Source organism: Diceros bicornis, chromosome 27 (genome assembly GCF_020826845.1).
Source record: "Diceros bicornis minor isolate mBicDic1 chromosome 27, mDicBic1.mat.cur, whole genome shotgun sequence".
Lineage (NCBI taxonomy): Eukaryota > Metazoa > Chordata > Mammalia > Perissodactyla > Rhinocerotidae > Diceros > Diceros bicornis.
In genome coordinates, this window is record NC_080766.1 from 23750162 (window position 1) to 23894340 (window position 144179).

The following is a 144179-nucleotide window of genomic DNA, read 5'->3' on the forward strand; positions in this document are numbered from 1 at the left end:
AGGAAGATTGGCCTTGAGCTAACAACTGTTCCCAATCTTCCTCTTTTTTTTTTCCTCCCCAAAGCCCCAGTACAAAGTTGTATATCATAATTGTAGAGTTGTAGCTCTTCTATGTGGGACGCCACCTCAGCATGGCTTGATGAGCAGTGAGTATGTCCACACCCAGGATTGGAACCAGAAAACCCCGGGCCGCTGAAGCGGAACTCAAGAACTTAACCGCTATGCCACCAGGCCAGCCCCTAATCTCTATTTTATTAATTTCTGCTATTATGTTTATCGCTTTCTTAGTTTTACTTTCTTGGTGTGGCTCAGTCATTTTTTTCCTACTTTTTGAGATAATTGCTCAACTTATTGAGTCTTTCCAAACATTTTCATTAATGTTACAAAGTTCCAAAGAATCATAATTAAGTTCTCATTGACGTCAAAGAATGTGAATTATGATAGAGCTCTTTGAGCCTCCTTTTGTGGCTTTGCATGGGGGTGACAATTGTAGATCACGTACGATTATGAAAAAATGTATATACTCCAATTATTGAAGGATTTGATTTATATTTATTATTTGTTAATATTTTATAAATTATCTGTATCCTAACTGCTTTGTACTTAACATACCACTTTCAGAGAGAACTAGGTTAACCTACCACACCATAGTTTTGAATATACCAATACATCTTTAAAAATTTGCCAATTTTGTTTTAATGTATTTGGGGAGTATATTGTTTAATGGGTACAGCATCAGAATTTCTACATAATCTTTATGAATTGCTCATCTTGTCATTAATCCATGATGCATTAGCATCATGTTTTTCTTTAAATCTTTTTTCTGATATTAATAACATTATGCTAGCATCTGCCTTATGTATTGTTTTCTGGTCTTTATATTTCAGTCTGTTTTTTAAATTATATTTCACATATGGTCTTTTGTAGAAAGTCTGAATAACACATAGGTCAAAAAATAAAATAAAGGAAATTATGTTGTGACCTTGATATAAATAAAAATACAACATATCAAAAATTGTGAGATGCTACTAAAATTGTATTCAGAGAAAAATCTACAGGCCTATAGTTTTCTATTAAACAAGTTTAAAATCTAAAAACCATGATCTCAGCTTCTATCTTAAGAATCTAGAAAAAAGAGGAGTAAATTAATTATGAAGTAAAGAGAAGAGGCAATAAAGATAAAAGTAGAAATCAATAAAATAGCAGATGAACAATATAGAAAATCAATGAACTCAACTTTTGCTTATTTAAATAGAATAGTAATAAAACTCTAGCTAACTTATCAATACAAAACAAGAAACAATGAATTACAAAAATCATTAGGGAAAGATGGTCCATGACAATGTATTAAATGTAGTGGTATTAAAATGATAATAATTAAATATTTTGAAGAGCTTTATACCCATAATTAGACAACTTTATGAAATAGACAAATTTCACAAAAATTACCAAAAGTGTCTAAAAATTAGAAAATATATAGGGTCATATATCTAATAAAGATATTGAGTCAATAAATGAACCTTTTTCCACAGGCTACTCCAGATTCAGATGACTTCACTGGTGAACTTTGTTGAACGTTTAAGGAACATATAATACCATTGCAGCATAAGATCTATCAGAAAATAAGAGAAAGAAATACATGCAGACCCATTTTTTAATATTTTTATTTTGAAATAGTTTGTTGTGCAAAAATTTGCAAGAGTAGTATGCAGATCTCCCAAGGATTCTTCATCCAGCTCCCCCCAGTGATCACATCTTGCATAATCATAGTGCATTGTCAAAAACAGGAAATTGATATAGGTACACAATTTAACTCAGAAACCATGTTTGGATTCTTATATTTCACAAGTTTTTACATGCACTTTTTTTAAATTTTTGAGTACAGTTTTATGAAATTTTATCACATGTATAATTCCATGTAGCCATCAGCACAATCACAATACAAAACTGTTGCAATTATTCCCAAAAAATCTCTTTTGTGTTGCATCCTAATAGTCATATTCTTACACCAAACCTAACTCCTGGCAACTATTGACTTCTTCTCCATGGCTGTAATTCTGTTACTTAGAGAACATTATATAAATAGAATCATATATTATCTAACCTTTTGCAATTGTCTGTGTTCACTCAGCATAATGCCTTTAAGATTTACCCAAGTATTCATGTATATCAATTTTGCTCTCAAGTATAAAATACAATTTAAAAACTCAAGAGGAAAAGCATAATCTATTTATGTTTAATATATTTATCCATTTCATGCTCTTTTTTCTTTCTGAATTCCAAGTTTATTCTATTATCATCTCTTCTTTGTCAATTTTTATAGAGGCAAGTGTGCTAATGTCAAACTCTTAGTTTTCTTTCACCTGAGAATGTCTTTATTTTACCTTCACTAGTGCAGGATATTTTTACTGGGGATAGAAATCCAAATTGTCAGTTATTTTCTTTCAGCACTTGAAAAATATCATGCCACTTCCTTCTGGCATTCATATCAGAATCCACTGTCCTTTAAATTGTTGATCCCCACAGACACTGCATTGTTTCTCTCTGATTGTTTATAAGATTTTTTTCTTTGTGTTTTCTTTTCAGGAATTTGATTATGTCATCTCTGGCATGGATTTCTTTATATTTACACTACTTGACGTTTGCTAATATTTCTGAATCTATAAGTGTATGTCTTTCACCAAATTTGGGAGGTTTTCAGCTATTGTTTCTTCAAATATTTTTTCTGCCCACATTCTGCCCCTTCATCTGGGTCTCTGATCTTTTGTCACTGTCCCACATGTCCTGAGGCTCAGTTCATCTTTTTAAATTATTTTTCCTCTCTTGTTCAGATGAGATAATTTCTATTAATCTATATTCAAGTTCACTCATTCTTTTCTCTATCAACTCCATTCTGCTATTGAACCATCTAGTGAGATTTATATTTGGGTTATTGTATTTTTTAGTCCTAAAATTTCAATTTGATTCATCTTTATATATTCTATTGTTTGTTGAGATATTCTATTTTTATCATTCTTTCAAGAGTTTTCATTATTGCTGAATAATTTATTTCCTATAGCTGCTTTACAATCCTAGTCCAATAATTCCAACATCTGTGTTGTCTTGCTATTGATGTCTATTGTCTTTTCTCACTCAGGCTGAGATTTCTTTAGTTCTTGGTATGATGAGTGATTTTGACTATATCCCAGACATTTTATATCTCATGTTGTAAGAATCTGGTTTCTACTTAAATCTTCTAGTTTAGCAAGTAGCCGTTGCATTTAGGTTTAGAATGCATGTCCTGGCATACTTTTGTTGTTGGTAGTTTTAAAATAAAATTTGAAATTATATCAAGTAATATTAAATACGTAGGACAAACTTTTTTAAATTATGCAGTTCTGGCATACTGATAATTATAAAATATTACTGAGAACTATTAAAGAATACGTAATTAAATGGAAAGATATAACATATTTAAATATTGGAAGCCTTTGTATTGTTAAGATGTCAATTCTCCCCAAATTGATCATAGATTTGTTGGAATTAAAATCAAAATTCTGCAGGCTTTTTCAACCAAAGTTGAAATTGATAATCTGATTATAAAATTTATGAGGCAATAGAAAAGAACTATAATTACCAAAACCATTTTGAAAAGAATAACAAAATTGTAAGACTTAGATTACGTGGTCTCAGGACTTACAATAAAGTTATCAAAACAGTGTTGTATAGTAAAAAAAAAAGACTTATAGATTAACGGAACTAAATAGAGGCCAGAAATTGGCAAGCATTTACATGAGCAATTGGTTTTGTTTGTTTATTTGACAAAAGTTTTAAGGAAATACATAAATGATTAATATGTATATGATGTATGTTTTCTCATTCTCTTACTTTTTTGTGTGTGTGAGGAGGACTAACCCTGAGCTAACATCTGATGCCAATCTTCCTCTTTTTTGGTGAGGAAGATTGGCCCTGGGCTAACATCTGTGCCCGTCTTCCTCTATTTTATATGGGACGCCATTACAGCATGGCTTAACACGCAGTGTGTCAGTGTGCACCCAGGATCCAAACCTGTGAACCCTGGGCTGCTGCAGTGGAGTGCACACACTTAACCGCTATGCCACCAGGCTGGCCCTTTCCATTCTCTTACTTTTAATATAGCTATGCCTTTATAATTAAAGTGAGTTGTTGTAGAAAGTATATAGTGAGGTCTTACTTTTGTATCCAATCAGATAATCTACTTTTTTTTTAATGTGATGGTTTAGATCTTTGGGTTTAATAAATAATTGATTTATTTAAATTCAAATCTACTATCTTGGTAGTTGTTTTCTATTTATGCCATCTGTTCTTTGCTCTTTTTCCCCACTTTTTCTTCCTACTTTGGGATTTATTCAGCATTTTTTATAATTCTGTATTACTTCAATTATTGGCTTATTATACACACTTAAAAAAAAAACATAGTGGTTCTCTTAGGGCTTACATATACATCATTAATTAATATGAAGAGATCTCCCTTACAAATTTGTCAAACACAATTTTCTATGTTTTATTTAATAACTCACCACAATATGTTTTACTATAATTACAGATACCAAAAAAAAAAAAAAAGAGCACTTGCATGGATACTTAAATCTACTCATTGCTTTATGTGCTTATGGCTTTAACTTTGTTCTATGATGTTTGCAATTCCATCCTAAGATTTCCTAGTATTTTAATCCTCGAGTCATTTCAATATCAAGCTTGTTAAGCACTTGCTTATAAATTCCTTTTGAATTATTCCCAAATTGTTCATTATGTTGAATGTTTACAAATAAATTTTAGACTTAGTGACTGAGTTACACTCAGTTTTATATTTGAATAGTCTATACAGATAGGCACCTTGAGAAACAAATATTTTGGACATTTGTCCAAGACGGGATTCAAAGCCTTGGAATCTAAATCCTTCTAAGAAGATTTTGCTTTATGTTCAAAATCCAAAAGAAATTGATAGTGATTTAGTATTGATATTTAATGGCCATAAGATATCAAATATGTGTTCTAGTGTTGGAGATTCATTAATTCATTCAGCAATCATTTATAGAAAGTTCTTTTCTCTCTACGGTAGGAACTAGTTAAATACTGGTGAAAAAAAGGAAAGGTGTGGCTCTTGGCCATATATAGCTCCCAAGTCAGTAGGAACGAACATATAACACACAAGAAAATACATAAGTAATTATAAGTTTATAAATAATAGAGGATTGACTTTAAGGTGATATTTCCTAAACTTAGGTAGAGATGAGGTCAGAATTCCTAACTCCTAGTTCAAGTTTCTATTAATTAAATCATTGAAGCACAGTGATCTTATTTAATTTTGAGATTTTACATATCAAATATAACAAAAAGAAACACTAGCAGCCTTCTGCAGGTGGATATCATCATCGTCATAGCTGTCATCTTGTATGTTTGAAATCCTTTACGGTAAAGTGCACTACAGTTCAGTGTCAAGTGATTAAAAATATCTAACCTTATATTGGAAAAGATAGCTTCATATCTCATTGGAAATGCTTTCAGAAGAAAAATAAATATATTTCATGAATTTTCTTTAGATATCTACATCACTGTCTGGAAGCCATCTGTTTAATCTAAAAATAAATTACATGAGTTCCCTCTTTAAAGAAAACTAACAGAATGTATTTTATTTTTTCAAAACCGAAGAGCCAGCTTTCTCTGACAAAGAAAAACAAGACAATACTTTCTGCTGCATTTTTTAAGCATGCAAACATAAGACATCTAGAGACAACTTAGAAGTTTGCAGGAAATTTTCATTTTTAAGAAAAGTTTTATCTTGTCTTCCTAAGAAGAGAAAATTGAAGCTCCTATGTCAATCCAAACAATATAAAATAAGAAGCAGAAAAAGAACCCAGATGTGAGAAGGAATGCAAATCACCATACTAAGAAGCTGAGAAAATTACTCAGCAGGATCCAAAAATAATTAGGAACTGGGTAAGCATATTGGTAAAATATTAAAAGGACTCTGAAAACTTTTGAGTGACAATACATTTAAAAGATTTTTTCTTCTTGGACAGTATGATGAGCCTTTTCTGAAAATAGATTACCAGTGGGGTTGACAGCTGTTGCAATATTTATTTTTCTTTTTAAATAAAACAGAACTAAAAAGTGATGTTTATGTGAAGTTGAGTCCTAACAGATAGAAATGTTTCAATGTGCTTGGGAACTATCTACACTAGAATTCAGAGACAGGGAAAACCAGAAATTTCAGGCACAAATATGCTTGGTTTATCTAGATTTCTAGACTTTAAACAAACAAACAAAAACAAAAAACAAGAAAAGCAAAACAAACAAAATCAAAATATGAGTTCTTTTGGGCCGAGTTCTAGAAACTTGTTGCTGCTTCCATTTTAATAGAAGCATGACTTTTTAAAGGCTCTTTTATATGATGGATTATAAAAATAAGCAATATTTCTTATGTGGGTATATTAACAACTGCAAACATGTCAACCATAATGAATCCTTCCAATTACAGTGAAAGACAAATTTTCAATTTTGTTGTTGGGTTAAAATTTGGAGTGATATTAGAACTTGACCTAATATTTTAAAAGCATATGCTAATATATACTTTTCATTAATGAAGATTTCAGGCTATAATTTGAGGAAAGACAGGAAAAAACCTATCATGGAAAAATCAAAGAATAAAGATCAATTGGATAGGGTAGAACCATGTGTCTTAAGAGAAAAATGAAAGCAATGGTAGCTAACATAAATCATATGCAGGTAAATATAATTTACAGATGGTTTCTGAGGAATCTGAGAGAGCCCATGAATGGGGCCAAAAGACAATACAGATGAAATAGCAAATGCAACAATTGGTATTTAGAAACTTGGATGCTCTTTTGGAAGCTGGAGTTGAATAATGGAAATATAATAGAGTGCATTTCTCTGTCCTCCTTTCCAAATTCTACCCTGGTTCTTCTAATTACTTCTAAATTACTGAATTGTACAATCACATGAAATTTATACTGTGTCAATTTTTCTCCATTTCCCCTCACGACATATGTTCGTTGATATTGCCAGGAAGGCTGTATACAGGGGCCACAGTCCTGCCCCCCTGAATAGCGTTGCTTCATGCGTCCTGCTGACACGTCCCCAGATAACATTTGCCAGTGACACTTTATACTAAAACTGCTCTGATAAGGTGTGGAGAATCTTTTTCCACTATCTTATACTCACTCAAAGTGTTTATGTGTGTTTGGCGTCAATTTGTCTAGTTAAATAAAAAGAGTGATGGTCTAAAATGTCAAGTATCTCTAGGTGACCACTTTTTCTATTTCTGTTTACACGTGCTTACTAAGACTTAGACAAGAATTCCTGTTGGGTGGATAGTGGACCAATTTCTCAAACTCTGTTCTGGCACCTGGTGTGTGGACATTTTGGCAGGTGCTTGGGTTCCTTCCTGCCAAGGAATCCCTTCTCATCTCCCAAGCATCCATATACCCCCATGTTCAGTAATTAGCTTACTGGCACAAGACTACTGTTTCATCTTGAACTTTCATTACGTTAGGTTAATTGTCCTTGATGTTGCCTAATAGGCATTTGTTCTTAAAACCTAAGCTAGACAGAATAAAAATATATCTTCCTTTTTGGTTGCCACACCTGAGAAACTGATTATAATGCCTGAGTTACAATTAATAGGCAGTATAATTCAAGTTGATTCAATGACCAGAAATATCTGGGGAGAAAATATCAATTTTTTACTTGCAGTGAGACCTCAAATCTATAAAAAATAAAAGCGTTGCAGCACAAATCAGTATGAATATTTCGAGGCTGTTTATATACAAAAAAAAAAACTAAATTAACTGTTCTCTTGTATGTGTGTTTGTGTGTGTGCATATTTTGTACCATTTCTTGTCTGCAAGATTCTTCAGGGCAGTCATTAATATCATGAATTTTCTAATCGCAAAATCCAAGAGAGTTTGTCACAAGGTAGTGCAAATAACATTTTAAAAACCTGAATTGCTACCCCTATTGGTTTTAATAAATCCTAACCAATCAGTTGATATTAGTTTGGTACGGAGTTCAGCAAATTATGGTCAGTGAACCAAATTCAGCAAATCACTGGCTATGGGTTTATTTTTTCAACATACACAAGACTAGAGGAAATAGAATAACGGATCTGATCCCCGTTAGCCATCACCTGGCTTCAGAAGTTGTCAACATATTACTAATTCAGTTTTATCTATCCATCCCCATTTCAAAGCAAATTCTATATTACTATGTCACCTGTAGACTCTTTAGTGAGTAACTCTAAAAGATAGGATTATTATCAACATAAAATGTATGTAACGAAATTAAAAATAATTTCTTAATATCTAATTCTTGTCCATGTTCAAATTTTTCTAATTATCTCATAAATGTATCTTTATGTTCAGTTTTTGAATTAGGATCCAGACTGACCCATATGTAGCATTGGGTTGCTATGTCTTTTAAATCTCTTCTAGTTCATAGAAATTCTCGTTTCTTATGTCACTTTTTGTAGAAGAAATTAGTCATTTGTCCTGTTGACTATCTCATTCTTGATTTGGCAATTTGCATCATCATAGTGTTCCCCACATTTTTATCCCCATAATTCCATAAAATGGCATTTAGAGCTAGATTACAGTCAGGTCCAATTCACTGGGAGAAATAAATGTGTAGACCATCTTGTAAACTTTCTAGTGCATCATTCAGGAGGTGCATACTGTCTGCTTATCCCAATTTTGGTGCTGTTAGTGTGGATCAGTGAGTTCAGGTGCTGTCAGCTGTATCTATTGACAGTTTCCTCATGAATCTTTCACTGACTAGTTTAATAGTGATCAATGATAGTTTCCTAGGTCCATTATTTCATTAACATTTGCAAAAAGGTAACGCTCTAATTCTGTCATTCTTTCTGAATTTATTACTTGGAATTCTTTAATAAAGACTTTCTGTCATCAGCTATTTGGTTATTTTGAAATCAAATTGCATATGGAAGGTAGAAAAAATGCTTTATTGCTTCTTTCTTTTTATTTATTAATATCCCAAAGAATTCATTGAATTCCTAGGAATCTCAGAAGATGACAAATTAGTTTTTTAAAGTATAATTATGCTATCTTGTTTTGTTTTTTTGTATACATATTTGATGTATGTCAATCCATTACAGGCATTAATTTTTGCTGCTCAAATTCTGGCTGGTAGATTTCTTAAATGGCTCTGAGATTCCTACACCTTGGTATACTTTACTTAACCCATACAAACTCCTTTCCTTGAGTGTGGGTGGGACCTATAAACATGATGGGATATCAAACACTATATAGTAAACAGGATTTTACAGATGTAATTAAGACCATAATTCTATGGTTTACTTGGATTAAGGGAATAGTAGTCTGTGAGATAGACACCTATAGAAATAACCAATAGGATTGATTACAAAATGCTTGTAAAGATGCTGAGGGGAAAGCAATTACATCTGACGAGGGTTTCATAGGAGGTCTAAAGGAAAGATGACCTTTATGAAAGAAATACCAGCTAAAGAGAAGCACACTGATAGAAAAATGCAGGCCCAGAACCTCAGAACGTGTGTTGGGAAGAGCAGAAGTATTATATAGCTAGAGCGTAAAGAATATTGTGTGCAATATGGTGGCGGTTGGGAGAAGGATGGCAATAGATGAGAGTGAAGTTAAGGAAATATATGGCCGTCATTTTCCATTTCTATTCTTCAATCTCCAATCTCCACTCCGTTATTTTTCCCCTATGCCTGTTTCTTTAAATTAAGATTTGTGGAAAACAATACCATGAAGAAGTCAGGGATATCTATCCCTTTCTAGTCCCTAGTATTTAGAATCTTAAAAGCAATAAAATAACTATAGGCAACACAAATGCTTTCTGTTAAAACACATAAAATAATTTCAGAAATTCACTTCAAATAATGCCACCTGTTAAAAGAAAAAAAAGAAAAACATTCTCCCAGTACTCACCAAAGACTGTCATTTTAATTTTCTTTTGGCTTTAAAATTGTAAATCTAAGTGGCAAGAACAGTTGTTGAAAATGCTGTCCTCTGAATGCGTTTTAGAGGTCATTATATATACTATACTATGAAGCATGAAAATATTTATTTGTAAGCAAATACATGCAAGAACTATATGTGTGGCATTTAACTACCTCCACGTGCAATAACCCATAGCAAGTATTCCATCACTACATTCAATAACTACAGTAAAAGAATAAAGGTTCCTTACGGTTAACTAACTGCTAAATTAGTGATAGCATTTGTCAAAAATTACAAACATTACTGAGCTAACAATATGTAAACAGCAGTTTTTTTCCCCAATTTTCCCAATAAAATTATGCTGCCTGAATTTCTACAACTAAACCTAAAATCTGTGTGTGACTTAACGTTTTGCATTGTGAGATTTTTGTTATATTATTCTTGCAATTTTACAGTCATCATAGTTGTGATTTGTTCTTTAAAGCTTTATCTATAATTCTCAATTATTTTTGTTTTATTAGTCTCATATGGTTATTAAAATATTTTCTCTAAATAGTGAGCTTTGTGATCAAGACAAGTTGGATTACAGTATAAATGTGAAATGTGATATAGATGTGGCTTAACTCAACATTTTAACTTTACTTGTTATTTATCATTAAAAACCAAATTTAATAGGGATAGCATGATGAAGATATGAGTAGGATGAGATAAATTATATAAAATACTGAAACTATGATCTATTCCAATGTCTTATATTAGATAGTATATTATTTTCATGCTACCAAATTTGATGGTTGTTTTATAATCCACATCTCTCTTGACCTACTGACAGCATTTGAAAAACTACATCATTCCATTTTCTTTCATTTTCTTCATTTAGCTTCCAAGAGACCACACTCTTTTGCTCATCCTTAACCTTCACACCCCTTCCTCTCTTCTCCGTCTCTTCTATTAGCTCCTCCTCATCTCTGTGAACTCTAGTATTGAAGTACCTTATCAGTAATTCCATATGCAACTACTCCATAATTAACCTCATTTTGTCTTGTAGCTTTGTAAACCATATATATGCTAATTTTTTAAAAAACAATCGTCTGAATATTTTCATCTTTTTTCACAATGTGGGCGCTCTGAGTAGATTACTGGCAAATTTGGTTTAAAGATGATTGAATAGCAAACACTCCATGTGTGGTAGGCAGAATAATGGCTTCTAAAGTCATTTTCTAATCCCCATAACTTGGGAATTATTACATAGCAAAGAGGAATTAAAGGTGGAATTGGGGTTGCTAATCAGATTATCTCAAAATACAGATATTGTCCTATATTATTTGGGTGGGCTCAGTATAATCTTGAGCATCCTCAAACATGTAAGAGGGAGACAGAAATATCAGAATCACAGTAATGCAATAAGAGAAAGACCCAATCAGCCATTGCTGATAAAAGAAAGCCATGAGCCAAGGGATGCAGGCTGACTCTAATAGTTAGAAAAGGCAAGGAAATGGATTCTTCCCTAGAGTTTCCAGAAATGAAAATAATCCCGCTGACACCTTGATTTTAGCTAGATCTAGAGCTAGAGACCTTTCCCTCCCTTCCTGGGGAGGATTTATTTACTTTCCAGAGTAAAGTGTTTAATTTCTTCCTCTGTGTCTCTTGGGAGGAGGAGGGGAAGTTGTGCCAGGGACCTATATAAGCTCTCAATGTTATAATTTTGGAGCTTCTCTCCGGTCGTGCAACCTTGCTACATATAGAGGGCAACATCATGCCTTCATTACATCATCCTACGGGGGTTGGGGCTCAAGAAACCCACACTGAGATGCTCTATGAGTAATAAATTGTCTGTTCTCTGATCCGGAGACCTCATGTTTCCTGTCAGAAGCGAGGAAGCCAGGCAGGGGAGAGGAAGAACCCATTACCTTTATCTTTAAGACCGGAGTGGAATTATTTTTGTCACATAACAAGAAAGTCAGATACTAGCGACTCAAATTTGCATAGTAACACTTTGATGCTCTCAAGCTGCTAGGTTTCTATTTTTTACACATGATCCTTAGCATGTGGCTTTCTTTTCGGTGTTCACAAGTCGGTTGTTCTATGTCTTGAACCATTTTAACATTTCAGAGAAGACTGAGAAAGGTATGATGGTCACCATTTTTAGGTAGATGAGTTTGGCCTTTTTTATTAGGAATACAATTTTTCTGAGATCCCCACCCAGAACATACCTTCTTACCTATTATGGGCTAGAATTGTTTCAGATAGTTATTGCCCTTTGGAGGGACCAAGGGAATCAGTTCTTCTTTCTCTTATTTTTTTAGTCTGGAAAATGTATGCTCCAAATAAAATCTGAATTATTTTGGAAAGAAAATGGGCAAGAGATAGAAACAAGGAGTGCCTGCCACATACAGTGACATGTTAGTCTAGTCCTATTCTTCTACCTTTATTCACTCTCTTTAGTGTAAATAATTCCTACTTTGTCTGAGTTATCTTAGACTATTAACACATCGGAACATCCTCTTGTCATATAAACTTATAATTATCTATTGGTTGCTTATATAAAAATTTGAGCAGGTACTTCAAACTCAATGTGCTAAAAGTTGACAGCATTCCCATTCTTTTTTCCCGTTCTCTTGCCACTTTATGTGGCAACCTCATTTTGAATTTCCATGTGGATTTAGTCACACCATTGTCTACTCAACTCTTGAAACAAGAAACCTAGAGAGGAAACTTTGACACCATCTCTTTTTAACCCCTACCAGCATTTGTTAATCATATATGATTAACAAATCAGCATATTTGTCTGCTTTAGAGATGAAACGTCTGTTGATTAATTGTTTATTTCCATTTCATTTGTTTATAATCTTATAATCTTTTAATGGGATGAAGGCAAGCAATGTTTTTCTCATTTGTTGCTCTGATCCTATATCCTTTTTTGTTTAGTCTTTTTTTTTTTTTTTGTGAGGAAGATCAGCCCTGAGCTAACATCCATGCTAATCCTCCTCTTTTTGCTGAGGAAGACAGGCTCTGAGCTAACATCTATTGCCAGTCCTCCTCCTTTATTCCCCCAAAGCTCCAGTAGATAGTTGTGTGTCGTAGTTGCACATCCTTCTAGTTGCTGTATGTGGGACGCGGCCTCAGCATGGCCAGAGAAGTGGTGCGTCGGTGCGCACCCGGGATCCGAACCCGGGCCACCAGTAGAGGAGCGCGCACACTTAACCGCTAAGCCATGGGGCCGGCCCTTTTTGTTTAGTCTTGAGCAGTGCAGTCGGCCCTCCATATCTGCAGGTTCTGCGTCCATGGATTCAACCAACTGTGTATCCAAAGGCCTACGATGGTTGCATCTGTACTGAACATGTAAAGACATTTTTGTTTTGTCATTAGTCCCTAAACGATGCGATATAACAACTATTTACATAGCATTTACATTGTATTAGGTATTATAAGTAATCTAGAGAGAATTTAAAGTATACAGGAGGATATGCATACGTTATATGAAAATACTACCCCATTTTATATAAGGGACTTGAGCATCCACAGATTTTGGTATCTGTGGGGGTCCTGGAACCAATCCCCCATGGACACCTAGGGACGATTGTATTGCTTCCAGAGTAAACTTTTCTAGATGATACCATGTCTATCCTCTATAGAGAGTTCTACAGAGGTTCTCGTTGTTGACTTTTATAATAATGTCATATCTACTTAGCATAAAGAATAAGGTTCACTGCATTTTTGCTCCAGCTTATGTTTTCAGTCTCATCTATTAGCATCTTTCTCCCAACCACCACCATATTGCACACAATGTTCTTTACACTCTAGCTATGGACTACTTGTGCTCTTCCCACCACACATTCTGAGGTGCTGGGACTCCATTTTGTACCAATGTGCTTCTCTTTGGCTGATATTTCTTGCATAAAGGTCATCTTTCCTTTAGACCTTCTGTGTAACCCCAGGCAGATGTAATTGCTTTCTCTTTAGCACCCTTACAAGCATTTTGTAATCAATCCTATTGGTTATTTCTATAGGTGTCTGTCTCTCTCACAGGCTTGTAATTCCTTAATCAAAGTAAATCAGATGCAAATCCTCTTCATCTTTGTTTCAAAAGTGCCTAAGTACATGGCCTGGCAAAGAGTAGATGCTCCCTAAAATACAGATTTATGTAAAGTGATAATGGAAGTACAGGTGAAGAGTTATCAGAGTTCAGAGGACAGACATTTCTAGTTAATAGTGATCAAGAATGTGCTGCCATATTTTTCTTGCCTTGCCATATTAGACATATCTCAATAGATAAAAATATATTCCAATTCATTAAGCAAGTTAACTAAAGGCAAAGGATTTTGAAACTGTAGTATGAGTCTAGAAAGGAAAACAAATCCAGCTGGGAAAAAGCTAAGATGAATGAAAGATGTACATGTGAAGTAAGATTATACTTTCACACTTGCACACACACACACACACACACATACACTCATTAGATTATTTAATTAGGGCATTTGTACAGAGAATAATATGATCAGGAATGCTTTTAAGGAAGCCTAAATCTTGAAAGAAGAAAATAAACATAAATATATAAGATTTTGCATTAAAAAGAGAGGTAAATAATTTTTAGTTATTTTTTAGTAAAAATCACTCTTTGGCTAGAAAATATGGATATATATGGTTAAGGAGACAGCAGAATTTTTATTTGGCAAACCGCATGTGTTCTTACTTGAAATATTTATCATAGAGTACTCTTTTTATATTCCTTATTTTATCAGGAATATTTTGTATTTTAAATGTCATTTCTGAGGACATGTGCAGGTTAAGAAGAATATTGGGTAGAAACAACCAAGGTCATGTGTGTGACCTCAGCCTTTTATTTTACTTTACTTTCCTCTGCCATGGTGATTAATAGCTATAAAAATGAATAGCATTATTACTTTTGATAATGAAATCAAGGCAGTTTGATAAGAATATGGAAATGCATGACATTTTCTGACAGACATTTCGTCTAGCATGCTTTATTCTTTCCTCTTTCAATAAGTGTATTGCATTATTTGCATATTTAGTGTAAAGATAATAGGTTTTCTCTATGGCAAAACTCTTTTGGTAATTTATCCATAATTGAATGGGGCTCTTAGTTGGTATCTTGTGTGTATGTGAGTATATGTAGTTTAACATCCTTGTATTGTATTGCATGGATTACTGCTTTAAAAAATTATGCACCAAGGAGATGAATGTCAAGCTCAAGAAGTTCACATTCACAATTAAACCACCTGCTTTCCTCTTCATACATGACGCATAACAAATGGCCCTTTTATTTTTAACTAACACAGAGTTATCCTATTAAGTTTAACCAGCTTTTTCTTAGCTCTGATATTACTTATCTGATTAGTATTCCTTAGTCTTTAAAAATATTTAACATTACTGTATTGTATGATATGCTTATTTTTGGAGGGTGTGATAATTATCAGGTATATGATATTTTGCAGCGTGCTGGGAGGTGTTGTATATTAACAGTGATCAGAGCCTTCAATCTAATGCCACGTTGTCTTTTAGGAATGATTAGAGAATGGGGAAATAATTATAAGTTGACACATACCAATAATTCAGACAAGCTATGTAGAAGCTACTCCATGTGTTTTATGTAAAGCATAGACACCTCTCTGGTTTCAATGTGAGTTGGATTGAATGACTGAAATAATGCTACCTTCATGTATCTTAATTACCTTGGATTCTGGAATATAAGAAATATAGCATTATTTCTTATGTGCTGGAAGGTTAAATCTTTTGAAGAATGCACAAGTTATTTTTATAAAAGTAGTATGGCTTTGGGGGCCTGCCTGGTGGCATAGTGGTTAAGTTCGTGTGCTCCGCTTATGGTGGCCCGGGTTTCACAGGTTTGGAACTCGGGTGCAGACCTACACACCTCTCATCAAGCCACACTGTGGCAGGCGTCCCACATAAAGTAGAGGAAGATGGGCACAGATGTTAGTTCAGGGCCAATCTTCCTCAGCAAAAAAAGAGGAGGATTGGCAATAGGTGTTAGCTCAGGGCTAATCTTCCTCACACACACACACAAAAAGTAGAATGGCTTCATCAAATGTAGTTGGGAGTAACTTATTCCTATAGTCGTTGATTACGTTAAAAGAAATCTATGAATTTATCAGTTTTATCCAAGATATGAAGTTGGGAAATGAACCCATGAAATGTATATTGTCTGTGTTTTGCCTTCCCTGTATCCTTCTTTGAGGAACTGCCTCTCCATTCTCCATATAATTAGAGTGAAGCTACCAATCTTGTGACCTGAATTTCATGCCGTAAAGATGCATAAGAGACCCAAGCTGGCCTACCTCTGTACGTCCCATCTCCTTGGATACAGTAATTGTACCGTGGGTAGCTAAGTAACTCAAGCAGGGCCAGGATTCTTTTTCTGATGGAGAGTGCTAAAGATGTCATATGCCTTAAGTGACAAAGAGAATTTTCACAATGTGGAACAAATTGCCTGAGAAAGAGGCTAGTATAGAAAAAAGCAGAGCTGATGGTGAGAAAGGTATGTGGGAGAGTGTTTGTGAGAATGTGTGCAGTTATGAGTGTGCAGGTGTGTATAAGTATGTATAATAGTTTGGCTGAAAGACAAACACTTGATGATACTATTTGATTTGAATTTTGTTTTGAAGAAAGCCCCTTGACTTCGTTTCATGAGCCAAGATTTTTGTTTTATTTATTTTTTTATATTTGTTTTATTTTACATTTTTTTCAGAAGTTTGTTTGAGTTAATATGCAACATTCACTAATTGGGAATCATAGTCTCAATTCAACAAAATGTTTTAAAGAGTATCTGAAAATTAAATGGCTATAACAATACTATTCTTTATATGAAGTAAAACTATACTACAAAAATACTGATTTAGTTTGTCTCCTAAATGTCATTGGAAGAAAGAAGAACATTTTTGCTTCAGAATATATATTTACATGTTCCTTCTTTCTAATAAGTCACTTTAGAATTGCCAACTTTGCATTAAAGATTTTATTATATATATACACACATACATATATAATATAAAGATATATATAATATACAAAGAGATATATCTTTATGTATACATCTAATATAGTTATAGAATATATCTATATATGCAATATATCTATATATAGATCTAACACAATGATGTATTATATTATATACATATACACACTAATATATATATAACTCTCTCCTTGACCAAATCCTAGTCAGGTTCTTCTGAATCTTCTTCCCAACTAGGCCTTGACTTTTGGGCTTCCATGTTAGTCTCTGCATTGTCCAATTTTAGCAAGAATCCTGCTCAATTTGGCCAGAATCCCTCATCCTCAATATTTGATCACTCTCTGTATCTGATCAGGTTCCTCATCCCCACCATCCCCCAGGTGGTGTCTGATCACCCTGACCTGCCTTCATCAAGAATCCAGTTAGGTCAGTTAGCTAGAATCCTCTCTTACCCCTGATGTTTTCTCTGGGTAATTTTCCGTCCACTGATCCCTCTCTCCCACTCCTCAGCCACGTAATCCCCACTTTTCCCTGTTGTATTTGGAGTAAAGCTCAATGTCCCTCCCTTACTTTCTACAAAATCTCATTGCAGTGGGCCTACACCTATGGAAAAGATGACATTTCTTAACATGTCAGAATGAATATTTTATTTTCTTTAATAATACACACATATATACAAACACATACATATTATCAAGAAGCATGTTATTAAGAATGTGTTATGTTATTATGTACTGGAAACAAAAAATTAAGGATGAGGGCCAAATAAACTCATGAGAGACAGAGAAGCAGACAGATATCTAAACTTTAGAATATAATACTCTATGTGTTACCCTATTACTCTGGAGGAAAAGAGATATCAGAGTATTCTTGATAAAAATCATAGCACTTGATCTGAAAGTGAAAACATGAGTTCAGGTTCACATGGTTAAAATAGAGGCAGTGGATCGTGGAGAACATTCCAAGCATAAAAGACAACAATTGCAAATGTAGAGATGTATGGTAAAAAACGAGGATTCAGCAAGAATGGATCAAAAGGATGAGGCTTACAGAATGAAGGGTCCAAATTATGAAGTATTTTGCAGGTTGTATTAAAGATGTTTGAAGTAACTGAGACAATGCTGAACTATTTTTTTATTAACAAATATGCTATGATAAGTTTTATGATGTAGGAACAGCATGCTGGTTATGATATTGCGAATTATCAACTTTGGTTAGGATTAGAGACCAGAAAATCAGTTTTCAATTGGTAGTGATGATAAGGATGAGAAAATTGCTTTCTATTTTAGAAGATAATTTGATAGAACATGGCATCCACTTTTTAAAAAGTGATCAGTCAGTATGAAATCTAAATTTTCAGTAGCTATTCAGATGGCAGTGTCATTCGTTAAAACAGGAAATACAGAGGAGAAAGAAGATTGATGAGGCAGGAAGCAAAGACTCTGGAGTCAGGTATGTTAATCTGGGATTTGAAAGCCAGCAGGACACCCATGATCGCTGGAGCAATAGGAATGGAGGCCTTTAACGGAAAGTATGTAATCAACAGCTGAGCTTCCAACCAGGAAGTTCATTTTGACGCAACTTCCCCTTCTCTCCTGAAACAGGTCATAAAACCCTCATGTGAGAAGGGCCCTCCCTATACCTGAGGAAGAGAGCTTCCTCATCTCTGAAGACAAAGGAACACTGAGAAGAATGCTAACAAACAGGTCTTGCTAAGTTTCCCTCAGTTTACCACACTTACCTCATACACCCTGACCTGTCCTATTCTTCTCTGACTGTCCACTCTTCATCAAACCTAGCATAAAAACACTCAGGTTTAACTGTTTCTTCAGGTCTTCATTTCCTTTTAAAGTTTCTATATCACTTAACACTTACATTAAATAAACTTGTGTGCTTTTCTCCTGTTAATCTGTCTTTGTCAGTTTAATTATCAGACCCAGCAATTGATTCTAAGAGGGTTGAGGAAAACTTTTTCCTCCTCTACAATCAGCATTGTTAAATATTGCAGAAAAAGCAATCAAGTGTTTTGTTGATGAATAGTTTACCAATGAGGTCATGAGTTCTCTTAGTAATAGCATTTTTTGGAGAGTTGTGAAGAAGAGACCATTTCGTGGTAGTTTGAGGCAGGAGATGGGAATGGTTCCATAGAGCAAATTTTCAAATTGAAGGTCTATCAAGCAAGTTGCCAATGGAGATATTATGCACCTGTTGTGCAGGATAAGGCGAGAAGGAAATACATCCTTCCTGTGCGCCTGTGGAGTAGTGGGGAGAACAATACAAAGAAAATAAGAAGAGTTCAATGGACTAAAGTTCCCAATGAGAATCAAGAGACAGTGCGTTCTTAAAGATGCTCTAAAAATATTTTCATGAATACATATTTGAGCACTTTAAAGAAAAGGCATTTTCTATCAAAGAGCTGTGACAGCCTTTGTTGTGACAGTGTTTACATAAACAGTGTATAATATAAAGCAATTAAATATAGAAAAGCTGTTACACATAAGCCAGCTTCACTTATTTCCAGGAGGAAAAAAATCTCTTTTTGGCATAGATTATCACTGGATTTTACACTGATTTGAGAAAAATGTGCAGAATGAACACAATTGTGGGAAATCTTATTTTTTCTCTCTTAAAGTAAAGTCATCATGTTTGGTGGGAGACCAAAGTTCCAAGGAGACATAAGGGACTGGGTGATGTCATCTGAGTTTGTAGTAGTGGCACAAGGAAGGCAGATCAACGGCTTTCTTTCTATAAAGTTGAAGCAGATAAATATAAACTTCTGCAAAACGCCATTTGAAAGCCGAGATGAAATGAGAACTTTTATGTATATTTCTCAGGACAGTAATAAGAACAAAACAATTTCTCCTTAAATTTCAAGCTATGTTTATTAAACATAAAGATATAGAAATAGCAGTCAAAAATCAGTCAGAAGTACTATAGGATTTTCTTATTACAAACTTTTTTTTGCTCCCTGCCTCCACTAAGGAGCAAAAGATGGTTTTGTTTTCTCTCTTAAGCGAAAAAGTTAAATATTTTTATCTAAGAAAGTTATTGTATTATTAGAGTCCCCTAGCTGTTTGTGACTCATACAGGTGGCCTTCTGCTATGTGTTTCATCTTACACCTATTTATTCCTTCATATGGAAATTAATTTTTGAGTATGTAATAAAAAACATTTTTTGTCTAGACACTAAAAAGCCTCAGTTTTTGATAGACAGTCATGTGTTGCTTAACGGCTGGGATGCGGTCTGAGAAATGCATCATTAGGCAATTTCGTCGTTGTGTGAACATCATAGAGTGTACTTACACAAAGCTAGATGGGATAGCCTACTACACATCCAGGCTATATGGTAGTGATCTTATAGAACCCTAGTCGTATATGCAGTCCATCGTTGACTGAAACGTTGTTATGTGACACGTGACCTTGTATATGTGACAAATCCCTGTCCTCATTGAAGACATACTTTAGTAATAATATAGTAGATATAATAAGCAATGTTATGATACTTATAATAAAAGTAATATGATAATGATATTCCTTATTCACCAAATTTTTTTAATTTTAGTATCTACTTTTTCTAGATTCCATTAACATATGTTATGTATTGTTATTAAAGAGTAGTTCTGTAGCCTGGGCTAATGCTGAATAATATGGTAAATGTGGCAATATTTCAAAAAAAATAAATTTTGCTAGATAAATATATTGTTGGCTACTATTCACTTTTTTGAAAACTCAATTGAACTTAAATATATTTTCCTTAGTCAATTTTTCTTTTTTTTGTGAGGAAGATTTGCCCTGAGCTAACATCTGTTGCTAGTCTTCCTCTTTTTTCCTTTTGCTTGAAGAAGACTAGCCCTGAGCTAACATCTGTACCAATCTTCCTCTACGTTGTATGTGGGTCACCACAAAAACGTGGCTGATGAGTGGAGTAGGTCTGTACCCAGGATCCCAACTCGCGAACTGGGCCGCGAAAGTGGAGCACGGAAGAAATTAAACCACTCGGCCATGGGGCTTCCTCTTCCTTATTGAATTTAATTGAGGGCATTTTAAACCAGGTGTTTGCTTAGCCTCTTATTTAATTGCCTACTTGTTTTTTCCACCTGAAAGATTTTTCTTCAAGTTCTTTGCCAAGACCCAATGTATTTTCTACTTATAGTCAGCTTTTGATTATCTGCTAGGATTACTACATTATAGTTTACCTGTAACAAACCTTGCTTTTCTGGACTTATTGACATTGCTATCTTCTCCACTTGCAATGAAGCTATTTCCTGACATTCAGGCTGTTTCTCCAGCTAGTAAAGTACGTTTTAGAAGTCAAACTATTTTCTGACTGCATTTAAACATTCTAAATAACAGTCATCATATTTTAATAAGTTTTTTAATGTAAAAAATATATCAGGTGATACATTCATCTATCCAAAAAGGTAGATAACACAAATCAAAATGTTTAATTGCCATATTCAACTCCAAGTCATTACAAACCAGAACAATGCCAATCACCACGAGGTACATGATCATAGAAGAGAAGATATGCAGTCTTCTTCACATTGGATGTGTGAAGGATGTGAGGGAATTGCAAGGGTATAGGTATAGCCACTGTGATTCTTCTTTCAAAGCATCTTTTCCACCAACTACCTAATTTTTAAAATTAATTTAAAAGAAACCAAAAATTTCATTCCATAGTTATATTTACCATTTTAAAACAAATGACTGATACTCAGAAATATTCATCTCCAATATCAGGCAAAACTCTAAGCCCCTAAAGCTGACACTCTTAAGAGGGAAATAAGACACACATTATCTCTCTGTTCTTTACTAATCCACTTTCCCAGGTCTTCACAGGCCTGTGGATAGAAACGAGTTCACAGCAACATTCATAGCCACAGCTGCTAGCTTAAGACTAACCTTGTCTTTGTCACTGTGGACATGGCATCCTGTGACACCCATAACCTCTTGTTTTATATCCTAGCATCTCTGGAGTCTCCCATATGAACAAATTATGCAAAGTTGTTTCATAGGGGCCTATAAAATTGTATAATGATTATGCCTTTACTTCTTATCTTTTGTATGCTGCCTTTTGTCAGAGAAATCTTACTCATCCCACATGTTCATACTGGTATTCCCAAAGTAGTAAGACCCAGAAGATGCCAAACAGCTATACACCAATGAGTTATCACTGAACTGGGGCCACATGGAAACACATGCACACACAGGGAAGGTGGTGGCCCTCTCCCATCAACTCAGTTAGCCTCCTATGGGCCAGAAAAACAACATCTATAGCTTAGGTTTAGGTAGATAGAGGCCCTGCCAAAAATAATAATATATATAATTATAAATACTATGTATAATGATAATATGTATAAATATTTACATAACACATGTATATATGCATACATATGTAAACATAATATTTACACATCATATATGCACATATGTATATGTGTAAACATATATATACAAACATATAAACAGTGCTAGTACTAGGTATTTAGAACATAGCTAGTGGTAGATATTATACTTTAAATAGTGTTAAGAAATCACCTAAGGTGGTAGAATTTTTTTTAATAGCAGTGCTTTCACAAGAAGAAGAATAAATAGACAAGGTTTAGGTAAGTGAAAAGAAGTTTGTTAAGGACTACAAATAGACTAGTGTTTACTCAGGTGAAGGTATTTCCCAGTGCTACAGTGGATGATATCCTGAATTCTAATGAATCAGTCCCTAGCCTTATCTGTTCTCTCTCTCTCTCTTTTAAATTTCCTTGCATCTTTTACTCTCCATAAACATATTCTTCATCTCCACTAAGACACCCAATTTCTCAACTCTTCTTTGCCCATCAATCTTCCTCATGACAATAGTTATTTCCTATAAAGATTAGACCATGGCAAAAACACTTTGCCAACATGTTCAATATTCCATATTCTGTAACACACCACTGTCCATCCCAAAACAATTTCTTAAGGCTGCCAGACAAACTCAATTATTATCAATTATTTCCAGGTTTCAGGGCCTCTGTGGCTCACAGCTCTACTCTGGGCTTGCGGGTCACCCACAGAGTCACCCTTCCTTTTTCATGAGAGGTAGCATATATTTTTAGCTAAACAGTTTTATCAGCCTGTTTTCTGCCTGTAGAATTTTGGAAATCTGCCTTTTTCTTTCCTTTTGCCTTCTCTCTGTCACTTTCAATCTAAGCTGCGGTTCTGATGGTATAAAGTTTTCAAAATGTGTGGATCTCCCATGTATGTCACAGGAATTTACTCCATTAAACACGAGTCTCCTCCACATGTCATTCCTAGAAAATCAACCTCAACTTTTGGCTTCTGCTGAGATATCTGAGGAGATCCATGAGTCACACGCCTAATCTCTTCAAAGAGACTTCAGTATAACTGAAAACTGTGACATTTTATTCCTTCTGAGGCAATAACAAAAGGTAGCCACACTCTTAGCTTTCTCTCCAAAGCACATTTTTCTAAGAGTAAACTAATTTTAGTGTATTTTGCAATCTGGATGGGCTGAAAATTTTCCAAAACATCAAGTCCTGGTTCTCTTTTGGTTAATATTTCTTCCCTCAGTTTATCTTTTTCTTTTCTCATTTTACTATAAGCAGCAAGAACAAAATAAGCTACACCTTCAACACTTGCTTGAAATTTTCCTCTGCTAAATATCCAAGTTCACCTTTTACAAATTCTACTTTCCATATAACTGTAGATTGCAGTAGAAATGTAACTTTGAGGCTAGAAAGAAAACTAGAAAAGTATCAAGTCTCTCAACCATCACTTATGAAGTAATTCTTTTGAAATGAATCCCCTCAACATTAGGACAAATGTTGCAGAAATAACACTCTCAAATCATTTAAATTTTTTTGTTACTCTCTATTGCTTTGAGATGTTCTAGTAGTTATAATATTCATTCCATTCTTCTAGATAATTATCTAAACTTTTCATGCCTTTGCTTTTTATTGGCTGGTTCTTGAACTTCTTATCATATTGTAGACATTTAAGCATTTCTTTACAGTGTTTCTAGTGGTGTCCTAAATCTAAACAGAGAGGTTAATCAGTAGATAAACAAAATAGAAGAAAATTATGTGATTTGTCCATATAATTCAAATATGACAAAATTAGCACAATTATCTTGTTTTCATCAATGTTGAACTAGGGTAATAAGATAATGACAGAGATCTATTTTTATATGGTAGTTAGGGAAGATCATTTTTCTCATGAATGTTTGGGGAAGGACGTTCCATTCAGTAGGAAGAAAAAAATGAGAAAGCCAGAATAACATTAGTAAGACTGCATTATGTCAACTGGTGAGATTGTAGAAATAGGGTGGTTAGAGGGGCTGGATCGTAACAGTGGAGGGAAGCTGTAGAAGATGGAGCTGGAGAAGCAGGGATGGGCTGGGTCCCGAAGGGCACTCTAAGTTACGGCAAGGATTTTAAATTGTCGTAAATGGGTAACAATGCAGGGATTTTGAGAAAGAGTGACAAAAATTGAATTATGTTTTAAAACGATAACTCTTGTTGCCACGTGAAGAATGTAGAGAAGGAAGAGTGGAATCATAAAGACCAGTTTGAAGCTGCTACAATAGAATTTATCGGATTGAATTAGTTTATCGATGGATGAGAAAATATACACATTTCCCCAAAACAAGTCACTTTACTTGCAAGAGCTAAATTATATTCTTTTTTAAAAAAAGGAAAGAAAAAAAAAAAACATTCTTTCTCCACAATGAATGACTTTCCTAGTTGAGAATACACAGACTGAAAAACGTTGGCCATAGTGTTTTAAAATGAATAATTATGGATGAAGGGTTCAAGAAGTATGGACATCTTTCTAACCCAAAAAAACCAAAGATTTGCTAAGTTGATTGCATTACTGGCTCTAACTCTTTGCCTTTTTCTCTAGATAGAGGAAGGCCATGTACACCCTTTAACATGTAATCTTAAGTGCACTCTACACTGAGAAGGCTCTTCTGAACCACCTCTGGACTCTAGGATCGACCAAGTTTCTCACTTTGAAATGTTAACAGAGACAAGGAAGAGCACGTAAGTACTTCTACTCCTGCTCTTGCCTTTTGCTATCAACATCAGGAGGACATGCCCAGGCTAGTCCCAGGTGAAGCACAAGAAACACGTGGACCAGAGTCAGGAGGCTTCAGGGGTCTTAGCCAAAACTATCATAGATCAATAAAAATCCTTCCAACACTTAAACAGCAGAGCCTCGTGACCTTTAGAAAAGAGCTTTAGATCCTTGAGCCACAAAAAACTTTCATTGCTCTGTTCCACTGAGGTTGCATGGTTGGTTGTTATGCAACATTAATGTTGCAATATGCAATTGATACAGATGATAAGGAAGCAGTGATGTGAGTATGTAAAATAATTTCTTGTAGGGAAGTTCTCTGAAAGGACACTAATCCATTTTGAGGCTTGGAATCTTAGCATTTGAAAGTCTTAGTTACAAAAATATCTTAACTCCCATAAACTTATGGATTCAAATAGCAAAAAGGATTAATTTCCTATTTCTCCCTTGGAACACTGGAGTAAGTCGACCTCACAAATGGAGAACTCTAGGATATACAAAGGGGTCAGGAAATAGCAGGCTGGAGAGCCTCAGAGCTTTTTAACCACCTGTATTCCCCCACATCCTTCTCCCCCTTCTGATAACTCTCACCTCCACTCCGTTTTGCTCTTATAGGATGTAGAGGAGACTCTGAAGTTCTGGTTTAGTGAGTTACCTGCAAGTTTACGTACAAGTTGTTAAAAAAATCTTTCCACAAAATATTTACTGATCTAATAGACTTTTACTCAACAATTCATGAATCAGGCGGCATCCAATCTAGCAGATAGAAAGAAGCTCTGAGGAGCTGTACAAGGTGAGAGATTTTTATAGACCAAAGGGAGAATGAATAAAGAATTTATACTAGGCACTTGCCGATAAGTTAAAGCAGGAATACTTTCCTTATGTGGTGTATAGGGGAACTCTAGTGCTGGGTTAGGTAACTTGTGCTGATCAGGCAAGGGCTGATCAGTTGACCTAGACCTTGCTTTTCTTGGAGAGCCTAACATAGAAACCTGGTTCTAAGTTTTGGTTTGCTGACATGGGGCTTGGCATGGGTGACTCCACCTTGGGTTTAACCTACTTACTTTAACAAAGTTCAGCTGGGACTGAGAACAGGATACAATTAAAAGGAGATACTGTGCAAACAGAGGATACATCAATTCTTCAGCAATAGATTTAGTAAGGCTAGAGACCAAAGTCTAAAGACATAGTACAGAGCAAATACCATGAACCAAGATATAACCTTGGATAAAGGAATCATTTAGAAATTCTGGAAAACTAAATATTTAACCAAAAGAGAGACTGAGTAAATCTAAGAGTTACTGAGTTAAATCAGAAGTGATTATTATTTTGAATGGACCTAACTACTAAATATAATGCTTGTTTTGCTGGGTACTGAGTGTGAAAGAAAAATTAAGAGCAAGTTGAATAGTACACGGGGAAAAAACTGTATATTTCTACATATATGAGTTGATGTAAAACTGAAACCAATGCCAAGAATAAATGATATAGTGTATCTCTTCAATGATATCTATTACCATCATTATGATGAACATCTTTTACATTAATATGTCTGTGTAGATGTGTGGATTGGAGAGAAACTGAAGAAAAGCAACATAAATTGAGAGAATAATAGAACATTTCCTAGTAATATACCTCTTTACCCATTTTTTTTAAATGAACAAACAAAAATCATCAAGTTAATTCAGTGAAACACTGAGCATCTGCTTCCTTCTTGTTACCTGGGCATGACAGCCTGAAATGTCAAAAGTGGTAATTAAATGAGAAGCGTGTGACATCATAACTTTACAAACATTTAAAATGCATAAAAGTCAATAAATATTAAGTTTTGGTTTCTCAAAGTAGAAAACTGTTTTCTCTAGAGATATTCATACTTGGAACATGGCAGAAACACTATTCTCACACTTTTTAGCTGAGGACAGTCTGCAACAGGGCTGCAGCTGCCCCAGAGAAGCCTTTGATCAATTGTGTTTCTGCTCTCCCAAACTCTCATTTTATGTAACTGTGAACAAATATTGCCAGCAAAGCAACTCCAAGAAAACATTACAAACCATTCAGCAATAAGGGTTCCTGAGCTTTTGTTTCTTCCACTAAGGGGAATGTGAAGATTGAGGCTGATTTGAATGAGTCAAATAGCCAGATTCGTGCAACACAAAGCATGAAAAAATCAGAGGAGATTCGAACACACAGACACATCTCTTGCAACTTCGTATAAACAAATGCATGAACTTTTTGTACAGTTAGCTAGAAAATGGGTTGATTCAAGCATACAATAATTAGAAAGAGTCTAGGACTTGTTTATTTGACAGGTGTTTACTGACAACCTTCTATGTGCCAAGTATTATTCTAGACTCCAGGGATACAGCAGTGAATTTGAAAAAAAAAAAAAAAAAATGTCAGACAAAATTCTGTCCTTTTGGACATTATATATAGTGAGTATTTTCTTTTTTTGTTTTTTCTTCTTCTTTATTTATTCAACAAACATGTATTGGAAACCAATGATGGGGCAATAGCGTGCTAGCCAATTTTCTACACTCTTAGAGTTGAAAGTTTGATGTATCTGCATGTTCCTAGAGTTGCAAATAGGTTAGTAAATTGACTTTGCCTTTCCAAAAACGTTATTATCTAAGTTTTGAATTCAGGTCTTAATTACATTCAGAGATGAATGTAATTAATGGATTTAGAGTCCTTAACTGTGAAAGTAGCATGGTTTCACTAAGTTGAAATAACATTGGTCTGCAATCTATGACAGTCCTCTGATATATGCATCCTTTTTACATCCTTTTTAAACTAATGATCCCTACTGAAACCCTTATTGAATACAATATCATTTGGTATTTATAGTTTTAAGGGACACATTAATGATTAAAATAATTCAGATCCCTGCTTTACGGACAGGGATGAGATGAGATCTCCTTGGCCCAAGTATCCACTTAAATGCATCTAGCTGGGAAGACATGATTGGTAAGGCACAAGAAGCCCACTTGGTAGGTGATTTCTTGACCCTGAGCTGGTTAGAAGCAGCACATCTTGGTTCGCATTTCCACCATCCTATGCATGGATAGGTGGACAACTTTTACTTAGCGTCTTCAAAATCACTGCAGCTATCACCACTTCACAAATTGCTCTTTCTCTGACAGCTACAATCCATTTAGTTTTCTGCAAGTTAGCAGAGACTCTTCACTGGAATATAAAGTGGGGTTGTCAGAGAGAAAAAAAAATGCTTTTCCATCAATCAGATTCAGTAGAAAATGAAGTCTACTGTAAAATTGTGCCTTTGTCACTCAAGGTCAGGGGATAGTTAAGTAACATCACTCAAGGGTTCTGAAGCTAGTCTTCTGGTCTCTAACCCTGTTCCAGAATCTAGGAGACTAGACTGCTTCTTCCTTTTAATGCCCTTTACCTAGAGGGGTGGGAATAAATGACTTTGTAAAGGGAGATTTTATTACTTAAGAGAATAAAAGAATTTTCATGCCCGAGTGTTTCTGTTCCTAGAGTGGCCTCCAGTTTTCATTCTCCCCCACCCTGACGCTCGATTTCACTGTGCACTCTCCTCCACTCTGCTCTGTGCTCTGGGACCCTGACTTTTATGTTCTGCCTACCTTCCCTTGCACCCTAGCTTCTGGTTTGATAGAGCTATAAGAGTGACTATTAGGACATTGGTGGAAGAGGCAATTGGGGTTGAATATACAGTGGCGGCTACCTTCCTGATGGGCTATTGTAGGCAGTGTCTGAATTTCTCTATGAAAGCCATAGCATCTTTTAGGAATTTATCTCTTACAGTAGTAACTCTCTCTACTCAAGCTCACTCTGGGAGGACTGCTCCGATCTGAGAGTGAACAACTATCTGAAGTGTTAATGTGTGGAAACTACAGATCCAAGGACGCAGAAAAGTGGGAGGGATATGGTTGTTTCTCCTCAGTCTCTTTCAGCTCCAGCAAAGAAGGGCCTTCGTGCCTCAGGTAGAGAGCACTTCTGAGCAATTCATGATTCTCTTGCACTGTGGGAAGATGTAAAACTCTCGTTCCACCACAAGGGATACACACAAAAGATAGAGTTGTAGGGAAACAAGAAATCATTTTGAAGAATAGAATAAGAAAGAGCCTAGAAACACTGGTTAAATGTTTTCCACTTATCATTATCATCATCATCATCATATTTTCAGCATAGAAACCTAATGCAAATTTATTTTTAAGGCCTATTTTCTCTTCACAAAAATTTTACTATTTTTTGATATATTTTAATTTACAAAGTATGCAATTTATGACAATTTATCTTTCTAAGAAAACAGGAGTAAGTGTATAGTGGTGATGATGATATCATAAAGTCTGTGATTTTTTTAATAATCTGCCCCCGTACTCAGATACTGGCTGACAGGACTAAGGAGGGATGGTTATTCCAGCTGGCCATAAAGCTAAGGGATGGAAAGAAATTGAGTATGGTAGAAAGAGACAGCAGTGATGGTAGGATTGAGATGAATTACTTAGTGCAGCAGTTTTAATAATGGATGTTTTTATTTGTTATTATCTCACAGAAAAACCAGCTAGTATATATGTTTTGGAAAACAAAAATAGATATCTGAGTTTCAGGACCTGTCCCAGATAGCATCTTTAAAGATCTAACAATAATTATTTTAATAGCGGTTTATACATGGAGAGATTCTCTGTTTTATAGTCCATCTATGATAAAATACATATTTAATATGGATACATTTAATAAAAATATATAATTGAATATTCATACCGGTGTGTTCTTATCAAAAGAAAGTCTGTTCATATTTTACGATATAAAGTGATTAGAAATTACTTATGTTGAAAAGTTTGTGGTAAGTTCTTAAACAAAAATGTTGATATTTTTTAAAGTTATAATGATGGATGCTATCTCTGTTTAATCTTTAAAATGTTAAAAGAATTGGAACTAAAAGCATTTCATAGAAAATATAACTGTATATTTAATTTCTCATTTGACAATGTAGCCCACTGTTAAGAGGCTATGATTTTTTTGGCAGTCTATAACAAAGCAATGGATCTGGCCTTTACCCACAACATAGGACACTAACACCTTTTTTCTTTGCAACCTTGTGCACAACTCTGACATGATTGCGTGCTTTAATATGAATGATTTCACTTTAATAAATATTCCTCAGGGCTGGCCCGGTGGTGCAACCAGTTAAGTGCACGCTCTCCGCTGCGGTGGCCCAGGGTTTGCTGGTTAGGATCCCGGGCATGCACCAAGGCACCACTTGTCAAGCCATGCTGTGGCGGCGTCCCATATAAAGTGGAGGAAGATGGGCACGGATGTTAGCCCAGGGCCAGTCTTCCTCAGCAAAAAGAGGAGGATTGGCAGATGTTAGCTCAGGGCCGATCTTCCTCACACAAAAATAAATAAATAAATAAATAAATATTCCTCTTCCTATACATGTTTTTTGCAAACAGATGCAAAGATATACACTTTGTGTTATAGTTTTTGGAAGAATTTTGCGGATTAACAAGGGAATTGGAATATGAACTTTCTTTCCCCAATAAATAGTTCAAAGGGTGTTATTCTTTTGAGAAAATGTGTCATTATTTCTCTGGGAATAAAAAGTGTACTTTGGAATGCATATGATTACCACAAAGCACTGTCTTCCCATGCGTGAGTTACTGAAGTTTCCATAGGCACAGTAATTATCAATCTTTAAGTCCTCATACATATCCATTTTATTTCACTTATTCCTTAAAATCTCTTGGGTTAGACACAACATGGGAAAAGTGTCTTATGGAATGTCATTCTATGAGTTACATTACAATAACGTGCACAGAAGAAAGCAGTTTGCTTACTAAGCCACGACAACTGCTTCACTGCTAGAAATACAAATGTTCTCCTTGATTGAGTTTTTTTTGTGTGTGAGAAAGATTAGCCCTGAGCTAACATCTGTTGCCAATCCTCCTCCTTTTGCTGAGGAAGCCTAGCCCTGGGCTAGCATCCGTGCCCATCTTCCTCCACGTTTATATGGAACGCCACCACAGCATGGCCTGACAAGCTGTGCAACAGTGCGCACCGGGATCTGAACCCTGGGCTGCTGTGGCAGAGTGTGCGCACTTAACTGCTGTACCACAGGGCCAGCCCCTCCTTGATTGAGTTTTAATGAAGATGGATATAAGCATCTGCAAACGCATGGAGAGAAAGGGAGAAGAGAAGGCAGAAGATAGAATGCACATGAATATATTTGTGAGCAAGGAGAACCTGCAGGCGTTCTTTGTCTGATACGATTTTTTCTCTCAAGTTTGAATGTAAGTGAAGAGCTTGGCTTGTAGGTAACTTTTTCTACAGCTCTAATTTCCTAGCTTCTCTTCTTTTCAGCCTAGTGTAAAGCTATTCAAATCAAGCGCCTCTGTCTCTGATTTTCTGATCTAATTATAAGGGCCTTTTCTCGGCAATCAACATCAATGTTACAGTGCATGAAGCTGCCTTGTATTTGAAAGAGTTTTCTTTGCCACGCATGTTCACATTCTCTTTTTCACTTAGGCCATTACAGCTGCTATTTAGAGTCCTTACAGACCATCTACATCCCCCTGACCATGACTGGATACGTTTAGATTGAGAGTTTCTTCAACATAGCAGTGGTGCCTGCTCCTCTGTACATTTACATTTGAATCCTTGCTTTGAGAATATTGCACAAGCTTGACAACCAAATAGAAAATAGACTCTATTCTATAAAGTGCTAGTTCTTTACACCCCCCGCCCCACACACGCATATATTTCTCCACCTTAAATCATAATGGAGTTATCTTTGTTTAGTTCAAATTCTGTCCCAAAATATGACCACCAGAATCGTTAATAGTCTTTGATATTGGTGAATAAAATAAGACAATTTAATACTTACAGCTGATGCCTTTAACCCTTAGCATTTTGGGATTTTTCTTTTTTTTCCTGGCAATCTAATTTCTTCCCCACAGTTCACTGAGGCTGTAAACTGTAAGTGGAGTGGAAGGGCAGGGCAATCAAAATACGGAATATTGAAAAGGTTGAAGTAGTAAAGAACCTTTCCCAGTATATAGAAGACATTAAGATTTTGATATTTTATATTAGTGCAGAGATTACATTGGGAAAGGAAAATGGCACAACAAAAAGTCATTATTTTTAAACGACTATTTCGTGAAGATTCTATAGTAAGAAATTGATCTCTTTCTTTTAGTCTCAAATCTTAAGTAACATTTTTTGTCATAATTTAAGTTAAATTTATTTAAGCTCACTTAAAATTTATATATATATACATATGTATGTGTGTATATATGTATGTACTATATATACATATATATTAAGGTTTGGTAGTTTCTATTTTAAGATTATGTATACTATTAGCATTACATATCTCAAACTTTAATATAATGCCTAATGATATGTGCTATAACATACATATAGTAGATGGCCAATAAAATGTTATTTATATTGAAACCAGCCTTTGACATTTTTGAGAGTTACATCCTGTAGGCTAGAATCCGAACTATTTTACTAGTAAGACTTCAAAAAGCTTTTTAGCCCAGTGACATTCCTTCCTGCGTATTTGTGTTGAAGTTTTATATCACTTATTCTTTCCTTCAGTCATTTTTTCTTACCCTTAGATTCAGGTCACAACAACAGAGGGTAGTCAATTCTCTCAAGTGTTCTCAGCCTGAAGAGTTTTGATGAACATGGTAGTCTGAACACAGGGAGTCTAACTTACTGTTTCCCAAGATAACACTTAATGCAATTTCAGGACAAACTTATGGTAAGTTGCCATGCAGGTGCACATTCATTCTTTCAAAAGCATTATTTAAACATCTACTTTCTGCCAGGGTGTCGTTCCAGCAGTTCTCAGTGTGGACCCTGCTATAATTCACAGCTCCAGGAGGTGAAAAAAAAATTCATGATAATTCTAAGATGGTAACTGCCTTTTTTTGTTTTCAATCTCTCAGGGGTGTATGGTGAAGTCTTCCAGGAGCTATACGATGTATGATATCACAAAAGACTGAGTATACCCAGATATGAAAACTTGGTTGTCTTATAATAAGTCAGACATTAAAGAAATGTGCAATAAAAAAAGGAAAATAAACCCACTTTTCCTTACTAAACATTTTTGCTTTGGAAAATGTATTTTTTTAAATAGGTTATTTTTGTTAACATTTGTTATTGTTACTTAAAATGAATTAATAAGATAATTAATAAGATAAAATAAAAGGTTCAAATATTTCTAAATTTTAATTCCCAATATGGTAAATTTTGAAAGATATACGTAGAAAAGATGTATTTAAATATTTAAGGGTGTAAAGGGGTTCTGTTGCCAGATGGTTTGTGAGCTGCTGTTCTAGATTCTAAAACCTAGAGTGTTAATCAGTTTTCCCCATCCTAGTCCCAAGGATTCATATGGCAGGAATATAGCCTATGTTAAGATGAGTTGTTGTACCTATCTTACCGTTATCAATAAATATCAAATAAATATCAATGAAAAGTGATGTCTTATTGCCCTCGTTCTTTCCTTTCCAATTTTTCCTTTGAGATGCACAAGAAAGACCCCAGATTATAGTATTTAAAGTTTTCCTTATCCTCTTCTAACTTAGTTGCTCTGTGGTCATACTTGTGTAAAAACTTAGCTCCAGATAGAAGACTTTACATGTAACTTTACATGATTGTACAGTCACTTAATTTTACAAACACTCCCCATCTAGAGTGCCCAGCTGTGTAACTGAGGATGATTCCATATACACTTCTAAGACTCTTAAAACAAATCTTATTATGTATATTCTCAGTTCTTTTGCAGCTTCTTGTTTAGTATCTACTGCCCAGAAAGACAATTCATATCCACACTGTTCTAGAAGAATTACATCATTCCAGGTCTCCCTGTTTCTGTGTTTCTCCCTGTGTTTTCTGGCTCTAAAACTGTGAGTTGTGCACAATGCTTTTTTACACAGAGATTTTTCTCATTTAGCATTGAGGATAACTCTTTCCCACAGACTTTGGAGACAGACTACATTGGTTAGAAGCCCAGCTCTGCTGTGTATTGTTTATACGATCTTGTGAAAATTATTAACATCTGTAGATCTCTATTTGTTCATCAATAAAATGGGAAGAACAATAGTACCTATCTTATGAAGTTATGATTAGAATCATATGTGCTAAAATATGAAATGTTTTCATAAACGTGCTGGCAAGTGGAAAAATTTGAATTATTGTTTGTTGTGATTTTCTTATCTTACTGTTAAACTCCAACTCTTGATGACCTTCATTTCTTCCCCTGCTTAGTGTCATTGTATTCTGACATAATCTTTCCACCTAATACATACATTAATCTTCTCTCTGCATATATATACAAGTTACTGGAGAAACAGAGGCAGGCTAAATTCAATCTGTGTTGGATACCTTTTTAATTAAAACAATAATGAATATATTTTCTAAATTTTCAGATATTAGTTGTGCTCTTTAAGTTGAGATGCAAGTGATATTTTGGTACTTAATTTTTTTTCCAGTTTTATTGAGATATAATTGACATGTAACATTGTATTAGTTTTAGGTGTACACCATGATCATTTGACAAATGAACATATTGCAAAATGGTTACCACAATAAGTTTAGTTAACATCCATCACCTCACACGGTTACAAAGTTTTTTATATCTTTTTTCTAGATCTTAAATGTTCTCATCACAAGAAAAAAAATTTATAATTTAATTTTTTTAACTTGAAAGCTGAGATTTAGAATCAAGACGCTTTTGAGAGAAAAAAACACACATGCAGTCAATGAAATAAAATGAAATGTATTTCTAAGAACAAAATAATGTCGGGCCGGCCCTGTGGCTTAGCGGTTAAGTGCATGCGCTCTGCTGCTGCCGGCACGGGTTCGGATCCCAGGCACGCACTGACGCACCGCTTCTCCACCCATGCTGAGGCCACGTCCCACATACAGCAACTAGAAAAATGTGCAGCTATGATATACAACTATCTACTGGGGCTTTGGGGGGAAAAAATAAATAAATAAAATCTTTAAAAAAACAAAAACAAAAACAAAAAAATGTTATGGGAAAATCCTGATTTCAATTTTGTTGTAGACCAGAGCTATCTATTGCTAATATGGAATTCTATTAAAACATAAATTAATTTATGATTTGAAGTAATCCAAACCCAGAAAAATTATAACACCTTTCAAAAGAAAGCAGATTTGATATTTCCTTTATTGATCACAGTGATGTTGTCACTCACAAACCCCAACCTTTAAAAAAGAAAAAGGAAAGCAACATGTATTTAGTTCTTTGCTTGCTTGTTTGTTTAAACTAAGCTCAGTTGGACAGGAAGGTAATTTTTTGCGGTAAGAACCTTCATCTAGGCTCATATATCTGTTCTTAGCTTAAGCCCTTGTATAGTCAAATGTTATACAAGTCAATTTTCAAATCTATACATCAGAAAAATAATAACACACTCTATTGTATAGATTAAGTCAGACAGATAAGGTACTTAATTACATATGATGATGATTTCTTTCACTTATACAATTCCCCTTCTAAATATCACACCCTCAGAAAGAACTTCTTAACCACCTTGCCTATATATATAGCTGCCTCCCATTCTCTGCCACTTCCATAGCAATTTCAAATCCTGAAAAATGATATTTTTTAACTTGTTTATTATCTGGATTCACTGAAATGTAAGGTTGGTAAAACAAAGGATGTTTTTCTCTTCTCTGTATATGTTTCCAGCTTCTAGAAGCATTCCTGGTACATACTAGAATGAATGTATTAGAAATAGTATTCTATAAAACCTCTTCAGAAGCATTTAACCTCTTTTTAAATTATACTTTAAAGTATAATTTTAATTATTATAGTAAACGAACTTTGCAAGAGTACACAAACAAATGAAAGCAATGAATATATATATAAACATACTTTCATATATAAATGTATATATTTTAAATTTGGTGTCATTGATCTGATTGATGTGAGCATAAATCTATTTCAAAGCTCCTATGTATTTAAATGTCTTCCCCATTAAATACAATGAGTTTCTGAAAATTATAGGTATATCATATTTTAAAATATTTGGGTAAAATCAAGAAAGTTGTCTCATTCATTCTTTTAAAAAAAATCAATATGTGTAGGCCCTATTTAATTAAATATGAGTGCTAGTTATTAAGGACCAGTTATTTTTTCCACCTTGAAAATTGAAATAGAAATTTGAAATAGATTCCATCAGTCAATAATTTATTTAGCCTCCTTATAATAAGGAAGTCACTGGTAAGCATGCTATTTTTATTTATCTAACCTCACTACAACTGTAAAACTCTAAAATATAGACATATTAGCCAACCCTGGTGGTCTAGTGGTTAAGATTTGGCACTCTCACTACTATAGCCCACGTTCACTTTCCCATCAGGGAACCACACCACCTGTCTGTCTGTTTTCATTCTGTGGCAGCTGCATGTTGCTGTGATGCTGAAAACTATGCCACCAGGATTTCAAATACCAGCAGGGTCATCCACTGGTGGACAGGTTTCAGTGGAGCTTCTAGACTAAGACAGATTAGGAAGAAGAACCTGGCCACTTAGAGAAAATTGGCCATCAAAATCGTATAAATAGCAGCAGAGCATTGCCCGATATAGCACCAGAAAGTGAGAGGATGGCGCAACAAGACTGGGCAGGGTCGCTTTGCCATATACAGGGTGGCTAGGCATTGGAATCCACTCCACAGCACTAACAACAAATAGATGTATTTCTATGAGTCTACGTGAATGAAATTAATTTTATTTTTATTTATTATAGTATTAGGTAAAAAATGTGAATAAGCTTCTATAATTTTGGATAGTATATTCATACCATCCAATTTAATTCATAAGCTAAACGAAATATTTGAAATTAATTTTAAGCAAATAAGAGTGGGGGCCGTTATTTATACGCGCAGTCACTCTCCAAAACAACTGAAACTGTGATATGGTACAAAGCTTAGGCTGCAAAGAATCAGGAGAAATGCCATCAACCTGAAGATGCCTAGAGAAAAAAAATCAAACAATAGTTACAAATATGAGATCTGTGACAAGAGTGCTAGTTGTTCCACTATATTGGTTTAATTCTTCTTCAATAATAATAGAAATTTTATCTAGAAATAGCTAAAATGTAGCTACAGGCTACATTTCCCAGACTGCCTTGCAGTTTAAGGACACCGTTTGAGGGGCCAGCCAATGTGACTTGGAGGAAATATTGTATGCACCTAAAGAATCATGCCCTTAAAGGGAAAGATCACGTCCTCCCTTTTCCCTTTACTACTTCCTACTGTCTGGAAAAAAGTCATGGGGACAATAGCGGGAATATCCATCTTAGACCACAAGTGGGCAACTGTGGGTTAATGAAGCAGAACACAAGGAAAGAAGAGTCTGGGTCACCGGATGCTCTCATCAAGCACGTTGTTCCGCTAACCCTCAATAGCCAGTCTCTGGACATCAGAAGACAGAAAAATAAAATTGCATCTTTTGATGTTCACAATCTTTCATAGACTCCTTGTTACAATACTTTGAACTATGCCCCGAGTAATACAGGTTTCAAACCAAAAGTTATAAGGATAGATGATCCTAATTATGAGAAGTAATTTTTCTTCTTATGTGGGTAATTCAATGAAGTGTAAGTAGCAGTAGGATATTATTTTCATATGTGCCCTTCATATATGTCGACATAAAACGTATTCTGAGACTTTGATATTTGTGTACAGCAAGTTTATTAAGGAATGCTCTGGTAACAATGCCTTTAGGGAATGGGGGAAGCAGCTCTGGCCAGAATGAAAAGTTGAATTTGATGCAGTTGCAAAAGAAGCCTCGGGTGATCTCATAGGGCCCTCTGGGGCTGTCCTGAATTCAGGTGAGGGAGCCAGATATTTACGCCGTGACATCAACCACTTAACAGATATAGCTTGCCCCCGGCGAGCAATTTCGAAAGAGGAACTTAAGTGTAAGATATCACCAGCCAACAATCCTGGCAGCTAGGGATACAAGTATTTCCACTCTGATGGGAGTATCTGGATGGCACAGAATCCAGAGTCCACCACTTGCACCGCTAAGATCGACCACTTTCAATTAGTACATACATTCTGGCTGAGAACCCTTCTTCAAAAATTGTCATTCCTCACGTTTCCTGGAGAATCTAAACAGAGAGATGTCTTTCTGTTGTTGCCCTTTCTGCTATTGCTTGTCTTGACATTACAACTGATAATCATCATCTTGGGTTCCCCTCACCCTTAGCAAACACTGCTCACTATCTGGGAGGTTCCTTTGGGGGAGTGACTCAGGCTTTTCTCTCTGAGAGTTCTGAGATTTTGTTTCAACATGCCCTCTTCAGCTGGTGGCACCTACACTCCTCAATTCACCATGACAATTGAATTAAAGGAGCACCAAGAGATACTCCAGTGGATACATTCAGTGAAAATACATTACCGGTTTTTTAATAGCGATTCTACTCCCTCATAATTAATCCTGATACGTTAATCCAGATCAATTATCCCTCCCAGGAAGATAACTCCTTTTCTTGCTTGTTAGTCTATTAGCACAAAGTGTGAAGAAACTGGGTGGCAGCTAAAGCTTCATGTTAATGGAACTCTTACTCTTTTCCCCGATGGAAGTGTTCTGTCTTTGTGAGCCGATCTTCTAAACCTATCAGGCTGAAAATTGCAAGAATGGAGAGAAGCACGGATTCCCCAAGTAAAGAACTAAGAGTGATGGTTAATGGGGCCACTCTTACTTCTACTCCTCCATCTCCCGGCCCATATAGTTTACCTACTGGTAAAGAGCCACATCAGGAGAAGTCAAAGATGGGTGCTCAGTTTCTGGTTGAATCGCTGGGTAGTTGGTGCTATCAGAGGATGGTGCTATCATCCCCTAAGAGAGGAACAATGGGAGAGAGCAGATTTGGGGATTAGGAAATGGTAAGTGGTAAATTTAACATGACTGTAAGACTGATATCCAGTTACAGATTGGCAGTAAGATATGTGTGCCCAAAGTTCAGAAGATATGTATATGTGTATATGTTATGTTTGTGTGTATCTATACTTATGTCTGTATGTATGAACATGTCCATGTACTTAACCATGCTAAGGCTAATCTCTGGCATTTGTTTTTACCCCCAACAATAGTATATTATTACTTTCATATTTTATTTTATCTATTTTCAATTCATTTCCTAGTGTTTTTCTGTATTATAATTCTTTTAAACACGTTTTTCTCAATCTGCCTTATTTTCTGTAGTTCTTATGAACTTTATTTTGTCTTCATTTATTTTAACCACTTTTTCTGTTTGATTGTTTTTAAATAATCATCTGTCATTTCAAATGTTATATTTTTGTTTATTTGCATTCTACGAGTCATTTTGAAAGCTATAAAAGATACGAATACCCAAACAACCTTTCTCTACTACTTCTTTTTAGATACTCTATTTTAGTGAATTATGTAACTCTCCTTCAATTTCCTCAACTCTTTTCTTGCATCTGTGTTCCGTGAACTTTCCATCACTCTATTTCCCAACCTATTACCCAGCACTATATCCAATTAAAAAAAAAGTCTTAACTGCAAATGCTCCTTTGTTATTCATTTTGTAGAACTGTAATCACTATCTCCTTTTTCACAATGTATTTAATATTTAAAAATTATAAAATCTTTGTTAAAGTATTTTTATAATTTTGAAGTATTTAAATATTAAAAATAGAAAGATTTATGATGATAGTTATAGCTACTTCTATTTAGTTTTTAATCATCTTTTAAATTCTATTTAAACAAAAAGGTTCTTTTTTTATACCAGTGTTCTTTGACTCAACCAATTCTTTTTTTTTTGGTATAAACACTATTATGTGTTAGAAAATATGCTATGCACTACAAATGCAAAATTGATTGATACTGGCTTCCAGAAGCCCAGCATCTTGTTACAGAATCACGTAGATTATTTTTCATCCAAGGTGTCCGTTCACTTAGTTTGACAGGCAGAAACGATGATTTCAGTTTGTCTGAATTCTCTGTGGATATCTTCAATATACCATTATAATGCAGCTGTTTATGTACCAAGAAAAATTATTTTGTAATTTTCTACTCTCTAGGCTATGTGTTCAGTTAAAGTAGTTATTTCATCCAGAGTCATGACCCAGATTTTGTGTAAAAGCTTCACTGATTTATACTATATTTAGCTTCTGAAACAAATCAATTACGCGGTAAGCATTTTTTGCAATGAATGAAGAAAGGATCTAGGGACAATTAAATATTCATTCACACAACAGGTATATTTTGACTATTTACTATGTGCCGGCCACAATTCCAGTCCCTGAGAATAGAGTACGTAATAGGACCAAAAAGTTTCTGTTCTCCTGGAGCTCATGTTTTAGAGCGAGAAAGAACAAAAATATATAATACTGCAGATGACAACAAATGACACAAAGTAAAGGAGAGAGGGGTGTGGGAAACTAAGAATGACAGAGTATTATTTTATATAGGGCAGCTCTATCAGTGATTTGAGAAGGCCTATTTGTAGAGCGAGATTTGAGGACAGAAAGTGAAAGGCAAGCCATTTGACAATGTGGGGAAAACACTGCAAGCAGAAGGAAAGGCACATGAGGAGGCCTACAGGAAGGAGAATGCCTGGTGTGTTTCTTAAGGAACAGCTAGTAGAGCAGCGTGACTGGATTAGAAACGTATTAGGAGGGGAGTAATTGCAATAAGGTTAGAGATGTAGGGTGGTGGGCAATGTAAACCTTTGTAGAACTTGGGCTTTTACTGGGAGTGAGTCCAGAGGACTCTGGATCAGAGGAGAGGAGAAACGTGCTCTGACATTCACTTTTAAAATATTCCCTGGTGATTAATAGAATGCAGCAGAGCACCAGTGGAAGCAGAGAGACAGTTTAAGAGGCATTCTTATAACTAGGGTCAACTATGATGGTGCTTGGACTAAAGATGTAAGAGTGGAGATTACGGGAAGAACTTGAATTCTGGATTTGGTTCAAAGTAGACCTGATAGGACTTACTGATGGATTTAATGCCCAGGAAGAAAGAAGTGCAAGCACAAAAATGACTCCAAGGTTTCACCTCAGGCAACAAGAGCAATGGAGTTGCTATGAAGTGAAACAGGACAATTGTGCAGGGGACAGCCTTGGGGGAAGGGGCACCAAAAGTCAAGTTATGAAAATGTGAAGTGTAAGAAGCCTATGAGACCTTCAAATGGAAATAGTAATTCAGCAGCTGAATTGAGGGGTCAAGGTTTGAGAACAGGGTTACGGCTAGTGATTAATATTTTCTTCTTGGTGCATATATAGCAAATCTGTGTATTCACGCACAATCATATACAGACATCTACGTAACATGATTAAAAAAAGGATAACTATTATTTACCAAACTTTGCTTCATCTTTTATAATTTTAATTTATATACATTCTCAGAACCAGAAGCAAACTTTAGGAATGAAACTCCTCTGAAACTCTTAATTTATACTCTGACAGACTTCTTTCTCCAGACAATTGCCTAAATTTCTTTCATTTCTCCTTTTAAGAATTTTTTTATCCATTTATTATTGCCATTTATTTTCTCTGAATTTTTTTTATTTTCTCCACAGTCTTTTAATAGCTAGTGAATAAACTTGAGCACATGTAATGGAATGAATCCAGCAAAATTATCCATTGTATATGAAGAATCTGTAACCATTCAAGTATGCTGTTGATTTCTAGAAATTTACCTCCTTTGTTCATGTTAATATTTAAAGTTTAGTTTAAACTTAGGAACATCAGCATTTAAATTAGGTGACTATATATTCTCAAATACTTATAAACTTAGCCATCTCTAAGATATATTTCTGGTATTCTGTAAATATACACATATGTATGTGTATGTGTATCACATATACAAGCATCTGTGCATATACACATGTTCACAAGCTTGACTAAAGGGAAAACAAAGAAAAATTAAACTTCAGGAATATTATGGATTTTAATATAAAGCTTCTAGAAATAAATTTTCCATAATATTCAATCTCATGGACATTGATATATTATTGAAATGGATATCAGAAAAAGCTGTGAGAAATTATTATTTATACTAAAGTTCCTTTATCCATCTAGACAAATAATTTAACTGGTTTCTTAAATTATGTGTAATTTTTTGGTATAAAAGTCATCCATATAAATACCAATTTAGCAAATGAAGCCCAATATTTTTGCCAAGAGCGTAGTCATATAACCTTGAGAACAAGGGAAAATCCTTCTTAGACTCACTAGATCAAAGACAGTTGATTTCTTTGCTGTTCTCCCATAACTTCTCTGACATAATTCTATTAATTGCTTTAATATGTTTCCTCCCACATTACTGTGAACACAATGACAAGAGTGACATTTCAATCACTTCAGTATTCTCAACATTTACTAAACAGCAAGCATGTCATTCTTGATAAATTCCTAAGTGAATAAAGGAACAAGTACTCAATATATTTGTGGATTTTCAAGGATTTTCTAAAAGGAGCCTGCTACCATATCTAACTTTTCAGTTCCTTTTTCTAATGTAATATTTACTTTAAAAATTTGTTTTTCTGAGAATCATAAATATATTCTTTATCATTTTTTAGGGGAAAAGTGGTTGAAAATAAATCTACGTTCTCCTACTTGAGATTTATCAAACTTTTCTCTCCTTTTTGCGATTCTATTATTCTTTAAATTTTTTTCAGCTTTATTGAGGCATAATTGACAAATAAAAATTGTATATATTTAAGGTGTACAAGGTGATGATCTGATATATGTATACATTATGAAATGATTACCACAATCAAGCTAAATAACACATCCATTACCTCCATAGTTACCCTTTTTTGGGATAAGAACACTAAGATGTACTGTCTTAGCAAATTTCAAGTATACAATACAGTATTATTGACTATACTCACCATGCTGTACGTTAGAGTCCCAGAACTATTCATCTTATAATTGAAAGTCTGTGCCCTTTCACCAACATCGCCACAATTTCCATTTGTGACAACATGGATAAACCTGGAGATGTATATAACTTTTAACAACAACTATTTCAATATTTCTTACACTACTAGGACCACAGAGAAAAGTGGAAAGAACCTCAAATTGTTTTATGACACTAGCATATGTTTACTATTAAAAATAGACAAAAACAAACTCTGAGACCAAAAACCAGTTCAGGATTCTAAATAAAATGCTAATGTTAGCAATTAAAATCCAAGAATGCCAAAAGAAAAATAAACTCTCACCAATTATGGGTAACGCATGATAATGTGATTTCATAGGTAAATATAATGAACATAATTTGCTTTATCACCAATTAGGTGGTAGAAAAATATGTTTATATTTATAAATGATAAAGAGTTATTTAATAAAATTCAGGCACTTTTCTCTAACCAAAAATGTATAACAACATAAAATTAAAACTTTTCTTTAATACATAAATATCCTTTACCAAGAAAGAAAGAAAGCTGTATCATAAATGGCAAAACATTAACAATATTTCAATTAAAATCATAAAAGAGACAGAGATGCTTGAGACTATGATTATTTTACTTTGTCTTGGATGATCTAGCAACTATCATAAAGAAAGAAATGATAATATAGAATTTGGGGGAAATTATATGACTAACATCTCTTATTGCTGATAATATAAATGTGTTCATTGAAAACCTAGGAGGCTCAAGTAAAAAAAAATAAACCTTATTTAATGAGTGACTGGGGTAAGACAGCCAGACACATGGGAAACATGGGAAAACTAATAGTAATTGCTACTAAGCTACAAAGATGTAAAGTAAAAGTGAAATAATCACAAGAGTGATTAAAGCTAAAATTACTGTATGTCTTTAATGCAAATTCAACATATCAAATGCAATTCCAAAAGCGTACAATTTTTGGAATTGGATAAAACTATATTAAAATATAAAGAGAAGAATTAATGTCATTGAAAAGAACAAGGAAATATTTGAAAAATAAGTGCTCAAGTGGCGTATCAGATGCCAAATAAAAAACAACAACAATAAACAATACTACAAATAAGTTACTTTGATATTGAGATGAGAAGAGTGAAGAGTTTAGCAAAACTGAAGAAAGAATTCCCAGATATAACCTTAGATAGATAGATATGTCTATATCTATATCTATCTTACACCATATATATATGTGCACATATATATGTGTGTATGTATATGTATGTATTTTTTAAAGAAATATTTCAATATAATGCATAAAGTAAATGCTATTAACAAATAGTTAAATAGTGCTGGCATTAACTGCCTATCCATCAGGAAAAAATTAAAGCTGAATGAAAAGCTTATACACAGGGTAGAAATAAATTTCAAATTAAAACATTAAATATGCAAACACAACTATATATTTTAAGAATATCTAGAAGGTTCATGGACAAGGCAAAGGAACTTCTTAATATGACAGAAATACTAATGCTGTAAAATGAATGTGAGAAATGCCTATTTAATTAAAATGTCAAATTTCTTAGGAAAAAAAGTATCATAAACCCAGTTGATTATTAAATGACTAATTTGGGGAAATAAAACTTAAAGTAGATGAAGGAGATAAGGTTAATATCTATATAGAGATCTCACAAGTTAACAAGAATGGAATAAACAACCTAATAGGAAATAGACAAAGGCTATAAAGAGGCAATTCACATAATTGAAACTTCAAAATGGCTAGAGTCTAAAGTCAGGAAAAATTCATGAGAAGTTATGTAAAATAGGTACAGTAAAGAGAATTGCAGATTTAAAGCAAATATGTGGCTCTGATGAATAAGACAGATAGAGAAAGCTTATTGTTATTCAGTGCTGGTATTATAAGTAAGATTCACAGACAGCATTGTGGCAAAAACTTTTAGTATTGAAATTGCACATAGTCTCTATCCCAGTAAACCCACTCCTGCCAATCTTTAGAAATAAAGAACTCTTTGCCAGGACATACATTGCCGCCCAATTTGTGGTAGGAAGAAACTTGGCAACAAAGTGAATGCTGAGTAATAGAGGGGTAATTGAAAATAAATATGGCATATCCATCCCCCTACAATATTATATAGCCGTCAAAAAATAAATTTGAATTTTTCTAATTCATTTGGAATTATAAGCAGTATTTTTTAGTCGGTAGATCAAAGGGGAAGGAGAAGTTGAGCAAAACGGAAAGAAAAGTTTGCATTCAAAAATAAACCTATTGGTGGGGCCGGCCCCATGGTTTAGTGGTTAAGTGCGCGTGCTCTGCTACTGGCGGCCCGGGGTTTGGATTCCGGGCGTGCACCGACGCACCGCTTCTCCGGCCATGCTGAAGCCGCCTCCCACATACAGCAACTAAAAGGATGTGCAACTATGACATACAACTATCTACTGGGGCTTTGGGGATAAAAATAAAATAAAAAATGAAAATAAACCTATTGGTGATATCATATTAATAGAGTTACATAAAATTTTGTGCATATAGTGTTTTTTAATAAACTTTACTTTTTAGAGCAGTTTTAGATTCACGGTCGAATTGAATAGAAAGTAAGGAGAGTTCCCATGTGTTTATTATACCTCCACACAGCCTCCTCCACTATCAACAACCCCCACCAGAGTGGTACATTTATTACAACTAATGAACCTACACTCACATGTCGTTATCACCCATGGTTTACATTAGGGTTCACTCTTGGTGTTGTATATTCCATGGGTTTTGACAAATGTATAGTGACATGTATCCAGCATTACAGTATCATGCAGAATAGTTGTACTGACCTAAAATCCTCTGGGATCTTCCTGTTCATCCCTCTCTCCTTACTAACCTCTGGCAACCGCTGATCTTTTAACTGCCATCATAGATTTGTTGTGTCAGTATATAGCCTTTTCAGCTTGTCTTCTTTCACTTAGTGGCATGTGTTAAAGAGTCCTCCATGCCTTTTCATGGCTTGATAACTCATTTCTTTTTAGTGCCAAATAATATTCTATTGTCTGGATGTACCAAAGTTTCTTTATCCCTTCAGCTACTGAATGGTATCATGGTTGCTTCCAACTTTTCGCAACTATGAATAAAGGTGCTATAAATATCTGTGTGCAGGTTTTTGTGTGGACATCAGTTTCAACTTCTTTGGGTAAAGACCAACGAAAGTGAGTGCTAGATTGTACGCTAAGAATGTGTTTAGTTTTGTAAGAAACTTTCAAACTGTTGTTCGAAGTGGTTGTACCATTTTGCACTTTCACCAGCAATAAATGAGCGTTCCTGTTGCTCCTCATCCTCAACAGAATTTGGTGTTGTCAGTGGTCCAGATTTTGGCCATTCTAAAAGACGTATATAGTGGCATTTCTTTGTTGTTTTAATTTGCATTTCCCTAATGACACATGCTGTTGAACATCTTTCAACATGCTTCTTTGCCATCTGTCTATCTTCTTTGGTAAGTTGTCTGCTCAGATCTTTTGCCCATTTTTTAATTGAGTTGTTTGTTTTCTTATTGTTAAGTTTGAGGAGTTCTTTATATATTTCAGATAACAGCCCTGTCTCAGATATGTTTTTTGCAAAACAATAGTTTTTAAAAAAATAAAATATATTCTTGTTTAAAGATGAATCAAAAGGCAGAGTTTGAAAACTCAAAAATTTTACTTTTTAATTCATTTATTTCTATCTAACTGAACCATATTTGGAAATGCCTTATAACGTGGCTCTTAATGGACCTCCTACAGGCACCTTGGAGGCAGTGGAGTTAGTGAATCTCACAGTAGCTTTCTCAAAAGCCACTCAGCATCAAGGTGAAAGGAGCTGCCACTAGCTGTTTTTAAAAATGACATAAACATAAGGATCATGTACTCACCAAAGTATAAAGCTCTGGGAAATCATCCATTTCACTAAATGTGTTTCATTAGCATTAGGAAAAGGGTTAATATTTTTCTATGTGTACGATCATAGTTGAAACTTTTTCAAAGTTCAGGATTTTTAAGGATAGCAAACAACTTACAAGCACAGTAGTGAATGTGAAGACATTAGAATTAGACTTTTGATGATTATTCTGGATAATTTCAATCACCTCCTAGCCACTTTTGTTTGGTTGTGTGAATGTAATTTAATTGGCTAAAGAACACTTTTAGATCATTATTTTGTAGGAATGACAGTAATGGGTACTGTTATTTTTGTAGAAGAGCTCAGTATATAAAAAAATTCAATACATTCTAATTTTTTGTATCATTCTATTTCAGAAAATCTTAATTTGCATCAGTCAATTGGTGCTGAATTACTTTGCTTTTAAACTTTTCTGAGTAGTTATGATCATTGGTATAGTTAAATATCGACATCTTTGATAGTGATATATTGATATTGAAATATTCCCTTAGCTACCTGCGTGAGTTGATGCTTATTTACTCCACGAATTCAGAGTAAAAGAAGAATGATGTTTGGTCAAGAAAATTTCACTTTTACACTAATTTTTGCTTTTGATATTTAGAATGGTTTTACACAAACTGCTTTTCCTTCTCTTAGGCTCTTTTATCTTCAATCCATTCTTCTTCCTATCCTATGTTATTCTGTGAAACACAGAATGCCTCCTATTGAGGAAATATAATTCCAAAAACTTCTTCTAATCCAGAAAATCTTTCCACAAAGGTAATAAATAGAAAAAAAAAAATCACTGTTATTATTGGATAAGCATTAAGCCAGAATATTATGATCATTATAGGCAATCCACTAAAAGATTGTAAGGACAGAGAGAAATATCACCCTTTACATAGCCAAGCAAATACAACCCATGACATACATGTTCTCAAGGGAAATAAAACTCTTTTGCCAGTAAGAGGACTTTATAGCCCCATTTATCACACATAGTCCATCCTAAATTTACATTGAAATTGGAATGATCATCTGTGTTAGTTAATTAGTTTAACAGAAAGGAAAAATGAACTTCTCATGTCTTTATGACAAGATGTAGTTTTGCAATTTTGGAGAGTTGCCAGCTGAAGTTAGGTTCCTACCTTCCCAGAGAAACCAGAAGATGGGGGCACTCTCTTTCTTGATTACATTTCAAAGAGGTCATTCTCAGTTCCTTGAAAAAGACATTTCTGGGTGCTGGAGCTGGCAAGAGGCTTATTTAGCTTTTAAAAAGATTTACATACATTTCAAAAAAATGGAAAAGGAACTTAACAAGTTTTCTAAAATAAATTCTTTAAGAAAGGGAAATGGGGAAAAGTTTCTTCCCTTATTTTCAACAGGGAAAATTAAACCTCTTATTTTCAATTTATATTTGCCCTTATACTACTTAATCCTTATGAAAGGATTCCAGAATGCTTCCAAGACCACAGACGACTACTTGGCCTTGAACACGGCATTCCACTTAAACATAAAAATACCATTTCTTCATAGCCATATGTTAATTTATAAAATGTGATTATAGATGCTAAATTATAGCATCTATAAAATGTTCTATGCCTCTTGTTGAGGGAATACATTCAAAATGTATGTTATTTATATATTTTAAATGTGATTACAGATGATCACTTTGAAAAAATAAAATATTCACAGATATAGATTACTTAGGTTTTCTAAAATAATAGAACACAGCCATCCAGGAAGATAAAAAATAAAGACACCTGGAAATCTTTCTTGTGTTTCCTTTAAGGATCTATAAGCCTCATGAAATGAAAACATATACATATTTACAACTTAATAATAAAGTAGTATTTTTTGAAAGTTTGTTAGGGAAATGAAAACTTGAACCAACAATTATGGGTATATAGTAAGTGTGTGTGGTAGTGAAATGAAAAACATATTAAATGAAAAACATATAAATAGCTATAACAAACTTTATATATCTACCCGAAAATGATGCTGTCATTCACTTAATCAATTGGTATTAACTGGCTAGCAGGTATCCTTACTATCAGTCTCATAGAGAAGGAAAACTATATTGAAAATAATTGATTTAGATGTGTAGTGTGTCACACAACAGCAATTATTACTGTTGGAATAAAAAAAGCCAGAAAGAAAATCAGAAACATTAAAAAATATTTGATTTTTTTGAACATCTAGCCTAGAAACTTTAGAAATTAGAAGAAATAAAATCAACCACAAAGGAACGAAAACGTTGATTGACAGAAATTTAAAACTTCCAGATATCAAATAGTGTAAAATGATAAACTAAGAAAATAGAGGCAACAAAAACACAGACATTGGATTAAGCTTTTAAAGGAGATGTTATGGTTGAATTGAAGGAACATGGCTGTTTCCTACCATCTTCACTTTTACTTGTCTCTTTCTCTGTTCTTATTTCATCTCTGTTGCTGCAATATTATCTGCAACCCAGAACCCTGTGAAGGCACCTTACTGAAAGCACAAGCCGCCAGGTTTTGGTGAGACGTAGCTCACTTGATGAAGCACCAATGGTGAGAAAACTAGCCACTGTCACAATGATACTGCTGCCTTCTCCAAGGGCACTGCTGAGAACGGAGAGAAATTAATGGCTACCATTTGCAGAGAACTTACTGTACTTACCGTATATCAGTCACTGTGTTCGACAATTGGCCAGGATCTCCTAACAGCCTCCTTGGGATCTAGGTTCTATCATCAATTCGTCATCAACGTATAGATGAAGAAATTGGGGTTTATGCAAGATCATACTGATAACAAGTGGCAGATCCAGGACATGGGTCCCATTGATACGGGGCCGAGTCTGCACACTGTGCTGCTGTCACAGCTGCTATACTTGCCAAATCTCTCCACCACTGAATGTATGTGTATCCTGATAATTGACGAAGCCACCATTGTCTCTGCTGACACTTCACTTCAGCTGTGCCCTCTTCCGAGCCACCCTCTTCCCCAATTTTATAAATATCAAAGCATTAAAACCTTAACACCCTCCTCATCCAATAACATTTATTATATGTCATTATTGAAGCATCTCCTTTGGTTTGACTTTCATTTGCAGCATTTATCATTAAAAGTTAGGCATAATAAAGGAGACTAAGCTAACAACAGACATAAGGGACAGCCACCATGCTCTTCTCAAAATTTCCTTCTATTTTTGCCTTCCAAGAAAATCCCTGAGTCCTCCATGAAAAGACACTGGAGGACAATCCTCCCCCAGAAATATCTGAATCCTAACCTCCAGGTATATTCAAGCTGGTTGTACAAATTACTAGAGTAGATTCTAAAATATGAAATATTATAATTTTTAATATAGTATTTATGCTAGTTATAGTTTAATATAGTAGTAGTTTAATTAGCATAATTTAATATAGTATTTATATTAGTTCATGTATAAATTATTACGTATTTGGGAATTTTTACTTATTGCCTGATTTCTTTCCATCTTTAATTTTCCACTTCATAGTTAAATAAATTATGTAATTCTCATTCCTGTGCCCAAAATTTGACAAGAATCTAAAGAGGATTTTTTAAAAAATGTATGTTTATTATCTTTCTAAAACTTAGCCACATGATTTAGTTTTTCAGATAGAAATGTAAAGAATATACTACACAATGTTCTTGTGGAAAGCTTGATAAAAATTAAGTACTGGAAATACAAATACTTTAAAAAGTTAATTGTTCTGTTTAGTAAACTTTTAACAGGATTCTCCCTCCGCACATGATATTCTTTTAGAAACCGTTTCTATTTCTCACTGTTATTTTTATAAATTATGTCGTGAATTTTTTGGGGGGTGCTATCCTTTGTACAACTCTTTGCAGATGTGGAGCTTGGATGGAAAATAGTGAAAATATATCCAAAAGGATTTTTCTCTATCTAATACTGGAAGAAATATTATATAATGGATATAAAATTTTTTTTAGAAAAAAGACTACCCTATGGAATTTCACTTTAAACACCCAGACTTTGGGAAATGCTTTGCTGATGATTCCCTTTTTCAAGGTCGTGGCAACTGACAATATTCCTCTGAGTAAAAGCAGGTTATTTTCCTCAAAGGGAAAGAGACTTTCCAGTGGACAGTCATTTGTGGCACATGAAAATTTAGGATCTCAAATCTTACTTTGTGAGAGAGACCGCAACATGAACAGAGAGAAAAAAGCCTCCTTCCCCCTTCTAATGTGCAGAGTTAGTTTGGCCCACATGCTAACAGATGACCAGAAAGACCTGAGACACTTCCATGACTGGGGCATGAATAATAGGCGAGCTCTCCTTTACCGAGTGGAGAGACACAAAAAGCCAGGCCAGGAGGTGGCCTGGAAAGAGACCTGTGATGGGTTTAAGACTATGTAGTACTTGAAAGTTATTTCTCTTTGTAATTCCTTTCTGCTATGGGCAAGTCTTTAGTGTTGTCTCATTAAATGAACTAACCTTATTCCAATTTTTTCCGAAAGAAATTAGAGATAGTCTTACGCCTAAATTTGGAGTGAAGCATAAGTGTAGAGAAGAGGACAATATTCTCTATAACACTGTGACCACTCTTTGTCAGTCTCACAAGGGCCAGAGACAAATGCAGCTGTAGGAACAAAAACAGGAAATCTGAACTAACTGACCTGTAGGACTTGTTTTGAGCATGCATGAATCAGGATACTGGTAAATCTCAGAACTAGCTGACAGGTAAAAGTAAGGTGGCCTAATTTTCTTAGATGAAAATGGGGTGGATGCAGTAGAACCATGACTTCGTTATTTGGAGCATGTATATCTGAATTTCAATTTAGCAAAGAGGTCCAAATGAAAATTATGTGCAATCACTTTCTATAGTAATTTTCCTCTATCTTCATTGTTCTGAAAGGAAGCTAATACAATGAAGTGGCTGAATAGAGGCAGCAAGAAGAGATGCTAAAAGATGGGATTGTAATAATGTATAATCCAATGATTTATAAGATAGTTTTACCTATATGTAAAGTAAATTGGGTAACAAAGTGACCTGAGAAAAAATAACACCAGTTTAGTGACTGAGAATGAAGAAAAACCTACAGTAAAATTTCATTTCTGGCAAGAAGAAATTTTGAGATTACATTACATGGGTTTTGGCGGGAGCAGTTCGCTACCATTTATTGTCTCTTTCCATGATCTATAAATAGCCCAAGATATGAGAGAGAGAGGAAAAAAAACAAGGAACAAGGTGACTAAAAAGTGAAGAGTGAAAAATAAAGAGAAAGGACACCATCAAGTTTAAAGGAAATTCAACATCTATTTAAGTGGCTGACCAGAGAGCTCATATTTTAGAAATAAAACAAATGTGGAATATACCCCTAATAGATGCATTGTTGTGCTCTTCTTTTGTCTTTTAACACTACTCCTTAAATGAGTGTCTCTGCTCCTGTTTCATGTGATTTGTTTGAGACAATCAATCAGGACATCACACCCTTTCTCCAAGCCAAATGCACACAGTAACAGAAGAGGCGTGGTCGCCATGTTTTCTAGATTGTCCAAGCTCGCCAATGGGACTGTTTCACCTGAGTACAGGAATTCTGAGTAAAGACACAGTAGATTTAGATGGCTGTTTATAAGTGACCCAAAGATGGTGTTTCAAAAAGGGTTTTGATAAGCTCTTGCATTTTCTGAATTATTAGTTATATATCTGTAATATACGTAGATAGGTATATATTCTTTCCAACGGTTATTAATCCCTTTATTTGGTTCTGTGAAAAACTATTATGTCCTTGTAATAACTGCTTACTGTTTTCTTTCACTAAAATTTCCCAAAGGCTAGTTTCATTGTTCAAAATCAAGAGACCTTATCTAACAGAGGATGTGATACATATGTCAGAAACTCAGAAGGACAAACTTAGAATGTTAAATCTTTTATGCTTTTCTTGTGAATAATGTACTATGGGCAATATTTTGCTATGTATACCCACACAATCATAGTTTAAGATCAAATATAACATGACAATTTATCACATGCAAATGATTACATATAGATGTATATATACACATATATATAGAATTTTATACTATATATATACACACATATATACACACACACAAAAATAAACATCTTATTTTCCTTTAAGAATGAGAATATAGCGATGTGGCAAAGTGGGAATTGGAAAGGAATTTATCATCGGAAACATTTGCTGCAATCTGAATAACTAGAGAAACTGGAAAAGATACAAAACCTTGTTCCTGTGCCAGCTTGTTTATCCTAGATGACTCTTTGCAAAGTAACATATCTCATCTCAATACATTCAAATTAATAAGATTTATAGTCCTCTTTAACAAAATATATTTAAGCATGACATATTGAGACATCAATTTATACAGTAAAACACTAATTCACAACTAGGGAGGACTACAAGTAAGGGAATCATATAATGTAAGTATCTCACCATTGTGCTCTCCAATGCCTGGTTAAAATACATTATTTTTCCAAATTTAAAGAGGGCAGATCAAAAGTAGACTTTATTTTTTACCACCTTCACCCATTCCTCCCATCCTCCATCCCTGCCTCCTACCTCTCTGTGGCAACCACCAATCTGTTCTCTGTATCCATGAGTTCACTTTTTTTTTTTTTAGATTCCGTATATAAGCGAGATCACATGGTATTTGTCTTTCCCTTTCTGAATTATTTCACTTAGCCTAATGCCCTCAAGGTCCATCCATGTTGTCACAAATTGCAAGATTTCCTTTTTTATTGCTAAATAATATTCTTATATATATAGCACATTTTTTTAATCCATTCATCCATAGATGGACACATAGGTTGTTTCCAAGTCTCGGGTGTTGTAAATAATGCTGCAATAAACATAGAGGTGCAGATATCTTTTTTTCTCTTTTGGATAAATACCCAGAAGTGAAATTGCTGAATAACATGGTAATTCTATTTTTAATTTTCTGAGGAACTTCCATACTGTTTTCCTTAGTGACTGTACCAATTTACATTCCCACCAACAGTGCACAAAGGTTTTTTCTCCACATCCTAGCCAGCACGTGCTATCTTTTTTATAATAGCCATTCTAATAGATGTGAGGTGACATCACATTGTGATTTTGATTTGCATTTTCTGATGATTAGTGATGGTGAACACCTTTTCATGTACCTGTTGGCAATCTGTATGTCTGACCAAAATAAGATGAAAGAAAAAATATACATCCTCCACCTACCCATCACACTTGGTATTTGACAGTAAATTTACAGAAGATATCAAGTCCATTAAAACCTGAATGTCTTACATTGCCTAGAAAGTGCCATTAGCCTTTATAATATTTTATACCAAATTTGAAACAGCAAATATGATGGGCATTTTAATCAGAGATATGAAAAGCAGTTGACTTTGAGCTCAGACCCACAAATAATAACTGTGAGGATATTGCTAGTACTGGTCTCATAGGGTTGATTCCTGTGGTGTGAGTCAGTATATATGTGCTATTGAACTCTGTATGAAAAATAATAAACATCATGTCAACATAAGTTATTATTATTATATTAGCCACATTCAATGAATATTTATTAAAGTTCCCCTGTGGCTGGCAAAGTGTTCAAGACTGTATACGAGTGAACAAAACAAAGATTCTTCCTATTGTGGACTTTTTCTAGTGGGATGTATTGGGGAAAGAAAATATAGCCAATAAGATATTAAATAATTACATTATATTACTTATTATGTAAGTGCTAAGAAAAACCAAATTAAAACTGAGCAAGATATATCTGGATTTCTATATACTATTTTTGCAATTTCTTCTGAGATAACAATTATTTAAAAATAAAAGTTACAAAATAATAAAATAATTTAAAATGTATAGCGAGGTGTATAGACTTTAAGGACAAAGTTGGGAATGATTGCACTTTTAATTAGAGTAGTTGGAATAAAACTCACTGAATAAACATCATAATTTGGACAAAAATAGAACAATAGAGAGTTGATGAGTTTTAATGAACTAGGGAGACCATTTTTATTCTAAAAGTATTCAAATTTATTTATTTATTTTGGCAGTATGCAAGCCAAACAAAACTTCTGCAGGTTGTATTCTGTTTCTGTGCCATTGTGTTTGACTTCTACTTTAAAACAGGAAATACCTCGCAGCAACTTCATTCTAAATTTAGTCTACTAGCTCTCAAAACATTTGTTTTGTCAATGAATCAATGGTTACATGTGAAAAGATCACTTGAGGCTAATTTTTAGCTGGAAGTTCTCTCTTGATTCAATCTAATCATCTACATGCAAGATTTTTCTAGTTAGTACAAATGTTGTTGAAATACATGTTAGATCTTCCTTGATCTGTTGAATAGACCTCTTAACTAATCTCTTTGCCTCCAGGCTCTCTCTCTCTTTCCATCTTTCTACCACATCAACCGTTTTAGATTAAATATGTGATTGGTTTGTTCACGCAATCACAAACCTTCACTAGTCTGTGTTGCCTAGTGAATCAAATCCAAATGCCTTTATCCCTACCAGTGGTCTCTATTTTTCTACATTACATTTTGCTCCAGCTACACTTTAAAATGGCATGTCATTTCTTGCACATCACGTAGACTGTAGTATTATTCACCCATTTCTCACTTTAGTTATTTTTCCTGGACATTAATCAACTCCATATCTTTCTGTTGACATAATATCCTCTGTTTCAGTATTATACATTCAATTTTGTATGGTTTTCTCACACCAAAATAATCAACTCTTCTGAAGCCTTACATTTCCCTGTCAGTGTTCTTATTACAATATACTTTGACTTGTATTGTAATTCCTCTTATTGGTTTATATTGCTTGTGAGTTGGAAAAAATATTTGCAAATGGAAAATACATAGTTTTTATTTGTTTACCATTCACAACCAATCTCAAATAGAAAATGTACTAAAGAAAAATTATCAGAAAATAATGATAATCCCCATTCTTCTGTTCATCACCTTATGGTTTCAATTAGACCATAGATAAAATTAATTTTTTATAGAGATACATTACCTTAACATTGACAAATATTCATGATGAACGTAGCTCTGATTTATGCCGTTAACAAAGGAGAGAGGAAAAAAAGCAAAATAAGGTAGATATTACTGCACAATGATTACCGTCATTTATAGCTGGAAGGGAGGAAGATGGGCATGGATGTTAGCCCAGGGCTAGTCTTCCTCAGCAAAAAAAAAAAAAAAAAAAAAAAAAAAAAAAGAGGAGGATTGGCAGATGTTAGCACAGGGCTGATCTCACCAAAAAAAATAAAACAAGTTCACTTATAGCTGGAAGGATTCCTGCAACCCATGTGATCTTGAGACAGATAAGGGAGGAGTCGATGAGGGACAGAGAGAGAAGAGAGAGAACTGAGATATGGCTTGCCCAATATCACACCACTAAAAGGTAAGAAAACTACAACTTCTGGTTTCAGTCTATTATTTCACAGGGATTTTCTCTTCAAAAGATATTTTTTTCCTGTATCCCGTAGTCAATATCCAATTGTACATAAATTAGACTAAAAAAAGACACATATCTATAAAAGAATAATTTACATTATATAAATTATATCAATAATTCAGATTACATACATAAAAAATTTAGATTTCATATTTCAAGTTACTGATTATTTAGATTAACAAGTTAGATCTTGTATTTCAAGTTCTTAATTATCATTATCTTAAATGTCATTAAATTTTAAAGTTATATCTAGGCGACAATTGATGTTAGATATTTAAAGTTAGGACATACTTTCCATTTTATAGAAATTTCTATTCATTTATTTTTTTATTTCCATATTTGTTTTAGAGAAGATTTTCTTCTACTAAACACTGGGTAATCAACCAATTCAAGAAGACCACAGAAGCCCAAATTGCATGAGTAAAAATAAATGACACCTAGATATTTAATAATGACACTGCAGAAAATCAAAGCCAAAGAGAACACCCTAAAAAAGCCAAAGGTGGGGCGTGGGGAAAGATACATTTGCTTCAGTGAGGGATAATTATTCCAAGGACTGAGTTAACAGAATCAGTGAAAGAAGTCAATGGATCTATGTCAGTCACTTCTACATCCTAAAAGAAAACAGCTCTCCATCTAGCTGTGAGAAATCTCTTTCAAAAATGAGGGCAAATAAAGACATTTTTAAATGAACAAACCAAATTACAGTCACCATCAAAAGATACTGTAGTGTAAATCTTGACATTTCTTTTTCTTTTTTGTAATGCTAGTACCTGACTTAAGCTTTGGTTGCTGAGGCAGGCCTCCATTTCAAAGAGGCATCCACTTCAAAGACTGCTATCTACAACAAACACATTGCCAGCCACAGGACTATATAAAGAGTCAGGCAGCCTCGCCCCACTGAGGTTCTTTTGTTTTAGAGACCTTGGTGGATTTCAATAACTGACCATTTCAACTCCTTTTTTTTTTCTCTTCCCATGTTTTAAATTTGAACTCTTATGTTTTAAATTTATCAATAAAGGATGAGCCCTCCAAACCCTAGGCCCCCACCCTTGACCTCAGTAAAAGCAGAACCCCAGGCCTGTACCAGAGCTCTCTCTCTCTCTCCTTCTTTCTCTTCAACCTCACTGTGTTGTCCCGGACATACTGTGTAATTTCCAGGCTCTGTGGATAATAAACTTTATGTGTTCAAAGTTTCCTGACAGTTATTGCTGAAGAACATCTTGCAATCATAATAAGAACCACAAGGGCTGGTCTAACCACAACATTGGTTATTGATAGACTGAGACTGGCACAAACAGATATACAGTATAATAAATTTCAAGACAATTACATAGAAGGAAACTAATACCAGATAGAAGCTTGAGGCTCAAAAAATTGTGAAGATTAAATAAATAAGTGTGCAGATTTGAAAATCAAATATATAGGTAAATCTAAGTGAATGTTCCTTGTATAAAACAAAGATGTCTTATGGGATATAAAAATACACATTTATAGAATTAAGATACCTGACATGATTGGCATATAAATTGGAAAGATATAAATGCAGTCAAAGTCCTATAAACTACTTGCAGTTTTGGAAAGCAAGTTGAAGGGGGAGGAAGAGTATCTTCTACCCACTCTGGATCCTTCCTGGCTGGGCTACAGATTAAATTCAAATGAGACCAAATGGCAGGAGAAAAATCAAACAAAGTTTAATAACTTGTATACATGGGAGAAACCAGGGAAACTGAGTTTCTCGGCAAATGGCAGAGGTTTTCACCTTAAATAGATTTAGATAAAGACAAAGGAGGATGTTGGGGGTGGGGAAGGAGACAGCTATCAGAGATTACCAGATAGCACAGCAATCAAGAGTATGTAGGGGCTGGCCCTGTGGCATAGCATTTAAGTGCCTGCACTCCGCTGCTGGCCGCCTGGGTTCGGATCCCGGGCGCGCACGAATGCACCACTTGCCAGGCCATGCAGTGGCGGCGTCCCACATAAAATGGAAGAAGATCGGCACGGATGTTAGCTCAGGGCCAGTCTTCCTCAGCAAAAAGACGAGGATTGGCATGGATGTTAGCTCAGGGCTGATCTTCCTCACAAAAAAAAAGGGGGGGGGCGATATGTAGATTCAAGTCCTCTTTTTCCGTACTGATAAGAGTTTCTAGAGATAAGGTCATTCCCCCCTCTTCCCGGTACAGAGTGGGAGATACCTTTACATATGTAAATGTTTGGTAAACACAACTTTGGTCAGAATGTGTTTAGCAAGGACCCTGCCACTCTAGCCATATTCAGAGTTAAATTTGTTTAGGCAGTTAGTTGGGGAAGTCAAATGTCCATCAGAGAAAATAATCAAGGTAAAGAGACATATTTTGGGGTGGCCAATTTTGATCTCCCACAAAGGTCAAGGAAAGAAATCAAACTTTAGTAAGTCAGAGTTTCGTGTTTTAATTTCTTGAGTAAATAAGGTCTACAGAAAATATAGAGAAAACAACTTAGTTAATGATGAAAAATGAAAAGCTTTCACTTGAGATTTAGAAGGAAAAAATGATGCCCTTCTCTCCACTTCTATTCAACGTGATACCAGATGACCTAATCAGAGTAGGACAGTGAGAATATGAAATAAACTATGATAATGGAACGGGAAAACAAAAAAGAGAAAAAAAAACCCTGCAATTATCACTGCCACCAACTTTGCATATTAGAGTCAATTTTCCAATACTGGTGATCAGATTGTTCCCAATAGTACACATGCTTTTGCCAGATTCCTTTTTTAAATAGTTGGATGTCTCAGGCTAGTAAGTGTGGGGATAGCTAAGATTAAGGCTGATGCCTGTAATCTTTGAAGGGTTAAAATCAAGAATTTGGCTCGTTTCCATTGGTCTCTGTCCAAAATAGGATTGATGTTCTTTTTACAAAGTTTTCTATTGGGAGATTTTGCTGCCATATCAATGTCAGAGGTAGTTATACTGTGACTGAGCGCCTATAATTCCTTTATAGGAAAAAAAAAAAGAAAAGAAAAGCTTGAAATAGAAAAAAGCAAAGCCAAATTTCCAATAAGTCTTTTACACTTTGTTATGGAGACACCTGACATAGCTAAAGAGGACAAAAGAAATATCAAGCACTCAGAAACCTTATTGATGTTGAAAATAATCTATTTTTATAAGAACAACATGTCTATAGCATAGATAAACTGCAGCTAAAACCTTCACAAGCAAAACACACTGAAACAGAGAGCATTATTGTTTTGGTGAAATATTCCGTATGAGAAAAGAGTCACAGTTCTGTGAATAAGGTTATATTGTCAAGATAAAGAAAGCACTTTCTATTCAGATAGCCCGCATTGCTTGGACTAACGGATGTCTGACCATAATATAAAATGCAAAAACTTCGGTAGGGCTTTATTAAAAGTAGAGCCCTTTATGTATATTTCAGTCTCATTAAAAATAAAAATTAGAACTGAAATACTATTGGAATGCAAAAAGAAGACCCAGATTTGTCCTAAATCTTCAGCTTACTAACTATGATTCACGTAATTTCTGAGTCTCAGTTCCCATCTCTAAGTTTGGGGATAACTTCTGTAATTGCCTACCTCGGCAGTGATTATCACAATAAAAACTAAATAAAAGGGAAAGTGCTTTACAACTTGTAACATTATATAATCACTAAAATTACATTAAATAAGGAAACTTTTGAACAGGCAAAAATAAAAATAATATTCCTATGTGTAAAATCTTACATTGTTATTTTTAAAGTTCATTGATTCCCTGTGCAAAAGTATTTTAGAAGTGTGAACTGTTATTACCATCTGGAATTACAGGTTTCAGAGTAAAACCTAAATGATACAATAAGATCATTTTGAGAATTTTATTTCAAATTCATTTTCTTTCTTGCAATGATATAGCATTTGTCTTAACATGGTTATAACAATAAATTAATACATTTCAGCACTCTTAAACAGCATTATTATTTTGACTGTGATTGTGATTATCAATGGATCACTCTAATCTCTGATGCTTTAAGGTAAACACACACACAGAGTATACATATATAAATATATATTACATTAGTATTATATAAGTAATATTTATAGCCCATATATAATATGTAACATAAATACATATAAAATTATATTATATAATTATATAAAATTAAATTATTCTAATTAGAGAAATGTATTTTATCAGTTATATATGATCCATGCTAGCATTATTGGAGCCAGGTACCTGAGGGTTATTGTAAATATTCAACAAGAACATTATTACCCTTTGACCTTGTTGCCAACACAGACACAGATGAAAAGAAATTAATGTTGTTAATTTGCTGTTTTCTTGTTTAACTTGGGGAGTGACTCCAGGGTCACAAGGGTTTATGAGCTTGTTTTACAGAAGAAAAAGGATGCCTTTAAGGAAGTTACAATCACCAGACAACCAGCCCCAGCTCCCATTGACACCCAGAAGCCTGGTTGCCCAAGGGCTTATCTGGAGTGAAAGAAATATGGATTTTTCCTTTTGTTTCTCCAAAACTCCTCCTCCCAAGCCCCTTAGCTCTATAAAACCCTGTGCTTTCTTCTTTCGTTAAGGCAGATTTGAGAGATTTATCCTCCTACCTTCTTGTTTTGGCCAATTTGAATGAAACTGTCTCTATCTCCAAACACTGGTGTCTCAGTGATTACCTTACTGCACATCAGGCACACGAACTTGAGATTAAGAGGTTTGGCACCATTATTTCAAATGTATCATTATTTAAAAGCCAAAACTCATTTGAGGAGGAATTTAAATGGGGAAAAAAAGAGAAATCTTTTAAAAAAGAAAAGAATTCATCCTTTGGCATTATGGCCATTTATATATTTCAAAAGAAGATTCCTCTTAAAAACATTTAGCATGCTGTACAAAATGCAACAAATAACCTATTAAATATATAGTTAGCCTAAGCTTACAGAAATAAATTCATAAAACTGAAAATAAGGAGAGTACAAAATGAAGATCATGTGCATGAGCTAAAACTCGTCAAAACCCAAAGAGATTTGACAATATCAGAGTTTACAGCAGCCCAGGATATAAGAAACAAATTGTGTTCCCATAAGCTAAGGGAGTGAAACTAAGACACATTACGAAGCACAGGTGGGAGAACTTAAAGACCTACATACACAGTAAAATGGTAGGGTAAAAAAATCCACTCCTTAAAGATAGTAATCAAGGCAATGTGTCTTTCTTGATCTTAACCCAAGGTTGAAAAACATCTCCCATGTGAATTTGTAACAATAGCTGTGCCCTTATGCACACTTGGGGATTTGGATTCACACTATACGTGGAATCTGGACAATCTCCATCTAAGTACTTAGGTTAAAGTAATTTCTGGCAAGAAGCCTCAGCAAAAACAAATTACAAATTAAAGCCAATCAAATATAAGTACAAAATCACAAATGGGGCAAACGACCCCAAATAGTCACAGCTTACGGCAGAAAAAGAGATCATCACTCTGTCTCTCTTCTTATAAGGGCACTAATCCCATCATGTGGGCTCCATGCTCATGACCGCATCATGTTCCAAAGGCCTCACCTCCTAATACCATCACCTTGGGTATTAGGTTTTCAACATCTGAATTTTGAGACGACCCAAACATTCAGTCCATAGCACATGTTATCCCAAGTATCATAATAACAAGCATGTTCCTAATGCCGTTGTAACAAAAAAGGAAAGACAGAAAATCATTAATGAAAAGGAGGAAAAATTTAAGTGGATGTCTTTTATATGTAATTTTGGAACACACGTATTTTAAACAATAACCCAATATCAGAAAATTTCAAAGAAAAATATGATAGATTTGACTAAAATATAAATAATTGAAAAATTTAATAAACTAGGTGTATTTCAAAAACAAGAATATTAACTAATTGAAAGGCAAACGTAGTATTAGAAAAATATCTGAAAATTTATATGTCACAGCAGGATTAATAGCTATACAATACATAAGAAAAAATATTTTTAAATATCCAAGAAAATAAGACCAACAAAATGACAATACTATTTAAAAGGTGCCAAGTTTCAAATACTCTACAATGTCCAACAATAGAATAGTGATTAGAATATTATGTTTAACCATGCCAGAGAGGTTATGTGACCACTAAATGATGGTACTGATATGTTCATTCATTAACGGGGAAATTTTTCAATGATAGTCTTTTACACGGATACAAACAGATTACAAAACAGCATGTGTAGATGCATACCTTAGAAATAGTGTGGATTGGTTCAAGACCACCAAAATAAAGCAAATATTTTAATGAAGTGAGTCATACAAATTTTTGGTTTCCCAGTGGGTATAAAAGTTATGTTTACACTATACTGTAGTCTATTAAGTGTGCCATAGCCTTATGTCTTAAAAAACAATATATATACCTTAAATAAAAAAAATATTTTATTGCTAAAAAATGCTAATCATCATCTAAGCCTTCGGCAAGTGGTAATCTTTTTGCTGGTGGAGGGTCTTGCCTCGATGTTGATGGCTGTTGACTGACCAGGGTGGTGGTTGCCAAAGGTTGAAGTGGCTGTGGCAAATTCTTAAAATAAAAAAATAATAAAGTTTGCTGCACTGATAGACTCTTCCTTTCACAACCAATTTCTCTGTAGCATGCAATGCTGTTTGATAGCATTTTACCCACAGTGGAACTTCTTTCAAAATTGGAAAGAATTAATCCTCTCAAACCGTGCTTCTGTTGGAACAATGAAGTTTACGTAATATTCTACATCCTTTGTTGTAATTTCAACAATCTTCACAGCATCTTCACCAGGAGTAGATTACATCTCAAGAAATCACTTAACCACTTTCTTTGTGCATCCATAAAAAGCAACTCCTCATCCGTTAAAGGTTTATCATGAGATTGCAGCAATTCAGTCACATGTTCAGGCTTCACTTCAATTCTAGTTCTCTTGCTATTTCTACCATATCTGTAGTTACCTTCTCCACTGAAGTCTTGAACCCCTCAAACTTATCCATGAGGATTGGAATCCACTTCTTCCAAACTCCTGTTAATGTTGATGTTCTGACCTCTTCTCATGAATCACAAATGTTCTTAATGGCATCTAGAATGCTAAATTTTTTCCATTAAGTTTCCAATTTACACTTCCCAGATCCTTCAGAGGAATCACTATATTTGGCAGCTATAGCCTTAGCAAATGGATTTCTTAAATAATAAGACCTGAAAGAAGAAATTACTCCTTGATCCATGTGCTGCAGAATGAATGCTGTGTTGGAAAGCATAAAAACAATATTAATCTCACTGTACATCTCCATCAGAGCTCTTGGGTGACCAGGTGCATTGTCAATAAGCAGTAATATTTCTAAAGGAATCTTTTCTGAGCAGTAGGTCGCAACAGTGGGCTTAAAATATTCAGTAAACCGTGTTGTAAACAGATATGCTCTCGTCTAAGATCCGTTGCTCTGTTTACAGAGCGCAGGCAGAGCAGAGAATTTTTGGAATGCTAAATGAGCATTGGCTTCAACTTAAAGTCACCACCTGCGTTAGCCCCTAACAAGAGAGGCAGCCTGTCCTTTGAAGCTTTGAAGCCTTGAAGCTAGGCATTGACTTCTCCTCTCTAGCTATGAAAGTCCTAGATGGCATCTTCATCCTATAGAAGGCTGTTCCATATACATTGAAAATCTATTGTTTAGTGTAATCATCTTCATTAATTATTTTAGCTAAATCTTCTGGATAGCTTGCTGCAGCTTCTGCATCAGCACTTGCTGCTTCCCCTTGCACTTTATGTTATGGAGACGGCTTCTTTCCTTAAACCTCATGAACCAATCTTTGCTAGCTTGAAACTTTTCTTCTGCAGCTTCCTCACCTCTCTCAGTCTCCACAGTATTGAAGAGAGTTAGGGCCTTGCTCTGGACTAGCCTTTGGCTTAAGGGAGTGCTGTGGCTGGTCTGATCTTCTATCCAGACCACTAAAACTGTCTCCATATCAGCTATAAGGCTGTTTCCCTTTCTTCTCATTCCTATGGTCACTGGAGTAGTAATTTTAATTTCTTTCAAGAACTTTTCCTTTGCATTCACAACTTAGCTAACTGTTTGGTGCAAGAGGACTAGCTTTCGGCCTGTGTCAGCTTTCAGCATGCCTTCCTCACTAAGCTTAATTATTTCCAGCTTTGATTCAAAGCAAGAGACATGCGCCTCTTCCTTTCACTTGAACACTTACAGGCCATTATAGGGTTATTCACCTGCCTAATTTCAATATTATTGTGTCTCAGGAAACAGGGAGGCCCAAGAATAAAGAGAGAGACGGGGAACAGCTAATTGGTAGAGCAGTCAGAACACACACGACGTTTATCAGTCTAAGTTCATTGTCTTATATGGGTACAGTTTGTGGCCCCCCAAGACAATTACAACAATAACATCAGAGATCACTGACCACAGGTCACCATAACAAATGTAATAATAATTACAACGTTTCAAATGTTGCAAGAGTTACCAAAATATGACACAGGGACACAAAGTGAGCAAATGCGGTTGGAAAAATGGCACTGATAGATTTGTTTGAAGCAGGTTTACCACAAAATTTTAATTTGTAAAAAACACAATATCTGTGAAGCACAATAAAGCAAAATTCAATAAAATGAGATATGCCTGTACCGTATAACTTGCCTAAAGATACAAAAGAGTAACTTAATAGAGGAGCGGGGCTTCAAAGACAGTTTTCTTGTCCTAAAGTTTAACTATTAACCCTTATTCTTAGCAATAGCAGGAAGTAAAGCAACTGTATAAAACAGATCTGTAACATAACACATAAAATATTAATATCACAGAATTCCTAAAGTAAGACAGAGGCATTTTAGTATTTTGGTATAGTGGTATTGGCTTACAAAAAAAACAAAACAGAGAGAAATAAAACAAACAAACAAAAACAAACAAAAACCAAAAAGAAAATTGACTTCAAAATTATGGTTACTAATTTTTACAACTACTGTTTATCAACTATTCAGCATACGTGTGATGCAAATTTTCCTGTATGCCATATGTGTATTGGCTAGATAAATAGTGATTAAGATTTAGAAAAGAATTTAACAATATTTATGTTAACCAGTTAACAATGTAATTGGAAAAATCTTGATTAATTATACAGCTTAGGAAATTAAAGCATCCATCTGTGCCATCACATTTGTAGTTTTTAAAGTAAATTGCATGCTTTCCAACTATAACAGCAAAGGGTCAGGTAAGTCAGGGCATATAATGCAAAGCAATTCTAAAGATGAAACATATAGAAATATTTACATGAAAAACTGTCATACATATCAGACAATATACTTAACCTTTGAAATATATAAATTCATAATTATACAAATAAAATAGCCTATGTTGTATAAAATCAGTTTGTCTCCTGTGAGAATTACTGCAGTTATTAACAGTATAATAGCTTACTCCATCAATACTCTTATTAACAAAATGATACGTGCACTGAATATTCTCTGATTGTTAAAATCCAAAAAGTATTTAAATTATTTAGTGATTACTTACATTAAAAAGTGATTTATAGCAAAAACAATTATGTCAAGCCCTCACAGGGAAATTTGTAACAGTAGAAACGTGTTTCATCTTACTTAACAGATGTTTGTGATAAATTATGTGTATATCAAATTCCTGAAAAAAAATTTACATGCCATAAGGGAATGTACACTGTAAATGAGTCCGAATTATTTTCCAAAGTGAAAATTATTTTATCATATGTGAACATCACAATGTGTATCTCTTTGATTAATACATATTTCATTATTTCAGATTTCTCAATGTCTTGAGCATAGGGACATTTTTCTTTGAATAATTGTTGTCTTATTAAACACAATTTCCAAGTCTTAAACACATAACATAAATAACTTTATGGATATTTGTCAATGCACTAGCAGATGTTTATGTTCTAACATTTTATTGTAATGCTCTCTTGAAATCTAAGATTTTCTTGGAATATTTATACAGCAACACAATACCATGAGCAACGGATTTAAATGATAATGCTTACTATGCAGTCACTAAACCAACACAGGCTCGCTGGTATTAGATCTGTGCCAACTCCGTCCATTGAGGCAGATGTCTCAATAGCAGTCCATAGTTAAAGAGAGATGCTTTTAGTCCTATAGAAGCTTCAGCATTTACCACAGAGAGAACATGATGCCCAGCTTTAAGATGCTACTCACAAAAGGAAATAAATGAATAAATAAAGCTTAAATTCTTATGCTTCAACCAATTCTAATTTCAATTAATCCTTGCAAGTGAAAGGAGTTGAGAAATGATCTGGTTAGAGCCTCTTATTTATAATTGAGGAAATTGATATCAAATACAAGAAATACTTGACTAAGATCACTGAGCCAGATAATAATTGAGAATGTTCTAGAACTTACTGTACTCTCTACCATAACCTACTGTTATAGATTAAGTTATGTCTCCCCACAAATTCACATGTTGAAGCCCTAACTCCCCATTGACTATATTTGGAGATGGGGCTTTTAAAAGGTTAAGGTTTAATTTAATTAAGGTTAAATGAGGTCACAAGGGTAGCATCCTAATCTAACAGACCTGGTTTCCTTATAAGAAGAGGAAAAGACACCAGGGATGAGTGCACACAGAGAAAATGGTGTGTAAGGATGCAGCAAGAAGATGGCCATCCTCAAGCCAAAGAGAGAATCCTCAGGAGAACCTCCATCCTGCCAAAACCTTGATCTTGGACTTTTAGCCTCCAGAACTGTGAGAAATACATCTCTGTTGTTGAGACCACGTAGTCTGTGGTATTTTGCTGTGGCAGCCCTAGCACACTAATACACCTGCTGATATGTTTGCTATATCTTCTGGATATAATAACTAATTCCTTTGACTTTGCTTCTTTCTTCACTCTGTTATTGGACAGATCTGACCCCATGCTTCTACCGTGATATTTCCTTTGTTTAAATCCTGTTCTGTGTCTTGTGATGCTGAGTCTGTGCTCATGATGCTTCCTATCCATCTGGATTTATGGCTCTTGCAACATCAATGCTCCAGTGGAAGAACCATAAATAACCAACCCTTTACTACAGAAAAGTGAAGTAGACATGGGACAGAAATTTGTAATCAGGGAAAAAAATACTAAACACATTTATTTCAAAGGGTAATTTTGAATAAGTATTTTGACAATAATTTCATTTAAAATTTCTTTAGCACATTCTATGCGAATATAGCAGAGGGCTCTCAATTCCTTAAAGCAAATAAGAAACATGACAAGAAATTATTAATGTGGTTAGAGTCCTGAGTACACCTGAGAACCTGACAGAAGATAAGGCTACCAAATCAGGTACAGGGTAAAACGTGAAGGTTGTTGTGTAATAGGCAAAGGATTTGGACTTTTGACCTGAATATAATAAGGTGTTAATAAGATTCATCCAGATGATATCAATGAAGTGAGATGGTTGTAGGTGCATTTTAGAATTACTTTTGGCAGCAATATGGAGAAATTCATGGATGGTGACGAGACTAGAGGCCAGAAGAGATGAATAGCTATTGCAGTCATGCAGGATAAAGTGATGAGGGTTAGGACCAAGGCAATAGTAGTAGAAATGAAAAAGAGACTTCGAGTTTTTTATTTATTAAAGAGCTGGGATCTGCAAGATTTGGTAACCAATTTGATGCTAGGAATAAATGAGAAGAAAGAGCTAAAAATAATCCTTAGGTTCTATCATGGACCATTTAGTGGAGCCATTGATAAAGACAGGGAAAGTAAGACAAGAAGTATCAAATATCTTTCATTACTTGAAATAAGAATGTTCCTCTTCTACTGTGCTTCAAAGTCCATATAGTGTTATAGAATTTGCTAGACTAGAAAAAAAGGTAAAAAGAATGTATACAAAACTGCAAAACATGGTAAGAGTAAACAACGTGAAAACACATTAATAACAGAATTACATGTCAAAGTATTTTGTTATACAAATGATATTGTTAATTAGTGAGTTTTGTAGTTTTCCAAATCAAAATTTTAGAACAAATGTAAAATTATCAACGAAGAGTGCATGCCCAGTAAAAAAGATTTTATTGTTGTTTCCAAAGTACCTAATGAATTTTATTTAAACGTAAAAATACTTTCTGGGTAAGTTAGTATTCATACAAATAGTGGCTTACCCTGAGTTTCCCTTTTAATACCATAATGAAATGGAAACAAAAAGGAAAAATGCAGATTTTTAGCAAAAAGAGAATAATTAAAGGCTTCAAGGGTTTAAACTATAATGCATCTGATTCACAAAATGAATTTTGACTTTCTGCTCCAAACTGGCTTAGAAATCTATCTATTAAAATATTATCAGGAGATTACTCTGTCAGAGCTGGAGAAGAATAAAAGATGTGAGCACACAAAATTACAGCTTTGCAATTTTGGGTAATTTAAATCTGATTTATTTCTTTTATAATTTTTTCCACAAATGTTTTTTCATGCTGAAAATTATTCTAAATGATACGGTTTCTTTTAACAGTGACCCCAAGGCCTTGAAATTATATTTCCCAAATCAGTTATATCCATTATTTTAAAATATATAACATGACCAGGAAACAAGTTTAAATCAGACTTTCTTATGTGAAGATCTCTGGTTTTGTTATAGTTTAAAAATTAGATTACAATTAGTATAATACATGGTTTTTATCTTCAGCATACGCTTTATCCTTTTCTGCATCTGGTAGGCACAATTAGATAATGCGTACTGAACAGCAGCGACTGTAAAATATTCAAGAAGATGAATTGCTTCACATAAATTAGAGATGGTAAAGCTTGATTAGTTCACTTTAGGTTAATGCATCTTAAGAGTCCCTCTGTAATTCTATGAAAAATAATATCTGTGGTTATACATTAGAAGTAAATCACCCTAGAAAATGAATAGCATAGAAAATAGTATGTCACTGGTTCATTTCCATTAAATAAGGTGTTGCTTGTAACTTGCCAATATGGATTTTATAAGGTAATTTAAGACCACATAAAGTATTAATTTTCAAACTAAATATTTAGGCTATGTTTAGACCCTTAATTTAGTATTAATTTTCCTTGCAAAGAAATTTCATTAATTAAGGCAATCCGTATAAAATTATAAGGTGCTTTATAAATATATCATTATTATTATTATTTTATTATCAGCTAGTGTTACAGAAAAAGAGTGCAAGTATAAAACAAAATGTACACACTATTCTTTAGCTTTTGAATCAATATTGTTTATCTTGTGTCATCACAGAATAAACTATTTTATTTCATTACTACATATTTTCATTTTAAATGTGTTTAGTTGTATAATTTGGTAACATACATTGACTGCCACTTTAATTTCAGGCTATATGATGTTATTAACAATGGACCATGTGTTATATACAGCGTTTTTCATCTGGATATATAAAAATAAGATTTTGTGTGTGTGTGAAAAAGGAGGGAGTTATGTAGATAAAGCTGAAATATTTGAAATATACATTTCAAAAGTCACTCCTAGTTTCTGGAATGTTTTGCTGGTTAGAAGCACCCATTCATTTTGTTGTTGTTTAAAAAGTAAAGCATAAAATTGTGAGCAGTGGTCTCTAATGAGATGTAATGTAGCACTGAGAAAATCAACAACTTGATGTAGTTCATGCAGATATCTGGAAACTCTTTTGACTCTTCTACTAAATAAATCCTATAATCTTGTGATGTAGAACAAGTAATTTCACCTCCCTGGAACTCTAGTTTCTTAGGTTCTGCTCTTCAAATACTTGAACACTGAATAAAGATGCTCTTGTATGGATCAATAATTGTTTTTTGTTTTATTTTGTTTTGTTTTTCAATAAATATCCCAAGCAATCATTGATATTCAGCTGACCACTGAATCTGAAATCTACATTTGTGATGTGTGTTTGGAAAGAGAATTTGAGTAATGATTCTCCAGAAAATAGCACAGTGAGGAAGAAAAAAATTGATGACACCACAGGAAAGTGCTTGAAAAGTCTTTCCTTTCTTCCTATTCTAAGATTAAGGATTTTCCCTGTCAAGAAACCAGAACATGTGGAAGATATCTGGCATGTTAGAAACCAAAGTATGAATGAATCTATATGATGGAAACAGGACTGGGCCAAGTGATTCCTTCTTTCCAATATTCATGGGTAATATGGATGGAATTTCATCTACTTTCTGTAGACGATTGCCCTCTCTGGCTCATGTCTCAGGACAGAAATCTTCAATTATTCCTTCCTCTGGTTGTATAGTGTAAGGATGATAAGTAAGTAAAATTATCTGTTTCTTGGGAAGTAATGAAGAAGCACGAACAATGTGTATTAATAAATTAACAAAAACTTATCACATAAAATAAGTGGAATAAGCAGAAATCAAGAACCAAAGCATGAAGTCAAAATAGGTCAAGTGATATTTGAAATGCAAAATTAAAAAATATAGAACTATTTGTGACACTCAAAACTAATTTCAGAGCATCCTTGTGAAATTAAGTGTATTGAGATAAAAAGATAGACAATTAAGGGGCTCAGATTTATAAGGAATCTATATTTGTTTACATAGAATATAAACAAAATATTAGTTTTGTAGTTGTTGGTTGACTTATTAGAATATGGAGAGTTCAGTCTAGAGAATTGCTGAGCTAATTTTATAGGGTTTTTTCCCCAAATGTTAGAAAGAGTCAATGTCAGTTGTAGCAAAACAAAAGAGAGTAAAGTGGTTACATGAACCCTCCTACAGATAATAATTATGAAATCTGAGTATAAATATAAAACATATTTAAAAATATTAATAAATGTCCCTAAAGCAGACTAAAAACAGAGAAGAGTTTCTCTTGAAATATTGCAACAAGAATGATCTGTCTGTGGTTTACTTGCCTCAGGGTACTTTGACCATAATCACCAGAACGGCAAAAAATCACAGCCTAACTAGCAAGAGTTGGCAGAGAACATAGTTTGAGGATGAAAAGCAGCTGAAAAAGTAAAAGTCTAGAAATGAGACACCTTTCAGAAGACATGATATCCAAATTCTGAATATAAACTCTGCCTACATCCATATATGGCCACTAAAGTACACACACACAGAGTGGTTGCCAGGGGCTCAGGGCAAAAAGTAGGACCAGACAAGAAATTGCCACTGACAGAGTGGTACCTGGTAATACCGGTGGGTCTTTGTTGTTATTTTAAACTGAATGGGTCCCCAGTTAGTGTTCAGCTCAGGGGACTGAAAGCTGAGACCTAGATCTATTGATGTGCTAGAAGACAGAACCTGATACTGGGAGAGGAGCCAAAAATTATGTGGACTCTCTATAAGCAAGGGAATTACTGAGCATATACTCTGTCCAATCCTTGACTATGTAGCCAAACTACACATACACAGAGAGGAGCATCAGGACGAAGGCTAAAAAGGTATATTTGCCTCTGGAAGTTGTAAGAACAACAAAAAATGCTCTGAAGAACATAATGTAAACCAGACTGTCAGAAATATATTATTCACAATGGCCAGTTTTCAACCAAAAAGTACCAGACAGGCAAAGAATTAGGAAAATGTGATCCATGATCTAGGGAAAAAAAAATGACATCAGTGGAAAACACATCTGCACAGGAACAGACATTTGATTTAACAAAAATACCAAAGCAGTTATTATAAACACGTTCAAAAAATGAAGGAAAAATGTGGTCAAATGATTAAAAGAAACACAGTCTTAAAGAGTTACAGATAGGCAACGTCAATAAAGAAATATAAACTATAAAAAATGGAAGCACTATAGTTGAAATATACACTAACAAAATTGAAAAATTCACTAGATTGTCTCAACAGCAGTTTGGAGATGGCATACACAACAGTAAGAATAGAGACCAGAGGCGTTAGAACAACAAGCTGCAAGCAAAAATTTTATATCCACTGAAACTATCCATAAAAAATGAAGAAACTTATAGAAATTTTCAGATAAAACCTGAGAGGTTTTGTAGCAAGCATACCTGGCCTACAAGAAATGACAGAAGTTCTTCAGGCTGAAGGGAAAGGACACTGATTGGCACCATGAATCTATGGTGGAGAATGAAAGAATGAAGAACCAAAGAAGTAGTAAATATGTGGGTAAACTAGAAAGTATGCATGAACACACAGATTTGTCTTTGCTGTCATTAAATTCTTTAAAAGCCATATGGCTGTTTAAGGCAAAAATTATAGCAACTTGTTGTGGGGTTTATAACATTTGTAGAATTAATATATGTGATATAAGAGCACAGAATAAAGGAGGTTTATAAATAAAATTATAAATTATCAAGTTTCCCATTTTAAACCAAAGTAATACATTAAATATAATAATATTGCCTCACATTAAATTTGTAATTTTTAGAGTAATGACTAAATAATAATAAGCTAAAACAAAACCAAGGAACAAATCAAAATAGAATACAAATAAAATATTCAAGTAATAAAAACTAAGAAAGGAGACAGTTGAAACAAACAAATGAGCAAACAAACAAAAACAGATAAAATAAATTGAAAGCAAATAGGCAAATGACAAACTTAAATACTGCCATGTCACGGATTTCATTAAGTGTAAACAGAATAAACATTATGTTAAAGGCAGAGATTATCAGAACCCAAAAAGAACAAGACTCAACTATATGCTGTCTGTAAGATGCACACAAACACTAAATAAATGTCACAAATAGGGTGAAAGCAGAAGAAAGGAAAAAGATATACCATTAACTATTAATCATATCATAGCTGGAATGGCTTTATTAACATCAGGAAAAATTGTCATTAAGGTAGAAGTAGTAAGAGAGACAGAGAAAGGCACTTAATCACAATAAAAGTGTCAATACATTAGGAATATATAACAGTTATAAATGTGTGTGCACCTAATAAACACTTCAAAGTGTATGAAGAAAAATGACAGAATTAAAGGGAAAAATCTGCAAACTTAGATGAAGGTTTTCATACCTCATCCCAGATACTGATACAATAATCGGACAAAAATTCAGAAACATTACAGAAAATTTAAATAACTTGACGTGTGTAACACAACGCCCAATTACAGCTGATTACACTTTTTAAAAAATGCACATAAAATGTTCACTATAAAAGTGCATCGTGGGCCATAAGACAAGACTCAATAGATTTCATAACATTAAAATATTTCAGAATATGTTCCTTGATTACAATGAAATTATATATGGTAACAACATCTAAAGAAAAGTCCTGAATATTTAAAAATTAAACAATTCACTTCTTGGCAACTTAAGGGTAAATGAAGAAATCACAAGGGAAAGTAGAAAATATTGAACTGAATGACAATGAAAACTTGATATATCAAAATTAACAGGAGGGAGCTAAAACATGCTTAAATATAAACTTACAGCTTCAAATACTTATATCACAGGTTTTATGAAAGGATCAATAAAAGTTACAAAACTGTCTAAACTGATCAAGAAAAAAGATGAGAAAACATGTATTTGAAAAATTCAAAACTCATTCGTGGTAAAAATTTGAGAACACTAAGAATAAAAGGGACTTTCTTCAACCACATAAAGGACACCCGTGAAAAACCTGCTAATATTGTACTTAATGTTGAAAGACTCATTGTTGACTAATGAGGCTAATGTTGAAATCCTAAGATTGGGAACAAGAAGTAATACAACTCTCACACTTCATTTCTCACTATTCTAGAGTTCTTATCCAGTGCAAATCAAAGGCAAAACTATTGGAAAGGTTTAACCAAAACTGTCCCTATCCTCAAAGAACATTATCATTTATGTAGAATCCTGAGAAATCTAATTAGATAAGCTACCAGAACTAATGAGTGAATTAAGCAAGTGATTGGATACACATTCATATATACAAATTGATTGCATTTCTATAAAGTAGCAATAAGCAATCTAAAAACAAAATTAATAATTCAATTGCATTTAAAACAGAATCTCCAAGAGCATGGACTACTGTGAGATGAATTTAATAAAACATTTGCGAGATCCGTACACTGAAAATTGCAAAATATTGCTGAAGAATATTATAGAAGAGTAAATATTTAGAGATATGCCTTGTTTTAAGATTGGAAGACTCAAATTCATTAAGATGTCATATGTTCCCAAATAGACCTAAAGAGTTAATGCTTCTCAATCAAAATTACAGCAGAAGTGTTGGAACTTGGCAAGGTGATTCTTAAAATTTATATTAAAATGCAAATGACTTAGAATAGCAACATTTAAAAAAATAAATTCATATAACACTACAAACAAGTAGGACTTAATGTCACCTTAAATAGTAATTTCAAGATATTTAGCTAACTTTAAGACCTTTAACTAATATTATATTAATTGATAATTTACTTTTGGATATTTGGACAACATAATTTTTATATTCTTGTACTCTCATTTAATACATTATATGAAATGAATGTGTGAAAGAATTTCAATCTAAAATGGAACTGGAGGATATAAAATGGAAAATCTCATGCACGTGCTCTCAGAAAAATAAAACTTAAGGACTGATAGACTAATTTCCCTTATATGCTTGATCTACAGAAAAACTGATACTATTGGAATTTTCTTAAATGATAGGAAGTTGTCCAGGGGTTGCCTTACATAAGCCTTGGAAAACTTTTCTTATGGTTTCCAGAGGTGTGAACAAGAAATGACCCAGGTTGTGTTGGTCTCATAAAATAAGCTGAATTGAGCTTTGTTTATATGACTGGACTGGTTTTCTCTGCTTGGGGAATTTTCAGAGCCAGTGTCTTTTTGATTTTAACAGACTCTGACTGAACTCTCCCCTCCTTACGGTCCTTGCTCATAAATACAGCCTATTCCAAATCCTCAGTGAACTCACTGTAGCTTGCTATAGCATGCCTTTCCTGAATTGTAATTCCTCTGCTACTCTGTAATAAATTCATCTTTCTTTGAAAATTTTGAGCTTCCCTGAGTTTATCTCTTTCTTTGTGTCGACAGATGTGTAAGTAACTTCGTTATGTTAATGCATATATTCTTATTTAAAGGAATGTAAAGATGAACATTATAATGATAGAATAACGAATGTTTCTTATTTTTGTTCATTAAAAAATGAGAAATGATTTTCTTAAAGTAAGAAATGTCTTCATTGTTCTAGAATATGAAAGAAGACATTAAAAGATATATTGGAAAGTGTATATTAAGGTATAATATCTGAAAGGAAGTGTACTAATTTGCTTACTTTTGTAATACCTGCAAATACTGAGTTTGCGAGGTGCAATTAAATGTGCTAAATTAAAAATATAGTTAATTGTGATGAGTTTTTCATAAGGAAGAAAGGCTTATAAATACTTTAAATAGTGAGTATGGATGGTAATGAAAAAGTGTAAAACTGGGTTTTTTTCCTGTTAAAAATGAACAAGTCTTTCTGTACCCAGGGAAAAGCAGTTCTTTTAATCACTGAAATGTGCTATTAACACTTTCTGCTTTTTTATATACTTTAAATTAATTTTTTATAAAAGTTCCTTATTTTAAAGTTACATTTTCTAGCAGTCATTGTCATTTACAGCTGTGTTTTAAAAGTATCACATTGTAACTTTTGCCTTAAGCATATCTCCTCTGACTACTACTCGTCTTGATTTTGCCTTTCCCAAATTCAAGCCCTAAATGCAGAATAATAAAAATGTCAGTACATCTTTCACATCCAAAAATCTTTGAGTTTCCTGAATAGATATTAGACAAAATAAAGTTTTGTCACTTTAATTTATAAAAAGAATGGTATCAAGAATGATTAAAATTGCTTGGCATTCTCCAAGTTTTAATTATCTCAAAAACTCAGACGGTATTTTGAGGATTCCTTTATTTTACTAACTTATGATAAAAGAAAGGGAAAAACCCCAACACACTGAAACAGAAAATGCTAGATCAATTATGTATATATAAAACACATGAATATAACTATGTTGCAATGATTGTGTCCTTCAGTTAAAGGAAAACTTAACCAAAGGTTAGTTAAAACATGTCCTTTGGCTAAATGAAACATAATCAATTTTGTATGCAAAGTCAGGTTCAATACTATCTAAAAATACTCCGGATTAAATATGCTTATAAATTAGGGACATTCATAGTTTAGTTTGTGCAATAGATTAAATGTCTAGAGGTTTAATCTTATAAATTAGGTGATACTTCAGTAGAGGATTCAGTTCTCCATTCTGACATAGTGGTTAGCAATTAAATACCTAAAGCTGTTCAGACATACCACTTATCAAGAAGTAAGGATCACCTTCCTTCACAAGCCTAGTCAGCTCTTACATGGTCTTTGACTTGGCCGTTGAGTCCTTTGGAAATAACTCTAAGAAAAAATGAACTTGAAATTCAATGGAGAGAACCTTATCGAGGAATGCTAACATTTGAACAGTAAAACTCTAAGGGATTGATCCTGGAAAACATGTTTCTATGCTAAAATAACATTCTCCAATAAAAATTGGAAATTTTATAAATATTAGAACCTATAAGCTCAATTTTTTCTAGGAAATCTCTAGAAGCTAATGTTTCACAAACATAGACAACTAACCCTAGATCTTTGGCGAGGGGGAACAAACAGTGCATGAGGTAGACTGCTTCACCCAAGGTCATTGAGAAAAGACTCAGATCACTTCTCTATTTTTCCTCATTGTTGTTTGCCCTTTATACCATTTCATCTACTACTTCAAGGTTCTGTAATATCAGCTGACATCCCTGTCCTTTACTCATGGAACTGCCAAGACCCTTACGGTTGGCAATCATGAGATTGGGCCTATTTCTTCAGATACTGGCAAGAAACAACTGATATCAAATTAAACATCACTTGAACATAAAGAAGATCTAAGCAGATTAAAGGACATATGTACCATGTTTCAAACTTAAATAATAATCCTTGTTTGAGTGACAAGCAACTGCTATCAAGTCAGATAATTCAACATATGACCCTCCAATGGAAAGAAAAATAAGGGCAGGTGCTGATAAAAGTCAAAACAACATCCATTAAAGACATGGTACATGATTATGAACATTGCATTGCAGTGCAGATCTGGATTTGTCTGGACTTCAAAAGATAATGATCTATCCTTCAGCTTAGGTTAAAGAATTATGGAAGATGGTGGCAGGAAAAAGTCAAAAGTGGATCTGCAGCCAACAAGACTGTGAAAGGTAACCGAGGATTAAATTAAAAACCACAATTTTCAAATTGAACTACATCCTGACTCTCAAAAGAGATAAACCAAAGCAAAGTAATTCATGATGTGTATTGTGGGAGATCAAGATTTGGCCACCCTGAAATCTATCTCTTTACCTTGGTTGTTTTCTCTAGGGACCTTTGACCTCCCCCACTAACTGCCTAAAGAATTCGACATAGTAACTCCTTCCTGGAACAGATCTATCATGATGGCTGTAAAGATAATGTAGGATAGAGGTTACAATAGAAAAGGCACCAACAAGCCCCTCTTATCAGAAGTTCTGTCTCTCTGGCCACATTCTCTGGATGACCCTGCGAGGAGTTGCCAGACAATCATTTACATTTATAAGGGAAATCTCCATTTGTAAAGGTATCTCCCTCTCTGTTTTGAGAAGAGAGGGGGATGAGCTCATTTCTAGAGACTTATCAATGTGGAAGGTGAGGCCTTAAAGCTGCATAATAACCTTACTCTTGTTTACTGTGCTTTAGTGGTAATCTCCTGTAACTGACTCCCCCCACCCCCAAAATCCTCCTTTGTCATTGGCTGAACATGGTATTTAAGACGAGAATTTCTGCTATTGTGTTGAGAAACACAGTGTCCCTGCTTTCTCCCATGTATACATGTTATTAAACTTGGTATTATTTTCTCCTGCTAACCTGTCTTGTTAATTATTTGACCAGCCATAAGAACCTTAAAAAAACGGGCAGAGGGAGATACTCCCTCTTCCACCTACAGTATCATGGAGTATCTAAGCTTGAACTCTTAAAACCAGATCTTTCACACTGGTGTGTTCCAAATAAAACCACTGGCAATCTGGTTCTACAGAAACTTGCCTACTTTAAAGATTACAACTCCTTGCCACTAAACCTTGTAGGGTTGCCCAGAGTTCCTCACAGAGCATCCTCTCTTGCTGCATCAAGCTCAATAATCCAATTACTTTTCAATATGTTTTTGATGGTCTTTGGTTTTAATAGGATAATCAACTAAATTTGAAAGCTTAACTCACCATCAACTGGGATGGTATTGATATATAGAATCAGCGTTTCATAGTTACATTTTTATCCAAAGGAAGCCACACTGGTAAAATGCGACTTTCACCTTTTGTTTAAATTTCACACAATGATGTGTTCTGAGGTAACAAGGATATCTTTAAGATTAGTCTTAAGGTTTTCAAAAAGATAACAATTTCTTTGCTCTTTCCCCTAGGGTAAACCATTTCTAATGTCATAGCACTGACAGGTAAGTATTTTATAGCTGAAAAACCCTGACTCAGAGAAAATGTCACAGGTAATTTTTTTACTAACTGTTGCAGTTTAAGCTTTCAGAAATTGCTGATACATACCCTGCCATTTGGGGGAAAAATAAAATTACTTTTTTCCCAGAAAGTTAGCAATTTTAAATATGATTATTTCTTGAGTTCAGAAAACTTCACAATAGTTATGAAAACTAATCTAAATCCATTCTTTCTTAAGGTACCAAATAATCACAAATTTTACTTCAGAATTTAAGAATAATCAAATTATTCTTTTCCAATGAATTAGGATATATATTATATATCTGTACACTGAAATTGCAAGTTTGTTTTTTATTTGCTTTTGGTTAGAATTTTACATTTCAGTGTAATTTCATCAATTATCACAAACTGATCAGAAGTCTTGTTTAGTAAACATCTTCATTGGATTGTTTTAATACAGAAATATTGAGTAGCTTGAAGAGTTGCTATATTCATGGATCTCTAGGATTCTGGAAACCCATTTTGGAATTAAGAGTATAGAAACTTTACATTGTATTAAGTTATATAAATATGTTATAATGATCTTTTGTTGATGGTATAATTATAGTTACTACTCTCACACACCTAGTAAATGGGTGTAACGTGAATCTGCACTGATTTGAAGGCTTGTAAGTGATGCTAAAAACAAATGAGAATGTGTGTGATTATAAGTTGAATTCAATGCAAATTTATCTAATGATCCATTATGAAGACCAAAGCTACATAAAACCAATTGATAATAACTTGTAGTGCATCATTTGGAGGGAAATCTTAATTTTTATTCCTTATATTATTTATTTTACATTATTTAAATTGGCAGAACAGGAAAAAAAATCATGCCATGCAAAAATTTAAATGAACTACATTTTTTTTAATTTTATAATCTTTTTAAGTTTTTAGAGAAATTTTTTCTCTAGAAATATTTAACATGGATTTTGATACTGAAAATCATAGGTGATCTCCCAGCCTATTTTTTTAAAAAAACTCATGTTTTGTTATAATCAAAAATAAATACTGTAAAATGCATTTGTCACTGACTAGAGCCCCTAGGGACTCAAGGGTGAGTTTGGAAGCATTTAACTGTTGTTATGTTAAGAAGATAACCTGTAGCCACCCTGAAGCTAACCAAGCCTCCCTACAAGAACTGCACCCATGACACCCATGACATTACCTTATTTTTAACTTGAAGCTCTCCTTAATTGGAGATTAAGCCTCATTACCATAAACTGCAGTGTACTTGCCTCTCCCTTTTGAATACTCATTCCCTAACTAAATAAAAGTTCCTCCTTCCCTTTGTTCTGGGACGCCATGATTTTGCAAATTATTCCTCATGGCCTCTTGTTTGCTGCAAATACACTTTGCTTTGAGACAACTTCCACTGGTGTAGAGTCTTATTTAACTCACCAGGAGGCGAGCCCACCTGGTTCAGTAACACATTCATAAACTTAATTTTCTGCCTGCCAAATGGCTACTTCACATTTAATTGGCTCCCTCTCTGAGACAATGGATGACTTGATGAAATAAATGATTAAAACAATGCCTTTGTCCTGAACTTGATTGTTTTTAAAGCTCTTGTTATTCAAACAATATGCTTGAATTGTTCATTTGAGTAACTTAGGCATTCATTTTGAAATTGACATCCAACCAAATGATACCTGCTTTGACAGTTAATGCTTAAAATAGAGCTAAAACACTTTACATGAAGGTAAATCAAACATTTCCTGCACTGTTACCACAATTTCAGTTCATACAAGGCAGGAAAGATTCATTCTTAAACATTTTTGGGAGCCTTGTAGAGAAGTACTCTATCTTCCTTTGAAAGGGGACCTTGGGAAGAATAATTTGACCAACATTGTGTTCTGTTACATACTTGGAAACGTTCCTTACAGTACTTTTTTACCATATTCTCCCATTCAATGAACCTTTACTTTCTGAAGAAATACCTGTGCTCCTTGATGTCTCCAATAGCATAAAAACAAATGTGCAATCAAATCATTTGGGGGCAACACCATAAACTACACATATTTAACTTTGTTTCTTCTTAAATTTCTGTCTTCGTTTTGCCCCAGAATTCTTTTTAATTTCTTTTTAATTGCAGCATTTGTTAACATTCGAAATCCTAGAGTTTTGTAGAATATGTTGTGAAATATATAGATAAATGATAATTTTCAATCTATAATAATTGTATAGGTTTTAGTATGTCCTCTTTACATGTGTGGGCTCATTTTACTCTTCCCAACAGCCATGTGGTGGATATTCTAATTATTTCCATTTTACGTATGAGGAATCTGAGAGCGAAAGTGATTAAGTAGTGTGTAACCTACTGAGGTTAAATGGAGAGGATACTTTATAGAGATATAATTAAAACAAAGCCAATCTAGCTTCTGAGCCTGTGGTGCTACCAACTCTATATACTTTCCAATTTGTGAGCTAGTTAGGAGGAAGGGGCACACAGACATTTAAGCATAAACCTTCTCATGTCAGCTCTCTTGGATGTTTGTTTGATTTTTTCTCTTTATGTTATTTGGCCCTGCCTAGAGTTTGTATTTCCTAGCTCTATAATCATACAATTCTATGATTCTCCTAACCTCTTGCTTTCACATATCCTTTGCATTAAAGACCACAAAACTTTTTCTTCCTTTTGGGACACAAATGGAGAAAAACCTGTGGAAATCAGTTGACTTGTATTTGGAATCATAATGTTATGTGTGTGTGTGTTTATGTGTGTGTGTATGTAAATTTATACATAAATATAATACATTTATACATATGTTTATGTATTTCTGTATAAATATATAAAAACATATAAAATTTCCATTTCTGACACTTCTTGGGGGCAACTTGAACCATTAATTAACTTTTCTTTGACTTATTCCTTTTTTTAATATGCAAATTACTGGTAATATAATATCTAATTCATCTTGTGATTGTGAGGATAAATGTAGCAACGTATCCCCAGCTCTATTAGTTAGCTACAAATAACAGAAAACCCTACAGACACTGTGAAATGCTACAAACACTATAAAATTGGGCTCTAGCTCCATTTTTCATCTTTCTCTGTTCACTTTCGTACTTAGGATCATTAACTCATGATTTCAGGATGGCTATAGCATCTTCATGTTGGAGAAAGAGACAAAAGTGCCCATATCAGGAAGGCAAAAGCTCTCTCAGAAACCATTTAGCTCCTCAACCAGAACTGTGCACATAGCAAACGCACCATTATCTGTGATACAGCCAGGCATGTGAATAGTTTAAGTGAGTCCATGGTCCTTCCTAAACCAAATCAGGCAGGGAGGAAGGAGAGAACTGATATTTGGAAGGCAGTGAGTAATGTCTTGTCACAATCGCATTTACTACTAGGAACACAGTAATCATTGTATGAACGATGGCTGTTATTATCTGGATAGAGCTCTGGTGATTGAGTCCCTTTTACAGAGGGAACTAATTTAAGATCTAAAACCAATGGTCACAAAATTTTCACAAAAGTCATTGGGAATTTTAAATCTGTTCTCCTTGTGATTCTTTATACGAATTTTAACTGGGAATCAGTAAAAATAAATCTTCACATATAGGTTAAATAAATGAGACTCTGTAGTATAATCTGAGAGGCTTCGTTAAGACCCATGCCTAGAAAATATCTATCACTTACCTCTCTGTAATTAGCAGTATCAGTTAATCACAGCTTTGTGTTAGGACATCAAGATGTGTCAGATGCCTTAAAGAGAATGAAGAAATGAGTTGTGAAAATCGTTTTACAAATGAAAAGTTATGCAAATAAAATACTTGTATTTGAGTGTGAAATACAAATGAGTTCCTAGATGGACTCATTACAAACAAGGAAATATTGCAAATTAATGCATTATTAGTATCGCATCTTTCTAGCTTGAAAATTCTGCTTATTTAATTTGGTAGGCAAATGTCATATATATCTATATTGTTCCCATTACATAGAGAAAAGGGGCAATACAAACTGATTCAGAAAGCCATGAACAGATCTAGTCCTGCCAATTACGAGATGGATAACCTTGGATCTTATCTAGAGAAGGGCAACCTTCTCTAGGATCCTAGGATCTTATCCATAAAGTGAAAATAAGAGACAGCATAGCTGTAATATCTATTGTAAATGGTTATGCACACATAAAAATGTGCATTGTTTGAACTTCACATTTAGATACTTCTTTTAAAGAACAGGACAGAATTGTTTAGGATTTATTTCAAGTTGGCCTATTTCTTTTTAAGTGCACGGGAACATTAAATATTTATTCAAGTTAACTAAACATAGATATATAGAAGTACATCTTTATAGAAAGTATGGGGATATATCCATTGTGCAACCAAATTAATGAGACATAGAGTAGAACAGAAGGTACGTGGACTTTCATGGTTTGTCCCTTTAAAGAAAATATCAAGGAACAAGTCACACTGTGGATCCATCTATTGATTAATTTTCAGAGGTGGTGCTGAGACATCGGCACATTAATTAAACTGTCTTAGACTTGGTTAATTATTCTTATCGTTCACTTGGCTTTGTGTGTGTCTATGTATATCTGTGCACGTGTGATTGTGTGGGTGGGGAGGTACTACAATAATAAGGGTGAAGAGCTCTTTTACCATTATTGTGGTTAATTAAAAACTGAAACAAGTAGAAATGATTATCTCTCCCTACAGCCTATTTTTCTGTTAATTTGTTTTACAAAGTTATTTACCAACCATGAATGAATACTTAGCGGTTGTTTGAATATACTTGTTTTCCATAAGCTAATATGGTATATTTACTTACAATGTTTCTTTTTTAACATTCTAATATACTTAAGATAAACATGATTTGATCATTTAATTTAAAAAAAGATATAAGAAATATAATGCTAGGAAAATAGGATTTATTTTGATGTTCTGAAGAATAGATATTTTCTGTTATATTAGAATGGATTAGATATAAAAGAAATAATAAATTATCAGTGAGTCCTTTTGTATGTAGGGAAAAAAGCCAATAAGAATGTTAAAGAACAATTATGCTATTTTAATGACATTTGTTGTAAAATTCCTTATGTCTCCTAGTGTTTGATGGCACATTTTATCATGTGACTGAATACAAATACCTTAAAGGTATTTAAAATCATAAAATATTACGTCCGAGAATAAACATTGAAAATCTACTTCAATCACCTCATTTACAGATGAACAAATATAGACAGTTTAAATGCAGAGCTTTGAATAGAATATATCTTCTGCGCTCTTCCTGAATATATTTTTTGACTTAATAAAATCTTTTCACAATGATATGTAATATTTTAAACCTCCTTAAGAAAATGGATTTTATCATTTTTAAGATGATGTTATACAAAGAAATGCTTTTAAACTAACTATATTTAAAACAGTATATTTTAAAGAGTTTATTACAATGCTAATTTAATCTTTAATGACACTCAAGATGTATTATGAAGACAAATGTTTACTTCGCCCAATTTTTTTTCAGAATAAAGCTTATTTTCCCCCTCACATTTTTGCTTTCCCCAATTAAAAATAATACATTACTCAATTTAATAAAAATAATTTATTTAATAAATAAGAAAAGTGCTTTATATCATCTCTCCTTCAAATTTGATCACCTCTTCTCCCTTACCTATGATGTATCCCACCAAAATTTAGTGCCTTGAAATAACATTAATTAATTAATTCATTTACAGTTTTGTGGTTTGGCAATTTGGCGTCTATCTCAGCTGGGCTCACATACAAGTGGTAAGGTGCTGGTTAATGAAAGGGCTCAATTTCTAGGTTTGGCTGAAATGACAAGAGTTACTGGACCAATGTTCTCTTTTCATCTAGCAAATTACCCCAGTTTTCATCACATAGTCGTCATGGGGCAGGTTTTAAGAACATCAAGAGATAGGACAAGCCCCAACACACAAGCAATGCTCAAGTCTTTGCTTATGCTGTGTTTCCTATTGTCTCATTGTCCAAATCACATGAGATGGAAAAGCCTGTAATCAACATGTCAGGGCTCAACCCACATAGAAGATACAAAAGCCATTAATAAACTGGGGGCTAATACTGCAAAAATCTAGCTTAGTCTGCCTCTAGCACCAAGGATTTACCTGTCTGCCACATGTGGAGTATACTCACTCTCTCACAGCACCACCAAAATTCTCATTTAATCAAAGCATCAGGCTTCAAGTCCTGAATCTCATAACACACTGTTATAATGAAAGTGAATAAGACACCACATTGAAAAGACATGTTACCTGCTCTATGCAAATTCAGTTTATGATGGTGATACAAAAATAGAACAACCACAGGAAATGCTCCTATTTGAGGAGAAGAAAAAAAAAGAACCATACACATTCTCTGATCCATAGCAATTCTGAAATCAAATTGGGCAAATATGTCATAGCTGTCTATTCAGGGAAAAAGATGCTCCTTGACCAGGCCCTATTCTGTTTCCAGGGAGTGACTCTCCATATTTTTTTCACAGTTCCTGGTTCTAATCTCTAACATGTCTTTTCTTTTTCACTCTCCTTAGCTGTTTCTGGAGAGGTCATTGGAAAACAGTCCCTTAGAGCAATTTAAGAGGATTTTTGGATTTTGAATAGTCTCACTATCTTTCAATAGAGACTGTTAATATGTTTGTTGCATAACCCCATTGAAAACTTGGTGGGTTTTTTATTAATCTGAATTCTAAGATTCTGTAACTCAAAAGCCACATTGAAAATCCTTTTGGAGAATTTCCTCTTTTTCCAGATTTACTGACTGATACACTGGTGATTTAGGCTGCAGTGGATCAAATCTCTCAAGAGCTCTAGAGAGTTACCCTCTGATTGAGAGTAACCAAGAAGCACCGATTTTCTTCTTTTGGAAGTCCTAACAAAGGATCTCACAGCCAAGCCATTGATTAGATGTGCTCCTCTAGATTATATTTTGCTCTAAGAATCTTTTATTTATTTATTTATCTTTATATTAGTTTGCTAGAGCTGCCATAAGGATGCACCACAGACTGGGTGGTCTAAACAACAGAAATTGATTTTCTCACACTCCTGGAGGCTAAAAATCTAAGATTAAGACGTCAGGAGGGTTGATTTCTTCTGAGGCTCTCTCCTTGGTTTGTAGATAGCCATCTTTTCCCTATTTCTTCACACGGTTTTCTCTCTATACCTGTCTGTATTTAAATGTCCCCTTTTTATAGGAATACCAGTCATATTGGATTAGTGCCCATCACAATGCCTTCATTTGAACTTAATTACCTCTTTAAAGACCCTATCGTCAAATTCAGTCACATTCTGAGGTACTGGGGGTCAGGACTTCAACATGTCAATTTGGAGGGGACACGATTCAGCCATAACAATCTTCATGCTAGATAAACTGGACAGAAGAAAGAATTTTATTTTTCAACCAGTCATACCCTATCCCCTCTATATTCCCTTAAAATCTTACTTGCTAACTGGTCACTACTTACCTTAGCTTATCTCCTTTTTTGTACTTTATCAGATAGATGTATTTATATATATATATATATTTTTTTTTTTTTTTGTGAGGAAGATCAGCCCTGAGCTAACATCCATACTAACCCTCCTCTTTTTGCTGAGGAAGACTGGCTCTGAGCTAACATCTGTTGCCAATCTTCCTCCTTTTTTTTTTTTTCTCCCCCAAAGCCCCAGTAGATAGTTGTATGTCGTAGTTGCACATCCTTTTGCTGTATGTGGGACGCGGCCTCAGCATGGCCAGAGAAGCGGTGCGTAGGTGCACGCCCGGGATCCGAACCCAGGCCGCCAGCAGCAGAGCGTGTGCACTTAACCGCTAAGCCACCAGGCCGGCCCCCAGATAGATGTATTTAAAAGCAACCAGCCTACCTCTTGAACATTTTGTCTGGAGATGTCATTGCCTAGACTCGGTGGTCCATTTTTTATCTTCCATGTTTCAGAGGCAAATGGTTTTCTAGTTGTTCCACCACTATGTATTAGTAGTTGACATTTTACCTGCTTACTATGGCAGTCACTTCAATATTTTGCCACCTTATAGCAAAGACAACGTCACTCATTTTAGGTTATGTTAAAATAGCACCTAACTTCTAGGTACCCATTTCCATGTCGATGGTCTAAGGTTACATAACAAACTACCCCCAAAATTTAGTGGCTTAAAACAACAACCATTGGTTTTGATCAAGATTCTCTCAGTTTGGCAATTTGGATTGGGCTTAACTGGTTAGGTCTTCTCTTGGGTGGGTTTACTTCCGTGTCTTTGGTCTGTGGCCAACTGTGAGCTGACCATGCTTCTGGTAATTGTTAGCTGTCAGTTAGGGTACCTCAGTCAACTGGGTTACGTTTCTGTAACGATGTCATAGGATTCTGCTCATGGAAGTAGTGTCAGAGATCCTAAGAACAGCAAGAGGGAGATCCAACTCCATTGTCCTAGCATTTTTCTCCAGTTTCTGATTGTGTTGTGTTTGCTGTTATACCACTGGACCAAGTAAGTAAATTCCAGCCTATTCACTGTGGGTGTGATTGACTAAGAGTGTGGATACAGAGAAGTATGAACAAACTGGGGCACATCACTGCAACATCCTACCAAACATATGCTCAAATTAAGATCACGCTTTCTATATCAAAGAGAAAATTATAGTTAAAAAAAGAGAGAGAACTTCCACAAATAGACTTTATCAAATCAACCCAATCTCAAACATTATATTTTATCGTTTAAAAAAATAAATAACAAGAAAATTGAAAACAATACATCACTAGTCAAATTATTACTATGTCTCCAGCATGTAGCCCATTCTGCTTTCTTGAGATCCACGAATGGCCCCACTGACATTTACCTTATCTCAAATATTGGACAATGCATCTAATACCAAAGATCTATTGGAAAGCCATATGTACCTAAAATGGAAGGTTCAAGTACATTGGGCGTTCTACATTCAGTCCTTGTCTCTACTCTTTTGCTCATGCACATTAGAGTAATTCTTATTAATTTTGCAGTGACTTTCTCCTTCAATGTTTATGGCTTAATAAACTCTGACTACTGATTTAAACCATAATCAATATTCATTAATAAGTATTCGCTATTATTTCAATAAGGGCATGCATAATTATGGGAGGTACTGAATCTTATGACAATTTGAGCAGTAATGACATATACTTTGTTATGGCTTTAGGACTGAGCATTTCTTTCTGTGTAAAGCTTATTTGTGGAAATCTAATATCTGTTTTATTTTGAAGTGGCTGGATTAATGAAGAAACATCTCTAATAGAAGAGATAACAACGTCACTTTGTGGATGTAATTTTTTGTTCACCTATGACTATTTTAATGAGTATAGTCTTAGAAATTAAACAGAGAGATAGTGTAAATATGGGGAGAGTTTCTTTTTTAACTGTTTCAATCTAAGAAATGATATATCTCTAATACTTTCTCAAATAACCTGAGATTTGGGTATATTTAGTAGGAATAATTCTTTCCCAGAATTTTGATAGCAATTTAAAAGGAAATTACAGAACTCCTTTACCTATCTGCTTAGAAATCTTCTAAATCCATGGATGAGAGCAATACACTAGATGACAAAACTTCGTGAGCTTGTGTTTTACCATACCTCTGATTCAAGTCTATTCTGAAAGTATACATTTCTATACCATTTCTAAACCATTCCTTTCTAAAGGTTTACGTAAAATCTTAGTGTTTATTCAAAATAAATTTGCTTCTATATTATGTGGTGATGAAATGAAGTAAAAATAATTATATCTTCCCTTCAACATTGAGATAGTTATATTCCTTTGACATTGTTTCTTATGGCCAGGACAACTGTCCAGCAGGGGGGCATGCCATAGACTTGTGATTATTTAAGTATAATTGGGACTGGTGGTTTTATACAAATATGAAATGAACAAGGAACCAAAGCACAAAAGTTAGCTTTTTCATAGAGGAAATGATATAATTCTCCTGTTAGCCATCTTAAAAATGGTTAACAGCTGGAAGAGATGTCAACTGAACAAATTTCCAAGAGCTGTTACATAACATCAGCAACATCATACTATCCATAGCTAATTAGAATGGTCTGGGCATCTTTGATAGCAGCAGGTGGAATACTATTCACTTAGTTATTAGATACAATATCATAATTCGTTGGAATAAATTGCCAGCAAAAAGAGCTCGTATTTTCAAAGTTATGTATGTGTTGATAAAGAAAAACAAACAAGGAGAAAGAAATTGTTACAAAAAAAGAATTTTGCCTCATTCATCTCTTACACTAATGAGATCTCTGATTACAAAAAGTCAAAAAAAATAAAAGTTGTCCTCAATCCACAGAATTATGTCATGTCTGTACTACAAAGAGGGCCTTCAAAGATCTTCTAATTTCTAATGAAAACAGTACGAAAGCAAAGCAGAAAAGTATCTTTGTAACTTGATAAGCAGATACAAGAACGAAGAAAAATACTCAGGCCAATTAAATAACAAAATATAAATAATTACAGACATTTAGTCAATCAACATATGATCATGATCTTCATGCTCCTGAATCTATATTTTTAGGTCTAGTTGGTTCCATTGTTTTGCTTTTTGTAACTGATGATGTCAATAAAAATAATGGCTAATTTATCAAATTGATTGAATGTTTAAACTCACTGATCGATTCAGAATATATTCTATAAATACACACGGCCCAAATGTTGCTGCTTTGCCTTTTTGTCTCAGAGATCTATGCATGTTTAATTGGTTGAAAGAAACACCTGGCACATCTCTGATTTCTGGTAGTGACACTACCTCCTCCACACCATTCCTGCTCTCCTCTCCCCTCTTCCTCTGCTTTCTCTTCTTTATTAAATTTACTTAGTTTGTCAGCCATTTTCTTCTGTTATTTTCCAATTTTGTGATGTTCCTTCCTGATGTTAGTTTACCTAATATGCCAAAATTTTTCATCTTTTTTTTGTTGTTGTTGAGGAAGATTGGCCCTGAGCTAACATCTGTTGCCAATCTTCTCCCATTTTTTTCCTTTTTTCCTCCCCAAAGCCTCAGTAGATAGTTGTATGTCATAAGTGTATATCCTTCTGCTTGCTCTCTGTGGGACGCCACCTCAGCATGGCCTGATGAGCTGTGTGTAGGTCTGTGCCCAGGATCCAAACTGGCATACCCCAAGCCACTGAAGCAGAGTGCACAAGCTTAACCTCTAGACCACAGAGCTGGCCTCAGAATTTTACTTTTAATGGCTAGGTTCATAAGGCATTTTGAAAAAATATTTTTTATACAGTATAATTGACATATATATGTATTTTTTTTTGCTGAGGAAGATTCACCCTGAGCTAACATGTGTTGCCAATCTTCCTCTATTTTGTACATGGGTTGCCGCCACAGCATGGCCACTGATAGATGAGTGGTGTAGGTCCACACCTGGCAACTGAACCCAGACCGCTGAAGCAGAGAGTGCCAAACTTAACCACTAGGCCACCAGGGCTGGCCCTAATCGACATATTTTAACTTCTGAACTCAGAATCACTGTTTAAATAATTAATGCTATATACTACGTAATGAGTTATTTAATTTAATATATTCATTGTGATATCTTTAAATGGTCATAGTACTTATTATAAAAGCTTTTATGCTAAGATAAATGTAGTACATTTAACTTTTATCTAAAAAGTAATATGAGATTCATCAGATCCCATGAAAGAAATAGAAGCGGAAATTGTCCTTATTTGTGAGAAAAATTTTCCAAACATTGCTCTATGCTTTATGGAAGTAGATTCCTTATGGAAATCAATGAAAGGGTTTAATTTGAAATTTAATTTAATGAAAAGTAACAGAGACAACATGCTCTGGTATAGAACCAAAGAGGTAAAAATAAGCATTGATGCAATGTGTGGCTAAAGTCATTATGGGGGAGATTCTTGAGCCTCATTAGTGTCTAGAGACCAACAAGGGCTCAGCTAGTATTCATGCTACACTTATAGTAGATATCAACCATATAATGCTGCTATTATTATGTTTGCTGTTATCATAGAAGAGCAATTAATACTCCCTCTTTTACTCCAAGACCACACTAAAATTTGGGAACTAGAATTCAGAATCAGGTTGTCCCACATCTCCTCTAATGTCCCAAAGAAATTTGTACTTGATTATACCATTGAACTTACGAAAAATATCAAAATTGTATTATATAAATATTCATGTGCACTTTGCATTTTATATCTTTTCATATATAATTCCTGTTAGAGTTTTAAGCCACTAAAAATTGTTCGATAAATGCTATTGAGCATTTGTCCCTCATTACATCATAATACCTGCAGTAACAGGAATATTAGTTAGTATGTAGTTAAGTTCTTATCATGTATTATAAGTAAGTTCTCTGTGATGTAGTTTAATTAATGCAGTCCAAATGTATGTAGGAGAAAATTGGTAAGCTAGCATAGAATTTAAAACAACACATCATACAAAAGGATGGGGGCATGACTGAAGCTACTATTAACAGAGTTTCTTTACTTTTTTCATTAATACAATGTTTTAAAAGCTCCTTCTCTAGCATTTTCCTATCTAATCTCAGCAGTGCGATTGAATATTATGTCAATGATATGCATCAAGTTTGCACTTAAGAAATATAGATAAGTTGAATAAGGGTATTGAACTTTGTGATTTGTCCAGAAAGTCAACAAACTACTCTGATTTGTTTTCCCTTACTAATTAAGTAAAATAAACAAACAAATAAATAAATAATAAAACTGTTTAGCTCCAGAAACAACAAAATCACAGAGGAAAACTCATCCCATATTTCGGTTTGTATAGAATTTTTTTTTTTTTTTTTTTTTTTTTGTGAGGAGATCAGCCCTGAGCTAACATCCGCCAATCCTCCTCCTTTTTTGCTGAGGAAGACGGCCCTGGGCTAACATCGGTGCCTATCTTCCTCCACTTTATATGGGACGCCGCCACAGCATGGCTTACCAAGCAGTGCGTTGGTGCGCGCCCGGGATCCAAACCAGCGAACCCCGGGCCGCCACAGCGGAGCGCGCGCACTTAACCGCTTGCGCCACCGGGCCGGCCCCTTGTATAGAATTTTTTTAAAGGTCTTATTGCTTAGGTGCCCCTTTCAGGAAAAGTTTAACCTTAGAATATTTGACTTCTTAGTTGAGGAAGAGAGAATCTGTGGATATTTGAGATCATTTGTTCATTGAACAAATGTTTATTCCATTGTGTACTATTTTTGGGTGCTGTGTGAACCCCAACTTATGCAGAAATTAGTAAAACACAAAAGATCTCTGTTGTCCTGGTTCTTAAAGATAGATGAGAATAAAAGAAAGCATTGTGCCAGAAATGGTTTCTATTCCACATATTATCAAATTCTAGCAAGCATATTTTATAACTTATGCTTACATAATTTATATGTAAATACAAGCTGTTCTGGCTTAAAAAAATAAAAAAGGAAACATGAAACTGGAAAAATTTTAACATTTCCAAAATTAACTTTTTTTAGGCTTAATTAAATGAATTAAATCTAGACGTGATTATTTGCATAACATGATTTTAAGTCTTATAAATAATTTATATGTACAATCCAATAATTTACAATTCAAGAACCAACAGATTTTTAAAAAGCTTATCCAAAAGGCCAAGCTAAAATCTAGTCATATGAAAAACATTGTCTCATAAACACATCATAAAAAATTATCTAATTGGTTAAATTAACAATTTCAATTCAATTTTATTTTATTATTCAGTTTCTAGACACTTTGATTATATTTAGCAAGTTGCAATAAAATGCTCTAAGAAACTAATTAATATTTTCAGACAAAGCCTCTACTAATTCTGAACATACTGAGTGACTTCTGGATTTGAGAGAAGAGAAAATATTTAAATGAACAAAATTGCCTTTAACACTAGGGAGCTACTTTTTGACAAAAGCTGTGATTGCAAAGTAGCTATTGTTCTTTCTGTCATCAAATGTTTCAGTTTTTAATATGCTCTGATTTTTAAAACTCAGAACACTGACTGGTCATATAGCTGTATTTTTCAATATATCTATTTAATAGTTTTAATAGATTGCAAAAATCTAATAATTGTATTGTTGGATATTTTGGCTAGTGAATTAAGAAAGACACATTTTATTAACTGATATATATATATATATATGCAATATAATAATACATCATGCTAGTTAATGTTTGATATATAAATAATTTATTTCCTTAGTAATAACAATTGTATTCTTTTGGATTGCATTCCTCTGGATTCAACTTATTAACTATTAATTTCTATTAATATCCAAAAAGAATGTATAAATGTGTTAACTAAAATTTAAATCACTGATGGATATAAAGATAAACGTGCCATTTTACTTTTTTACCTTTTACAGAGTGTATATTACTAAACTTAATTATTTCCAAGATATACTAGAAGTTTAGGTTTGTAAGCTTAATAAGGACTTATTTATTTTTAAAAGCTGTGGTTCATTAAAAGAGAGTCAAGTCATACAATTATTAGCACTGATACAACTGAGACGTTAATTATCAGTTGCCACTTGCGTGATATAAGTTTTTAAAGAACACACTGAATATTCATTCACTAATTTTCCTGTAATATTCATTCAAATTACATGACTTTATTTATCTTTTTTTTATGTAAAGGAACAACATGGAGCCCTGAGCCAAACCAGGAGCAAAATCATAGTTTACATGCCAACCTTCATATATGTCCTGGTACAGTACCCACCCTTCTCTCTGATGGTAATTGCTAAAACTGAAAAATAATCCTTCAGATTTCTGCCACTCTCTCTGGGTGGTCCAACTGAAATAGAGCCAATATGGCCACATCACAGGGCAGTGATCATTATATACTTTTGTCTTAAAAATAAAATAGGAAATAAAAGTAAAATAATGAGAGTTAGCAAAGTAAAGCTAAAATTGAAGCTTTGTAAAAGCCAATAAAATGGAAAAACTTCTGGCAACATCATGCCAAAAAAAAAAAAAAAAGATTAGAATTCTCTGAACAGAGGGATCCCTATATATTTTGAGCAAAAATAAATAAATAAATTCTTGGAAAGTTTGGATTTAAGGAATACTTACATAGTTAACGGTGGGACATCCAACCCTCTCCCCATACTTAGTTTCCATAGCTGTTAACAGGCAGTTCTATATATTCTACAGGCAAAGAATTAGCAGAAAATACTCTTGGGAATCTACCAAGTTCAACAGGAAATAACTAAAGATAGTAATGGTTGATGAATTGCAATAAATATTATAGCCAGTGTGCAAAAAGTGTGGGTACAGAGCTTTCTATTAGGTTTGTAGAAACCCACCCGTAAATACAAGCATCAGCAGATATCTTTGGAAAGCTACAAGCAAGAAAGAGATCAAACAAGCGAACGAATAAAACTGACTTGAAGGAAAAGAGATCCTGTTCGAAGGAGACTTCCATAATTGTATCACTTATGTTATCAGAGAAAAAATATAATCCATGAGAAAAAAAAAAAAAAACAGTATGCCAGACAATGGATAGATTAAGAGAATAAAACAAGTTCTTAGATATTAGAAATATGATAGCCTACCACTCTTGGGCATTTATCCCAGATAAATGCAAACTTATGTTCCAGCAAAAATGTGTATACAAATGTTCATACCAGCTCTATTTGTAATAACCAAACACTGAAACAGACCAAATGTCCTTCAACAGGTGAGTGACAAAACAAACAGTGGCATAGTCATGCCTTGGAATACTATTAGGTAACAAAAAAAAAGAACAATCTATTAATACATATAACATCTTGGATAATCTCAAGAGAATTATTCTGAGTAAAAAAAGGCATCTCAAGAGGTTATGTACTGTGTGACTATTTATACAGTGTTCATGAAATAGCATTGTAGAGATGGAGACAGATTAGTGCCTGTCAAGGTTAGTGATGGGAGAAGAGGGGATGAGTATAGTTATAAAAAGATAGCACAGAGGAGGCTTGTGTTGATGGAGAAGTTCTATTTCTTGATTGTGATAGTGGTTATACAAAGTTACAGATGTGATAAAATTGCATAGAACTATACACATGCATGTGCACACACAGATATACACACAAGTGCTTGTAAAACTGGTGAAATATGAATAAACTTTGTGGATTGTGTATATGACAATGTACCAGTTTTGATACAGAACTATACTTATGCAAGATGTTACCACTGGGAGAAGCTAGGTGAAGGATGCATGAAACCTCTCTGTACCTTTTTTTTAAAAAGTTTTCATAAATCTCTACTTATTTCAAAATAAGGTTTTAAAAATACAGTAGACTAAAGAAAAATTAATCTGAGTTTTTGGAAAATGTAGTTAAATGTGTTTCTCATAAACTAGAGAAAAAAGGACAAAAGATTCAGAAAATAGAAAAATAAAATTTAAGAAAGAATCCAGGAGGTTCAACAATTGACTAAAAGAATATTGTACTTGGACAACAAAGAGAAAGGAGAGGATAAGTATTCAGAGGCACAGCCTGTATAATAGTTTACATTTTCTGATCCACAAAAACCTATATTTCGTTTCCTCTTCAAGATAGATTCTGATCTTAACACATAGTGGATACCCCAAAACAGCTCACTCTCATCTAAGTGGTGTTCACCAAGTGATGGCCTGATGGCCAAATCTGTCCCAACACCTGTTTTTGTACAGTCTGCAAAAATAAAAAATGATTTTTTAAAAATAATTTTAATTGGTTACGTTACAAATGGTTATATAAGTACCTACATAATATCTTAAAATTTTCCTCTTGGCTAACAAGCCTAAAATATTTACTGTCTGGCTCTTTAAGAAAACATTTGCAGACCTCTTATTAGAGGAATCAGGACAATGAATGTTCTACAGAAGTCAGGTTTAGGTGATAGCAAAGAGTAATCTGCCTATCAAAATTGAGAATTGTGTCAGATCGGAAACATGTTCTCCATTATAGAGACGGACAACTGTTTTGAGATTAATAAACAAATCCAACAAATTGAGAAACATTCAGGAAATTCACTGTAATTTACAAGCTAATTTCTAACTTTAACTAATTAACAGTAGTTAAATTTAAGAAATCCAGAATACTAAAATACTATGAGGTTGGTAATTACTTTCTTAGAATGGCACGCACAGTGTATAATAGTTCTCAATAACTCAATTCCATAAAATCTCCATAAAATTGGTTAATGTCTACATTAGTTTGTTTCATGGTCTCACAAAAAATTTGGTGTGAACCAAAAAGCTCAAACGGATTCTTAAAAACTGCTTTTTGGGCATGTTATAGCATCAAAAACATCTGAAGGAGAATAGTGTATATTAGTTTATTTTATATAAGAGAAAATAATTTACACATGTACTAATTTATTGAAAGTGACAAAAGGTTCATAAAGCTAACAGATTCTTTTCGGTCAAATGAAAAATTTTCACAGCGCAAATAATATGGACAAATAGAATTAAAGACAGCAACGAACTACACTGATATTTTAGTAGACGGTGCTTCTGTTTGTGATATACACTAAAAATGGAAATAAATATTTGCAGAGATAGAAAGTGCCAGAAGGTACTACTTTTGATAGGATAGTTTCATAGATCAGATTCTCCAGAAGCAGACTTAGAAACAGATTTTGGAGTATAAAATGTTTAGTATGAATCAATATCTATGAAAGGAAAAAGGTGGAAACAACATTGGGCAAAGAAAGAAGTTTAACTGCAAAGAAGACCAAAAATTTCTTGGCTAAATTTCTTGGCAACTCAAGAAAACTTGATATGAAGTGGAAAATTCATCGTGGTTCCCAGAAACATTTTTCTGAGTATGTTTTTAAATCTCAAGGAGAGATACAACTCTGTATTGAAAAAAGAACTTTTGGTATAAGAAAAATATTTTGAATGTTTATTAAATCATTAACATGATTTAAGATTCCACAAGCTCGCTAAGAGAATCTTTTTGGAAGAAAAATTTTTTCATAGAATAAAGAGAATGAGTACTATGCATAAATAAAATTTTGGACAGCTAACCAAAACACGTTATTTCAGCAAACTCTTCTGATTATAAATGTTTCAATATTTCACTTTTTAAAATCAAAGGAAAATCTTTGCCTATTTTATCCAAATGTCTAAGAATTGTTACTCAAAAATTATTCTAAACACTTTTTGGTAATTTTCATTGAATTATAGTATAATAAGCCTGAGGAGACCATTCAGTTCAGCTGTTTTTGTCAAGTTGACATAAGGATTATGTATTCATTAATATTTTGCCTCAAAAATTGCAAATAATGTACATGCAATTAAGGAGTTTTCATTCAATAGCCAGAATTGAGGGTAGAATCACTCTGTGTGAGGCTATATTTATTTTTTACAAGCAATATCATCCCAACATTTTACTTAACTGTAAGAAAATAAGAATTACTTAAGAACTTCAGTATTTTGTTTTAAAATATGAATATATTAACTTTGCAATTACAAATTTAATGTACTCAACTGAAGAAAAGGTCACACTAACAATTTCTTATTTTAAGTCTTATGTTGTTTTCTTCTCTCCCATTTTATTTCATTTCATTTTTTTATATTTACACATGTACATTAATTTAAGAGACAGATGGCTCAACAGGTTTGTTATGAAAACAATAGCTTCCTTTCCTTACTTCAATCATTTCTCCCTTCCCACAGACAGAGACTTTCAACTTCTTCACCAATAATATCAACTTTCTGTAAAGTTATTTAGCATCAAATAATCTATCAGTTTTAAATACATGAAGAAGCATCTCTATCAGCTCTAATCTTCTAATCTGGGCTGGTAGTTAGCTGGGTCTTGTGCATTACTGCCATTTTGGTGACTCTATTCATGTCTGTCTTGGATAGAATGTTCTTTTTCCTTTTTCTTTGCCTTCCTCATTTTGGTGCTTCCATTACCAGCATCTTGAGAAAGAATGCATAAGAGGTAATATTTTTTAGGTTATGTTTTCTTAATTCTCATTTTGGATTGCCTGTTTGCTTGGGTATTGAATTTTAACCCAAATGTTCTTTCTTTTCTTTAACTTTGAGGACACTGCTTGGTTGTTGACCTCCAGTGTTTCCCAGGAAAGGCTGAAGCCATTCTGTTTATTATACATCGTATGTGTCTTCTCTCTCTCTTGTTTTCCCTATCTCTTATTCTTTCTCTCTCTGTCTCCCACTCCCAAAGCCATAGTTTCCCATGCTGTGAAATATCATAATTTTCTACATATAGATCTATTTTCATCCATTTTCCTTAGCAGTTAGTAGATTTTTTTCAATCTAGAAATTCAATCCTTTTTAGGTATAAAAACATTAAGTTCCATAGCTCTTTCCCCTAAACTGTGACAAGTTACATCTCTCTAGGCTTCACTGTTTTCATTTTTAAAGAGTACTCCTATTTTTCTAAAGAAAACTTCATAAAGTAATCATTACAAATCTATGTTGATGTGCACACAACGTATAAAGACATGACTTGTGATTAAAAATAGCATAAAGGAGTGTGGAACAGAGCTCTATAGGAGAGCAAACTTTTAAATATTATTGAAATTACTATTAATCTGAGCTAGATTGTTAAAAATTATGATATTAGGGGAAATAACATATCCCTATAGGTTTAAAAAGTCCCTAAAGTATACAGCATTCTATTGAAAGAATACCAAGTAATCTTTTTTGCTTATTCCAAAGTGTAGTAACCAGATTAATGCATGTACTAAGATGTCCTGGGAGACATTATAGGTCCTAAGAACCTGTGAGAACGTTACTTTATAATGCAAAAGGGACTTGATAGATGTGATTAAGGTTAAGGACCTTGAGAGGGAAGATTATCCTGGATGATCTAGGTTGGCCTAATCTAATCACTTGTGTCCTTAAAACTGAGACTATTTCTTGAGTGAGTGAGAAAGATGAGGTGGAAAAAAGAGAGATTTGAAGTAAGAGAGAAACTGGCCCCATAGTTGCTGGCTTTCATGATGGAGAATGGAGAAAGGATGACAGGAGCTAAGGAATGTGAGTGGTCTCTAGAAGCTGGAAACTCTTCTCTGCTGATAGCTAGCAAGGAAATGGGGATTTAAGTCTGATGAAAGAACCAAGTTCTGTCAATGACTTTGATGGGCAAGAAAATAGTTCCTAACCTAGAGCCTCTAGAAAGGAACATAGCCCTGTAGACACGTGATTTTAGTCCTAAGAGACCTGTATCAGACTTCTGACCTACAGAACTGTGAGATAATACATTTATGCTGTTCGAAGCCACTAAGTTTGTGATAATTTGCTAAGGCATCAATAGGAAACTCATACACACATTATTAAAGTTTCCTTAAAAATATATGATAAACATATGAGTGAATTAACTAGTACAAACAGTGGGAAGGGGATGGTGGTGTCTGCCTTCTTCCTGAATAAGTGACATTTAGACTTATAGTTTAAATGTGGGGTACTTTCAGGTGAAGAAGGGTTGGAGAGAATTTACTCTAGAAATAGTTTGAGTGCTCTTAGGTAAGTGGGTGAACATCACACTTCCCCAGAACCAGAAAGCAACCAATGTGGCTGGACCAATTGATTATATTCAACGAACAATGGACTAAAAACTTAACCATATGTCCTCAAGTTTTAAAATTTTCTATACCCTATCATCATTTCCTTTACGCATTTCCATCACTATCGATTTCCATGAAAATGAAAGCAAAAAGAGAAAGAGAACTGTGGGATAGAGACTATATTATTAAATTAAGTATGTTGTCTCTTTATAACTGAATTACCAGTAGAATTACAGAATGTAAGTGCTGAGCAGAACCTGAGAAGTAATCTAGAACAGTTCCTCTTCACGTAGATCAGAAAGCAGAGTCAGAGAATACAAAAAGTATGTTATCAGTTAATATTGGCCTTATAAGAAACTCTGCTTTTCTGATTTCAATTTCAATGTTTTCTTGTTTCAGCCAGCTGTCTATCTGCTACTTTTTTAAGTTTCTTTTAGCAAATATTTAGCGCTTCCACACAGTTCTCCAGGTTATTGTCTTTTTTAATATTAAATTTTCAACAAAAATTGTTAAATTTAGTCTCTACACCACTGCTTTGATCTCTTCTGATAAGTTGTTCATTGAACACACACATTCAATCTATCTCACCTATTAAGTGAATCATTAGGGGATGCAATTATAGAACAGAAAAAATGCTGCTCTAAATGGTGACTTGGATGAAAATAACTAATCTTTGTAATTAAACTGAAATTTTTTCAAAGAGCTCTCTTCCTCAGACCAAGGCTTCCCACTGCTAAAAAGGAAATTACTTTGGAGACATTTTGGAGTTCTGAAGTCTTCTCTCAGATTCGCTGGGGCACACAGAGTTCTCCAGCACATGGCCCCAGGGAAAGCTTCACTTCTGAACAGATGCTAATGTTTCATGGAATTTAGCAGTGAATATGGTAATGAAACGAGTTTATTTAACTTCTTTCTAGAAGGGAGACACAACCTGCATGACTTGATAATGTTCATACTGAAACTTCCTTAAGGGTATGGAAATTGACACCATCTAATGTTGTTTAAAATTTACAAAGTACTTAAAATGTCTTTTTGTGAATAAAAATGTTCTTTACTTTTATCTGTATTTGGAATGAAGTTTTAATCATTCTAACCATATTGTAATCGGTGTGGCAAAGACAAGAGATATTGTTTTATTGGCCTACTGTCTGTGTATATCAAATGTTTTTTTTTTCATGTAGCAACATCTGAGAAAAAGAATGGATATTTTAAAGTGATAAGATATCGTGACTGAGGAACTGCAAAGTATCACATGAAATGACTTTTTCTATGCAAATTTCTATAAACTGTTTCAAAGAAAAATGTAAGTTGATGAATTTGTGGGCTTAAGTGAGTGATGTTCACATTTCTTGGACCAGAAAATAATGAATATAGAATGCTCTGCGAAGTTGCATTGATTTCTTTTTACAGCACTGGCTAAATTAAAGCATCCAGAAAACACTGGTGTAGTCTACGGCTATTATCAGTTATCAGCATATCATGGCTACAGGCCAGCTGTAAGAAGATCAAACTGACATTTAAAAAGAAATTTACATTTTCCTTATCTGACGCCAGATACTTAATAAATTACTCATATTTATAACCAGGTCTCCATTGGCATATCATTATGTTCTGTCAAGTATTCAAATTTCTATTGTGTTTGCTAGTCACGGTGATATCGTGATATCTAAATTTCTCTCTGTCATATGAATAATAAGAGGATCCTGAAAGGACCGGATGTTATGATTTGATTGTGTTGTAATGAGGAGAACCAGGAACAAACTGCCATTTTAATATAGTAGCTGGCAACAAAACAAAATAAACAAACCAAAAAAAAAATGGCAGTCTAACAGGAAATCATGAAGAGTTTAAACAAGGGATTATTTAACTGAATGGCCAGGGTTAGGGCAAACCAGGAGAGATGTTACTATCTGTAGGGACGAAGGGTCAAGGGGTAAAATACGGTTTAATACAGAGAAAGAATTGGAGCTGGAGCTTTAGAAAGGGCAACAGGTAAGAGCTTTAGATTTCTGTAGAGAAATGAAGCCATCGGCCACTCTCACGCTGTATCTGCCCTCCTGTCTCCTGCCAGTGTCTCCCGTTAGCCAAACCCCGTGGGTCCAGAGATCAAGGAATCTTGTCGATTTAGTCCATAAATTCAGCCTCCTGGAAGATTCATCTAGATGGAGAAGAGTGGAGACTGGATCTTGTGGGGGAAATGAAAATATTCTCCATGGGAGAAATACTATTTAACCACTCTGAATGTTTTCTTTCACTTTCCTTTTTCTCTACTCTGTCCTTTGTGTGGTGGAAAGAAATGATTGGAAATGATTTGGAAATTTCAAATGAATAACTGATGCTTTTTTTTCTGGGGATTCAGCTTGCCCACAGAAAATATGTCTTCTCTGTTTGCTACGCTGGTCTCTAAGCCTCACTGATCCCCAGTACTACCTCTGACAGCCTAGCTAAGTCTCCCCAGTTCTGCGTTAGAGGGTCCATTTTGTTTTTATGCTAATCTATGTCCTCTTATCTGGGTCTATCCATAATAACGGTAATATTCTGGCCTTAATATTTACTCAGTATTTCATATCTCAGCTTGGTCAGGATCTGAGGAGAAAACAGAAATGCTCTGTATTGAGGGATCCCTAAGGATCCCCAGCCCTCGGAATTTACTCTGTATGGAACGTCATTGCCATAATTACTTAGCCTTCTCAATAGAGGATATAAGCTGTTTTCTACTTTCCTAGGAGGAATGAAAACTGTTTTGCCATATACATGAAATGGAGTAGTGACAGAGATATGCAGTCAGCATTCTTCCCTCTCAGGCAGAAAGGATGCTGCAAGGTCAATCCTGAGATGATTACTGTGTTCCACACGGAGTGGTAATCTCATAACCACCATCAAGAGAAAGAATAGTGTGGTGAATCGAGAAAAGCAGGGAACGGAAAACAATATGGGTCAATTCTTAAAATATTAAAAAAATTTTTGGAAAACATGTTCAGAAATACTTGGAAAATGCTATGAGGCCAGGTGATTTTTACTAATAAAACAAATGAAGCCTTCTGTATTCCTAATTTGCCTAATATAATGATTTCTCTATTGAGTCAGAATCACTATCTTCAAGCCCAGTTCATTTCTTGCCCATCATAGCACAAATAAATTTAAAAAGTCATATTTGTTTGCCTTAGTTAATCTTTGAGTATAGTCCTACTTTTTTTGTCATTTGTTGAGGTTTAAATTGTATACAATACAGTGCACCCACTTTAAGTGTACAGGTCAATGAGTTTTGTCAAATGCATACACGCATGTAACCACTGCAATGATCTTAATATAGAATATAGAACTTTCCCATTATTGCACTCCTATTTGCAGTAATACACCTCCACTCTGGGACCTGGCAACCAGTGAACTTCTTTTCGTCACTATAGATTGGTTTTGCGTGTTTTGTAATTTTATATAAGTGAAATAAAAATGTATGACATTTTTGTCATTGTCAGCAAATGTTTTTGATATTCATTCATATTGAGTGCATCAATAGTTCATGTCATATTATTGCTGAGAAGTATTTCCTTTAAAGAAATTCGTTACAATTTATCTATTCTCATACTGATAGGGATTTGTGTTATTTCCAGTTTTTGATTGTTATGAATAAAGTTTTGTGAACTTTCATGTACAAATTACTTTGCGGGCATATATTTTCATTTCTCTTTGTTAAACACCTAGGAGTGGAATTACAGTATCATGTAATAAGGGTATATTTAACTTGATAGAAACTGACAAGCAGTTGTCAAGTGGTTGCGCCATTTTCAATCCCACCAGCAGTGTGTGAGAGTTCTTGTGCCTTCACAAACTCTCTTACACTTGATATTGTCAATGGTTATAATTACAACCATTTTAAATGAGTGATTAGTGGTATCTCATTGACTCTCATTTATTTTTGCAACATTTATGAAACTGTTCTTATATATTTATGCAAAACATTTTCTAAATTAATTTTTATTTGCTACCAATGAATTGATGATACCGTAATGATATATGCAAATATATTACTGTGTGTGAATTAATGTTTCATTTAATTACGGTAATTTTCAAAATTAAGCCCATCTTCTCATATTTCTTGATGTTAATCTTTAATCCCGCTAAATAAGAGTTACCACTTATTTAACACTTACTATATCTCAGACACTCTTCTAAGTGAACACATATTAACTCAATTGTCAAAACAAATTGAGTCATGGAGAAATTAAGAAAATTGGCTAAAATTTTTCAGCCAGAAGTGTTAGAGCTAAGATCCTCAGTTAGTCTAGTTTAAAAAGCCATTCTTTTACACATATGCTATTCTTACTCTTAGTTTTTTTTTTTAAGTCCTCTTTATGTGTGTGTCAAACTTTAAGTTGCATAAGTGAGGACAGGAGAGAAAGATTAAAAATGGAAGAAGAAGGCAAAGAAGGATACGTGCAAATGAGGAAAAATAAGATTTAAGTGAGAAAGGGCTCATTTTCTTTTTACAATGTATATATTTATAATATCTGCAGGAATAAATCTTACATCATTCATGCTTGCTTTGAATTCAAATGGAGTTTCTTATGGGGGAAATATGAATGGCTCAATAGACTATTTTAAATCCACTGGAAACACACAAATAAATTTAATATAAAAAATTAAGCAAATAAATATAGGACCAAATTTATAATGTCTTTTCCCAGTGTACTCTCAAATCAATAAAATTAATATTTAAACAAGAACTAGAGCTAAGAACACAAGTTGTAGGTGTCTCTAAATATTCAATTTTTTTTTTTTTTTTTTTTTTTTTGGTGAGGGAGATTGGCCCTGAGCTAATGTCTGTTGCCAATCATGCTCTTTTCGCTTGAGGAAAATTGTCCCTGAGCTAACATCCATGCCAATCTTCCTCTATTTTGTATGTGGGACGCCTCCACAGTATGGCTTGACAAGTGGTGTGTAGGTCTGCGCCTGGGATCCAAACCCACGAATCCTGGGCAGCCAAAGCAGAGCACGTGAACTTAACCACTATGCCACCAGGTCTGCCCCTAAATATTCAATAATTTTTCTTATTTAGAAACATTTTTTGGGGGGCCGACCCCGTGGCTTAGCGGTTAAGTAGGCGTGCTCCGCTACTGGCGGCCCAGGGTTCAGATCCGGGGCGCACACCAATGCACTGCTTCTCCAGCCATGCTGAGGCTGCGTCCCACATACAGCAACTAGAAGGATGTGCAATTATGACATACAACTATCTACTGGGGCTCTCAGGGGAAAAAAAGGTGGAAGATTGGCAATAGATGTTAGCTCAGAGCCGGTCTTCCTCAGCAAAAAGAGGAGGATTAGCATGGATTTTAGCTCAGGGCTGATCTTGCTAGCAAAAAAAAAACAACAACATTTTTTAACCAGGTAATTTATTAAAAACACAGATTTGATAAGCATCTTGACATTTCAGAGCAATTAAGAGGAGAGGAAAGAGAGGCTATCTAAGGAAAATTTCTCCATATGGAAACGAAGAGTGATGAATGTTTATTCCCTTAACACATATGATTTTATCATAATTATAAACATGCGCATACCTTGTTATTATCATCTTATAGTCAGTAGGGTCATCTAGAGTTTAAGCAAAAGAGAAAATGTATTGACTCTTTAAATAAAAAGGCAAGGGGGAGGCGCCGGCCCGGTGGCTTAGCGGTTAAGTGCGCGCGCTCCGCTACTGGCGCCCGGGTTCGGATCCCAGCGCGCACCCATGCACCTCTTCTCCGGCCATGCTGAGGCCGCGTCCCACATACGGCAACTAGAAGGATGTGCAACTATGACACACAACTATCTCCTGGGGCTTTGGGGAGAAAAAAGGGGAAAAAAAGGAGGAGGACTGGCAATAGATGTTAGCTCAGGGCCAGTCTTCCTCAGGAAACAAAAGGAGGATTGGCATGGATGTTAGCTCAGGGCTGATCTTGCTCACAAAAAAAAATAAATGAATAAAATAAAACTTCATTAAAAAAAAAAAAAGGCAAAGGGAGAAGCTTCAGATGTCTGTGGGTACAGACTTAAAGGTTTTTGTGATAGAAGCCCAAGTTCCCCTCTGGAGATTTAAAGAGATTTTGCTTTATTTAGCCCTTTGCTTCTGGATTCCCATGGCATCACAACATCACCCATGGTCAGCAGGAATGGGTAGTTCAAGTGAATGTTGTCTCCTCTTGGACTTTGGGAGCTCTTTGGAGACAGCAGAGCACACAAGCTACTTAAATTTCCATTTCTACAATGGCTTCTGATGCTAAGAGTCAATAAGAGAACTTACTGTGACATGAAATTGTGCTTTACAAAATTCAGCTCTCTGGTTCTACCAAGAATGATCTGAACCATAATTGACCAAAATTCTACAAAGTTAAGAGAGCAGCTCTATACCATCAGTCTCAGCACTCATGGTAGTATTTTCGCATTATTCCAAATTTGAGACAAATTCCTCCCCCTCAGGTTTGTCTCCTCACTTCCGTGCTCTGACTTCAGATACACATGACCAAAAAAAATAAGAACATAATCCAATCCGGAGCAATTGTCTCATCTGGAAATGGGAAATTAAAATGATAAAAAATTTAGCTGACGTTTGCTAACCACTTACACTCTGCTAAATACTTTAGGTACCTTATTGAATATTCCCGATAACCATGGAGAGGACACTGAAGTTCGAAGAGGGTGGGTTACTCATGGAAGACCACACAGATGACAAGAGCTGGGATTAGAATTGAAGTCTCTCCGACTTCAAATCTTGTCATAACTAGGCTCTGCTCTCAGGGCAAAAGAGAATCCTCACTATATGCCTCAATTGAGTTTATCTGTAAAATGTAAATAATGATACATTTGGTCATCCACTCTCTTGATCAAACGATAACAGACAGCAATGTGTATAGTAACCTAGAATTTGAGTAAAAATGCATTTGTTTCACTGTTGTGTATGTGTGTGTACATGTATGTCTACGTAGATATACATATCTATCCGTCTATCTATTCTCTATCTATCTATCTATCTAGTTATATAGCTGTGCTTTGAACGTTCAATAAGTCTTCTGAATCAAGAATGTAATTTTCCATAAGTCCCACTCAAAATTTACCCATATGATTACACACCTCTATTCCATGTGGTTCTAGAGGAGCTGGAAATAACTCTACCTTTCTCCTCTTCTTGTTACAGGGGAGAGCAAATGTCCCAGTCTGTGGATAATAATACCCCTTCATCACAATCACATTGATTGACCAATCATAGTTCTTTCCTTGAATTTTATATGCAGAGACTAGATGCAGGAAATTCTCACTCCTCTCTGGGGACCACAACAAAACAAAACAAAAAGAAAAACAAAAGCAAAACAAAAAACAAAAGTGATATAAACCTGGAACATTCTGTGATCATTCCTCCTGCTTCCCCATTCTCTGTTATTCACAAGGAAACCATGAAAATAAAGCTATCATAGATAGAAAATAGCCCAGGTTATCTGTATTGGGATATGTTAGTTTCCTATGGCTGCTGTAACAAAATACCACAAACTGGGAGCTTAAAACAAGAGAAATTTATTTTCACACGGTTCTGGAGACTAGAAGTCTGAAATCGAGGTGTTCTGAAGGTTGTGCTTTTCTTGAAACCTATAGGGGAATCCTTCCTTTCCTCTTCCTAGCTTCTAGTTTCCTAGCAATCTCTGGCATTCCTTTGCTTGCAGCTACACAACTCCAATCTCTGCTTTCATTATCACGTGGTGCTTTCCGTGTGCAATTGCCTTCACATGGGCATCTTCTTATAAGGACACCAGTCATATTGGAATAGAGACTCATTCTGCTTCAGTAGGACCTCTCTTAACTTGTTACATCTGAAATGACCCTATTTCCAAATAAACTCACATTCTGAGGTACTGCAGGTCAGGACTTCAACATTTCTGTTTTCTTTAGGGGGCAGGGGCACAATCCTACCCATAATATGGGGCAAGGAGAGGAAGAGGAAGAAAAAAAGAAGAAATATTTGAATCTCCAGGTCCCATTGTGACTTTTGCCAATCCTAATCCCAAACACCCCAGATACAAGAAGTGATAAATTATATTTTTTGTTTAGCTAGTTTATTACAAATAAAATAATTCTAATACACTTCCTTTACTTCTCTAATAACAGGCATTCCTATTGCTTGTAACAATAAACTCAGCCTTTTTGCAGAGACAATTATATTTTGCCACATGTAATATTTGTGATTTAATGATGCACCCTCTCTTCTAGAGTGGGGTATCTTATTAGTGCAAGAGCATTTTATCAATCAGACTAGGGTCCATGCTCCCTCAAGGCCCTGTTAGCTTTGGGATCGGTAGAGTGCCAGGAGCCTTAAGTCTCTACCCCTTTAACTCTACCTGCAAACAGTCTTCTAAATTAGTTTGGGTAGTTGACCCTTGCCTAGTGCAGGACTTCTCACAGTATATACCAAAGCCCTCTTGTATCAAATAATCTCAGTCCATTTATTAAAAATATAGTCTCATGCCCCAACTTCAACCTACAGAATAAAAATCTCTGAATGAATTTATGGAATCCATGTATATAAGATCAGCGTCCTCAGCGGCAACTACGTGCAGGCAACAGCATGGCTGAATCTCAAGGCATCTTCTCTCCTAAATGAAAGAAGCCCAACTCAAAAGGCCACATACTATATGATTCCATTTACATGACATTCACGACAACGCAAATTTATAGAGTCAGAAAACATTTCAGTGTTTGCCAAGGGCTGGGGTCGTGGGGAGGGCTTTAGTACAAAGTAACATGAGGGAACAGAGAGGGGTTGGTCAGGAACTGTTCTGTATCTTGATTGAGCTGGTGGTTACATGACTGGATACATTTGTGAAAACTCATAGAACTATAAACACAAAACATCAATTTCACAGCATGTAAAATATGCCTCAATTTAAAAAATAAATTGAATTTAACTACTTGAATGTTTCTATTTTCCTTTATAACTTCTGAAATTAATGTTGCTATGTTCTTTGACTCATAAATAATTTAAATTATTGTATTTTATTTTAAATTACATCTGCTAACTTTAGAAAATGCCTTTTTCATATTTAATGATTTGTCTTATTTTATGCTTCCACCTTATCTGATAACAAAATTATGATTCATGCCTCAGTTTTGCTTAGACTTACCTCATATCATTCTGTCCATGACTTTACATACAACTTTACAGAATCACTTCCTTTTATGTATGTCTCTTGTGTTCAGCATTGAGTTGGGAATATTTACATACACAACATGCAATCTTATTCTTTTCATAGTAAGTTTAATATCATCCCCATGCTGATTGTTACAAGATGGAGAACGTAGAATCATATTTCTTCCTTGTGGCATATTGAACCCAGAGAAATGGGAAAATGAAGTGTATACCACTTTGGTGATTTCTTCACTACTAAAATATCCTGCAGTTTTTTTCTAGCAGTTAAAAATCAGACAAAACTCTTTACCATGTTGCTGAAATTGCCTATGCCCACTTGACTGTTTTCCTAAATGCATTTGACAGTGTTGATGATCTGTGAAAGATGTGGCTGCAGCTGCAGGCTCACAGCGATTTCTGAAAATAATACCCTGATAGTAAGGAAAGGCCCATATTTAGTTCTGTAGTCCCCAAACAGGCATTTCATTTCGTGCATGTAGAAGGAAACATATGCTTCACTGAACGTAATGATGAATTATAAACCACCCATGAAACAGGCACCAGTGAGAAGGCGGGAGCAAAAGGGAAATTAATACAAATCTATGTGCAAGGTTGAAATAAATTGAACCAACTGTGCTTTCATTTTCTATATAGTTTATATTTAATTTTACATGGAAGTCTATATTTAAGGAGTTCATTGTTATTTGTGTGTTCTCTTTTTGACTTGGTTTTTAGAAGAGCCTGAATGCCATTATTCTATGCCAATTTAATCTTATATTGTGTTTTTCTAGAATTTATATTATATATTTCACACTAGCTACAGGCTATTGGTTTTTAAATGTGTGATAAATAATTATTTTCATTACGTAATGGACTTTTTCTCCAATGTCAGGTTACTAAGAAATTAAGACTTGAAAGACTGAGACTTTTTGAGATGGCTATTATGAATTAGCTAATATTGTTCTCTCACAGCTACAGCTACGATATAGCAAACTTGCCAATTCACTGTGTATATACATTGTTTTACTAATAGTTAATAAGCAAGGCTTACACGATATGTGCATGGATTTCAGATCTATTTACTTAATAGTGGTAAAATTCCTAAAGACCAAGCACCAGAGCAAGAAGAAATTGAACATCAGTGTAAAGAAAATCTTCTGGCATAAAAAAGATATATTGGCTTATTCCATTATATTTTACTATTTATGCCACTTTCACTTCAGTACCCTGGGTAAATTATAGTTCATAATAGCTCTTGCAAACATTGTGTGGAATAAATTCTATAATGAAAATAAACTGATAATGAAAAGAATTCCATTTGAAAATATTATGCTACACTTATGAATATCCTGTATCACACTTCAAATTTATAAATCATAGCTGCTTCTAAGTCTAATCAAGTGTCTAAATGTTCTAAATGTTTCTAGTCCAATTATATCAAATATTTGCCATCTTTGAATACAATCAATTCAAAAAGAAAGAGGCATTTCTGGCAAAATATGTTAATTCTAAAATATTAAGATTTAAGAAGAAAACAAGAAAAAAAACAGATTTGAAAGGATTTGGTAGATCTCTGTAATCAACACAAATGGAAACATTTGGAGGGCTGACAGGTACATTATGTATCCTTTTAGTAACTGTTCCTACTATAGTGTCTGACAAATGATAGCTGCTAAAGTTAGTCAGCGTGGAAATTCCTGATTATTGGATATTGATGGAAAGTCACATATATAAATGAAGTGGTATAACACTAAAATATTATAAACAGAATATCAGAGTGATATAAAAATATTTTAACCATAGTTATAGTGGAATAGCGAGCTATTCAAAAGGCAGCAAAGCTAGTTTTGATTTTTTTAAAATTTGAGTTGCTATAGTGACAGGATGGGCTAAATTATTGGGGAAGTTTCATGGGAAAATATCTTAATCTTAATAATATTTATAGAAAGCTTCAGAGAAAGTTCTCACTCCTTGAATTAGGTTTAAAGTGGCATGTATCTTACTCCCATGATGCCAGTGGACAATAGTAGTTTTCACAAAAGTTGAACAAATTTTCATGATACAGAGTGACACAGGCCAGTCTCCGACTTCATCACTACTCTAAGATCCTGCGAGCCTCTTGCTACCAATAAGAGAGTTCTGGAAAGCAGTAACAACAGGCATGATGGCCATGTGAGCGCACTAACAGACATCTTCCAATAAGGAGTACAGTTGATCAAGGGCCCTGGCTTATACTTTAAAATCAATTTCCATGTTTGTGCTAAGGCCACAACACCCATAATGAAGTGCAGCGGAGATCCTAAAGCAGACCTCTTCTATAAAAGTAAAGACTACTTTGTAAACTGAATTTGGCTTGAGTATTTCCTGACTTTGAAGAATCCTCCTTAGAATGAAAGGTAGTCTATACTACTTTTGTTTTGTTTTTCTCCCTTACTTGGGGTCAGAATTGCATTGTGTAATCTGAAGGTCCCCACCTTAGTCTCCTTCATACAGGTATTTCTTTTGATAAATTCTTTGAACATTTAATTACTTCTTGGCATGCTTCTCTGAGGATCTAGATTAATAGCCCAGGATTATAATTTTTGCTTCCATATAAGATGTGAAACTTTCATGCAACCCCAATGATAAGAAAATATTTTCCTGGAAATTCTGATCATGTGATATCACAGAATTGGGTCTATTTTCCCCTACAAATCTGTCTTGAGGGTTTATAACATGAAAGATGAGAAACTCTTTATAACAGGAATATCAGTTCTAATTTTACCTGAAACACTATCTTAAAATATGTTGGTAAAAGCACATACACACAAACACACACAGACACGTTTTACCAGTAAATGAAGTTAGGACTATTAATAGATTATTTCATTTGTAGATAAGTAATATAAATTAGAACTTTATAGTTGAAATGAGAGAGACCTCAGAGATCATGTAGATCAACTTCCTCATTTCACATCTGACAAAATGGAGAGCCGAGGAACTGAAGAGGTTTACCTGAATAGAACAGCTAGGTAGTTGCAAAAATAGAAAATATATATTGAGTATTTACAATGTATAAGTTACTCTAACAGGTACTTATATGAACTTTGTAACATTTAAATCTCAAAACATCTCTGTAAGAAAGACATTAATGTCATCACACCTACTTAATTATTAGGAACATGTTTTTCAAAGTGAGTTAAGTAAATTGTCCTGAGTCCCACATTAAGAAGTGCCAGATTCTGGTTAATTTACATTTCACAAGCTAGGGTTTGAATGGAATCTTTGCCTGATGGTCTTCACTCCTTTCTAAGAGCTTTATTTGACATTTTTTTAAAAATCATGCTCTTAAAAATCCTCACATCAAATGCACAGCCATTTTACAACACTTTATTTCACTGGTAGTATTAACTTTTACTTAAATATATGGGGAAATATATAGGATTTGTCCGTCAAATAAATACTGTGTCTCTTCTTTGTAGAACATGACCATGACATTCTATGTATTAACAACATGTGTATCAAGCAGCAAGATCCTTTGTCTTATTTAAGTGGAGACAGGCATAAAATGATTATAAAATAATGATCAATTTATCTTCCATTCTTGGAAACTCTTTAAATACACAGACAATATACTAACTCTTAGATATCGATGTTCTTGTGAAAGTAAAGGTAGATGACTGTTATAGAATTCCCATTTTGAAAGAGCATTAAGATGATCCACAGCTTTAGTAGAACTTAATGGCATAAAACCTATTGTTTTTAAAAAGAATGGGCAAACGTGCCTTTACTTAGCTATCACTTTACTTAGCATTCACTGCTGTGAATGTAACAGCTTGCTATTTCTTGATTACTACACATTTTAATCAAATCATTTTTATTTTAATGTTGCTATATATGGTATTACATAGACAGACATGAGATAGCAGCGGGGACAAAAAAGGTCCATAATAGCTACATGAGATCTTAGTCCACAGTTTCGTCTTTCCTGAACCCTATCATCTAACTGATTAGCTGGCTTTTCTTAAGACTATGGGCAGAAAAAACCAAAACTCTTTAAAATGTGGTTATCACTGACAGCTGTAGAAGAGCTGTTCATTTGCGCTATTAATACTCAATTTTCAGACCTGTGTGTCACTCAGCAAATGTTACAGAATTAGACCACACAGCGTATGGAAAAAGCTTCCCAGGACTCTTCAGTTGACCTGCGAAGAGACTGACATAATGCATAGTTATAGATAAAAACTCAACAGAACTCCGTGGAGTGGAAAATCCCCTGGCAGTCTTTGTTCAATGGAAAGAGAGTTGTAAGAAAGCTTGTGTGTGTGAGTTATGTGTGCTGGGCACAGTTCCCAGAATAGACTTAAAATGAGGCTTCCATTGTGTGAGGTCTTGGACATGGTGGGAAGTATCATTCGAAAATTCTCACTGTGCCTTACTCCTGCCCAATTCTGTCTTCTTATGGTCCATCAATGTCATATTTCATAATCATTCAGACACAAGTAGACACAAACTATTTTTATTTATCTTTGTACCGTATCTTAGAACTCCTATATAATTGGTTATTTGTTTTTACTTTCAAGCTATCCTCTCAGGTATAGATAAATCATTTAAAAATAATAACACAAGAAAAATAACAAAATGAACCATAAAAAGGCACTCTGCTAAGCTTATTACAGATACTGTCATATTTATTCTTTATGACAAATTTATGAGGTAGGTACATTAGTCCCATTTTACAGGCTCAGACACTGAGTCTGATAATACTTAGCTAATTTCACTATGGACATATCTTAGTGAGTGGTGGACCTACAAATCATGAGATTCAAGAAAATATAACATAGAGGGCATATAATTTTCGTCATTCTTACTTTGATATGAAATTAATGACAATGTCAACAAAGGCATATTGTGATAACTCTAAGAAATAGGCTCAGAATTGCAAAATATTTTTTATGCAGGTTAGTCATATACTTCCTCTTATCCCAAATACTTCAAGACCTTCTGACTCTTTTGCTATAAATTATGCAATATTCACACTGGTACACTCAATATTCTCTGTTCTGTACCTGTGAGAAGCTCCTTTGTTCATAAAGTCCACTATTTCTAGAAAACACTACAAAAGTGCTTTCTTGTTTTTGTATATGCTCTCTCTTATGTTACGTCACCATACATTTCCTTCTGATTCAAATTCCTTGAAGTTTCAATGCCTGAGAAACCACGTAAAGAAAGCTAATAAAAGCCAAAGTCTACACTACAAGTGCAATCTCCCAATGTTTCCATTCTTTAAATATTAGTGCATTTCTCAATTCTATTCAGAATGTTCTAAATCTCTTCTCCTTAACCTGCACTTCAACAGTATAGCTTTTGCCCATAGCTTCATGACAGTAACTCTTCCGTATTATATGAGGAATTGCAAATACACACAATGATACCCATACCCCATAGGCAAGCAGAAATAATAAGTTGTAACATGGTACCACGAAAATATGTATATATAAATATACATATATGTGTGTGTAGAGAGGTACATATGTATATATAAATATGTATATAGTCCCAAAATGAATAACGATTCCAAGAGAAGTAACTCATTTTTCAGTATGAAAAATTGTCTCCAATTTCACGGAAGCAATTTTTACTCCAACACGTCCCAGTTTTATACAATAAGTCCATTTCAGAAGAGAACATTTGTTTTATATTTGCATAGATAAAAGGTACATTTAGTGGCTTTACAAAGAGAAAGAATATCAAAGCTGATTTCTAGCCTTCACATCTTGAAAACAGAAAACGGCTTGCAGCCTTAACAGCAATGTTAAACATTTTCTCTGTCTTCTTCTTTGGGTAAAGGAGTGACTTTTACCAAGGCTGGTCTTCATCAGGAGATGATGAGTCTCTACTCTTCTGAGGTATAAATATTAAGAAAACACAAATAAGTATTAGAATCAAAGTGTCAAGTAGAAAGCAAGGGGTTTGGTCCTGAAATGCACATTTGTATTTCTCCCAGCATAGATAAACTTGCAATTGACAAAGTCAGTCTTCCAGTATTCTTATAATGTTATTGATTTTTGTCTCAGAAATTAGAAAAAAACTCCACAAAACCCTATTTTGATGGATGAGGAAAAGCCTTCTGTTTTGTAGTCTTACTTGGATAGATAGAAATAAATGCTTGATTATGTTGCTCTGTAGGTAGCAATATCTGGTTTTCCTTCCCTAATCTTTCAATTAAAAGATTTCCAAAAAGAAAATGAACAAAACACTTAAGTAAACCTTTCTTGCATTTAATGAAATTCAAGAATTAATGAATTGTACTTAATGACATGTAAAATTAATTAATGAAATGCCAGCTATTGCCCACCATCCTGAACCAGTTGTGGCAATAGCAGACAAATTAGTCCCAACCCTTGAGCAAATTTCAATTCCTCAAACTGTGTTATTGCTACGTAAGGTGGATGGATATTGGGGGAATCAATTACTAACTCTGCCAATCTGTTTTTATTAAAATTCAATAAAACCTGAAATCTCCGCATTAGGATATAAAATATTCGACTCTTAGAAAACAGATCGAGATGTATGTTTGCTGCCTGAACATCAGAGAGATATTTTGTGATTTAAAATTAGCTCTAAACAATCTTCCCCCCTGGGCCTGAGTAACTATCATGAAAGTTAATTTGTTGTTGTTTATGAATATCCTGGATAATCCCTTGGTACTCTCACTTCATGGAAGTCATCAGAGACCAAAAGCTTTTTACACTCTTTCTCTTGACCTTCTGGCAAAAGTCTACTGACCTTGTCTTAGGAAAAGAGCAGCTATAGCGAAATTAATGTAATCCTCTGCCAACTTGGTTTTAAGGCATCCCTCAAACTTGATGGTCCCTTACACTGTGCAATCTTCATTGCTCACTGATAAGAGGCTACATTCTCATCAAGTAAACTTATCTCCAATGGAATTCAATTATAAGTCTCCTTCACACATTTCTACCCATTATTTTAATGTTTTAAATACTGGTATGAAATTCATGACTACTTACCCTCTGTCTAAGAGCTATCCACACACCAAACATATTTATTGGACATCTTCTAAAAAATCTATTATCTTTTTTTTTTATTGATGGGTCTTATCTTATGACTGAAATAAGATATTATCAGGTTGGTTACACCATAGTATGTCTCAACTCATCCTTAGAATAAGACCTGATATAAAACTTGTAAGTTATTCCATTCATAAGAGATTGCCAAAAATTTGAAGAAAAATATGTATTTTGGGTGTAAATAAGAATTTTGGAATGCTTTGAAAACAAGGAAGTTTTTTCACTTCAGTGGGAACCTCAATTTAAAATATTCAACTGATTAAAAAGTCTAAAGTATACTAATATTTCCCAAGGAGGTGGCTATTATAAAGAACAACCATGCTGTGTGTGAGGGCAGGGGAACGGAGATGTAACACGGAGAAGTAGAAAGGGCCCTAGCTATGTCAAAGAGACAACTCTCACTAAAATCGCGGCCCCTGTGTTACCCCAAAACTTCATATTTTGAGGATTTCAAAAAGGTCATGGAAAGCCATTAATCAATTCCAGAATTAAAAAAAAACAATATCTGGGTGCAAATTATATAAGGATGATCCCTAACAATCTCAATGTGGCCATGTGATGGCACCAGAGGATCTCAAACAGAAACTTTAAAATTTCTCATAAATTTGTCCATTACAGCAAAGTCAAATTGGCCACTATGCTCGAACAACACTGGTGGGAAATTCTTACAGACTTAGCGAGGGTGTCTCTGGATCATGCCTCAGACGTCGCCAGCATAATGCTGGTAAAATTATCATAACAAAATTTGGACAAGAACCCAAGCAAACCTCTCGCTTTTGAAGACTTCCAAATGGATTTCATACAACCGCAGCCTACAATGGTTTTAAATATGGTGTGGTTAACACGTATTTATTCTCATTATGAGTTGACTATCTTCCTTGCTAGAAGTCTCTGGCATTGACAGTATGAAAAATTTCTTGATTTTATGTGGGAAATTGCAACCTAACCATTCTTCCACAGGGCACGCATTGAAGAGCATCACTAAGACTTGAGATTTACTCAGCAACTTCCTCATCCATATTGCCCCAATTTATAGGAAAGGTAAAAAACAAACAAAACAAATAAAAAATAGAAACCTAAACCAAAATGGGTCAAGTCTCAGATAACTTCAAACCTCTTCTGGAAAAGACATGTGAGAAAGACTGCCTTCAAATCCTACTGAAAGGATCTTACCAGGTGGTACTAATATCTATCAAAGCAGTGAATTCCCAAAGCAAAGAGACATATATATATATATTCATATTCATATTCAAATAATAATAAAGGCAGGAAAGGGGAACAGAGGAAGAAAAAACATAATCAACAACTAAAAAAACAGAGGCAACAAACAGAAAGCAAAAATAAAATGATACTCCTTAATCTAGCTACTTCGTAATATTGGTTAGTAAATCTAACCAAATTAGTCAATTAGGCTATTAAATATTAATAGCCTAGACACTTCAATTAAAATGCAGATGTTGACATATTTGACTTTTAAAATGCATGATTCGACTATGTACCAACCACAATAAGTACACTTTAAAGACATAGATGAGTAGAAAGTAAGTAGGCAAAAAACGATGCATCATGTAAACAGTTTAAGAAGATTAGAGTGTAAAATTTAATATGTAACAACATGAATTTCAATTTAAGAGTACAGTTGGCCCTCTGTAATCGTGGGTTCCTCATCCGCAGATGGCAAGTAGGAGGGAGGAGTGTCCTGAAACCAATCCCCCGCGGACACTGACGGACGACTGTATTACCAGAAAGGGAAAGGGGCACTCCATAATGATGAAAGGGACAATTCATCAGAAAAACATAATTATAAATGTGTGTGTCTGATAAGGTAGCCTCAAAATACATAAAAATAGATACTTCTGCACTATAAGTAAGAGATTTCAATACCCCTCTCAGTAATTGAGAAAAAAACTGGACAAAACAATCAATACAGAAGAGAAAACATTATCAACCACTTTGCTCCATTCTGAAAGAGCAAAATACATCTTTTTTCAAGTGCACATGATATATATACTAAGTAGAAGGCAGGAAATTAAAAATAAGAGCAGAAATCTATAAATTAAAAACAGAGAGACAACAGAGATAATTAAAGTCAAAACTGGTGATTTGGAGTTTGACTAACCTCTAGCTAAACTGATGAAGAAAAAAAGAGAGAGAGGGGTCTGCCCGGTGGCATGGCAGTAAAGTTCCCATGTTCTGCTTGGCCTGGGGTTTGCCAGTTTGGATCCTGGGGTACAGACCTACTCACTGCTCATCAGGCCATGCTGAGGAAGCATCCCACACAGAAGAACTAGAAGGACCTATGACTAGGATATACAACCATGTACTGGGGCTTTGGGGAGAAAAAAAAAAAAAAAAGGAAGATTGGCAACAGATGTTAGCTCAGGGCCAATCTTCCTCAAAAAGAAAAAAAAAGAGAGAGAGAGAACATAAACTGTCATTCTCAGGAATGAGAAAGAGATTATCACAGATTCTGCAGACATTAAAAGATTGGCCAGAAAACACTATGAACAAATGTACACCAACAAATTCAACATTGTAGATGAAATGAACGAATGTCCTCAAAAATACAGTTTACCATAATTGACATTAAATCTTAATAATAGAAAACAGATTACGTTATCAAAATCTTTTAAAAAAAATTCCTGGTCCAGATGATATCAATGGTAAATTCTATTGAAATATTACAGGAAAAAATAACACCATCTTACGTAAGATTCTTCAGCAACTAGAAGATAAAGTATCACATCTCAACGATTCTTTTTTTCTTTGAAGGCTAACATTACCCTAATACTGAGAACTGACAAAGATATTGAAAAGGAGGAGGAAGAGGATAAGGGGAGAGACATAGATGGTGAAAGAGCGAGAGAGAGGAAAAAAAAGAGAGAGAGAGAGATTACAGATCAGTATGCTTCATAGAAGAAAAAAATCCTTTAAAAAATTGAAACATTGAACTTGACGATAAAGGTAAAATGAAGAAGACATCAGGACTGAGTAGTATTTATTTTAGGAGTGAAGTATTTTTCCAGGAGTGAAGTATTTTTCTAGGGTAGTATTTTTCCAGGAGTGAAAAGGAGTCTAACATTTGGCAAACACAACGTAATTTACCATATGAACAGGGAAAAGAAAAATGATATGATCCTTTTAATATAGGTAGAAAAAAATTTTGCAAAAATTCAACACTTATTCATGATAAAAATGCTTAATATACCAAGAATAGTAGTCTAGCGGTGAAGATTCCACACTCTTACCGCCTGGATCCAGGTTTATTTCGCAGTTAGGAAAGCACACCACCCGTCTGTCAGTTGTCATACTGTGGTGGCTGTGTGTTGCTGAGATGCTGAAAGCTATGTCACCGAGATTTCAAACACCAGCAGGGTCACCCATGGTGGACAGGTTTTAGCAGAGCTTCTAGACTAAGACAGACTAGGAAGAAGAACCTGGCCACCCACTTCCAAAAAAATTGGCCACGAAAACCCTACAAATAGCAGGGGAACATCGTGTGATATAGCACCGAAGGTGGGAGGATGACGCAAAGAGACCAGGCAGATTTCCACTCTGCTGTACCCAGGGTCGCTAGGAGTCAGAATTCACTCTATGTCACTAACAACAAAAATCCTGAAAGTGGTTACTGTCTCCACATAGGAAGATAATCACATAGCTAACCTATGAGAACAATTATCTGCTCATCAAACTTGGCTTCAGTAAGTTATATATATATATATATATAAATGTATATATGGTGATTGATAGGCTGTATGAGTTGACCAAAGAATACCATTAAAACCTATTTGCCTCCTCACTCCTTCAATGCCACTGGATGAAAACTCCAGCAGGCCAAAGGCTTTTTGATCAATATTAGACTATAGGATAGACTTACAGTTAATTTAAATTTAAAAACACACTCTCCAAAAAAGGAGCATGTTCGTCCATTATGTTAATTATACTTCAGTCCTTGATCAATGGTGAGATTTCTCACTTCACCTCCAGAAGCTGGAGGGTTCCACTTGCACTCCCTACAGGGAATATGGTCCTTCTTCCGTCTTTCTTGCCCACCTCCTCCTCCACCCACTAAAGCTGTTTCATACCCCGCCAGAGTTCAAAGATGGTGATGGCAAGCGGGAGGAGAAAAGCATTTAGCCACGTTTTCATTTTGCCTCTGCTCTTTCTAGTGGGCACTTCAGAGGCTCCTCACTCTGAAGTAGTGCCTCTCCTTCAACTGGCTTCTCCTGCTCCCCTCTGAATAAGTGATTTTCTTACAGTCTGCCTCACACAGACCTGCTGTATAGTCCTGCCATCCTGGCCTAGCAGATAGTCTGAGGCAAGATCCCTTTGAAAATGCCCCTGATCATACATAGCTAGATTGAGTTCCATAACTAATCCCTGGGTTTCATGTTTCAGTTACTGTTTACAGTTGTTAGAATGAAGAGCAGTTATTTATGAAGTCAGCAACAACCCCCTCATAGCCTGCATTCTTTCTCTCCTCTCTTCTCTATCCAACATGCAGGTAGCCACAGATTGGTACCTTTAGATTTCTCAGGCAAGTATCCGAAATCATTCCTGGGTAAACCCATGACTGCACAGCATATCCTTCCCATTTTCTGAGTGATCGCCCTGAAGGCGCTCTCATCAAGCTTGGGGTCAGACGACACCTTCATCCTTCATTTCTTGGGGCTGACTGTTGATTTGGGGTTTGGAGGGACTTTCAGAAAATGGCAATAATTTTCTTCAAGGACATATCTTCAGAACCGCACAGTTTTAAAATCCCTTCTTGATCTTTTTTATATCCATAATCTAAGTGACGATTTTCAAAAGTGTGGGAAAATAAAATATTTTGCTGTTTCCTTGGAAATTTGAATTTGGCCAGTCTCCCAAGTCACTTTGGAATCTGGTACCTATGCTATGTAAGACATTCACAGGAAATTTCCAAATTAACATCTTGTCACAGACATTTCAAAGTTTTACTCCAGAGAGACTGAGAGACAGAGATGGAGCTTAGTGTCATTTGTAAAAAAAAAAAAAAAAAATTATTAAATGAAAGTGGAAAATCTTTTTCCTGTACTCATTACCATTACATTTAATGGGAGAAAATAGATTACTGATAGAAAACAGCAATCAATATTAACTGTTGAATGTGTAGAAACATGGAAAGATTTTATATTTTTAAAATACATTTTTTTACTTTTCAAATTATTTATAGTCATCACATACTACACTCCCAATCAGGAAGCAAAGTAGTTTTTTTTTCTTATAGAAAAGAAACTTGCAAGTAGAAGAGAAGCATTCTGAATAAACAGTTTCAGGGCTTCTGACTTTGTTTCTTCTATTTCCTGCTGGGTTATCACCTCAATTCTCACAAATCCTGCGAACCAAAGACTGGGGTGCACGCATATGTCATCCAAGAAATTGCTACATTATTAAGTCTCTTTTGAAGTATGCAGACCCGAATCGAAAGTCAGAAATGCATATTTTGGTGTCACACTCCTTACTCTTTGGTCCTGTCACTGAAGTTTTAATGCCCTCAGACAACAGCAGAAAGTTTTTTTTTTCTTTTTAACTTCGTTTTCACTCTCTGAAAGTCTAAATATGCCTAACTAACTACATTGGCTAAGGTTGGCATTTTAAAATGCGATTAAATCTTCATGGTGGAAAGGATCTTTCACAGTTTAAGAAAACCTACACGCAGGGTAGATTTGTTTATGAGCAGTTAGTAAGCTTAGATATCTCACAAAACACAGGATCTCTTCAAGGCAGCACACATCTAGTTAAGTACACTCATTCTCTGTGACAGGGAAATGCCAGACTTCTTATTTTTTTCTGTGTGTATACATATAGATTTAAAATATGGTAGACAAACCTTTTCAAAGACATTCCTTTTAAAAATGAAATATTATCATTATTTTACTGATGTTTGGATTGAAAACTACCTTGAAATATTTAATGACTAAACATCTGCTAATTTCTCATCAGAAGAACTCCTGTTGAGAATGGGTTGGAAATTCAGTATAATTTAGATGATGCAATATAGAGCAATCAGTATGAAAACAGCTTGCAAACTTATGACAGTGGCTTGAATTTTACTGGTAAAAAAATGACAAAAATGCTATAATTTTCCTATTTTATCATTTTCCCTTGCAAATAAAATCATATTTTTTAATTGACCCTCTAAGTAGAGCTCTGAACTCATTCCAAATGACAGCTCCAACATTAAGATGTTAAAAAAAGTGTATCGCTAATCCCACCAATTGCTCGATTTCCTTCACGTATCTATATATTTAAAAAACACGTACAAATATTTACTTGCTATTGGTGTATTGGTCTTATCCTCTTTACTAGACTCTCTTTTTGGTGATATTCAAACCTGTGTCACATTCAGATTTCCCACGCTACTTTGTATTCAATTTTTTTTTCAAAATTTCACTTGTGGTGTCAAATATCATGTAAATTCATTGGTTAACTACTGAGTAGTCTGTAGCATAAGACAAAGACAATCTTGTATAAACTGACATTACATATGCAGCTTTGGCTTTTTAGGTTGTCCACTTCGCAAATCAGAATTTAAAAGCAATATTTAGATTTGGTTAAGAAATTATCTTTAAGAATAATTGAATTTTGATTTTTGGTTATTTTTTATTCTCAGACTTCATTAAGATAAATAAATTATTTGTTAATGTAAAAAAAAAAAACTCTGCTGATAATTTATTTTTGGAATAAGAACATATGAATATGTAGTTATATAAACCTGGAGTTAGCAAACTTTTTCTGTAAAAGGCCAGGCAGCAAATGTTTTAGGCTCTGTGGCCATACAGTCTCTGTTGCATCCATTCAATTCTGCTATTTCAGCATGAAAACATCCACAGATAATACATGAATAAATAAGCATGGCTGTCTTCCAATAAAACTTTATATCAACAATAGGCAGATAGCTTGTCTTGGCCCATGGGTTATAACCCATGGGTTTGCTAACCCTTAATGTAACAAATTGCTATAGAAAAAGATAAATTCTATTATACAATGAGTTTCTAATGTTAATATTCCATTCCTTTACACTATTAATTGGTGAAAATTTTTAGTTGAGAGTCTTTTTCTGGCCTGTTGTGAATTTTTCTTTTGTTGTCTAGTCCTATTGTTTAATCTGCATTTTTTTGATCATATGCAGTTCCTCATTGGGATGTATTTGTCTTTATAATGTCCTTTGAAAATACTAGAATATTTTCTTCAGTTCAGTTTCTCAAGTATATCAAGAAAACATCAGTGGTGTATCTAGGAAGGTAACTTCCTCACAATATTCTCTACAGAGTTCTTTTAAATAATTTGCCTCTCTGGAAAGTCCATATAATTCCATGGTTATGCGGCTTTCTTTCTCCTTAAACTATGAATTCCTCTATGTTTGAATCATTTTTACATGTGCTTGGCTCAGGTGTTTGACACTTAACAAAGAAAGACAGTAATACAGAACCAAGTGGGCTCCCCTCCTGGTGAGTTAAATAAGACTCTACACCAGTGGGAGTTGTCTCACATAGTAAAGTGTATTTGCAGCAAATAGGAGGCCATGAGGAATCATTTCCAAAGTCATGGCATCCCAGAACAAAGGAAAGCAGGAAATTTTATTTGGTTGGTCAATGAATATTCAAAAGGGAGAGGTGGGTATTCGCTTGTACAGGCTCAGTTGGAGAACACGCTTCCACATAATGAGGCCTAAGCTCCTCCTGGAGAGATCTTTGCATTAAAGATAAGGCAAAGGTCATGGGCATAGCTCTTTGGTGAGGCTTGGTCAGTTTCAGGATGGCTGGTGGTTACATCCTGGCTGATCAGTTTCAGGATGGCTGGTGGTTACATCTCCTTAACACACAAAAGGAAAAGAAACAGCCTGGAAAAACAGTTAATTGCCTCCAAACTCACCTTTGAGTTTCTCGAGGCACCTAGTCGGTGACAACAGGAGAGAGAAGGAAAGAAGAAAGGACAGGCAGAGGAAAAGTGGGTGGGCATGAGGGAAGGAAGAATAAAGACATGCTATTTTCTGGTTTGGCAGAAACAGTGGCTTCTTCAATGAAAGTTGAGATGAAAATATTCACTATTTATTGTTTTACTGAAAGTTTACAATAACACTCAAAGTATGACTAGCAGTAACACATTAAATGGACACCTGTTATAGCTAATTATGTTATTGTTCCCAGTTATTGACAGCCCTCTGTATAGGATAGTTACACTTCTCCACTAAATTCCATGTCACTTGCACGGATTCTCTATGGCAGGAACTTATCTCCCTCCCTTGTTAACATTGTTTGACCTTATGGCTTGCTTTGGCCAATGAAATGTAAAACAATAAATATGTATTACTCTGAAAGAAATTTTAAAATCTTTTTTATGGTTCTACCATTGCTTTGTCCACTCCACCACAATAACAGCATGGCATAGTGCTGGGCTCTTCTGTCAGTCTGGGTTCTTGAATAAAGAAGATACATGGAGCAGAACTGAGCAGCAAAGAGCAGAGCCAAAGTCAATTTGCAGTTGAAACGTAGCATAGGTGAGAAATAACCCACTTGTTTTAAGCCTCTGAGATTTTGAGGTTATTTGTTACAATAGTATAATCTAGTAAGAGTTTAAAAGTATGAAAATTGTATAAGGAGTGTAGTGGTATAGTCACTAAAACCTAATAGGAGGACATTGGCTTCAGGACCAGGCAGCAGATAGCAAGAAAACTGTTACTGGAGGTTGGACATAGAGAATCATGTTATGCCCAAGCCCAAGGCATCTGTTAAAATTTTTATGATAACTGGAGAGTCACCGACTGCAACAATTGAGCCTGTAGTTTATTAAAGAGGTTTAAGAAGACTGTTTCAAGCATGCCTTAGTGTCTATAGGCTAGGTTTACTAAGAAAGTGAAAGAAGGAATTCAGTTCAAATAAGATTTGGTTGCTGTGCAATCAAAGATAAAAGAGGAATTCTCTAAATTCCAGAAATTGCAGATTGAAAAGATATAACTATTTTTCATTTACTACTAAATAAAGATAAATTGAATAGTGCAAAACAAAGGTAAATTGTTAACAAGCCTTATAAATTATGCATGGATTAAAGCACTCACATTGTATCTTTTAGTTGGAAAAAAATAGCTCAAAGAAAGTTCTAGAGGTTGGCTGATGGCTGTTAAGCTATGAGGAATAAAGTCTAGAGAATAAGGTCTCATGTATTGAAAATAATTGTGAGTATACTCATTAGTGAATGAAGGCAACTGAAATCAAATTGGTCAAAAAGGTGATTATATTCTTCATAAAATTCACTGCTAAGAAGACAACCAGTCTTCATTTAAACAGCTTTAGCCAATGGAATGTGAGAAAAAGTTGTATATGCAAAAATAACGTATTAGGGGCGAGCCCCAGTGGCCTAGTGGTTAAGTTCAGCATGCCCCACTTTGGAGGCCTGGGTTCAGTTCCTGGCCACAGACGGACACCACTCATCTGTCAGTGGCCATGCTGTTGGCACAGCTCACACACAAAAAAGGGAAGATTGGCAATGGATGTTAGCTCAGGGTGAATCTTCCTCAGCAAAAAAAGAAAAGAAAATTACATATTAGAATAAGCATAAATGTATTTAAAAGCTAATAAGATAGCTTTGTTAGAAGTGAGTGGTTGAATTATGACAGAAAAGAGATGATTAACCTTGAGGTTCTTGGGAAAGCAAGAGAGAATGGGATCAATTATTAACGTTCTACTCTACAAACACAGTAACTACTGTCAAAGGTAATCCTTGTTTTTTATAAGGAGCCTAGTAGGGCTCACTTCTTTAAAGAAAGATCTGCTACTTTTCTGATGTCTCTAAAGTATAAATAAGTTTTACTGTACTCTGTGTCACAAGACATTTCGCCTCATCAAAGGGTCTCAAGATTCTCCTTTCCTCCTAACCCCAGAGCAATTTTTGGAGAGAAATCTTAGTTAAAAATATATAAAATTGAATCACATATTTAATTTTGAATCGATAAGGAGCTGTGGTGCGATAACTGAACGTGCATGGAGCATTTCATTTCCTTTCAGCCTGCAGATTCTCAGCAAAGGGCAAAGTCCTATAAAGTGAAGAGACTTAAAAACATGGTTGAAGAAAAAGGACAGCGACTCTCCTTTCACCAAAGAAGAATTTTCAGGCTAACTTCACAGATATGGTCATCTTGCACCTTAGCCTTGGCCTCTCTTACTTAGGTCAACACTGTATTAGCAGTTCTCGATAACACTCTGGGAACACTGATTTAGTCTTAGTTCCCCTTATTTCAGGAGACACTCTTAGCAAATCTTAATTTATATAGATATAGGAAGCTGCCTTTGACTAAAACAGGCAAAGAAACGAAAAACAGCTGCATAACAGTTTAGGAATGGGTGTTCTTACCAAAATCCTTCACCTTCATAGGTAGAGCCCAACCTGTATTCTTTAATCCTCAAACTAAGGAAAGGATATCATGAGATTGGGTTTTGTCCAATCTCATCCCCTCATTCTATGATGTCAGTCTCTGTGGAAAGAGGAATATCACTGACAACTCAGCATATTCAATTACGACGTCAGGATTTCTTGTCTCCTAGGCCACATTTCTTCTCTATACTCCTCAGACAGGCGTTATCACAGCAGATACAAGCGTATCTCATTTTATTGTGCTGTGCTTTATTGCGCTTCACAGATACTGCGTTTTTTACAAATTGAAGTTTTGTGGCAACTCTGCATCGAGCAAGTCTATCAGCATCATTTTTCCAACAGCATTTTCTCACTTCATGCCTCTGTGTCACATTTTGGTAATTCTTGCAATATTCCAAACTTTTTAAAATTATTAATATATTTGTTATGGTGATCTGTGATCAGTGATCTTTGTGGTTATTATTATAATTATTTTGGGGGGCCATGAACTGTGCCCATATAAGACAGTGTATTTAATTGATAAACGTGTATGTTCTGACTGCTCCACCGACCAGCTGTTCCCTCCCACTCTCTTCCTCTCCATGGGCCTCCCTATTCCCTGAGACACACCAATATTGGAATTAGGCTAATTAATAACTCTACAATGGCCTCTAAGTGTTCAAGTGAAAGGAAGAGTCATACATCTCTCATTTTAAATCAAACACTAGAAATGATTAAGCTTAGTGAGGAAGCCATGCCAAAAGCTAAGATAGGTTGAAAGCCAGGCCTTTTGTGCCAAACAGTGAGCTGAGTTGTGAAAACAAAGAAAAAGTTCTTGAAGGAAATTAAAAGCGCTACTCCCGTGAACATGTGAATAATAAGAAAGCGAAACAGCCTTATTGCTGATATGGATAAAGTTTTAGCGGTCTGGATAGAAGATCAAACCAGCCACAACATTCCCTTGAGCCAAAGCCTAATCCAGAGCAAGTCCCCAACTCTTTTCAATTCTGAGAGAGGTTAGGAAGCCGCAGAGGAAAAGTTTGAAGCTAGCAGAGGTTGGTTCATGAGGTTTAAGGAAAGAAGCCGTTTCCATAACACACCAGTGTGAGGTGAAGCAGCAAGTGCTGATGTAGAAGCTGCAGCAAGTTATCCGTAAGATCTAGTCAAGATAATTAATGAAGGTGGCTACACTAAACAACGGATTTTCCTTTTTTATAATTATTATATTTTTGGTGAGGAAGATTAGCTCTGAGCTAACATCTGTTGTCAGTTCTCCTCTTCTTGCTGAGGAAGATGGGCCCTGAGCTAACATCTGTGCCCATCTTCCTCTATTTTATATGTGGGACACCACCACAGCATGGCTTGATAAGTGGTGCATAGGTCCATGCCCAGGGTTCTGAACCTGCGAACCCTGCGCTGCCAAAGCAGAGTGCACGAACTTAACCACTATGCTTCCGGGCCAGCCTCAAACAATAGGTTTTCAATGTAGACAAAACAGCCTTCTATTGGAAGAAGATGACATCTAGGACTTTCACAGCTAGAGAGGAAAAGTCTATGCCTGTCTTCAAAGCTACAAAGGACAGGCTGACTCTCTTGTCAAGGGCTAATGCAGCTGGTGACTTTAAGTTGAAGTCAATGCTCACTGATCATTCCAAAAATCCTCTACTTTGCCTACGCTCTGTAAATGGAACAACAAAGTCTTGATGACAGCACATTTGTTTACAAAATGGTTTACTGAAAATTTTAAGCCCACTATTGAAATCTACTGCTCAGAAAAAGAGATTCCTTTCAAAATCTGACTGCTCATTGACAATGCACCTGGTCACCCATGTGCTCTCATGGTGATGTACAATAAGATTTATGTTGTTTTCATGCCTGCTAACACAGCATCTGTTCTGCAGCCCATGGATCAAGAAGTAATTTTGACTTTCAAGTCTTATTGTGTAAAAAATACATTTTGTAAGGCTAGGGCTGCCATAGATAGGGATTCCTCTGATGGATCTGGGCAAAGTAAATTGAAAACCTTCTGGAGAAGACTCACCTTATTTTTTTGTGTGTGTGAGGAAGATTAGCCCTGAGCTAACATCCATGCCAATCATCCTCTTTTTGCTGAGGAAGTCTGGCCGTGGGCTAACATCCGTGCCCACTTTTATATGGGACGTTGCCACTGCATGGCCTGACAAGTTGTGCATCCATGCGCGCCTGGGATCCGAACCCAGGTTGCCAGCAGCGGAGCTCAGGCACTTAACTGCTACACCAGATTCACCATTTTTGACTCCATTAATAACATTCAGGATTCATAGGAAGAGGTCAACATATCAACATTAACAAGAGTTGGAAGAAAGTGATTCCAACCTTCCTGGATGACTTTGAGGAGTTCAAGGCTGCAGTGGAGGAAGTAACTGTTGATGTGGTAGAAATAGCAAAAGAACTAGAATTAGAAGTGGAGCCTGAAGATGTGACTGAATTTCTGCAATCTTGTGATAAAACTTTAATGGATGAGGACTTGCTTCTCATGGATGAGCAAAGAAAGTGGTTTCTTGAGATGAAATCTACTCCTGGTGAAGATGCTGTGAAGACTGTTGAAATTACAACAAAGGATTTAGAATGTCACATAAACTTAGTTGATAAAACAGCAGCAGGGTTTGACAGGATTGACTCCAATTTTGAAATAAGTTCTACTGTGAGTAAAATGCTATCAAACAGTATCGCATGCCACAGAGAAATCATTTGTGAAAGAAGGGTCGATCGATGCCGCAAACGTCATTGTTGTCTTATTTTAAGAAATTGTCACAGCCACCCCAGCCTCCAGGAACCACCACCCTGATCAGTCAGCAGCTGTCAACATTGAGGCAAGACCCTCCATCAGCGAAAAGATTATGACTCACTGAAAGCTCAGATGATGGTTAGCAGTTTTTAGCAATATTTTTAAATTAAGATAGGTACATTTTTTAAGACATGATGCTTTATTATGTGTATACATATTATGTGTAAACATAACTTTTATGTGCACTGGGGAAACCAAAAAATTTGTATGACTCACTTTATTGAGATGTTCCCTTTATTGTGGTGGTCTGGAACCAAACTTGTAATATCGCCCACGTATGCCTGTACTATAGCATGGGTGCAGATTGCTTAGGAAAAAAGTCCCTTTACATCACAATTAAAACCAAGAGTGAGAACTTCTGCTTCACTGAGCCCCAATGTCCAACCTCATAACTGCTTATTATATGGAGCTGGGAAATTGTCATTCCATGGTATGAGGTCCCCCTCAATTGCTACAACAATATTCTGAATTAATGTCTTCTTATGCCTTTTTCTGGACCTGTCTCCTATAGAGCATGTTTACCCTACAATGGGGTATATTTAGTTGAACAGATTATAGCTAATCTGTTTGTGATTGTATAGCTCAACCGTTAGCAATTTTGCAGGTGCATTTATTTGATGAATAAGATTTGAGGCTAGCTTGTTTTGGGGATACACATAGGTTTAGGTGCAATAAGCTTACTACCACTCATGTTGTAAACTTGACTTCCAGTGGCTTCACTACTCCAACATCAACTTCCAACCCCAAGTTGGTTTTGATTTGATATTTCTGACTGTTGTTCTCTGCTATTCATCGAGTGGTTAGTGTCATTCCCTTTCCCTCCTCCCATTTCTCTTCATTATTGAATCTCATAAACAGAAATACCTATCTCGATTTTTGAAGAATTTTAGTATAATTAGCACCACTAACCAGTTGTTCTTCTGAGTCTAAAACCATAGTCTAAATTTCTTATTGCAAAATATCTAATTATCACTATAATTCAAGATCTTTGTCTTTCAAATGGTATATCCTTGGAATTCACCACATTATTTTGGACTCATGGTACAGCTGGCCAAAGACATTGACCCATTTGAAACCTTCAACATGTAGTCTCCGGGATGGCCTGTCAACGTCATATCTCTGCCTCAGGAATTTACTGGTATTGTAATAACTTGGGTCAATTCTTAATTCAAAATATTCCTCTCCAATTTCTTATAATTCATTTCTCCCAAATACTCCCAATTTCTCCTAGAATGTGGCTTCTACCAGGACCTCTGTGGAGAAACTGCATTTTGGCTTTCTCAGTACTCATGCCTATAGTTTCAAGGTTTACGTTTAGTTAGGACCCTCATTTCCACACACCCATGTGAAATGTGGAGGCTAAAGCTGTCAACACGAGGAGATGACTGCACCTGAGCCATCAGTTTTGCAACAAGCATAATTGTAAAATCATTTGATTTTCCAAAAGCAGCAAAGGATCTGGTGTCCATTTGATTCTGAGCCTGATCAGTTCTAGACTGCAAATAGTGGCAGTAGGGTTGTTCACCAGAACAGCCCAATGAGACATATAACGTTCTTTGTGCAAATCAGCTTGAGTGCGTTCTGTTATTGCAAATAGAGACAGTCCCAACATTTGCATAAATTCTTGGTCCAGAATATGAACAAAATATTCAGTATTATTGTTTTTTAGGCAACTCATTTAAAGAACTTCTTACTAGCTCAAACATATCTCCCAGGAACCTCCCTTTTCTTCAATTCACTGAAGCTGCAGAAAACAAGATTATCCAAAATCTTCCTATTGCTAAATTCAATAGAAATGTTTCAATCTTTATCCCCCCTGACATTTCACCAGCTTTTGACACAATGGGCAGCTTTCTCCTTAATAAAAATTATCTTTGTTTCACATAACATTTTGTTCCCCTGAGTTTCTTTTTTTTTTTTTTTTTTTTTTTTTTTTTTTTTTTTTTGTGAGGAGATCAGCCCTGAGCTAACATCCGCCAGTCCTCCTCTTTTTTTTTTTTTGCTGAGGAAGACGGCCCTGGGCCAGCATCGGTGCCCATCTTCCTCCACTTTACATGGGACGCCGCCACAGCATGGCCTACCAAGCAGCGCGTCGGTGCGCGCCCGGGATCCGAACCAGCGAACCCCGGGCCGCCGCAGCGGAGCGCGCGCACCCAACCGCTTGCGCCACCGGGCCGGCCCCCCCTGAGTTTCTTTTTATATCTCTGACCAGGCATTTTTTTTTTTTTTTTAACCAGTTATATAAGTTCTTCCTCACCCACTCAATTTCAATTGCTGGAGATCATTAAAATTTTAAACTTTGTCTTACAATTCTCACTGTACTTTCTTTACCCTAGGTCATTTTATCAATTCCCATGAATTCAAATGCTATTAATGTACCCAATTTTCCAAATGCATTTCTTCAGATTATGTCTATCTTCTAGGATCAAAACAATTATATCCATCATCCTAATTAAAAATACTAAGTGAATGATCTAAATGCTTCTAAGATTGAACATGGATAGAGAGATACAACAACAGAATTCTAGATCTTCCACAACTGCAAGACTGCTCCTCCTAAAATAATCCCTGTTTTATAACTCTCTTCTTAGGAAGCCTAACTAGAAAGCTGGGAAGTTCACCCCAAAACTTTTTCTTACCTCCCTCATCCTTACCTCCCACTTTCACTTGAAAGATACACAATTAATTACTCATTCTAACTTGGTCCCTAAATCACTCTACATTATCTCTGCTACCAAATTAGTTCAAGCCATCTGAACTATACACGTATTTCTGTAACAGGTATCTATGTTTTTGCTTTTGACCTTTTCAAAGGCATCCCAACCAAAAAGCAGAATTATGTTAAAAATGCCAAGTTGTTAATTAGATAACAACACTTCAATGGCTGCCTGTTGCTTTTAGGACAAAGCTAAAACCCTGCACATTCAGTCTGGAGGCTCATCCCACCCTTGCCCTCATCAGATACACTCGAAACACACTTCTTATGGCTCAGCTGCTCATAGGAACCACATTTGTTCATCTCTCCTAGGCCTTGGGCATGTTCTTCCCTCTGCTTGTCTCTTTTTCTTATTTCTCTTCATTATTCTAGTCCTGGCTTAAGGATCCCTTCTTCAGGGTATCCAGCACATCTTTGAAATCTAGACTACATTCCCTTGTATGTCTCATAACAGCTATGGAAAAGTATTTCCATTAGAAGCCGCATTCATTTTCTCCAACCAGATCAAAATCTAAAATCTTTGGCTAATGCACAGCGATTTCTTCATGAGGTCCAACAAATACTCAGGAAAGTTGCCTGCCCCACTCTTGAAATATGCAAAGTTTATCCACAATAAGCACATTTTTCTCCAGTGGAGGAGACTGGAAATGCAGGGGTGAAATGTCCTCCTAGGGACGTTGAGGACTCTCCTATATGCGAGGAGAGAATGTTTCTTGATTGGGTTGTGAATCAACTCCCCAGTTAATATTCTTCATGGTCTTGTTCTGACCTCTGAGACCTTCATTCTCTTTTACTTCCCTGGACACATCTGAGATAAGCACACTTTCTTCCTTCAGATCGAGTGATTCTCCTTCTTTCATAATTGGGCAGTTTTCTCAGTCTGTTTCCTGCCTATATATGATTGTTGACCAAGGGTCATTATAGTCTTGTAAAGTCACAGATATTCCTTTGAGAGTATACAACTCTCCAAAACATAGCTTTTTATCCATGAAATTTCACTCAGCTTTATTTGTAATAGCCATACCTATGCTTCTTTGCTAGATAAAATTTTATTTTTGCTGTATTTTCTTGGTTTCTTTCCCCATGCAATTCTTTTTCTATCGCACATTAATTCGGGAAATCAGACTCTATCAAGCCTAGGTAAGAGAGCTACGCCGTTAGACTTTTCCCTAAACTATTTAATACAGTTGGAATAGTTTCTTTGGGTCCTTACTCTAAATTAAACTTTTATTCTGAGACAACTTAATTCATTCAGAGATTTTAAAAATAGATATGCCAACCACAAAATTGCTCTGTTCTTTGCGAAGAGATTGAGAATCAATCAGTCTTTGTCACTCAAAGCATTTTCAAGTTTATATTTTGATATTCGAAGACAAGAGTCTGTTGCCTCTTCCAGTCCTACAACTAACTGAAATCAGGTAGTGCCTTTATTCAGTTTGGTGTATGCTTGCAGACTAGTTAATTCTTTTCTGAATTTCTCTCCTCCTTGTAACATCTTTTTTTATAATACTTTATCAAACATAGCTAACTGGAATCTGCATGTTTTAAATATTTTTAGGCAACATATCAAATTTTCTGTTATATAACAGGATTCACTAGAAATTATGATAAGTACTACTAAAATATAGTTGGTTTTATCCCTTTTCCTCTGTAGTGACTTGCGTGCTCCCATCCTTTGCGGAAAACAACATAAACACTTTTCTGGTACTGACTCATATGGACACTTTAATTTTTTTGCTCTTCAAAATAACATGTAAATATGATTTAAATACATATCATTAAAATTAAGGTTAAAAAACCAATTTAAGGGAGAAAAAATAATTGTGTTCATACCTAGGATGAGATCATTACTGTAGTTAAACCCTTATTTTATCTCCCAGCTTCCTAGTAGCCAAGGCTAAGGTTAAAAGCAATGTTATATAGTTATGTTAAAAGGAAGCCCACAGTTTTATCTGGGGAGATATTTTCACAACACTAAACTCCTAGACATTGGTTTTCCATTCTACATCATAAGAAACAGTAAGCAATAGCGTAGGCACAATGAAAAATAACATTTTGCAGGTGGTCATGAAATATTCTTCAAATAATCCTTCCTTATACCAAAATTTAATTTAAAAAAATATATACTTTATATAAATAAAGTTCTTGCTATGTGCCAGATCTTAGACTTTTTCACTGAACTCGTGGAGTTTAATTGGGAGATACATAGCAAATAAATTAAAAATTACAACTGATATTGTGAGATCTAAAGGAAAGTAATATGGTTTTTATGAGAATTTATAATACTGTGATTGACCTAAACTAAGAGTAAGGGTTCTGTGTAGAAGTAATTCTTCAGTTTGATGTGAAAGATCTTTTTCGCCAAGAAGGGTAAAATAAAGCCCCAAAGATCACATGTCCATGAACTAATTAACAGAGTTAAAAGTGTTGAACGTCATGTATGATCATATATTCATGTGCCACTCAAGGGTTCACTAGAAGAAGCTTTCCTTCTTTTGATTTTTGAATTTTCACAGTTAATTTGAGAGTATGTACTTGCCGCTTTGTCATTCACATACTTTTGAAAACTTGCTTTAAATTTAAGAAAATTACATCATCAATAATCTAAATTTTGCCGACATATTGAAATTATGATTAATAAAATATGTTGTTTTAAGGAGACAAAAGTTGTACCAGATGCTTTCATTTTGATCTTATCAAGCAAAAATAATAAAGTTAAATTATTTACTCTTTGACTGTATCTTAACATGTATAAATGAACTTTGGATAATAAGTCATTTACATCTGAAAATAATTAATGAGAAGATATAAGCCTGATAGGCTCAAAGCATTACAACGCCCATAATGAATAGTTTTCTAATACGTCTTCTCACAAATATAAAACGTTATCTTGAGCCAATCACATATATTGCCATGAAACACTAACATGTAGAAACAGGCATATTTATTTGATGGAATTTTGTGTTTGACACTGTGAGCAGAAACAACAGAAAAAATAAACCAGAAGGAATACAGGAATATATCAAGTTCGAGAGTAGAAGAGAAATATATACGTATATATATATATATGTATGTGTGTGTAGTTTTATATGTAGTTAAATATATATATAGTTATATACTTTTACATAATTATAATTACTTATATTTTTATATATAAGTAATTATATAATTTATAGAATTTATATAAATTATATAATTTATAACTTATATAATTACTTATATTTGTATTTTCAAATATTTCAGCAGTTGAGCCTTTGGGAAGGAGGAGCTTTCTAAAGATTTTTGCAAGATAATGATTGACAATAAAGCAAGGACGATGTTTGCTTTTGTGTCGCTGTTGAAAGCAACTGTAGAATCACAGACTATGTAGTTTAAAACCAGTAATTACGCTTACTGTAAAGAACAGCTTGATCTTTTTAAAATACAAAATATTTGGAGGTGATAAATTGTTAAAAAAAAGATACTCAAAGACTTGAAACATCATATAATAAATATAATTAAGTAAATATGAAACTCTTTATTTTGGTATCATCTAGACACTTGTCAGTCATCCAAAACATATGTACATATTTTAAATTTTTATTGAATTTTTCCAAAAAGAGCTAAAGTGAGATTTCCTACTAGTCACTGTGTCTCCCTAAACATCAAATATTATGGCATCTGCTCCTCGAAATATTTTTTCTACTTGGCCGGCCTGGTGGTTCAGTGGTTAAGTGCACGCGGTCCCCGGCGGCGGCCCGAGGTTTGGATCCCAGGAGCACAGACGACGCACTGCTTGTCAAACCATGCTGTGGCGGCGTCCCACATAAAGTAGAGGAAGATGGGTACAGATGTTAGCCCAGGGCCAGCCTTCCTCAGCAAAAAGAGGAAGATCGGCATCGGATCTTAGTTCAGGGCCGATCTTTCTCTCAAAAAAAAAAAAAAAATTTCCTACTTTTTCATCCAAAATCTCTTCCAAGTTTTCTCATTTATGTTCATTTTCTCATTGCTTTCTCTTAATGTCTCCTCTGCTTCATATCTCATTGCCTGTATCCCCATAACCAACCCATCCTAGGCTTCTATAATATTCCTCTGTGACACGCCCTTTTTGTCCTTTTAAAATAAAATTCAATTTAGTCATTTCTCCCTTTATTAAAACAAAAAAAACTACCCAGCTCTATTTTTCCGATAAAGATGAGAAATTTTGAGCACCCAAGCAAATACGATGTCAAGAAAAAAAAAAAATGGAAAAAAATTTATAAATGAGAATCCAGTCTTTCCCTCTTTAGTTTACTTTCTAGTCAGTAGTCGAATTTAGTAAGTTACATTTATTTAGAAGTACTCATATCTAAATTTGAAAATTCATCATTACACTTTTTAATTAAAGGAAAATATGAACACATCAAAGAGATTTTCAATTTCCAAACAAGATGAAATAAGTTGTCAACTGTTGGGAAACAGTACCAAATTACCTATTAACTTTGCGCAACAGGGTAGCTGTTTTATTCAAACAAAACTAAGAAACAGGAACACATATTCAGGGCAAGGTGCCTAAAGTTTTAAAGTTAAGTCAGTCTCTGTCTCTCTCTCCCTCTCTCTTTCCCAACTTTAACTTGATCAAAGGTGTAATAGGAAAATACTTGATAATTAAAGACATTAAACATTAGGGCCTCAGAAGCAATTTGCTCCATGTGTAGCTGTGCTTCAGATTTTAGGCTGAAGTTTGTTTTCTGCGGACGATTTGTGATCTTTTACAGTCTGACTAGACATTACTAGGATTTATACAGCAGAAAGTCTGATCCGAGTTTTCTAGTCCCCGGAAGGACATCCAAGTACAACAATGATAAGTGCTCTCATGTACAATGACTATTGGTACCTAAATCATATGCTAACAATCGTCTCATTGTGTGCAGAGCTTTAGTGGGTGGTTTAATACGAAACACCGCACAGGTCTTCTGCTAGAAACCAGGATTTCCCAACAGGAGTGGCCTAGACTATTTGTGCCATGAAAGATATTGAACATGTCATATTTACTGGGAACATCATGCTCATAGGAAAATTTGGAATACTTATGTTGAAAATTAAATTTATATTCCCTCAGTCTAGTAAGATTTGTAAAAGGTGATGGTACATGTGACAGGAAACAAAACTACCTACTGCTAAAAATGGAAGAAATTATTACCTTAGATGATTCTATATGGAAATGCTTCTCAGTCAATGGCTGCCTAAGACTTTAATGACTGTATCTATGCTTATACACCAAATAAAACCTGTATGGGCATGAGAGAAGGGAGGATGGTAGGAGAAATACAGGGTAATGGGAAAGGGAAGAATAGGTGAGTCCATAGATTCAAGCTCACTTTCACAAATTTCCCCAGAACTTTCAGAAAGAAAACATTTAAAAGAAAATGTGGAGTAATACAAGAATCACCAGATTGTTAAAATATATATCTAGAGATATAGATATAAATATAGGTACACAAGTAGATACAAATATAGATGTGGATAGATGTAGATTCAGATGATTTAGATATAGATGATATATGGATGTAGACATGCATAATTCAGTAGTATACTTCTAAACACATTCTGTTGAATTTCAGGAATAAAGGAAAACTAAACTCTGTAAATAAATGAATTACTATTACTTCATAGACTTCACATTTCAGTTATGGTGTTTCTGTAGTTCTCAAATCCGGCATTACTTAAAAATTTTTAAGTATTTCTGTATCGTGTCTCATAATTACACTTAAACATCTTAAAGTAATTACATTAAATAATTATATGTAACATTGACAAGTTAATAACTTAGGCTCTCATCTTGTTTTGACTGGTCTTTTACAATATCTTTTAAATTAGTCTTCTTGTCACTCACATAGGCTACGATAATATAGTCATCCTTTTCACTGTGGATAGATCATTATTAAGGACAAATCAGATCATGGCATTTTCATTTAACAGGTTTCAATGATGCCCTATTAACTTCAAGCTGAAATAGAAACAACTTAGCATGGATACAAATCCCTTGGTGATCTGGCTTCTGTCTCCATGCCCTTGTATTAAAATATGCTTTCTTTTCCACTAATCATCCCTCTATACTGGAAAGTCTCTAAAACTACAACACAGTGTAGTATTCGATGACATATATAGATTTCTTAGGTATAGACTTTTGCAAACTAGTAGTTTTATTTCTAAAGACTCAGGTCGATATGTTTAAAATGGCTTCAGGGTTGCAATTTGTATTAAGTTCCACACCAACTACATTCTTTGAGTGAAATCATATTGATTTTTTAAATCATATTATGTCTTACAAAATTTAAAAGGCACAGAACAGTATGAAGTGAAAAGCCCCCCTCCATCCCTTTTCATCTGACCACAAGTCCCCTCTCCCTGGTGGCAACAATGTGATAAAATCCTTTGTGTGTACACTTCCAGAGTCAATGCATATGTTAGCAAAGAATCCTTCAGATACACATACTCTGTGCTTCACGCACAATTATTGAAGCACCGTGTTAGATATGAAAGACATAAACTGAACAAAACACAGTCTTAAAAATAAAATTTGATTTTAAGACAATTCCTTGTAGAAGCAATTGAAGTACAGGGTTCTCCAGGAAGGTTAAAATTTAGTGGCCCATGAACTTTGCATTTACCAGTAGATACATTTTGTTTAGTCTACAGAGTATTTAGAATATAAGCCATAACTATTTATCAGCAGGTAAAAAAAAATAATTTCCAGCTTTTTCTTCAAAAATAGGATTCAGGAAGGACATCACGGGCACATTTTATTTCTTTGTGTGTGTGTTTATGTAATGTAAATTTCACTCTTTTTGGTACACATGTGTGTGCAATTCTCTGAGTTTTGATAAATGAAAAGAATTAAAAAGAGTGAGGACAGTCTAAGGGACCTCTGGGACAACATCAAGCGCACTAACATCCGTGTTATAGGTGTCCTGGAAGAAGAAGAGCGAGACAAAGGGGCAGAGAATCTATTTCAGGAAATAATAGATGAAAACTTCCCTAACCTAAGGAAGGAAACAGATATCCAGGTACAGGAAGCACAGAGAGCCCCAAACAAGATAAACCCAAAGAGGCCCACACCAAGACACATCATAATCAAAATGTCCAGAATTAAAGATAAAGAGAGAATCCTAAAAGCCGAAAGAGAAAGTCAAGATACATACAAAGGAAACCCCATAAGGCTATCAGCTGACTTCTCAGCAGAAACCTTACAGGCTAGAAGAGAATGGCACGATATATTTAAAGTGCTAAAAGGAAAAAACTTACAGCCAAGAATACTCTACCCAGCAAGGTTATCATTCAAAATGGAAGGAGAGATCAAAAATATCCCAGAGGAGCAAAAATTAAAGGAGTTTGTCACCAAGAAACCAGTGCTACAAGAAATGTTAAAGGGATTGACTTAAGGGGAAAAGAGAAGATCACATATAGGAAAAATTATCTATTTGCATGATAAGAGGGCAATGGATACGAATGCACAATAAAGAGGTTAGATATGAAATCAAAAACATAAAAGGAGGGAGGAGGGGAGTTAAAGAGCAGAGCTTTCAGACAGAGGTCAAACTAAAGAGATCATCAATTCTATATAGAAGAAGGAAGGAACAGAGAAGGACTATGAAAACACTGAGAAAAAAAGTTAAAAAATGGCAGTAAGTACATACTTATCAATAGCTACTTTAAATGTCAATGGACTAAATGCTCCAATTTAAAGGCATTGGGTGGCTGACTGGATAAAAAAACAAGACCCATATATATGCTGCATACAAGAGACACACGTCAGACCTAAAGACACTCACACACTGAAAGTGAAGGGATGGAAAAAGATACTCGATGCAAATGGCAGTGAAAAGAAAGCTGGGGTAGCAGTACTCATATCAGACAAAATAGACTTTAAAACAAAAACTGTAAAAAGAGACAAAGAAGGTCATTACATAATGATCAAGGGAACAATCAAACAAGAGGATATAACACTTGTAAATATCTACGCACCCAATGTAGGTGCACCCAAATATATGAAGCAATTATTAACAGACATAAAAACAGAAATAGACAGTAACACAATAATAGTAGGGGACTTTAACACTCCACTTACACCAACGGATAGATCATCCAAACAGAAGATTAATAAGGAAACATTGGCCTCAAATGATACACTAGAACAGATGGACCTAGTAGATATATACAGAGCATTCCGTCTAAAACCCGAAGAATACACTTTCTTTTCAAATGCACATGGAACATTCTCCAGGATTGATCACATATTAGGCCACAAAACAAGTCTCCATAAATTTAAGAAGATTGAAATAATACCAAGCATCTTTTCTGACCACAACGGTATAAAACTAGAAATCCACTATAGGAAGAAAATCAGAAAAGCCACAAATATGTGGAGATTAAACAAAATGCTACTGAACAATGACTGAGTCAACGAAGAAATCAAAGAAGAAATAAAAAAATACCTAGAGACAAATGAAAATGAAAATACGACATGCCAGAATTTATGGGATACAACAAAAGCGGTTCTAAGAGGGAAGTTTATAGCAATACAGGTCTATCTCAACAAACAGGAAAAATCTCAAATAAACAATCTAACAATGCACCTAAAGGAACTGGAAAAAGAAGAACAAACCAAGCCCAAAATCAGTAGAAGAAGGGAAACAATAAAAACCAGAGCAGAAGTAAATGAAATAGAGACCAAAAACAATAGAAAAAATTAATAAAACCAAGAGCTGGTTCTTTGAAAAGATAGACAAAATTGACAAACCTTTAGCTAGACTCACAAGAATAAAAGAGAGAAGGCACAAATAAGTAAAATCAGAAATGAAAGCGGAGAAATTACAACAGACACCTCAGAAATACAAAAGATTATAAGAGAATACTATGAAAAGCTATATGCCAACCAATTCGACAATCTAGAAGAAATGGATAAAGTCTTAGAATCATACAACATTCCAAAACTGGATCAAGAAGAAGTAGAGAATTTGAATAGACCAATCACCAGTTAGGAGATCGAAACAGAAATCACAAACCTCCCCAAAAATAAAAGTCCAGGACCAGACGGCTTCCCTGGTGAATTCTACCAAACATTCAAAGAAGACTTAATACCTATCCTTCTCAAACTCTTCCAAAAAATTGAGGAGGGGGGGAAGCTCCCTAACTCATTCTATGAAGCTGACATTACCCTGATACCAAAACCAGAGAAGGACAACACAAAAAAAGAAAATTACAGGCCGATATCACTGATGAACATCGATGCAAAAATCCTCAACAAAATACTAGCAAATCGCATACAACAATACGTTAAAAAGATGATACACCATAATCAAGTGGGATTTATTCCAAGTATGCAGGGATGGTTTAACGTTCACAAACCAATCAATGTGATACACCACATTAATAAAATCAAGAATAAAAATCACATGATCTTTTCAATAGATGCAGAGAAAGCATTTGACAAGATACAGCATCCATTTATGATAAAAACTCTGAATAAAATGGGTATAGAAGGCAAGTACCTCAACATAATAAAGACCATATATGAGAAACCCACAGCTAATATCATCCTCAATGGTGAAAAACTGAAAGCTATCCCTCTAAGAACAGGAACCAGACAAGGATGCCCACTGTCACCACTCCTATTTAACATAGTACTGGAAGTCCTAGCCAGAGTAATCAGGAAAGGGAAAGAAATAAAAGGGATCCAAATTGGAAAGGAAGAAGTGAAACTGTAACTATTTGCAGATGACATGATTTTATATATAGAAAACCCTAAAGAATCCACCAGAAAACTTTTAGAAGTTATAAACGAATATGGTAAAGTTGCAGGATACAAAATCAACATACAAAAATCAGTTGCATTTCTATACACTAACAACAAAGTAGCAGAAAGGGAAATTAAGAATACCATCCCATTTACAACTGCAACAAAAAGAATAAAATACCTAGGAATAAACTTAACCGAAGAGGTGAAAGATCTGTACACTGAAAACTATAAAACATTGCTGAAAGAAATTGAAGAAGACACAAAGAAATGGAAAGATAGTCCGTGCTCTTGGATTGGAAGAATTAACATAGTTAAGATGTCCATACTTCCTAAAGCCATCTATAGATTCAATACAATCCCTGTCAAAGTTCCACCAACATTTTTCACAGAAATAGAACAAAGAATCCTAAAATTTATTTGGAAGAACAAACGACCCCCAATAGCTAAAGGAATCCTGAGAAAAAAGAACAAAGCTGGAGGTATCACACTCCCTGATTTCAAAATATACTACAAAGCTATAGTAACCAAAACAGCATGGTACTGGCACAAAAACAGACACACAGATCTTGGAATAGAATCGAAAGCCCAGAAATAAACCCACACATTTATGGACAGCTAATCTTTGACAAAGGAGCCAAGAACATACAATCGAGAAAAGAAAGTCTCTTCAACAAATGGTGTTGGGAAAACTGGACAGCCACATGCAAAAAAATGAAAGTAGACCTTTACCTTACACCATACACAAAAATTAACTCGAAATGGATTAAAGACTTGAATGTAAGACCTGAAACTATGAAACTTCTAGAAGAAAACATAAGCAGTACGCTCTTCGACATCAGTAGCAACATATTTTCAAGCACCATGTCTGACTGGCAAGATAAACAATAGAAAAAATAAACAAATGGGACTTCATCAAACTAAAAAGCTTCTGCACATCAAAGGAAACCATCAACAAAACGAAAAGACAACCTAACAATTGGGAGAAGATATTTGCAAACCATACATCTGATAAGGGCTTAATCTCCCAAATATACAAAGAACTGATGCATCTCAACAAAAAAAACTAACAACCCAATAAAAAAATTGGCAAAAGACCTGAACAGACATTTCTCCAAAGAAGATATACAGATGGTCAACAGGCACATGAAAAGATCTTCAAAATCATTAACTATCAGGGAAATGCAAATCAAAACTACAATGAGATATCACCTCACGCCCGTCAGAATGGCTATAATTAACAAGACAGGAAACAACATGTGTTGGAGAGGATGTGGAGAGAAGGGAACTCTCATACACTGCTGGTGGGAGTGCAAACTGGTGCAGCCACTATGGAAAACAGTATGGAGATTCCTCCAAAAATCAAGGATAGAACTACCATATGATCCAGCTATTCCACTGCTGGGTATTTATCCAAAGAACATGAAAACATCAATGCATAAAGATACATGCACCCCTGTGTTCATTGCAGTGTTATTCACAATAGCCAAGACTTGGAAGCAACCTAAGTGCCCATCAAGGGACGAATGGATAAAGAAGATGTGGTATATATATAAACAATGGAATACTACTCAGCCATAAGAAACGATGAAATCCAGCCATTTGTGACAACATGGATGGACATTGAGGGTATTATGCAAAGTGAAATAAGTCAGAGGGAGAAGGTCAAATACTGTATGATTTCCTTCATTAAGTAGTAGATAACAACAACAACAAACAAACACATAGAGACAGAGATTGGATTGGTGGTTACCAGAGGGGAAGGAGGGATGGAGGCGGGTGAAAGTGATAATTCGGCACATGTGTGTGATGATGGGCTGTAATTAGCATTTGTGTGGTGAACATGATGTAATCTATGCAGAAATAGAAGTATAATGTTGTACACCAGACATTTATACAATGTTATAAACCAATGTTGCTGCAATAAACAAAAAATTAAAAAGAAAATAAAATAAAGAATTAAAAAGAAAAAACAAAAAACAAAAATCTCCATCATGCTGCCCTATTTGTAGTCAAACACTTTCCCCACTGGTAACCACTGGCAACAGATGATCTGTTCTCTTTCCCAATAATTTTGTCTATTGAAGAATTAGAGTAACATGAAATCATACAGCATATAGGCACAGAAGGCTTCTCTCAACTAGCATAACACATCTGTGTTGTTGCACATTCAAGAATTTGTTCTTCTTATTGTTAAGTAGTATTTCATTGTATGGATGCACCACAGTTTATTTATCCATTCCCCATTTGAAAGGCATTTGCGTGGCCTTCTGATTTTCCAGTTGTGAACAAAGTTTCTATAAACGTTCACATAGAGATGTTTGTATGAATCTAAGTCTTCATTTCTTTGGGGAAATGCCCTAAAAATCCTCTATGTTCTGCCTATTCATCCTTCTCTCCTTCTTTACTCCTAGCAAACAGTGATCTTTTTACTTTCTCAATGGTTTTGCCTTTTACAGAATGTCATATAGTTGAAATCATACTATATGTAGCCTTTTCAGATTGGTTTCTTTCTCTTAGCAATATACATTTAAGGTTCCTCCATGTGTTTCCACAGCTTGATAGCTCATTTCTTTTTAGCACTCAATAAATATTCCATTGTCTGATGTACCAAAGTTTATTTATCCCTTAACCAACTGGAGGACATCTTGGAGGCTTTCAAATTCTGGCAATTATGAATAAAGCTGCAATAAATATTCATGTGCAAGTTTTTGTTTGGACACAACTTTTTAATTTGTTTGGATAAATGCCAAGGAGTGTGATTGTTGGATTGTATGGTAAGAGTATGTTTAGTTTCGTTAAGAAATCAGCAAACTGTCTTCCAAAGTGGCTGTACCATTTTGCATTCCCACCAGCAATGAATGAGAGTTCCTGTTGCTCCACATCTTCACTAGTATATGATATTGTCAATGTTTTGGATTTTGGTCATTTTAGTAGACGTGTAGTGGTATCTCATTGTTATTTTAATGAGATATATGTTTAAATATGTTGAGCATATATTCATATGCTATTTGCCATCTGAATATCTTCTTTGGCAAGATGTCTTTTGAGGTCTTTGGTCCACTTTTTAATTGGGTAGTTTGTTTTCTTACTGTTGAGTTTTAGTAGCTCTTTACAAATTTTGGACAACAGTGCTTAATGG

General features: G+C 34.7%; 1 long non-coding RNA gene across 4 annotated transcripts; it reads right to left on the bottom strand.

Annotated features, from left to right (window-relative positions):
- Nucleotides 1-36819: 36819 nt before the first annotated feature.
- LOC131392788 (uncharacterized) lies at nt 36820-86032 on the bottom strand. 4 transcript variants are annotated; one of them, XR_009215782.1, is made up of 5 exons: nt 85918-86032; nt 82329-82394; nt 76452-76544; nt 38809-38910; nt 36820-37036 (listed from the first exon to the last, which is right to left on the bottom strand). It is a non-coding gene; the product is annotated as an uncharacterized LOC131392788 (long non-coding RNA). The 4 variants fall into 4 exon arrangements; XR_009215783.1 differs by lacking the exon at nt 36820-37036 and adding an exon at nt 37243-38179; XR_009215781.1 differs by lacking the exon at nt 36820-37036 and having other exon boundaries at nt 37243-38910.
- Nucleotides 86033-144179: the final 58147 nt, after the last annotated feature.